Source organism: Carex rostrata, chromosome 2 (genome assembly GCF_964058835.1).
Source record: "Carex rostrata chromosome 2, lpCarRost1.2, whole genome shotgun sequence".
Taxonomy (NCBI): domain Eukaryota; kingdom Viridiplantae; phylum Streptophyta; class Magnoliopsida; order Poales; family Cyperaceae; genus Carex; species Carex rostrata.
The window spans coordinates 6,848,437-6,992,615 of NC_135919.1; the positions used below are offsets into that span (position 1 = coordinate 6,848,437).

The 144,179-nt window shown below is 33.0% G+C and overlaps 8 protein-coding genes, 1 long non-coding RNA gene, 1 other non-coding gene and 1 pseudogene across 17 annotated transcripts; 6 read left to right on the forward strand and 5 right to left on the reverse strand.

Moving 5' to 3' along the window:
- Positions 1-4,471: 4,471 nt before the first annotated feature.
- Positions 4,472-7,756, reverse strand: LOC144571873 (uncharacterized; annotated as a pseudogene). The gene is made up of 2 exons (XR_013517602.1): positions 5,109-7,756; positions 4,472-4,976 (listed from the first exon to the last, which is right to left on the reverse strand). The product of XR_013517602.1 is annotated as an uncharacterized LOC144571873 (transcript).
- Positions 7,757-18,466: 10,710 nt separating this feature from the next.
- Positions 18,467-22,222, forward strand: LOC144571847 (Translation initiation factor 2, small GTP-binding protein). Its single transcript, XM_078321234.1, has 7 exons — positions 18,467-18,642; positions 18,747-18,828; positions 19,064-19,106; positions 19,210-19,546; positions 20,014-21,063; positions 21,380-21,529; positions 21,613-22,222. Exons 1-7 carry the CDS (start codon positions 18,616-18,618, stop codon positions 22,045-22,047), a joined length of 2,124 nt encoding a protein of 707 aa, XP_078177360.1. The 5' UTR covers positions 18,467-18,615; the 3' UTR covers positions 22,048-22,222.
- Positions 22,223-27,459: 5,237 nt separating this feature from the next.
- LOC144571856 (WAT1-related protein At1g21890-like) lies at positions 27,460-30,640 on the forward strand. The gene is made up of 6 exons (XM_078321247.1): positions 27,460-27,815; positions 28,371-28,430; positions 28,537-28,861; positions 29,146-29,307; positions 29,831-29,982; positions 30,267-30,640. Exons 1-6 carry the CDS (start codon positions 27,625-27,627, stop codon positions 30,415-30,417), a joined length of 1,041 nt encoding a protein of 346 aa, XP_078177373.1. The 5' UTR covers positions 27,460-27,624; the 3' UTR covers positions 30,418-30,640.
- Positions 30,641-32,361: 1,721 nt separating this feature from the next.
- On the reverse strand, positions 32,362-36,405 carry LOC144571820 (uncharacterized). Of its 6 annotated transcripts, none has more exons than XM_078321202.1 (6): positions 36,217-36,405; positions 36,088-36,120; positions 35,034-35,245; positions 33,600-33,711; positions 33,052-33,122; positions 32,362-32,797 (listed from the first exon to the last, which is right to left on the reverse strand). In XM_078321202.1, the coding sequence occupies exons 3-6, from the start codon at positions 35,115-35,117 to the stop codon at positions 32,729-32,731; spliced, it is 336 nt and encodes a 111-aa protein (XP_078177328.1). In that variant the 5' UTR covers positions 35,118-35,245; positions 36,088-36,120; positions 36,217-36,405; the 3' UTR covers positions 32,362-32,728. The 6 variants fall into 6 exon arrangements, 3 of the variants coding, with proteins under 3 accessions (XP_078177328.1, XP_078177335.1, XP_078177341.1); XM_078321209.1 differs by having other exon boundaries at positions 35,034-35,673; XR_013517596.1 differs by having other exon boundaries at positions 33,052-33,503; positions 33,600-35,245.
- A 3,049-nt stretch (positions 36,406-39,454) lies between these two features.
- On the reverse strand, positions 39,455-39,528 carry TRNAT-AGU (transfer RNA threonine (anticodon AGU)). Its single transcript has one exon. It is a non-coding gene; the product is annotated as a tRNA-Thr (tRNA).
- A 14,915-nt stretch (positions 39,529-54,443) lies between these two features.
- On the forward strand, positions 54,444-56,896 carry LOC144571916 (putative inactive poly [ADP-ribose] polymerase SRO3). The gene is made up of 4 exons (XM_078321312.1): positions 54,444-55,477; positions 55,705-55,946; positions 56,054-56,205; positions 56,581-56,896. Exons 1-4 carry the CDS (start codon positions 54,531-54,533, stop codon positions 56,677-56,679), a joined length of 1,440 nt encoding a protein of 479 aa, XP_078177438.1. The 5' UTR covers positions 54,444-54,530; the 3' UTR covers positions 56,680-56,896.
- Positions 56,897-60,147: 3,251 nt separating this feature from the next.
- On the reverse strand, positions 60,148-62,054 carry DIM1A (Ribosomal RNA adenine dimethylase family protein). Its single transcript, XM_078321321.1, has 3 exons — positions 61,622-62,054; positions 61,093-61,545; positions 60,148-60,666 (listed from the first exon to the last, which is right to left on the reverse strand). The coding sequence occupies exons 1-3, from the start codon at positions 61,928-61,930 to the stop codon at positions 60,364-60,366; spliced, it is 1,065 nt and encodes a 354-aa protein (XP_078177447.1). The 5' UTR covers positions 61,931-62,054; the 3' UTR covers positions 60,148-60,363.
- A 29,531-nt stretch (positions 62,055-91,585) lies between these two features.
- Positions 91,586-95,439, forward strand: LOC144571933 (inositol-tetrakisphosphate 1-kinase 1-like). Of its 2 annotated transcripts, none has more exons than XM_078321328.1 (10): positions 91,586-92,083; positions 93,454-93,535; positions 93,621-93,653; positions 93,732-93,852; positions 93,988-94,080; positions 94,158-94,277; positions 94,357-94,530; positions 94,641-94,696; positions 94,798-94,882; positions 94,974-95,439. In XM_078321328.1, the coding sequence occupies exons 1-10, from the start codon at positions 91,818-91,820 to the stop codon at positions 95,066-95,068; spliced, it is 1,125 nt and encodes a 374-aa protein (XP_078177454.1). In that variant the 5' UTR covers positions 91,586-91,817; the 3' UTR covers positions 95,069-95,439. The 2 variants fall into 2 exon arrangements, with proteins under 2 accessions (XP_078177454.1, XP_078177458.1); XM_078321332.1 differs by having other exon boundaries at positions 91,589-92,083; positions 94,357-94,521.
- A 1,423-nt stretch (positions 95,440-96,862) lies between these two features.
- LOC144549363 (uncharacterized) lies at positions 96,863-98,559 on the forward strand. Its single transcript, XR_013509655.1, has 2 exons — positions 96,863-96,951; positions 97,904-98,559. It is a non-coding gene; the product is annotated as an uncharacterized LOC144549363 (long non-coding RNA).
- Positions 98,560-101,090: 2,531 nt separating this feature from the next.
- On the forward strand, positions 101,091-102,659 carry XTH10 (xyloglucan endotransglucosylase/hydrolase 10). Its single transcript, XM_078321343.1, has 4 exons — positions 101,091-101,305; positions 101,409-101,509; positions 101,615-101,808; positions 102,161-102,659. Exons 1-4 carry the CDS (start codon positions 101,122-101,124, stop codon positions 102,561-102,563), a joined length of 882 nt encoding a protein of 293 aa, XP_078177469.1. The 5' UTR covers positions 101,091-101,121; the 3' UTR covers positions 102,564-102,659.
- A 6,102-nt stretch (positions 102,660-108,761) lies between these two features.
- Positions 108,762-110,684, reverse strand: LOC144571956 (homeobox-leucine zipper protein HOX19-like). Its single transcript, XM_078321353.1, has 3 exons — positions 109,880-110,684; positions 109,551-109,630; positions 108,762-109,350 (listed from the first exon to the last, which is right to left on the reverse strand). Exons 1-3 carry the CDS (start codon positions 110,321-110,323, stop codon positions 109,050-109,052), a joined length of 825 nt encoding a protein of 274 aa, XP_078177479.1. The 5' UTR covers positions 110,324-110,684; the 3' UTR covers positions 108,762-109,049.
- Positions 110,685-144,179: the final 33,495 nt, after the last annotated feature.

The window sequence follows — 144,179 nt, forward strand, 5'->3', positions numbered from 1 at the left end:
TTTTATCAATTACACAAATAAGAATGAAAAAAATCTAAACGGTAATATTATTTAATAGTTTATACTTCATGGTATTACATATTATAATAGACAAAGAGCAATTAATTTTATAAGGTAAATAAAGTCAATATACATATTTAAACATTTTATAATTATAATAATAATAATCAAAATTAGCTTTCAATTGAAACGAACGATAATAATTTTACAAATGAATACTATAAAAAGAGTAATCAAAATGAATAATTAGTATTTGAATATTTCTCGATATAGAATGATAGAATAAATCACAAATAAAAATAGAAGCATATAGTTTGGTTTAGTATACTTATCGTAAAAGACCATGTAGCATTAGAAATAAGAATAGAAGTACAGAAGTCCATATAAATTGCAAAAAAAAAACCATGTAGCATAGCGGTAGCTATAGCGGGTTTCATATAGCGGTAATAGCGGTCAGCTATTATAGCTATAGCGGTCGTAGCTGAGTTAGCGCAATTTTATCTCATAACTTAGCGTTTATGGTCCGGAAAAGCTATAGCGTAGCTATAGCGCCGCTATAGCTAGCTATTTAGAAGCCTGGTTATAACACACCTGCTTCCTATTTCTGGGAGAGAGGCGCACATTTCTTGAACTCATTGCAAGGCCATCAGCTTCACACACTATTTCTGATCCAACTATTTCAACTGCTAGTGGAGCAAGAACTGGTGGCGGAGAGGCAGGAGGTTCGGCGGAGGAGAGGAGACTTCGGTTTGACGGAGAGGGGCAGAGGAAGGGTTTAGGCGGGTTTTGGCGAAGGGGATCTGTTGAACGAGAGAGAGAGGCGCGGAGGGAAGTGGTCTAGGCGGAGGAACGAGAGAAAGACAGGCACAGGGGATTTGCAATGGAGATATCAAGTTCATAATTTTATCTTTTGAATTGAAGGGTAAAATGGAAAATATGAAAATACGTTTTTTATATAACACTTTTCAGAATTATTTTAATTATAAGTATATTAGATGTATAAATGTGACAATTTGATAAATTTGATGATTTTAAAGTGGCAAATAAAAAAATTTGAGTTTTGAGGTGACAATTTGATATTTTTCAAGTTTTGAGGTGACATGGAGAAAATTTTCCCATTAGAATTAATGCTCTAAACTGAAAGTACGTCTTTCAGACGGTTCCATGGTAGTCAGTAGTCAGTACATCTCTACCGAGACAGTCCAGTGGCAGCTGCTTCATCTGTTTGAGAGTTTCTTGAAGAGCCTCCTTTCTCTTTGCCACTTCCAGTCTGGTAGTAAGCTCTGACAACTGTAATCTCAGAGATGTCTGATCCTTAGCAAACTTTTTTTTTTTTTTTTGATCAAAATCCTTAGCAAGCTTACAAAGCCGAAATTATATATGCAATATTATCCTATAGAATATACTTAAGACTAAGAGATTACTATTCCAATTATAACACCTACGATTCTACGAAAGAGACAAGATCCCAAAATTACTACAAAAATAAAATAAATATCACTTAAATCTAATAAGGGAATAGCCAATTACTGTCAGCTGTATATAATTAATTCAATATCAATGCGTAAACTATCAAGTTTAACTCAACTAATATTGTACAAATAAATAAGTCAGGAAAAAGAATAATGAAATATATCAAATCAAGTCAAAACATGAGATACATATTGATTTCTATCAAATTATTTTAAACAAAAGTTTTAAGAAAACTACAATTATAACTAAAGAATTCTAGCAATATAAGTAACTACCGAGGCATCTAACATTAAAACAGAAACTAACAAAATCATCAATTTCTCCATGCATCTCAAGATAGGGAAATATGCCTGTGTACCAATACAAAACTAAAGAAAGCAACAACTACACAATATCAAGTTATGGGGAAAATTGGGATAATTAATTAGGTGTGGTCACTGCAATTTAAATTAAAAGCAGAACCGCAAACAAACCCTTATTGAGAATATCTGATGCGCGTCGAAACAGACATCACCACTCGTTGCAACCCGGAAGACATAAATCCCATTTGAAACAGTACGAAAATTGCAAGAAATAACTGAATTTGAGATACAATGGAGAGAATTAAATCATATATGGTCATGTTTGATTGTGGAGTAAAGTTAAACCGGATTAAATTTCTTACTCCAAACTAAACCGGAGTAAGTTAATCATATTTGGTGAAGTAAGCTAAACCACCTCTCTAGGTGGTGTAAGTTACTCCGATTTAACTCAAATCTTAATCCATCTTAAACCGCCTATGTTACTCTTCATTTGGCTCCTTAAACGTGGAATAAGGGGTTTACTCCACCTCTTACTCCACAATCAAACATGGCCATATGACGGAATTGAGATGAGGTTTAAGCAATTTAGCTTTAGGTTAATGCGCGCTTTTGTTGGTTCTTTAATCTTTCCCCTTCCCCTTCCTGCGAATTTGCGGGTGTCTTGATATCAATAACAATGCCTTATTTATTTTATTTATTGGGCTCTGTTGAAATTGATTGGGCTGTCTCTCTATTTTAATATCTTTTATTTAGTTGTGGGCTGATCGTTTTTCTTTTGAGGCAGATTCATTTGTCCAAGCCCGAAGGGAAGCAAGACAAATAACGAAAACGGAGAGGGCTCCCTTCGCGCTGACGGAAAGACTTCTCCACACAAATCTCAAACAAATCGAACGGTCTATACTAACCCATCGTAAGCCCCATGTTCCCTTCATTCTCTTTCTCTTTTCAATTCCTCTTTTGTATTAGACTATAAATTGTTGGTTTCGATTTTCAAACAACCGATCCAAACCGTTCAGTTTGATATCCATATTAGAATGTGCTTGGAGATCAAAATTTACATTTTTTTTTAAATTGTTTACTTTCTTTTTAGAATTTTTGAAAATCATCGTTTTTCTATGGTCCAAAAATTTCCAAAAAACAACGATTTTCAAAAATTCTAAAAAAATAGTAAAAGGTTTATGAAAAATATAAAATTTAGTCTTCAAGCACATTTTAATATGGAGAACATTTTGAGCTCTTTAAATCAATTGTTTGAATTTTGAATCCAACATTTTATAATCCAACATACAAGTGGAGCTATACACTTCAACGTGACCAGTTAACTTGGCCCAATCTAACAGGAAAAGCCTACTCAATAATTCCTTTCCAAAGGTGAGTAGAAAAATGCATGAAAAAAAAAAATTTCTATGAAAATGTGAGCAGTCAACACTTCTATGAAGCACTAACTATGTAGAATAAAATAAAAATAAAAGTTATTTCAATCCTATAAAATAATTGTTGAATATAGAATTATTATATTTATTCATACATTTGACTATATAATATATTATGTTTTCCCAGAGTGGTTAATATCAGAATGTTTGTTTTTGGACCTTAAAACAAACGTTCGGTTTTTACATTTTTAAAGTTCAGAAAGTCAATCCAAATCATTCAAAAACAAACTTTTGGAAACCAAATTTTTTTTTTTGGATTTTTTTTACTAGTTATTAAGCTAGTTTTAAATTTTTTGTTTTGATTCAAAAACTTTTCACAGTTTATTAAAATCAGTGATTTTAAAATTGACTTCATAAATCATATAAAAATTACAAAAAATATAAAATTTGATCAACAATCACATTTTAATATATAATTTATATCTAATAGTTTGAATCCATCGTTTGAATTTTGAATTTTGTGTGATCATTTCATAGAATGGGCATCTTTATCTAATTCCCGACCATACATAGTGCCTTGTTCAAAACCTCTTCTAGCTATGTGAATTTTTGTTGTACCCCTATAAAACATGGAAATATCTTGTATTTGTCCAACTACGTACCATCGTTTCCTCCGTCACTTCCGAAAGGTCTGTGAAACAAATCCTTTTTGCCCATGGTTTAGTCAAGAAAACCGGTTATTATTCGAACTTCAGAAGATAGAATTAAGTTGAGGTAATATGATGTTTAACATGTTATAAAGACCATCTGAGATCCTCACTTTTATTGTAGATGTGTACTTTATTTCTGAGTTCTGTGGGAGCAGCGTATGCAAACTTATTTCATTTTTATCCTGTTGGAGATGATCACACAAGAAAACAGGTTATTATTATAGTCAATAAATTGCTATATTCAATGTGTATCGGGATTAAATTATTCTCTATTTAGGTTTTGTTATCTAATGGTCTACTAAAAACCAATATGCATTGTTATACCAAATTGATTGCCACAGTTTTTATTTTTTTATTTTTTTAGTTATTGAAAATGAAGGTAAACTTAGGATGCTTCTTTGTAAGAGTTAGAATTGAGTCTAGCATGAGGCATAATTAGGAAAAAATAGTCCAAGTCTGAGGTTTAATTTTGTAATTTGAGTATTAGTTGCGTAAATGCTTTTCCATGGAGTTTAGGCCGGACCAAACCATTGTGGGTTGTTACTGGTAACTATTGCTGGAAATTTTGCCTCACAGCTAAAATTGGAATGCTTTCATATGATTATGCACATGGTTAAGAGAATCAATGATTCAACTTGTTATTCATCTGAGTTCTGATAACTGAATAAAATATAAGTTGGTATAAAAGATCATATGCTGATTTTGTAATCGTTATTCTTGCAATTACACAAGCTTCATTGCTTTACAAACAGTCTACTCTAATCAATGTATATGTTCATCTATTATCTTCTTCAAACGAGGGACAATATCTTGCATAGAAATCCTTTCCTTAGGTGATGGTGCAGAGCACTCTAATGCTATTTTAACTACCCAATTCAGGCAACTAAAAAGCTGAGATATGTCATCTTCGCCGATTGCATCATTATTTACTTGTGTCAGATTTTTGTCAAGCACGTTGACAAGTGTCGATGGATAGGCATCGTGCACCCACTGCCTCAAGCTCAACTCTCCCTCGAACATCACATCTGTCGGGCTCTTTCCTGTGAGTATCTCTAAGAGGAGTATTCCATAACTGTACACATCTCCTCTCCTCGACACTCTACCGGTAGCAGCATACTCTGTAAGAAGTTAGGATGTGAGTGACAAATATATATATATATTATAATTTTAATTATAATTTTACTAGCTAAAATTTTTCCCTTAAAACATTTATATTTCTATGATGGCTCATTGTATAAGGATCTCATTACCTGGTGGCATGTACCCAATTGTGCCCATGGCACCTGTTGATGTGAGAGTTCTAGTATCATGCGCCAGAATCTTTGCGATGCCAAAATCACTCAAATGTGCATTCATCTCTCCATCAAGAAGCACATTGCTCGGTTTTATGTCACAGTGCAACACGACATGATGATGGTTATGATGGAGGTACTCCAACCCTAGCGCCACATCTAGTGCCACATTCAACCTCTGTACAAGGTTCAAGCAGGGTGCTGACGAATGAATCCATCGCTCGAGGTTCCCGTTGGGCATGAATTGGAGCACAATCGCCTTGAAGAATAAGTTAGAGCAAGCGCTGATGACTTTCACTAAGTTGCGGTGCCGCATCATGCCTAACACCTTGCACTCTGCATTGAAGGCTTTCAATACCTCTTCACTATGGAGGTTCAGAACTTTTACGGCAACAAATGTTCCATTATGAAGCTCGATCTCCTTTGTAAACTGAACTGAAACCCCCTGTTCCCAGTAGATTAGATTCACTGAAGTTTTGTGTTGCACGAACCAATTCGTAGTATGAAATTGAACAATACTCTTTCATGCTTGGTGTTCCCGGAATGAGGGATGTAGGTTTAGTGCACCGTTTATACATAAAAATAACACATAAGCATGTACAAAGCAATGCAGATATTACAACAGGAATGATAATTTTTAGCAGCTGTGAATTTGATTTGGTAACTTTCAAATAACATGGTGCAAATCCTATGCTCTGTGCCCCACATAGCTCCTTGTTACCAACTAAATATTGAATTGTGATATTGGAGAAAACTCCGCCGGCCGGTATCTCTCCCTCCAACTCATTATAAGAAAGGTTCAGTTCAACAAGGTACTTAAGATTAGCTAGAGATTTTGGTATAGTTTCTGACAGATTATTACACGAAAGATTCATGTAATTAATATTAAAAATATTACCAAAAGTCACAGGAATAGGACCACTAAAGGAATTGTACGAGAGATCCAAATACTCTAGCAATGTAAGATGCCCCAGTGAATCTGGGATTCTACCCGACATCCGATTGTTTGCCACATCCAATATATCAAGAGATTCTATGCTTGCTACATCTGACGGGATTGATCCCTCAAGAAAATTTTCTGAGAAGCTTAATTGTATGAGGTTTTTGAGGTTCCATACACCTTGAGGAATAGTCGATGACAAGTTGTTGTATGCCATCCTTAGATATAGGAGATTGGTAAGGTTTCCTATTGACTCTGGTATGGCCCCGGTAAGTGAGTTAAATTCAAAGATTACTTGAGTCAAACTTTTAACTTTCCCTATCTCAGAAGGTATTGGCCCGGACAGAGCATTCATACCGACATAAAACATTTGGAGATTTTCCATTTTACCTATTGATGTAGGTATATTACCGGTCAATTTATTGCCATACAAGTCCAGTGCAAAAAGGTTGGTTACGTTACTAAACTCTGAAGGAATAGCTCCTGATAAGAGGTTTCTCTCAGCACTGAATTTTTGAAATGTTTTACTGAGGTTTCCGACAGATATTGGAATTGAACCCTCTAAATTGTTAAATGAGAAGTCCAGAGTTTGGAGATTCTTACAGTTTGACAAAGAATCAATGAAGTCAAGCGTGCCGTTTAGTTGATTCCCTACTAGGAACAATTGGCGTAGGACCTGAAGGTCCTTCCCTATAGAAGCTGGTATGGCCCCGGTGAAATTATTCACATTGAGATCTACTTGCGCAAGATTTGAAAAATGTGACAGAAACGAAATGGTTCCAGTCAAACCATTTTCCGCTAGATTCAAATATTGGAGGTTTTTCAGATTGCCTAACTCGCCTGGAATTTTACCCCATAAATGATTTGAACTAAGGTCGAGTTGTGTGAGTGCTGAAAAGTTGCCTAAAGACGGAGGAATGCGTCCGGTTAAATTGTTACCATCCAGGTACAATATTTCTAGTTTTCCCAAGTCATGTAACTCATATGGTATGCTCCCGGTAAATTGGTTAGTCGAAAAGGAGAGGAATTGTAAGTTTATACAACGACTGAAACCTGAAGGTAAACTGCCAGTAAAATTATTGCCCTCTACTGTAAAAACCCATAATTTGGGAGTCAAAATACTCATGTTAGACATTGTAAGGGGGCCAGACAAATTGTTGTGCGACACCGAAAAAAGCTCCAAGGAAATGTTGAAAATTGACGATGGTACATTGCCTGTGAGCATGTTACCACTGAGTTCTAGATAGGTGATGCGGGGAAGGTAACCAAGCGAGTTGGGTATGGAGCCAGTTAGCGAGTTATTACTGATGTCAAGGTGTTTGATGAATGAGAGGTTACCTAGCATCGGAGAGATTGTTCCCGAGAGAGACAATCCTCCTAGAGATAATTTGATGACTCTCTGTCGCCGAGCGTTGCACGAGACGCCGAACCATTTGCAGAAGGAGGTTTTATTGTGCCAAGTGGAGTCGAGAGTGCCCTTTGGATCATAGATGTGGTTTTTGAAGGAGAGCAATGCGGCGAGATCGGTTGTGTTGTCATGTGATAAAGAGAAGGATTGCTTTGAGCAGAGAAATACTGAGAGTATAAGAAAGAAGAATAAGAAGAATGATTTCATAGTGAGTTGCTGGTGATTGTGGAATACTGGAAAAGAAATTAAATTAAACAATGATTGGTTGATGAGTAATGAGAAAGAAGTATTTATATATATAAGAACTGAAAAACGTGTGGGAAACAAATTGAGAACACAAGCCAGCTATCATGACCGATTTGGAATGATTGACTTGAAGTCTCCGATCCCATAGCAAGTAGTCATATTTATTTGTGGTAGGTACGTAGTATATATGTATATAGGGTAAGGCTAAGGTGCTATGGGTTGCATAGAGACCTACGGTGCTACGGCTCAATATTCGAAATTTTAAAATCCAAACGGTCGATCTGAACTGTTTATCTTGTTCTCCATATTAATTTGCATTTGGAGACCAAATTTTACATTTTTTGAAAATTTTTTACTATTTTTTTAGATAGGTAGAAAATCAAATATCTGAATGGTGCAGAATTTTTTAGATCAACTGATTTTCTACCTATCTAAAAAAATAGTAAAAAATTTCCAAAAAATGTAAAATTTGGTCTCCAAACACACATTAATATGGAGAACAAGATGAACAGTTCGGATCGACCGTTTGGATTTTAAAATTTCGAATATTGAACCGTAGCACCGTAGGTCTCTATTTAACCCATAGCACCTTAGCCTTACCCCATGTATATATACCTCCTTTCTTTAAATTTGAACGGGGAATTCATATATTAAGAGCAAAAACTTATGATATTACATATTTTTTCTTTCAAATTATATAATTATTACATTAAAAAAATTATATAATTACGTATTTATCATCCTAAATTTTAAAAACTCACATATTTACTCAATTAAAACTAATTAAAGATTGAGATTTATTATGTTTAATATTATACAAAATATAATTAATTACGTAATTATGTTTCTTCCCCTTCTGATCTCTCTCTCATCTATTCAGTGTCAAAATTGTGCCACTTCCCCTATCTATTGTCTAAACCTCTCTAGCATCATTCTAATCACACTTGTTGAATTTGTCCTAAAACATATCATTTTAATGGATTCTAACCCTCTCCAATGTCATTCCAATCACGCTTGTTGGAGATGATATCTGAGAAAGAAGAACCCTTGAGATCTAGATAGGAGAGAATTGAGATTATAGTCTATTCGAAAAAAAATAACATAATGATGAAGAGAGAGTGTACAAGGTGAGTATGTCTAGTTTTAATTAATTCTTGATTAATTGTAGATTTCTGAATCTTAAACATAATTAATTTTTGGATACATTTGATATATATTAAAATCATATTATATAAATATGTGAATTATTAGATCAATTTAGTGCTAAATACGTAATTACAGAATTTGAAGAAAAAAAATTATCATAATTTCATAATTTTTTAGTGGTATACATGAAATTCCCCTAAATTTGAAAATGAAATAGAGTGAGTCTATGGTACTATGCATATTACGATTTGGCCCATAATACGGCTCAATATTAGACTTTTTAAAATCCTAACGGTCGATCCGAATCGTTCATCTTGTTCTCCATATTAATATGTGTTTGGAAACCAAATTTTACATTTTTTTAAAATTTTTTACTATTTTTTTAGATTTATTGAAAATCATTGTTTTTGGATGGTCTAGAATTTTCAGATCAAGTGATTTTCTAAATATCTAAAAAAATAGTAAAAAGATTTCAAAAAATGTAAAATTTGGTCTCCAAACACATATTAATATTGAGAACAAAATGAACGGTTTGAATCGACCGTTAGCCGTATTACGGACCAACCCGTGATATGGATAGTACCATAGACTCACTCAATGAAATATATAGCACTTTCTCAGTATTACGACGAAACTACTTTGTTACGTTGCGCTGAAATGCATATGGTCTATCGTCTACACCTACTCCGTGCGACTTGCATGTGGGAATGGTCCCTGCAAAGTATGTCATGTGCACTTTACCAAACAAGATGAATTATTGAGTTCTTTTTTTATTTTCTATCAGAACATTTGTAAAAGAAAATTGGTCAAATTAACCAAAACTTTGCCTTTACAATCTCCAATGAGATTGCTTGTTCGAGAGTAGAGGTTGAATAATACCCTTAACGGGTATACCCGCCCGTACCCGCCCGTACCCGCCAGCTAGGGTACCCGTGCCCGAGCCCGGGTATGGGTCGGGTACTCGGGTACGCGGGTACGGGCAAAAACCGGACCGGACCCGTTATTTTAGACCAAAACCCGAGTTTACCCTACCCGAGTTAACCCGTACCCGACTAAACCCGTACCCGACTACCCGAGTACCCATACCCGTATACCCGAGTACTGTTCATCACAGTTCAAAATTCAAAAAATTTGATTTTTCCCCCAAAAAAAATCAGAAAAAAACAGAAAAAACCAGAAAAAACCAGAAAAAAACCAGAAAAAACCAGAAAAAAAACAGCAAAAAAAAAAAAAATACCCGTACCCGCCTTACCCGTACCCGTACCCGCCTTACCCGTCAAGGGTACACGGGTAAGGGTATAGGACGGGTAGGGTATGGGTTTTGAAAATTATACCCGCCATACCCGTACCCGAATACCCTTGTACCCGAGTATACCCGTACCCGAGACGTACCCGTACCCGAGACGGGTATACCCGGGGTACCCGTACCCGCCCGAGTTGCAAACCACTATTTGAGAGTGTAAGAAAGAAGAAGAAGAATGATTTCATATTGAGTTGTTGGTGATTGTGGAATAGTACTGGAAAAGAAATTAATTTAAACAATGATTGATTGATTGGTTGATGAGTAATGAGAAAGAAGTATTTATATAAGAACTGAAAAACGTGTGGGAACTGGGAAACAAATTGAGAACACAAGCTGGCTATCATGACCGATTTGGAATGATTGACTTGAAGTCTCCGATCCCACAAATAATTAAGGAATAATTTCATATATAGCACTCAAACAACTGTGAAATTACATATTTATCATCCAAAAGTTTTATAATTATATATTTATCATCTAAAAAATATAATAATTCACATATTTATCTAATATAGCTTTAGTATATATCAAATATACCCGAAACTCATATTAATTACGTTTAATTTTCTTAAAACTGTAATTAATCAAGGATTAACTTAACACCCTCTTCTTCTTTTTTTCCTAGAATCGTTTTCCTTTATACCTAATATAAAATATTAAAAATAGATATTCAAACTGAGCTAGTAACAAAACACAGATTTTTGAACTCAGTTACTACTTTGATAATGGGTTGCGATATCATCGTCGAATTCACTATGAGTTATTTTATTGGAAAACTTGAAGCAGTTACTTTGTTTTTAGATGATCAAATTGGAGTTTGAATCCTTAAATATGAGTCTGCTGCCCCTTCTCTCTGAGTTTAAGCGGGAGAGACGAGATGATGAGAGTTTAAGCGAAAATAAAAAGTTACAAAAAAGATGGAAATAAAATATGTGCACTAAAGAGGAAGGGACAGAAGAAGAGAAGAGACTAAATAACGTATTAATTATATTTTATATAATCTTAAACTTAATTAATCTCATTTTTTGATTAATTGGATAAATATGTGAGTCATTAGATTTTTAAATTGTAAATATGTAATTATAGAAATTTGAATGGTAAATACATAATTTCACAGTCTTTGAGTGGTATATATGAAATTCTCCCAATAAATAATGAATCCTAACCGTTCATCTATCTTATGTGTGATATGTCCTAATGCAAAAATTTTAAACTTTCTAACTTATTTGGTATAAAGTAAAGTGGTTAAAATTAGAAAGTTTATAAATTAATTTTAATGCATCTATTTTCGAATTTTTTTACCACTTGACTCTATACAAAATTAATTTAAAATTTTAAAAATATTGTATGTAGACGCATCACTCATATGACAAATAGTTTCAACAGTTCAAATTTGTCATTTAAAACTAATTCGATAAATTTTATAATTGAGTTCACAAAAAAGACTTGATGAATTTTAAAAACTCTAGTTCTACCCCAAGTAGTCATATACTCATATTTATTTGTGGTAGGTGCACGTATTATGAGCGGCCATTTTTATTAATAACCAAAAAAAAAAGTTTTTTACAAAAGTAACTCCAAAATCTGAGTTTTTTCAAATATAACCAAACCGCCAGGCATGCTGGCGGTCCACTTCTATAGCGGACCGCCAGGGACACGGGCGGTCTGCTAGGGACCCGACCGCCAGCGTTCTGGGCGGTCCACTTTTTTTTTTTTTTTTTTTAGAGATCTGATTTTTTTTCTTAATATTTTCATTTGTGAAGTTTTAATTTTGCTTAGAGTATTTGCCAAAAAAATAAAACATTTGATATATTTATAAGTGATGTCGTAACTTTTTATAACTTTCAATTGATTTGTCAGTTGGATATCACAAGTCTAAAGATAACACTAATTAAGGACTTGGCTTTGATTCAAAATATTTCAAGCTCTGACAGCTTGTTGATCTTCTTCTCTATATTTATGGTACTAAAACAATAGTTTAGAGATACTAAAATATGTTCAAACCTCAAATTAGATCTCTGTCCATGCACAAAGCACCCTAGACTGACCTCTGGTATGGTACCAAGTCCAAACTCAGCAGCCAAGCACTAGGCAAAAGCTGCTGGTATAGTGCAATGCACTAAAAACATTAAATTTGACCTCTGTTGGTAAATCAGCAAGTCTGGACTGATACAGGGACCAAACTGAAAAAGTTATTACACCGGCATGTAGAGCATTAAAAAAATACACAGAATTGATACAAATTTCAATTTATTTGGATTTTTCTACAATTAGACAACATCACTTATAAATATATCAAATGTTTTATTTTTTGGCAAATATGATGCAATATGGTCCTGCGCATGCTTCACGAAAATGGGCGTAACTTTTGATCCGTCCGTTGGATCGGGCTGAAATTTTGACAGGAACTCCACAGCCCAAAACTGGATCAAAAACCAATCTATGATTCGTTTCATCCATTTTTGGGCTCAGATTCGCGATCCGAGTCTTCCTTCATGGACTTTTGGACCTTTCTTTATAATTTTAGAGTTTTTAGGGTCTTTTATGTTTTTTTTTTATGTATTTTCTGTTTTTAGGGTTTGTATTTAAACAGACGTCATGTCTTTTGGCAGAAGTTAGTTCTTGATGTATCAGTTTTATTAAAGAATTGAGAATCTGTGTGATATCAGAACCAAATCTATCTTTCCATTACTTTTTTTCCAATTTCTTGATCGTTCGTGCATCAGCAAATACCCTAAGCAAAAAAAAACTAAAAAAATGAAAATATTAAGAAAAAATCAAATCTCTAAAAAAAAAAAAAAAAAAAAAAAAAAAGCGGACCGCCCAGAACGCTGGCGGTCGGGTCCCTAGCAGACCGCCCGTGTGCCTGGCGGTCCGCTATAGAAGTGGACCGCCAGCATACCTGGCGGTTTGGTTATATTTGGAAAAACTCAGATTTTAGGGTTACTTTTGTAAATTTTTTTTTTTTTTGAGTTATTAATAAAAATGGCCGTCCGATTCCATAGCAAGTAGTCATGATATTGACTTGAAGTCTCCGATCCCAAAGCAAGTAGTCATATTTATTTGTGGTAGGTACGTAGTATATATGTACATGTATACCTCCTTTAAATTTGAACGGGGAATTCATATATTAATAGTAAAAACTTATGATATTACATATTTTCTCTTTCAAATTATATAATTACTATCTTAAAAAAATTATATAATTACGTATTTGTCATCCTAAATTTTAAAAACTCACGTATTTACTCAATTAAAATTAATTAAAGATTGAGATTTATTATGTTTAATATTATATAAAATATAATTAGTTACATAATTATGTTTCTTCCCCTTCTGGTCTCTCTCTCATCTATTCAGTGTCAAAATTGTGTCACTTCTCCTTTCTGTTGTCTAAACCTCTCTAGCATCATTCTAATCACATTTGTTGAATCTGTCCTAAAACATATCATTTTAATTGACTCTAATCCTCTCCGATGTCATTCCAATCACGCTTGTTGGAGATGATATCTGAGAAAGAAGAACCCTGAGATCTAGACAGGAGAGAATTGAAATTATAGTATATTCGAAAAAAATAACATAATGATGAAGAGAGAGTGTACAAGGTGAGTATGTCTAGTTTTAATTAATTCTTGTCGATAAGAAATTCAGTTTGATCTCTTTTACCGAGAAGGTCTACGGTTCGAGTCTGTATAGCCCTAATCCATTTCATTATTCAAGACTTTTTTTTTTGAAAGAGTTTTCAAAATAGAACTCTCTTTCAAAATATCTTAAAAGATATTAAGATAAGAATAGTATTCCGAATAAACTAATTATTTAATAGAGTTTCTTCAATTCTATGTAAATTTTGATATTCTTACATTGTCTTTTACTATAAAGTAATTTTTGAATTAAGATATTTTTGTATTTATTCTATCTTATAGAATAAAAGATAGTTTTCTAAATCTTAAACATAATTAATTTTTGGATACATTTGATATATATTAAAATCATATTATATAAATGAGGGGGGATCCAATTACATCATTTTTTGGTGGAACCGAATTACACCTTATATTTTCGAAGTCCAAACAATTGATCCAAACCGTTCAACATGATAGATATGTTAAAATGTGCTTGCAGATAAAATTTTACATTTTTTTGAATTTTTTTTACCTCTGACAATGTTTGGGCTGGAGGTGGAGCTCTCTTGGGGGTCGTACCTCTGACAGGAGAGATCGATTTGACTGGGGTTCACTGGAGGTGGCACCGACAGGAGTCTTTAGGGCGAGAGAGAGAGAGAGGAGTGAGGTTGGGGCTGGGGTTCGCTGGAGGTAAAAAAGAGCCGACAGGAGAGGAGAGGAGCGGGAGAGTCGCTAGGTCGGGACTAGGGTTCACTGGAGGTGGCGCGGACAGGAGAGGAGAGGAGCGGGAGATCGCCTTTAGGGTTGGGGGTTCTTAGCATAATAAGAGTGAAAGAAGGGGGCGGGGTGGGAGGGGTTTGCTTGGAAATGGAGGGACTATTTTTGAAAATTTTGAAATCCATCAATCAGATCTACATGAATTTTAAAAGAGATCTAACAGCTCACAATGCAATGCATAGAGCCCTCAATGCATAATAGCTTATCCCTTTTTATATATATATATATATATAGAGTAAGGCTACTCTACTTTGCAAAGTAAAGAGTCCCTTGTGCTTTGCATTTTGGTTCCTTGGATGTACTATAAAAATCGTGCTGATCGGATAGATCTGATTGAAAAAGTTTTGCTGAAATCAACTTTTTCGTCTCTCAATTCACTGGATCCGTCCAGTGAGATAACCCCCCAAACCCCGACCCCCTCTCTCTCACAGCGTACTCTCCTCTCAAAGCCACTTATAGACCTAAATCGCACCAAATCGCACCAGTTGATTTCTCACGCGATCTTCCTTCTACCGCTCCTCTCCTACTCTCGTGCTCGGCTCCCTCCCTCTCGGCACTCTCATGCTCTGCTCTGGAAAGAATCGTTGCTCTCGTGCTCGGCTCCCTCCCTCTTGGCGCCAGCGACAACCGCTCATCTTCTCCAGTGACAGAACTAAGACCTTTCTCTCGGCGAAAATCTCAGACAAGTCACCGATTGGAAATTGGTAACTTCAGACCTGTTTATTCTGAAATTAGGGTTTAAAAAAAAATTGACTTTGCTGAAACTTGCTGAAACTGGTACGAACTCATCGATTGAAAATTGCTGTCATATTTTGGGTATTATATCTATATTTGCAATTATGTAGTTTCTTTTTAACTGTAGGAGCAACTGATTCCAGTACCTGCTATTGTATAGTGCTGGACCTGATTTTGCATAATCGTATCCAACTTATCTCTTAGGTTCATCTGAACTTTGTCCGACAGCTCATTTGTGGCTTATTAGGCATATGGGTATTGACATGTCATATGTACTCTTAATAGTCATCCAATGTCATTGAAGTTGTCATATCAGTTGGTATAGAAGTATAGATATGCTTCTTGTGGTGTCATAGTTTCATTGACAACACATCATGGTTTTACTATGTGATCCAATAACTTTGATACAAAATAGCTAACTTTTCAGGATTGCAATGACCCTTACATTGGGTTTAAGAAGAAGGGCAATAGAAGAAGAAGAAGATATTTTAGGGTCTAAATTGTAAAGGTCATCGTTTTGGTGATATTTTGAAAGGTGAAATTAGATTGATTGTATCTTCTAAACTAATTATGAAATCCTTGATAAGAATCAAAGTAATTTGTTGAGGGTATCTTGGGAATTGGTACTTGTAATTTGTAAAAACTTTTGATGTTATAGAAGAAATTTTTATTTTATTTGAAGTTCGAAGATGGAACTGTTAACAGATGGATATGTAAATTTCTTGGTTTTATTAAAAGGTAAAGTATTACTCTAATCATTGCAAATGAGTATTAAGCAGATGGTTTTATTGTTCAGAGATTGTCTTCCCCTGCTTCAAATAGGATGGCAATGGCTTCTTCGAACATAATTTTATAGCAGTCCAGTTTCTGTAATTATACTGTAATTATTGTCAATAAGAATTTTATAGCAAGTGTCTTGAATTATACCAATAAGAATTATATTGCAAGTAATTATACTGTTTTGTCAAAGCAGGAGTGTTTTGAATTTTATAGCAGTCCAGTTCCAAGAAGAATCATATACCAAACTTGAATTATACTGTAATTATTTGAGCACTACAGTAATAAAAAAAATGAACTTGTAACCCTCTTGTAACACCCATGTACCAGTCAGTTTAAAATTATACTAGTTTTCTGTACCAGTCAGTTTTATCATAGATCATTTGCACTTAAGAAACCGATTACATACTAGTACAATTAATCACAAAAGGCTACATGATGAAATAATCTCTTTCATCACTGCCACAAATAAAAAAAGAAGCCAAATAAACAGTGGCTGTTTTCTATTAAAAAAAACTTTGTACTTTGTTCAATAAGCAATCGACTTACATCCGTGAACAGGAATAAGACCTTGTTACACTTTCAACTTCATCAGTCAGATTCTTCGTCAACAACTTTACTTTCAACTTCATTTTTAACTTCATTATTGTTCTCAGTACTCTCATCTCAATCAACACATTTTTATAGAGTTTGATGCCTGTTAAAAAAACTAATTTCAAAATTAAGAAGGGTTAACTAAAAAAAGCTAAAAAAGGCTAAAAAAGCTAAACCTATGACAAAAAATCCTAATTAAAACTTCATAAAAAATGAATGAAATTAACTAAATAAACTAGCATAAAAAATAAAATGGTAAAATTGATAATAGACAGTGAGCTCTTGAACTTCTTACAGAAAAGTCTAGCATTTTACATAGCAATCCTCCATTGATACATCTCTTGTATGGAATTGTCAATTTTTTAACATAACATATTTGTTCAAATTTAACAAATCATTAATAAAACCTTTCTTTCAGGTTGAAGAAGATTTGAAATCAGAACTTCGGAAGCAAATGATGGTACTGAAGATTTGTATTCGTCAGAAACTCTGAACAAAGTAGCAGCAAATGAGGGTTTATGAAGATTTGTTGAAGCATGTTCAAGGAAATTTTGGTTACACAAGTTTAGTTGAGAAGGCAACGCTGAGAGAGGAGAGCTTACTGAAACCCTAGGTCTCCGGAGTGAGAGAGAGAGGGGATCGCAAGCGAGAGAGAAGACGGGCACCGAGAGAGGAGAGGAGCGGGATCGCTTTGAACGAGTCGCTGGAGTTGAGAGTACGCTGTGAGAGAGAGGGGGGCGCTGGAGAAATTCTTATTCCAGAATTCCATGAATGCATCAGCTATTTTGAAGCTTTCATTTTGTTGGGTTCGGGGTCAGGGGCGGTAATGGAGGGTCCAGTTCAAGTTGAATGGAGTTCCGAAAAAGTTGATTTCAGCGAAACTTTTTCAATCAGATCTATCCGATCAGCACGGATTTTATAGCACATCCAAGGAACCAAAATGCAAAGCACAAGGGACTCTTTACTTTGCAAAGTAGAATAGCCTTACTCTCTCTCTCTCTCTCTCTATATATATATATATAAACAATAGGACAAAAATTTAATCAACATTGTTTCCATTACGTGGAAGTCTTCAATAGACAGAGAACTTTGCAAAAATAGATCGGGTTTTATCCATTTGATGGTGCTTGATCGATATTTAGATTTTGTTCTTTAATTGATTGTTTCTCTTATGAGATTATTATCAATTGTCATGACCAACCGCTCCAACTTTGGACATTGTCTACATAATAAGCTTAAATTTCTAATTAGGGTCCTCAATTGATTATTTCAAGTTCTTCATGTGTACTCTAATAAGTATATCTAGTTTCAGCTTTTTGGAGAAAATAGAATAATAGTTTGTTTGTCACTATTTTTACCTTGTTTTAAAATGATTTAATCTACGTTCCAATACTCATGAAAATCTGTATAATAAATATAACACATTGGATATTTTATTTGATAACATGGTAGTTGTTCCTATTTGATCAATAGACACTTTGGAACCATTTGTTTTCTGCCTTAATTTTTGTTTCTGATATATTCAAATTTTCAATCATATAATCGGTTGCACCGGAATCTATAACCCAAATTTATTGTTAGAACTTGAGAAAAAACTGGAGCAATTACCTGTAAATTTACCTGACGTTTGCAGCAGGCCATTTAATTGAGTAATTAGAGTTGAGAGATGGGCTGGGCTTATTGGGCCTGAACCGGTCAGTTCAGAAGTGCAGCTGCTGTTTTCTTTCCCTCACTTGCGTTAGTTGCGTCTACCGCAAATCCCTTTCTTTCTCCTTCTCTCGGTCCGCTGCTTTCTCCTGCGATTATCACCGCCTCTCTCCCCCTTTCTCTTCGGCCGGAGGTGCGGGTAGAGGAACCAACAGCCATCTCTCTCTCTCTCTGATGAGCAGGAAGGATCGGAGGACGCAATAGCATCAATGGCCTGGAGAGCGCTAGCAAAGAATGTTAGCTTTGTACCTTTTCATTAATTACTTGGCACTCATTTTCTAAACACAACATTCACTTTATTTATTGTTTAAAACAAATCACGGGTTCATTTTTTTCCTAGGCTCTCAGCACAAGCTCAAGCTATCTTTCAAACTGTGGGGTTGCAACAACTGCTTCTCATATCCTCCATACTACACTACCCGGTGAATATCTCTGCACCACATCCTTTCTGTGTTCTCTTTTTTGCTTAAAATTGTGCTACTTTGTAAAGTAGTGTTCAGCAGTGATGTGAGTTGCTCTTACCTAGTTCCGTTGCAATGCAATAATACCCCACCAAATTCAGGCCCCGAAAGAAGAAAAATGAAAAGGCACAACGGAGATGAAAAAAAAAAAAAAAAAAAAAATCTAATCTTACTCTGTCAAATATTTATTTTTCAGATGTTTTGTTATGTTCAGGAACCTTGAGAAGTTCTGGCATTCGGTGAGTGAACTCTTCTCTCAATTTTACTACAGTTTTTTAGTTGTCAATGCGAGTTTACTTTAATAAACCCTAGTGAAATCACACTGTGATTTGTTTCTGTTAGGAACTATCATGCGAGTCTAAGTCTTCTGTCATGGAGAGGAAGAAGAGAAGAAGCACCGGGATTGAAAACTCCGGGGAGAGAGAAACAGGTTAAGAGAATGAGTAAACCGCAGGCCCCACCAGTGGAGGCACGGTATGTACCTCCAAAGCCGAAACGACCTATCAAACCAGCTCAAGTGAAAACTGTTGATATATTTGAAGGGATGACAGTTGTTGAGCTCGCTAAACGTACTGGTTCCTCAGTAAGATCACTTCAGGAGATTATGGCAAGTGTTGGTGAAAAAGTTGGCTCAGAGTTTGACCCAATTACCATCGATGTTGCTGAGTTAGTTTCTACGGTAAGTACTTGATCTATCTTCATCTAAAGGGTAAAACTTTACTGTTGTGGTTACCCTACTATTAGATAGTTGTCTTAGTTTTCTCTTTCTTTCTTTCTTTTTTAAACAGTCTATTAGATAGTTGCTTGGAGAAATACAAAGTCACTCCCCAACTTTCTGTTCTCTTTTACAAATTTTCTATAACTCTAGTTACTTGGCATTACTGGTACTGGTACTTGTTTATAGCAAATCATCTGCGAACTGTATGTATCCTCTATTGAAATTAAGATTATTGAATATTAGGGAGAGATAGAGGGAGAAATTGAGAAAATTTGTTAGAAATATCAATTACTGATAAATAGAAAAACGATTATTCAAAATGTAACCAACTGCATTGTTACTACCCAAGGAAGGTAAATAATAATTCATTTGACCAAGTCTCTACATTGGACGAGTCTTTCATTTCTCTATTTGTACTTATCCGGTAGGAAGTGGGAGTAAATGTGAAGAGGCTACACTCAGAAGAAGGCGCCATACTAAAACCAAGGCCACCTGTCGTGACGGTAATGGGCCATGTAGACCACGGCAAAACCTCTTTACTAGACGCCTTGCGTAAGACCGCTGTTGCGGCCAAAGAGGCCGGTGGTATAACTCAGCACCTCGGTGCATTTGTTGTATCAATGCCATCTGGCGCCTCTATCACCTTCCTCGACACTCCAGGTCATGCAGCCTTCACTGCCATGCGGGCCCGTGGTGCTGCTGTGACTGACATAGTCACCCTTGTTGTTGCAGCAGATGACGGCGTCATGCCCCAAACACTTGAAGCCATGTCCCATGCAAAGGAAGCCAACGTGCCGGTTGTAGTGGCCATCAACAAGTGTGACAAGCCTGGTGCGGATCCGGAGCGGGTTCGCATCCAATTAGGATCCGAGGGACTGCCGCTAGAGGATCTCGGGGGTGATGTACAGGTGGTCGAGATATCAGCCTTGACAGGTACCGGATTAGACAAGTTAGAGGAAGCCTTGTTGCTACAAGCCGAAATAATGGATCTGAAAGCAAGAGTTGACGGTCCTGCGCAAGCGTATGTTGTAGAAGCACGAGTAGACCGTGGCCGGGGACCTCTTGTGACAGCCATTGTAAAATCGGGCACATTAAGTGTCGGGCAGTACATAGTAGTGGGGGCGGAGTGGGGACGAATTAGGGCAATAAGAGATACATTGGGGAGGGCAACAGAGCTGGCGGGGCCGGCAATACCTGTGGAGATCGAAGGGATGAAAGGGTTGCCGATGGCGGGAGATGACATAACGGTTGTAGGGTCAGAGGAGAGGGCGAGGATGCTGAGTCAGGGGAGGAGGAAGAAGTTGGAGCAAGGGAGACTGGAGAGGATGAGTCAGGAGAACCAGGAGATCTGTGCAAAAGAGGGAGACGACACTGACGAGGCACCACAGAGGGTTGAGCTGGCAGTCATAGTCAAAGGAGACGTGCAAGGAACAGTGCAGGCTGTTGCTGATTCACTCAGAAGCCTTAACAGCCCTCAGGTTCTTTTCCAAATTTTTTTTTTCTTTTTAAAAATATAAAACTCTTTGTGTGATGTTTTCCTATTTACTATCAAAGTGGCTGTACCTGTACCTGTACCTGTACCTGTACCTGTACCTGTACATGTACCAGTTCAACTTGACAGCACAAAGTGGTTAAACCCAAAAGCCAATGAAATATGTCATTATGTTTTTTTAAATATTCATTGTAGATTTATCTTTTTTAATTATTATAGGATTATCATTTCATGAAAAAGTTGTCTCTGCTTAAAATAACTTATTTTGGTAATAATCACTCACCATTAATCTTTCCTGCCAGTTATTTGTGAATATAGTACATGTGGGAGTGGGCCCAATATCTCAGTCTGATGTGGACATGGCGCAAGCATGCAATGCATGCATTGTCGGGTTCAATTTACGAAGTCTACCAAGCCCTATTTCTACCTCTGCTAAGAAAGCTAATATCAAGGTACAAATTATCGCCCGTCCTTGAAACCCATGTTTGTATCAATTTTGTTGAATTAAATATAACCTGAATTTTGAAATTTGTAGATATTTCAGCATCGGGTTATCTATCACCTTCTAGAAGAGATTGGCAAACTAATAGTGGAAAGGGCACCTGGCACAGCGGAGACGCAGGTCACTGGTGAGGCTGAGGTGCTAAGCATTTTCGAAGTGAAGTCACGAAACAATTCGAAAGTGCCCGATGTGAAGATTGCAGGTTGCCGGATCATTGATGGAAGATTTAGCCGATCATCTACAATGCGGCTTCTGAGGAGCGGCGAGGTGGTGTTTGAGGGATCGTGTGCTTCTCTAAAGAAAGAGAAACAGGATGTCGAGGCGGTCGGAAAAGGAAACGAGTGTGGTCTTGTAATACAGGATTGTCAAGATTTCAAAGTTGGAGATGTGATTCAATGTTTAGAGCAGGTTATTAGGAAGCCTAAGTTCATCTCTTCAGAGAGTGGTGCAGTTCGCATCGAGTGCTAGTTTCATTTATCTTCTTTTTTTCTTTACCTAATTTTGGGGGCACCTTTATTATTTAAGCTCGAAACAAGTGATTTTTTGTGGTGTAAAAGTATGCCAAATTTTAATAGGAGGAAATATGGGAAGTTTTGAGAGAACTGGATTTCCCAAGTATAAAATAATTAATTGCTTATAAATATTATCTTATATGATTTTTTTATTTTTCATGTATGGTACAGCAAGTAACTGCTCTTCAATGTTTCCACAGAAACCATCATATTTGAAATTGTTTAAGTTTGACACACGCATTATCTAATGATAAATCTCTCTTAATTTTAACAGCCAATATTAAGTAATAATTTGATTGAAAATGTACATATTCTGTGTGTTGCAAACATTGACTTACAGTTGGTTTGCAGTATGAGATTCAAATGACAAAAAAAGAAAGAAAAAGGAAAAAACATTTAGCTGGTTAAAGCTCTTTTTTAATTAATTAAATTTGTACAGGTGTGTAATTTTAAAGATGAGCAGACTCAGCCAACCAAATTTGCTCGGAATGACGTAGGGGCAGTATTATTTGTGCTTTGAGATTCGTGTCAAATTAAAAAGAACAATTTGGACCGTCCGATTCAATTGTAGAAATTTTTGCTCCTTGCAACATTTTTTTTTTGTAAATGCGAAGTCGTAAGTGGAGATCCAACTTTCGACGAAAACCTTTTCTCCCAACCAACAATACTACGGCCACATCTCAACTCCTTAAAACATTTACTATGCACTTTTTGGTATTTTTAGCATCACATTCCATCTTTTTAATTCAGCATGCACGGAAAACAGTATATGTACAGTAACCTCAGTTGTAATTAATATATAGGTTCCATTTTTTCTTTCTGGAAGAAGACTTATAATTTTGTATATAGTATTGTCATGAGCAGTTCATCCTCGTATTAAACCTTGTTATTCAAAGTCAGTGATAGAAGACCTAGCCGATTTGAGAGTCAGCAAAAGAAAAGGAGATTTCTTCCGCTCCCCACCCCACCCCTCCCTCCCTCCCTCCCTCCCTCCCTCTCCTCCAATCCGTTCGGATTCCACCTCCTCCACCTCCATTCTCTTCTCTAATTCTCTACTCCGTTTAAGCAGGTGTCTACTCGTTAATCTGATTGCTGCTTTCTCATCTATCTCGATTTCGAGTTGGACTGAGGGTGCTGTAAATTCGTCCCACTCCTATAATATTTACTATAGCTATATATGAATAAGGTACGTGTTTTGGTGTTTGATGTTAAGATGTTGTCTTCTTCTTCTCATGCTTCCAAGCTTCTTTTTTTGGTGTTCACACTGGTTGTTCCTGAGAGGTGACTGTCTCGGTCCGGTTGATTTAATTTATGTTTCGGTTTGATTCAGTGTCTTTTCGGCTGCACATTCCTCTGAGCAGGTGACTGTTCCGATTCAGTTGATTTTGTTCCCGATCCGGTTTGATTCAGTGTCTTCTCAGCTGTGATTCGGTGTAGTATGCCAGAAGAAACAAGACAAATAGGTGCACAGACGAAACAATCACAAGGCTTCTAGAATTTCAATCAAGTAAGGATTATCAAATTTGTATCTTTAGGATGCACATATCTCTGTGTATTTTTTATTTGTTTTATAGCTAAATGTTTTCAAAGAAACTTGTTGTCTAATATCATGTAACAGCTGCTTGTAACTTTCTGAATCAATGCACGGATTTTTTACTAAAAAAAAAAGTTTATCCTGGTATTCATCTTATTCTTTTGGGAAAAAAAAATATTAGTGCATATCCACTAAATTTTTACTTTTGAATGTTTCCTCTTCTAAAACTAAAATGTGAATATTTATCCATTAAAATCTTACGGAATATCTTTGATATATCCTTATAAGTTGTTTAATATTAATTAAAATGTGAATATTTACGACTAACAGTCCCCCTACTTCAATCCCCTATCTGTCCCCCGCACTAAAAGACAAAAAAATAGTTAAAATGTGCTAACTACCACCAAAGAGCAAGATTAATGCTATTTTATTAATAGTCAAAACGTATAGTATTCATACCTACGAATTTATAGTATTCATACTTATTATCAGAACTATTCGTCATATGTAAACACAAGCTGGAGGGGACCAGTAACGACCAGGGAGACCGCTGACGTCTTGTGACAGCCTGGATTGGGGACCGCAATCGTCTGAAAGCAACATTTACCAAGATTGGGGACCACTACAGCGAATCTATATATTATTTATATCTAAATAAAGAAGTATTCATATCTAAACAAATGAAGTATTCATACTGACGATTACGAAGTATTCATACATGTTTGAAATAATTTATACAATTCAAAGTCAGATTCATCTCTCTCACCCCACCTCTTCCAAGAAGTATTCATACTGACAATTACGAAGTATTCATACATGTTCGAAATAATTTATACAATTCAAAATTCATTGTCAAATTCATCTCTCTCACCCACCTCTTCCAAGAAGTATTCATATCTAACATGAAGTATGCATATCTAACAAATGAAGTATTCATATCTAACTAATAAAGTACTCAATATCTAACAAATGAAATATTCATATATATAACTATTCATATTTAATTAATGAAGTATTCACACATGACACTAACAATATTCACATCTGACACTAATAATATTCACACCTGCCTAGATTGGGACCAAGAAATATTCTCAACAGACTAGTATGCATATCTAAAACAATGAAGTATTCATATCTAACTAAATAATTATTCATACTGACGATTACGAAGTATTCATACATGTTCGAAATAATTTATATAATTCAAAATTCAAAGTCAGATTCATCTCTCTCATCCAACCTCTTCCAAGAAGTATTCATATGTAACATGAAGTATGCATATCTAACAACTGAAGTATTAATATCTAACTAATAAAGTATTTATATGTTGCACTGTGACAACCTTCGCTGGGCTAGCATAGACCCCCTCCAATGGTGCACCACGCTCTCCCCGCCGAATCTTGATGGTGCACCATGCTCTCCTCGTCGGATCTCGACGGTGCACCACGCTCTCCTCACCAGATCTCGACGGTACACCACGCTCTCCTCGCCGGATCTCGACAGTGCACCACGCTCGCTTCGCCGGATCTTGACCGCCATCACAACTGTCGGCGTGGATAGATGGTGGCGAGCAGTAGAGGAGAAGAACAGGGTGAGTTTTGAGTTATGTTGATTTTTTTTTTCTTTCTAAGAGAAGATTGAAAATAATGAATTTTGACCACATGAGGGAACAAAAAATGAAGATTGTTAGAGGGACAGATAGGAGACAGATTCAAGGGGGACAACATCTTTACTCTTTATTATTAATCGTTTCTAAAAAAATGTATTATTAATCTCATAGACAAAAACATCTTTCCAATCTGACCCTCTCTATCTCTTATTTTCTTTTCTTTTTTAAATGAAGGTGAATATTAAATCTTTTAACATTTAAATATCTATAAAAAATTTAATCGAGTTTTAAATATACAATCTTTTACACGAAAAATATTACCTTAGTTCTATGTCAGTGTTAGTTCTCAAGGTGCTAATTTTTTTATTAATATCATTTGCATTAAACTAGAATTTGTCATTTGCATGAAGAAAAAAAAAGGCCACCGCATTTTGCACACCATACTTGATCAATTCATTTTTTTCCGAAATAAAATATATGCTGCTGCTTCCTGTTCTGTGTTCCGAAATAAATTTTCGACTCCAAATAATCGAAATTCTATTTGCCATCTAAATTTCACTGTAAAAATGGAGTCGAATTTTTTTTTACGGCTTGTTGTTTGTCATTTGAATTTCACTATACTCATTGAGTCATTTTAATATTTTATATTATTTTTATAAATAAAAAATTCTGTTGTAATGTCTGGCCTAGAGGTGTTAGGCGGATAGGTTTTAGATATTATTATATTTGAATTTAGGTACTGATACTGATACAGATACGGATATTATTTTTACAACCAGTTTAGATACGAATACGGATACCGCATTTAATAGTAGACATTTTGGGTCTAGTATTTTGGTTTTAGTAGACCTATAACTCATTTGTGAATTATTGAATACAATCCGGATCCGGAGTGAGTACAGACTTCTTACAAACCAATAAATTGCATGTAACAAGGTAGACTAAGGCGCAGGCAACCGTATCTCGCTCCACTTGATTAAAGAGGTATGACTTATAGCAATTTGCTAGATTATGTGTGTGTTATGACTCATAAACAGCGTGTGATTGATTACTTATTTACGGTAAAATCGTCTCTAGATTGTTAGTAAATTTTTTAAAATATACCTACTAGGCTATACCATTACCTAAATATGTGGTCAACATTGAATGCTTCATCTATTAATTTTTCCTACTTGGTCTCCTCTCTCTTTTGAACTTTCCATTTCTATTTTTTTGTTTCTCTTTGTTCTTTCCGCGAGACAACAGAGAGGAACCTCTCTTGGATATAATTTCATGATTGGATTGGTGTTTTGTTCTTGTTAATATTGTTTTTCTTTTAAATTTGATTAGGATTTTGCTAATAAAAAAAACTGAAATTTAGCAAGTTTAAGCTTGCTGACCTGGATGTTGAAAGAAGTGAAAAAAAAAATATTGGGTTGCTAATATTTGAAGAAATATTGATTTAACAAATTGAAGATGCAAGCTAAAATCTTGTGGAATTTAGTTGAAAACATTTTTAAGGGTGTATTTTAGTTGATTTACCTGAGGTCCACTTACCTTGTTGGGTTTATTTTAGTTCTTTTCTAACTTGTTTTGCCAAGTAGTTTGCGGGGTATTGAAGTCAAATGAAAACAGATACCTATATAAACTTTCAAATCATTCAATATATTATTCCGATTCCAATCGTTCAAATTTTTCTATATGAGAATTTCAAAAAAGAAAAATTTCATGTGTGAATCTCAACGAAGATTAACGATTGAAATCGAAATAACAAGGTTCTATTATTCCTTTAAAATAACAACAGATTTATTTTAGAAAAAAAAATCCCAATTAATTACATCTATTTAACATGTCTTAATTGCAAGGCTATGATGATTCTAAACATCTCAGATTAATTATATACAATTAGTTACCCAATACCCACTACGTACCTTCTATTGATTTTAAATTTCTATTAATTACACATACAAAAAATTGAATATTAAATGCAAAAATAATACTCGTATTTATCAATGTTGTAAATAGCGATATGCGTTTGTCATACAGACATGATACCGTCAAATAATTAATCGAAAATAATAGGTTATAATCGAAAATAATTAATTATTAGTCAAAAAAATGTATGACGATTTGATTACCGCCAACAACTAATCGTTAATTATTTCCTATAAAAAAATTATAAAATATTTTCCACTTTTATGAAGGGCGAGCGAGCAAAAAAGGTGTTTTTTTTATTTATTTATTTTTGTTTAATTTCTTGACAGAGCATTCGTACTTGGTAGTTGGTACGAGAGAGTCGATCGAGAGAGAGAGAGGAGCGCAGAGCAAACATTTAAAGGCAAAGCTACTAAATAGTAATACAATTGAAGATTGAAGTGATGAAGCACTAACAAAGAAAAATCAAGGGAATGGGGGAGGCGTTGTACACGGCGGCGCCTTACGCCGTGATGACGATCAAGTTCTTGGGCAACGCTGGGATGATGGCGATGCTGCGGTCCACCCTGGACTCGGTGCACGGTGTGAACTCAGTGGTGCTGACGGTGTACCAGCAACTGGCCTCCGCCTCTGTTCTCGTCTCTCTCACTCTCCTCTTTGATCAGTACGTCTCTTTCTGCGTTTCTGCTTCAATTTAAGTTCACATTTTTCCCAAATTGTGGAATAAAAGAGGATACTGACACTGGCTCTTGCTATGTCTCAAATAGAGATCTGGAATCTCTCCAATTAGCGGTGCAAACGGATCGGATAGTGGTAAAACCATATCTGTATCCGTTTTAATTTTTCGGATACGGATACGGATCGGATATTGACGGATATGTACGGATACTGATCGGATATCGGATATCTGTAAATATATAAATAAATATTTTCATAATATATATTAAATTATATGGTATATATCTACTATTCGGATACGAATAATTAAAATTCAAAACCATATCCGTATCCGCACGGATATTCGGATATCGGATATCCGTATCTAATTTTCGGATATGGATCCGGATACGGTCGGATATTATCCGATCCGTTTGCACCCCTATCTCCAATAGCTTACCAAATCCAACAACCTATTGATATTTCTACTGTTGTCTCATAGCTATTTCCGAGCTTTATTACTCAAATAGTAACTGACATTTCATTTTGTCATATATGGCAGGGGAAGAAGGAAACCAAGCTTGCAAATTCTATCATGGACATGTTTAATTGGCTTCTTGCAGTTAGTTATTATATTCTTTTAATTTTCATATTCAAAATTTGGCAAAATTGTCGCAGGAAAAATAATAATTTCCCTTTTCCAATTTCATTAATTTTGAAATGAAAAGGATAACAGTAGCAGAGCTGCTACTTACATCGAGCCTCCGATACATAACAGCGACAGTGGAGAGTGTCGGTCTCAACATCATACCGGTTGCAGTATTTGTTCTAGCTGTTTTAGCCGGTCGAGAAAAATTTTCATGGGGGAGTGTGTATGGACAGGCGAAGCTGTGGGGTGTCATCACCTCTGTCGTGGGGGCCATCTTAGTTGTGCTCGCATCTGATTCTGACAATGCTGGTGATGGTGGCAAGGGTGCTTTTGTTGGATTTTGGGTTGGTATTTTGATGGTTGCTGTTGCTGTTCTGGTACACTCTGCAGCGTACCTGCTTGTGGTAAATCAAAATGTTATATATGTTTCTCTTTAATTGGTTGCTCATCGTAATTCTTTATAATATTTTTTAGGTTTATTAACAATATATCAAAATTAATAACTTTCTCTCTCAGCAAATAATATGCTTGCTTGAAGATAGTATACTAAGCTAGTCTAAAGAACATTTTCTAATTTAATTTACTTGCAGTCTTCTCGATAAACTTCTAATAGGCAATGATTTTGTGAAAGCATTCCTTAAATAACTGTAATTGTGTGATTAGTCTGGTTTTTTTTTTTTGGTTATAGGAAAGGGTGGCAATAGAATATTCGTCGGATCTTGCTTTGTCAGCTATGATGAATGTATTTGGGACGATACAAACGGTTATAGTTGCGGTTCTGACGGTGAGAGATCTGTCTTTGTGGAAGATTAATACAGATAGCCTTGAGCCCATTGCTATTCTATACGGGGTAATGCTACATATTTATCATTTTTATATATATATGATTGTTCTTTTACTTGGGGGTGTTCAACTAGTCGGTTTGTTAAAAATCAAACTAAAATTATCAAACCAAAATTTTATTCGGTTTCCAAAAATCTAACAGAAGTAATCAAATTAAACTTGTCAAACTGAAAAAAAAAAAAAAACAAAGTAAATTTCAGTTTGTTTAGTTGAATCAAAATAAGAGAGATTAAACTAAATCAAATATAAAAAAAAGTAATTTAAAAATTCAACCGAACCGTTTAAATTGAAAAGCCGAACCATTTAATCAAAAAATTTGTCAATTTGGTTGAAAACCAAATAAACCAGTCCAATAAACACTCCTACTTTTACTATCTTCAGAAGTTCAGATCCAAATAAACCGAACCAAATATTGATGCATAACTAACTATATTTAACTAAAATGTTTTACAGGACGATGCAAGATGTAGTGGTAAAAATTTGGTTCAGTAATTTTTATTATAAGAGGTCCATTTGTTTATTATTTTCAGGGAATAGTGGTGACTGGAATATTCTATTTTGGGCAGAATTGGTGCATACACAAAAAAGGTCCTGTTTTTGTGGCGGCATTTTCTCCGTTGCTTGTTGTTTTCTCTTGCATTTTTGAGATCCTTTTCTTCCAATTCCAAACAAACATTCAAAGGTTTGTCACTAGCTTAAATTTTTCTGTTCAAAGTTCTCTTTTCCTGTTATGATATGATCAAGTAGTATACCTGTATCTGTATATGTATATAACTTCAGGCACACCTCACCTATTTTTGGCCATGTACCTGTCAGGATTTGATAAAGTTGTACCCTTCTCTTTTCTAGTTGTAATACTAGTTACCAATTTTGAATACTTTTTACAGTCACTGTTAGATTTCTTGTGTTTTTGTTTATTTTTTGTCTTTGTGATTTTCATTGATCTAATAAAAAAAAATAATGCAGTGTTATAGGGGCTGTGCTTGTGGTGGGAGGTTTGTATCTGCTTCTATGGGCAAAAACAAGAGATCATAAGGAGAGAGTACCTCTAATCGACCGTAACGGTACCTCGGAAAGCTCTTCTACGGAGCCATTGATAGTAGAAAGTAGAGCTTAGAAAAGAGGAACTAGCAAAAATTAAAGTTATTTCTCTCATACATGAGAGAACTACTGTAAACAAAGAAGCTCCTGTGAAGCTGTGAAGGTAAATAATTTTTCTAAGTATAGGCAGTAGTTTATCTTAGTTTATTTAATTTTGCAGGTTCTTTCGATGCAATATTGTAATATCTGATTGTGTCAAATATATTATATATATTCCTTCCAACTATTGTGTTTATCTCTTTTTAATATGTCTATTTTTTTGAACAAATAGAGCTCAAGTACAAAATCTAATTGCTTATTGATCCAATATAACCGAGTTAAATTTCTGATCTGACCATGGCACTGAGGCCTGTTAATTGTGCAGATTAAACACAGAGTAATTAGGAGTGGAAACCGATTGGATATTATCCGTCCGTATCCAAATTTGTATTTGAATTTTTGCGGATTCAGATATTTCTGACAGATATGGATACGATTTATGCGGATACAAATATGGATACGGTTTCAATTTTGAAAGCAGTTACCTATACGAATACGGATAATTATCTGTGTTCAGATTTACTGTAAGGGGCAGAAATTCGACCTAATTTATCAGGAACCACAAGCAAAGGTACATCAAAATCGGAACAGACAAGGATTGCACATCAAGACTCTGATCAAGAGAGCCGGCTGACTGCCATGAACCTTCTCGACCCCTACGTGGCGACGCAGTGACGTGTCTGGACTGAGAACAATTAGCAATAACAACCAGCAATCAGGGGCGAATTTATTATGTATATATGCTTAATCATCTATATTGAAATTTATTTTTTTCTTAAAGTTTTTATACAGTTCAATTATCCTCATAAATAATCACGTGCTCTTGTTGCCTAGTGGTTAGAAATTCCAATTTATTATTGTAAAGATTTTGAATTATAAATTTTGGTGACCTGGTTGTGCATTTTAAGTTTTAAATTTTAATCCTTCCCATAATTTTTTTTTTAGTTTTGCATCTGTGGAAGATCTTGTTTTGCTTTCCTAACATCCATCTATCTAGCTGTGTGTTGACTTTTATCTGTCCCATAACCCCTCTCTCTCTCTCACTAATCATCAATCCAATAATATACAGCCTCTACATCTATAATATACATTTCTAATTTGTGTGTTACATAATTGTTCCAATTATTGAGTTGGAAGTATTTAATATGAACTTTGCACACAAAAATGAGGAGGTTTTTATTTGTGTTTCATTTCTTTATTTTTATTTTTAAAATTCAAACAGTTGATTTAAATCTATAATCTCCAAGATCAAATTTTAAATTCTTTTACTATCTTTTGAGACAAGTACATAATCACTATTTTCAGATGGTCAAAATTTCTAAAAAATATTGATTTTATATCTATCTAAAGAAAAGTAAAAAAATATATATATATACCCATCTCTCTCTCTATATATATATAAAGTTTGGTGTTGAATTATATTTTAATATAAAGATCAAGTTGAGTGATTTGAGTCGATTATTTAAATTTTGTGAATAAAAATAAGAATATGACTCTATACTAAAAATTAGAAGGTTTATAAATTAATTTTAATGTGATCATTTTTTTGAACGCCTTTTAACCACTTGATTTTATACTAAATTAATTTTAAATTTTAATTTTTTTGCACGAGTGAGGTAGAAAATTTTCAACGGTTTGAATTCTTCATTTGAAGTCAATATGATAGATTTTAGAATTGAGTTCACATTGATCAACTTAAGAACTCCCTAGTTCTACTCATACTTGATAACTTAAATATAGTACGACTAAATACAACGAATCTACATTCGAATTTTGAGTGATAACTCGTTGCATCTACGCCGCAACCTTTTTTTGTGTATGTTGGTATACTCAATTTTTTTTTTGTTTCATTTTTCCGTGGTGACATTTTCTTCTCATTCTTCTATATGATAACAATAGTAAGAGTCAAATGACAATAATAGAGAGTTAAATGTACACAGCGATCAGCGATCGATTGTTCGATGTTTAATTCTCTATCACTAATTATATCAGGACTATCAGCTGAATACATCTTTCCTAGTCACTAAGAACAAAATAGTAAATCTTCATTCGTTGTACCAAATTAATGCATTTCTCCTCATCACAAATGCAGCAACATAGTTAAGAGAACAAAATATATCATCGATTTTTTTATGAATAAGTAAACCAAACATATTGTAACCTTGAGCAATTCCATAACAATACTATTATGTTAATTTTCCCTACCTAAATATGACATCCACAAATTCACACTTTTGATTGTATTTAGCATTTGTATTACAAAAAATAGCGGCTTTCTTATTGTTTCACTATACCTTTCTCGGATCAAAGGATTTCCGCACAACTATGAAGGCTTCTTCAGAAAACATCACAGCAACCTAAATCAACATAAATCCCTCATAATTAAATTCCATTCAATTAAATAACTAATTCAAAGTTTCTCAAAATAATGTCAAATATTTTATAAAAACACTCGATAATTTACTTCTTTCAAAAGACCAAGGCAGGCTAGAATGTGCTGCAGTTTGGGAATTATACTATATCCTGCCAGTAATTTTTATTTGCAAAGAACACCTTCAAACTAATAGGTTGAAAAGATATATTTAATTAAATGGGACAATTTGAGCTCTACCTTCAATGTGTCATGCTCCTGGATTTTCTCCCAATCGAAATAATAAAGTTGAAACCAAATACAGAATATTCCTACATTTGGTTCCAAGCTTCTATGAGATGACAACATCAAGAGCAAATATAGTCAGTTTCTAAACTCAAGCTTCTATGATGTGGGTATAAAATATTTGGTTGGGTCTGAGATGACAAAATCAGGGGTAATTTAGTCAATTTTGCTTTCAAGGAAGAACAATCATGATATGTACAGCTCAAGCAGATGGAAATAATTAAACCAAGAAAAAATCTAGGAGATGTGCAATTGATTCCAACTGCAACACAATTCTGGCAAGAATCAACAATTGAACCGCAATATTCCAAAAAATCGCCACTCAGTACATACACCCATCCTTTTAAGTTAATGGCGAACTATGATGGTATATCTATTCCGCATTCCTTCAACAGTTCCACATCTGCCTAAAATTGCATAGAACAAATTGAAATTTACATAATTAAAAACATTCCTAATTTAGTTACCATAGAAAAGACATCAAGATGCACTCCAAGTGTTACCTGTCTCTGTTTTGTTAGGAATTGTTCCAAATGCAATGAAGTCGGGACTCTCTTTAGCCTTAACCTGAAGCCTTCGCAATTTTCTGAAGCAAAATCCAAATATTTCTTCTTGCTAATAACAATCAGTGAAAAAGCAATTCAATTTAAAAATAAAAAGCACAAAAGAACAGTAATATACCTTTGTGCTGGAGATAGACAGCTGGAACCATCGCTAGTAATCAGTCTTGCATTTAACTCAATGACGTACCATATATCTATCATACTACAAAGTATCTTTTTTTTATGAAACTTAATTTATTTTTGCATTTTGACAGTGGCAGGTGAATTATGCTCAACTTGAAAAGTTATCATTTTTTACTATATAGTGATGTACCAGGTGAATTATGCTAAACTTGAGTGTAATTTAGTTTTAAATTGCATCCGTTGCGAAATTGAATACAACTTTATGGTATCCCTTTATGTTCGACAAATTGTTTACAGTTAAGGAGTGAATAGTAAATTATGGAAGCCTTCCTTGACTGTGGATTTGGCTATTTAACCCCAGCTATAAATACAGCTATGGTCAAACCTGCTATGTACAATTTAACGGGAGAACGACTCTTATTTTAAACCTCTCCTATCATACTCATCCACCTATGAGAAGGACATAAATAATTTCATAAAATATAACCTGGTGTAATCTAAAATGCAGTATCTAAGTCCGCATGGAAGTGAACTTAAGATACTAAATTACTAATCATGGTTAAATATCATACCTACAAAACTTTGGTCATTGTTAACTGATTCAGCCGAGCCACAGGCTTCATAAATCGCACATATTAACTCTCAAGTATTCAGAATAATAAAATTCAAGCCCCTTTCTGATTTATAACCCTAAATTAGCTATAGAAATTTGATACTAGAAGAGAGAAAGAGGTACAGAGAGGGTTCATACTCAAGCCAAAGGAGTCAATGTCATAGTTATGATGAATATATATAGGATGAAGACTACACATAGCATGGATGTCAAACTAATACGAATTTAAGAGAAGAAATTAAATCATTCCAATCTTTCATAGAAAACCTTTAATTGGCCTTGAAATTCATTTTCACTACTTTCAATTCTCATGCCAACACTAATATCAAGCATGCATCACATAAAACCTGGTCTTCTTTTATGAAGTGAACATGCAGTGGTAAAATTTAGAAATCTTACCAAAATAGTATCGAAAATCTCAATTGTATAAAAAATTACTGATAGCTAGTTCCATGTACAGGAACAGATCATAATAAGAACCGCCGCCAGCACATCAAATCTAATCTCAATAACTGATACACAAAATAGGGAAAAATGGAAAAGCCGAGGGAAGTATGAATTAAATGTTTTGAATCGAGCCCGGTTAATTAACAGGAAAATAAAATAACAAAATTAATATATGCATAAGTGAAACATACCGAACGACGGATAGTCTCATCAGCGCCAAGCATGCAAACCACCTGACACATTTTGGTTTCTTGTTGGCATCTGCGCCAACACATCTCAAAGTAGTCAAAAGTGCCCTTTTGCCTGCCCTAGTAAATGGTTGCATCTCTATGCTAGTGTCCACCACCTTGTCAGACTACCTACAGCTTGCGGCCATCACCTTTAACCAATCCCCCAAATTTACCTATATCCCATCAGGAAAAAGATACACACACGACAAAAAAAGAAAAACATCAGTGAGAAAGAAAACAATGAAGAAAATATTTAATTAATTACACCACCTTTAGCACAGGATTAAGTAGAGTCTGACTCGATCCATAGCAGTGAGTATAGGAAACTGCATAGCATTAGAACTAACTAAAACCTTAAAGTCATCTAGGTAGAGTTGGGCAAAGGTGTATGTTATTTTAAAATTGTAAAGATTTAAATTTTTTACTGTTAGCATTTGGTATCAATTTCAGATTTGGTTCATAGTATCGGATAAATTAGAGGAAAACGTTCCAACTGCTTCTTACCAGAATAGCTTACCATACCACAATTCTGATGTTAACTCACTTTCACGTTGTCATTATTTATCTTATTTAGCATGCTTGTTGGTAGGAAATGGTGTACCTGATTTGTGTAAGTACATGACTTGTTTAGTATAAAGCAATACTGGAAAAAGAAATACAAAATAGTAGACTAGCAATCTGAAAAAAAAAATATAGTTGCATACATTGAACTTCTGCTCTAATATTGGATGGATATCAATGAGCAATTTGGTTTCTCTTTGGGCTTGCTTGGTTTTTAGTTGCGATTGACGTAAAAGGGGACTTAATGGTGCTATGTCAAGGAGAATTGAAGCCTGATTGGGGCTAGACTGCATGGTCAACTACTATTGATTAAGGCTAAATTTGATTTTAATTGGAGATTAAATTCATGATTAATATCTCAATTTGATTCGCTGGAAGAACTTTCCAAATAGGAAAATAAGAAATACAAATTAAAAAAAAACAGAAGGTAACATTTTGTTGAGAAAGAACTTACTTGAAGCTTGAAGAACATTTCCTTCAACATTACCTTAGAATAAGCCCAAACACTTTGAAGTCAGATAAATAAAACTCATAAGGAAAAAGCCAAAGATCGAACAGGCCGTAAGGCAGAGGAGGACTGTACCTGAGATCCTAGACGGCGTCGAAGGGGAGGAGCGTGCCCAAGTGAAGGCTTCAGCGGCGGCGCCAACAGCCGCTCCGATGGTGGCACGATCAATGGGGAGAGAGAGGTGAGGTTAGTGTTTTTTGAAAGAAACGGGGGGGGAGCAGAAAGGAGATGAGGTCCGCCAAAGAGAGAAAAGACGAATAGACGTAAGGGAGAGTGCAGTGAAATAAGTGAGAGGCAGCGTTGAGCAACACCTAGCGCAGACTGACCACGTGGCTAGCGTGGAGGAAGAGAGAAGCGACGGATGGCACAACAAAAATTCTTTATAAACGGGAGATGAATTTTGTATGATTACATCAGCCAACGTCAGCTGAAAATAATCTGAGCCATCCATCTTGGATCCGATAGTAACCAAGAGGGGTGGCACTGTTCATTGCTGAGGTCACACTTCATTGAAAATTAAAAAATTAAGGTATTATAATATTTTAATAGAGATTACAAAAAAATGAAGAATTTATACTCTTTATTATTATCTGAGAGGATTTGGACAAGGCGATATTAGCAAAAGAGAGGAATGAGTGTCAGAGGAAACAGAAAAGAGACCAAAGCAACAGCTGACAGCTAAGTTATACCGGCCTATGGTACGCCTCCAAAGATTTTTGATCTTCTGTGCCAAATTACTTTGTATCGAACCATTAATTATCCTTTGATTTGATGAGGAAAGAATGCATATACATTAACTACAGACAGCGTTAGTTACATTGTTATTCTTCACAAATAATCCGGATACCCCACTGATCAGTACAACTTGCTCTCCATGGCCCACACTACTCTTCATCCAATCTCATCTCGATAAAAAAGATAAAAATGAAAAGAAAAATCAGTTGTTTTCTTTTCAAAACCTAACTGAGCTCTTTCTCTTCTTCTCCTCCTTTCCTCCCTCCAATGGAAAAGGAAAAGGAAAAGTATAGAGGCGGCCACAACCAACCTTTTTCCCGTTCAAGGGCATCTTGGTCAATGTAGCCCTCTACTCTCCTCAGCAACAAGGGCATTTTGGTCAATGTAGCCCTCTACAGGAGCTTTATTTTACCTCAGGCAGACAGGATGGAGCCAGGCATTAGTGAAGAGAGGAGATATACGATTGGTATACGGATCTACGGTATTAGTATACGCTAGGTTAGCTGTAGGCTGTAGCTCAGTTTAATTTTTCTAACTTGCAATTTGTTTAGTTTACCTGTATTTTAGTCGTTGTGACCCCTGAAATGTTCTAATCCGAAATCTTGTTATACTTTGTGATATGATTCGAGGCTAATCTGCTCCAGGATTTCAATTTAAGTGGTTTCTTTCTTCATAGATGTTTTTTAAATAAACACATTGGCCCGGAACTTTCTTTTAAAATTAAAAAAATATTAAATGAAATGTTCTATATTGGAGGTGCTGTTACTGTATGTTGCCAGTTATCCACACGAAAGTTTATATAGTGCACAAATTGTGTAACCATGCGAAAGTTTATTTTGTTGGAACATATTTGAATTGGGTTCAATCTCATGTTTGATGCTCGTAATTTGGCACTGAAGTACCTTTAGTTTCGCATTTAACACTTTATCAGCTATCATCTTATTTTATTTTTATTTTTTGCAAATTGTCCAAAACATGTTGATTTACGCATAAGTCCCCAAAAATTCTTGTTTGCATCACCTAGCAATACCAGTTCTATGTACTCTCAAGCTAGTTCTTCCAATTTTTATCTTTCATTTCTAAACATGATCAAATGAACATTTCTTTTCAGATCAATTATTAGGGAAGAAGTAATAATTTTGGGCAAATAATGCAGTAATTTATGTATAGGTAATGTATTGAGTGGCATACAAGTAATGCCTCAAAACTCATAGCTATTCAAATCATAACTACATCAATCATGCAACAGAGTATAGATAAGGTCCTAAAAAATCACACGTTAGGTTCTTGGCACCTTGAAAGTAATATGCTATGCAACTCCAAAAAAAAAATCACATATGTTAGGTTCTTGGTACTGTTTTCTGTTGACCATAAAGTTAACTGGTATGATACTGGCATATGATGATTTGATGTAGTTTCATCGAGCTAACTGATACTTTTTGGCATATAGTCTTTCAAATTGCAGCATGGCACGGGAGCTTGTGTTTGTACGAGTTCTATGTTTAACTTTCTGTAATGTACTAGAAAGAATTTTTGTACCGATGAGCTCTACCTTTGGAAATTAGATTGACAGGTGCAGAGAAAGAGGGTCCCTAATTTATTTTGGCAAACAAAATCTATATTTTTCAGTTTTTCTTTTTGTCAATGAACTTATTTCTTTGTCAGAGAACTGCCAGGTTGTACAAACCTTTTGCTTGCAGGATATGAAAGTTTAGCTTGTATAGAAAGAAATTCCAACTTATTTATTTAGTTTTCTCTTCATTGTACTTCTATTCCTGGATGTTTTTGTTGAAATTCATTATTTTGGTTCCAAGTTATCATTTTAGTTTTAGTTTACAGCATGTCCTCCTCCCCTGAAAAAGTTTGGTGTTCTTGAATCAGATGCAAAAACTTCATTTTTGTTGATGATTCTTCTCATGTCTAACAGGTCCGGATTGCCTAAAGTAACACAAATTTTGAGTTTGGATCTGGACCGTCTGATCATAATCTGGGCCAATCCGGCCTGAGAGGAATGTATCAGTCCCCTTTTAATATTCATGCCAAAGAAGATCAAACAGCCTGGATCCAAGCTCAAATTTTGGGTTACTTCACGGGATCCAAATTCGTGTCTAACTTGGTACTCCTCAATTATCAAATAAATGCTAAGAAATAGCAAGATGCCACTCTGGACATTTCAGTTTTTTTGCAGTATTGATGAATAAGAAACTGATAATAGAACAATTAAAAAACTAGGCAGATTTATTAATTGGAGAAAGATGGCTTCAAATAGCTCCCGTCCACATATAATATTATTGTTTTTTATAATGTTATTCACTGCATCTTCTACAAATCCAGTTGGATGATAACGACATAACGTTTCTCATTCTACAATTTTTATTCTCAATTCTCAATTTGTGGATTTTTTTTTTTTATAAAATGTTATTAACCGCATGTTCTACAAATCCAGTTGGATCATAACGACATAACGTTTTTCATTCTGGAAATTTTTTAGCAATTTTTATTGTTCCTCTCTGCTTTCCTTTTTAAATTGGGTAAATGGACAAAATAATAAAATCGAGAAATAGGAAAGGAGAAAAAATGCTCTCGTTGAGAGTCGAACTCAAGACCTCCCGCTTACTAAACGGGTGCTCTAACCAACTGAGCTACGAGAGCTTTGTGTCTACATTTATTAAAATATAAATATATAAATAAAGTAATAACGCATTCTCCTAATCAAGTCGCAAGGCAGGCGCTGGGAATTTTTTATTTATAGAAACTATTATTAAATAGTAAAGATAAACAGAAATAGTGTTGAAATTTTTTGATGGTATAGATAAATCCGAAAGAGTTCTCGGATCGAAACTTTAGACTAAATTTTTTTCGGATAATTTCTGTTTTTGAAAGAAAATTCAGTGTCTTTTTTAATTTGAAAAATTCTCAGCCGCTATTTAAAAAAAACAGCACTCTTTCTGTTTTAAGAAAAACGCAACCACTCTTTCTATTTTAAGAAAGTTCAGCCCCTTTTAAGAAGAAAAATACTTCAGATCCGGAAAAAAAAATTGGGTTCCAACTTTTTATACGAAATATTTTTGATCACGTGCGCCGTAAAAAAAATTTCAGTACTCTTTTTTTTTTTTACTTTATTATTTAATAATATTTTTTATAAATAAAATTTCTCGAGAATCATTCCTACGGATATCAATGACACTCTTTCATCTGTTTATCCGACGGACCGGTACCGTATTTGATCGGACACAAATAAAATTCTTTTTTCAAAACTTATCGGGTATGAATACGGATAAAGATTTCTTCAGTTATCTAAACGAAAGGGTACAACTTTTTTTGTACCTGTTACTCGATCGGATAATTCAGAATTCATATCACATAAAGTAACTCAAATTTTGAGCTTAGATCTGTTTTGACACAAATATTAAAAGTATGACGTGCTTTTCAACCTGGGTCGAATTGATCCAATTTTTTATCAGACGGTCCGAATTTAAGTTCAAAATTTGAGTTACTTCAGAGGATCTGGACTCATACCTACCCCTATAAATGTCACCGGACAAGATGAGGAATATAATAGGCTGACCACAATTAAATGATCTTAATCATTTATTTTTAAAATTTCAAAATGAATACCAATAAATTTATTGCATTTAATCGATTAATAATATACTAAATAAATTTATTGCATTTAATTTAGTTTTATTTTTAAAATGCATATAATATTTTTAATTCTTAAATTGATGATTTGAAATTTATCATTTAATCCTTCCGCAATGAATTGATGCTTAATGTTATTTAACATCCCTCGTAGAATATTAGAGAAATTTTGCTAATTACTCTTTAACTTAACCATTACAGGTTAATATAATATTTAATGTTTCATGCATGGAGATATTGCAATGAAGGTCAAAACTAACCGTAGGATTTAATTAATTACTTTAATTTGGTGAATAACAGCAGTAAATAGCGAAAAGGTATTTTCTCACCTTGTAGGATTACCGAAAATAATTTTCAGATTTAAATTTGAAAGAAGAAAAAAACAGCGAGCCCGCCAGACAAAAGCCCAATAAACAGGGCAGATCAAAATGAAAAATAGAGAGCCTACCAGACAAAAGCCCAATAAACAAGGCAGATCAAAATAAAAAATAGAGAGCCCACCAGATAAAAGCCCAATAAACAAGGCAGATCAAAATAAAAAATAGAGAGCCCACCAGACAAAAGCCCAATAAACAGGGCAGATCATTCTCTTTTTGCATCATCATTGTCTTGCAAATCTCAAGTTAATGAGCAGCGTTTGTTATTTAATCGCAACAAACAAAATATATATATATGCCTTCTCTACGCATATATATTAAACTAGTCACTAATGTTTAACCTACTGTTCATATAAAAATGTACTTAATTAAGGAAAATAAACTTTTATATGAAATAATTTGGGAGATAAGGGAACTCTGTTATTTGATGACAATGATTCAACACCAGGAAAAAAAAGAAGAGAGAAAATCATAACCGCGGCGTTTGGTTCAGGCTTTTAAGAGGTGATTCCTACTATCCTAAATCCATGGAATATGATTCCTGCGTTTGGCAAATTAAGGGGGTATTTGGTTCGCACTATAGTTCATTCTAAGGAATAGAAGGATTCCAAAGAATATGATACCAAATAATATCATTCCAGGGAATATGTTGTTTCCATGTTTGGTTCGTACATGGCTATCGCTTCAACATTCCAAGAAATATGTCATTATTATGTTTGGTTTGCACATAACTATTACAAGTGACATAGCTTCACTACTTTTAAATTATCAACTAAATATTGTTCAAAGAAATTTATTTAGTTCACATAAATATAAGTCGAACTAATCAAATCATTCAATTCATTGAATTATAAATTGAACCAAATAACACAGTTAATTTATTTCAATCATATGTGAATAAAAATTTAATATTATAACCAATAGTCAAGTACTAAAAAATTATTTACTCATTAGTATGTAGTAATATATGTAATGTTACATTACTAATTAACATTTAATAAAGACTTTATGCATCCATAATTTTGCAATTTTGCTTTCATTTAACATAATATATATATGCCTATTAAATCACGTCCATGCAAAGTTTGAGCCAGGTGTATCCCAGTACTGCACCACAGCCAAATAGTATTGGAAATCCAGTTGCTATATTCTTTCTTGGCATATACCAGTAACACCTCGCAAATCCTGAGCTAGGTATATATAAACTTTCAGATGTTAAAAAATTAGAATTTAATAAGAGACTGAGTAAGCAAAGTTTAGAACAACTAAAATGACACCACTCAGGTCATGACAAAAATTTATTACCAGATTAGACTAAAACATAATGTTTGGGGTACAAGCAAATCACAACAGCAAAATAACAGTACATAACAGATAATCTAAAAACATAATACGAGTGCAAAGCAGATCATTTAAAAGCATAATAAAAACTAACAACTTCTCAATTACAAGAAAACGCAAAACAGGAGACAGCAGTTATATGAGAAGAGCTCTTGTAAAAACAGTTCTTGCAACTTTTGAAGGGGAGGAGGCCTGCACCATAAATGAAAAAAAATCATTAATTTAAAGAGGACTGGTCACTGTTACAATTTTTCTCTTCCAATTTTTTAAAGTACAACTTTGGTTCAGATAATAAGTTGAAATATAAATTTGCCCAAAAGATAATCAAATTAATTACCAACTTAAATTGATCCTTTCTGGTTATAATATATCTGTGTGTTAAATTGTTCAACAAAATAGAAGTTTTGAAGCTGCCTTATAGGCTCTATGCAACTAGAATACAAGGACTTAACAATTTCACTACAAGAACCAAAGATAAATATGGCACATATGAAATTATAATTAAGTTCAACCAACATTATAAACCCCCTTTATTCAACAACTGTATGGTAAGTGCATCTATTTAACCCAAGTCAGGTAGAGTTTACCAGAAAAAATTTCAATTTAATGCCAAATAAGTCCAAGAAAAAACAAATAAAATAGAAGGTGATAGTTTTTGTAAAACTGCCAGTCAAAACAATATCATTATAATACCTCCATTGAACAAAAAATGCAATCCTTTATTGACAACACACACAACTTGTATTGATCAAAACTCAAAAGGCATCTCTTCTACCTTCTCAGGAAAGTGTATAAGAGAAAGTTGACTAACTGACCTTTTATCCATTAATAGTCGGGAATCACGGATTTCTTTGACAAAGTATTTATACATATTAGCTCTTTTATAAAATAAAATTACACTACAATAACTTATTTATTCTCCTCAATTTTAATTTTCTAATTCTGCCCCTAAACAGTCCGAATCTAAACATAAATATGTTAGCTTAGGTGATATGAATTCCTTTGCTTGTCTCTCTGTCTGTCTCATTGTTTGTATACATATCTCCATTTTTATATTAAGTATGTAGATGTTCTGATTCGCCAATAGTTGTGATTAAAAGATGAAATTTCATATTGAATTTCAGCCATTAAATCAAATAATCTGCCTCTTTTCTGATTCAATGTATCTTTTTGATTTTTTTTACGTGTAGAAGTCCAAATTTAGTTAGACATATACTCACTACATGTAAGTTATATTATTTTTATGATTGGTTCTGATTTCTTTTCATTTCCTAAATGTTCTTGAAGGAATTTTTTAATTGATCGGGCATGTCTTCATTTTTTTTTTCTATTTTTTTATATCATTTAAAGAATGTTATTTGTCATGTAACATGTCATTTTGTATGAGATTTTTTTTATGAAAATATGTTTAAAAAAAAACATATATGTCATTTAAGGAATGTTATTTGTTATTTAGTCTAATTTTTTTAGATCATATATCATTTTTGTATGATTTTTTTTTTGTTTGCTTATAATGTGTTTCCGTTGCAACGTACAGGTACAATACTAGTAAAGTAATTAAGTTCATTAATTTATCAAAGGAAAATTATTGATCTCACCGGTCGGATCGATAAAGTTTAGTGGGCATATTTATGTACATGTCCCACAGGAAGTATTGAATTGCTATAAAAGGGTTCCTTTTTTTGTCTTAAGGATTAAGGATCGAGGAGAATTTTGGGTACATGGCAACATCTTTTGAAAATATGTTAAAAAAAAAAAAAAAAACATATATGTTATTTATTATATCATTTCATATTTATGAAATGTTATTTACATGTAGATATTATTTAATATGTTATTTGTTATTTAGTCTAATTTTTATTATGATAATATACTATTTGTATGAATTTTGTTTTGTTCTCTTATAATGTGTTTCCGTTGCAAGTATGACTACAATACTAGTAAAGTAATTGAGTCATTAATTTATCAAAAGAAAATTATTGATCTCACCGGCCGGATCGATAAAGTTTAGTGGGCATATATATGTCCCACAGGAAGTATTGAATTGCTAATAAAAGCAGGGTTCCTTTTTTGCCTTAAGGACTAAGGATTGAGGAGAATTTTGGGTACATGGCAACATCTTTTGAAAGGCTGGAACCAAGTTCTCTATCTCACTCATGCACTCATGATTCATGACAAAAGAGAAATTGAGATTCTGTATTCCCTTCCCTTTCTTGATGCCAATTCTCTATTGTGAGATTTAGTATCCAAATGGGTGGAGAAGTGTGTGGTAAACTACTCATTATTATTATTATTCATGGTTTTATTAAACTTCGGATTTGATACTGTTTCTAGAAAATAGAAGGGACAAGGTTCTGTAGGGAACAATATATAATTATAGATCTTGTATATATGACACGGCTATGTGCTACAATCATATGCAATAATACATATAAATTAACAAGGAGCAGGATTTGAGTGTCACAAGTTTTTTTGTCATAAAAATGTAATATATTCTCTTCTATATATATTTATATTTCAAAATCTGAAATTCAAATTATAGGTTTTGTTTATTTCCTGAGAGATGTGTTCAAGTAAAATTTTATAATATTTTTAGTTTATTAGTAGAACTAGATCAAGAAGAAATTCCCCCCAAAAAAAAAAAAATGGTTAATTGTGATGGATTAATTTTAGAACATTTATTTGTTGACATCTTAATATCAAATAAGCTAAAAATTATAAAATTTTATAGGAGTGCATCTCTCGTGAAATTAAACAAGTTTTATGGTTTGGATTGAATATTTTAATTTCAGATTTTAAATATAAATATAAAAAGAGTGTGTGTCAGTGGAACCTTGTTCTCATGAAAAAAGTATTGCCTACTGTATTTTTTAATGAGGTTGAAACATTATCCGTTACAAATATTACATATCATTTGAAAATCTAACAATTAGAATATAATATATACATTACGCATATCACACACAAAATTAAATAATGAGATTTGCTGAATGTTTTATCCTTCATAAATTGTATGAAAATTGATAAACAACATATTTATACTTTTTATTTTTTAAATATTATTTTGAATTATTGAGAAAGTACTAGTTTTCAAGTTAAATAGTTGGTAATTAATCCATCCCTTTTTAGATATATAGGGGTGTCAATAGGTATGATACAGTTAGGGTGGAACCGTGGAAGTATTTTCATACTCATACTCATTAAGAATTGACTTTATCTATACCTTACACATAACCATTAATTAAGAATTGACTTTCTCTTATCCTACCTTTATTTGTTAAAATTATCGGGTAAGAAAACGGTAACAGGTGAATAACGAATAATACTAATATAATAATTAGTTTTATTATATTTTACAAATAGAACATAAAAAATCATTAATTTCACACATATGCAACCACATTATAATACAAATAATGTGCAATCAATCTTAACTATTTTTTTTTATAAACCAATTCAAAAACACAATCTTTTTGGATAAATTTTATTATTTAACTAAATAACAAAACGTGCCAAAAAAAATTTAATATTTTTTGTAGTAAAACATTAAATAAAAAAAGTCCACTAATTATTGTTCAAACTATATTATATGAAATATTTCGCAAATAAATTTCACCATCACTAATTATTACTCAAACATTATTATAAAATTTTATTTTATACAGTTATCCTATAGGGTAACGGGTACGAAATAAGCTTTCTCCGTATCCTTACCCATATAGCTAATGGAAAAAATTCTTACTCATATTCATATCCAATAAGCTAACGGAAAAAAAAACTTATTTATACATGCTTTATCGAATTCGGTACAGATAAAATAAACGGTTAAAAGGATATCATTGACACCCCTACTTTTAGATAAATAGAAGTCATTCGCCTTTACTTTTAGATAAATAAAAAGTCATTCACTGTTCCTTTTAAGAAGCCACATAGGTAACTAACTATATAAAAGAAAAGATGGAAATAGACCAAGCTTCCGAGTTTTTTAAAAATACTCAAATTTATTAATATTTTATTATAAATAATCAGAAGTTTGGCAAAATTATATTTTTGCCCAAACCGTAAGGAAATTTTACGGTTTGAAAAAAAATTAAAATTTTTTTTTTTTCAAACTGTAAGATTTCCTTACGGTTTGAAATTTTTTTTTTTTAGCCCAACTTTGCACCTCTGATTAACATATCAAAACACCTTCAAAAATCATGAAAATTTACCGACATGCATTGTTGACTTCATAGAATAAGACTGTGAAGTTTCATACAAAATCTCAAAACAGATCGTGAGATATTGGCTCTCAAAAATTGTCCGAACTGTTGAAAGAGTGTTTCTGAGCCCAACTTTGCACCTCTGGTTAACATATCAAAACACCATCAAAAATCATAAAAATTTACCGACATGCATTGTTGACTTCATAGAATAAGACTGTAAAGTTTCATACAAAATCTCAAAACAGATCGTGAGATATCGGTTCTCAAAAATTGCCCGAACTGCTGAAAGAGTGTTTCTGAGTCCAACTTTGCACCTATGGTTAACATATCAAAACACCTTCAAAAATCATGAAAATTTACCGACATGCATTGTTGACTTTATAGAATAAGCCTGTGAAGTTTCATATAAAATTTCAAAACAAATCGTGAGATATCGGCTCTCAAAAATTGCCCGAACTGCTGAAAGAGTGCTTCTGAGCCCAAATTTGCACTGCTGATTAACATATCAAAACACCTTCAAAAATCATGAAAATTTACCGACATACATTCTTGATTAAGTTGGGCTCAGAAATCATGAAAAATCATGAAAAGTTGGGCTCAGAAATACTTTTTCAGTAGTTCGGGCAATTTTTGAGAGCCGATATTTCACGATCTGTTTTGAGATTTTGTATGAAACTTTACAGTATTATTCTATGAAGTCAAAAATGCATGTCGGTAAATTTTCATGATTTTTGAAGGTGTTTTGATATGTTAACCATAGGTGCAAAGTTGGGCTCAGAAACACTCTTTCAGCAGTTCGGGCAATTTTTGAAAGCCGATATCTCACGATCGGTTTTGAGATTTTATATGAAAATATACAGTCTTATTCTATGAAGTCAAAAATGCATGTCGGTAAATTTTTATGATTTTTGAAGGTGTTTTGATATGTTAACCATAGGTGCAAAGTTAGGCTCAGAAACACTCTTTCAGCAGTTCGGGCAATTTTTGAGAGTCGATATCTCACGATTTGTTTTGAGATTTTGTATGAAACTTTACAGTCTTATTCTATGAAGTCAACAATGCATTTCGGTAAATTTTCATGATTTTTGAAGGTGTTTTGATATGTTAACCATAGATGCAAAGTTGGGCTCAGAAACACTCTTTCAGCAGTTCGGGCAATTTTTGAGAGCAGATATCTCACGATCTGTTTTGAGATTTTGTATGAAACTTTACAGTCTTATTCTATTAAGTCAAAAATGCATGTCGGTAAATTTTCATGATTTTTGAAAGTGTTTTGATATGTTAACCAGAGGTGCAAAGTTGGGCTAAAAAAAAAAAAAAAAAAAAATTCAAACCGTAAGGAAATCTTACAGTTTGAAAAAAAAAATTTCAAACCGTAAAATTTCCATACGGTTTGGGCAAAAATATAATTTTGCCAAACTTCTGGTTATTTATAATAAAATATTAATAAATTTGGATATTTTTAAAAAACTCGGCCAAGCTTAGTAGAGAAAAAGAAGGGGTAGGTAATAAAGAAATGGTGATACGGGGAGATCAAAAAGGTCAACTAGGTGGAATTCTGACCTTCAAATTCCACAAATGAAGCATTAGTAAAGCCTTCCACCACACAAAGAAAGAAAATATTTCCTATTCTCCTCTTTTAAAACTTGACCTTTTCAAATTCCTTGGAGCCAAAGCAAACCAAACCAAACGTTCCTAACCAATTTTTTTATTTTTTTTCTCTTACTAGCTACACATAATTAGCCCCCTAAAAAATATAGTCAGATTTCTATTCAAATCCTCCATGTTACATTCACATTCTCCAAGTTAATTGAGTTCACAGAGGAACTTGATGAACCTTAGTTACTCTAAAATTGAGTTACAAGAAGAAGTTTGTAACAAATTAAAGAGGTAAAAGATGAATTGTAAAATGAAGAATTGTAAAGTGCAAAAGTAAACTAAGCTAATTTCCGGATCTGTTTAATTTGCTGTGTGCTTAATTTCCCTCTGTGATTCTCATAGCTTGTACTGTAACGGTTGCCCCTGCATCATCTCTATACTATGTGTTGTGATGTGCTTCTTACAAAGAACTGCAGCTGCCATATGATATATATCTCTTGAAGCAAGTCATCAAGATCCTTGCTGGTATTCCTCCAAGCTAGACGAACTGCATGATTAACATGGCTGCCCTTTGTTGGCTTGTTAGTGTACTGAACTTGTTCGTATCAATTGTCGGCTTGTACGGACACCTGTCAGATGGTCGAAATGCCTTGAGTTTCCTGAAGACCTGAAGAGGTGTTGTACTGACTCAGCGGCTAACCTCGCTTCTGAAGGTTGCCCTGCGATATGATTCTGTTGTTGATTGTGAGCCAGTCGAAGATCTTAATCCTTGGTGGTGACTTGAAGGACCATATTTTCGATATATCAGTTTTGACTGATGGTAGTGTTCGGCACATCCTCTTTAGAACTTCCTAGAATTTCTCATAAGATTAAAGAGTCTTAATCTTATCAAATACTTGCTTCTTTGTAAAGTTTAAAATAACTTTTTAAGCCTTCTTTTGCCTATATTATTTCTTCATTTTTTGTTGTCAAACATCTCATTGTTAGCAGATCTAGTTTAAAATTTAATCTTATCCAATTTTCCGAACATCCTCGATAGGTTCCGGCGCTGCCCCATTTCCCCAATATGTCATCTAAAACACCTTGTTGTAACTCCACTATAGAAATGATGGAGTTGGCTACGGTGCTACACGTAGTATAGTGTTCGGCACACCCTCTTTAGAACTCCCTAGAGCTTCTTAGAAGGCTAAAAAGTCATAAACTTGTCAAACACTTGCTTATTTGTGAAACTTGAAATCACTTTCTAAGTCTCTTTTTGCCTATATTATTTCTTAACTTTTTATTGTCAAACATCTCATTCTTAGCCGAGTTTAAAATTTAGGAAAAAAATTCAATGTGCCCAGGTAAATATTTGAAATAGCCAATTTACCCATAAAAATACTATAATATCCAATATCTCCACACAAATTTAACTTTCTTTCTTCTATCCCCTTTTAATTGTTTAACTTATTATTTAATTGTTATAAAAATTAAATTGATCAATATATATCCTTTAATTTTGAATGGTGGTGTCCAATAATTCTAATTGTCTTCTTCCTCGGTTCTTCTTTACTTCACTGCACAAACAATATAAGGCTCCATTAGGGAATGCCGTGGTCCTTGACAAAAAGGTTTCTCATGTCTTTCCAACTATGGGAGTCCGAAGGAAAGAAGCAATATGGTAAAGAAAACCTTGCTTTTCTTCCTCTAATTAATTATAAGATGTTTGTTATAATATCGCTCAAAAATCAATTTGATTTAAATTTTGCAACTATGCAAATTAGTTAAAAGCTTATATACTGACATTGATGTAAGCCACTTATTTCTTTTCTTTTTGATAAATAAATTGTTAATTCATTTATATTATACTGGTATTGTAAATAACTTTCCAGATCGCTAACATATATTTCAACATTTAACCATTGATCTTTTTGCCTTGGTGCTCGCATGAAAATATATAGCACACGCTCGCATGAAAATAACACAAAGCTGCTAAGCACCCAGTTCATGCTATCATCCATTTTGCTTGTTTGGCTGTGTGTGTGAGAGAGACAGAGATGATCGAGGAACGAAGAGAGAGATTTGAATTAGAAAGAGGAAAAAAAAATTAAATGACTTGCTTTTGTAAGGGGGGAGGTCCAGTCAAGTGTATCAAAAAAGTCCACGTATCATTTGTTTTAGTATTATTCACCGGTTTATCCATGGACAAACGCCATGCTGGCTTGGTAAAAATTAACTTTCTATTTAATTTCAACCGCCTCGATGAACGGTCTGAATAGAAGAGGAGAGGAAGAAAAGAATTAGAATTACTGGACACCTCCATTTAAAATTAAAGGGTATATTGATCGAGGAGGGATCAGATGACATCTTTTTTGGTGATATCAGATAACATCGTACATTTTTTAAGTTTTTAAAGTTCAAATTGTCGACCCAAACCGTTCAACTTGATGGATATGTTAAAATGTGCTTGCAGATCAAATTTTACATTTTTTTGAATTTTTTTACTATTTATTAAGTATTTAACAAAATCGCTATATTCAGACTGTTGAATTTTTGTACCCATCTTAATAAATAGTAAAACAAATTCAGAAAAATGTAAAATTTGATCAGCAGGCACAATTTAACATATCCATCAAGTTGAACGGTTTGGATCGATCGTTTGGACTTTGAAAATGTACGGTGTCATCCGATGTCACCAAAAAAGAGTGACATCCGATCCCTCCTCATATTGATCAATTTAATTTTTATAACAGTTAAATAATAAATTAAATAATTAAAAGGAATGGAAGAAAAAAAGTTAAGTTTGTATGGAGATATTGAATATTATGGTGTTTTTATAGATAAATTGTCTATTTTAAAAGTTTACATGAATACACCAGAAATTTTCCCTAAAATTTAATCCTATCCAACCGAACACCCTCGATATGTTAATTTCATTGTGCAGGTTCAGATGCTGCCCCATTTCCCCAATATGTCATCTAAAACACCTTGTTGTAACTCCACTTATTGAAATGATACATTCTACTTTGCAAATTAATTACAATGTTAAGTAATTGCAGCATCTATTGAAATGATATAATGATATAGAATAATTTGCTAATTAATTTAGTAAGTTTGCTTTTTGCACAATTTTGCTAATTTTTCTATATCAGCAATCGCAATTAATGTAAGAGAGAATATCATATTAACAATTGTACAAAATAATCTGCTCCATGTACTGTTATTAAGACAATTGCCATATATATATAATTGTAAGAAATTGAACTTCTAGGGTGAAAACGGAGCGGATAGTGGTAAAATCATATTTATATTTATTTTTTTATTTGGCGGATATGGATACGGAATGGCTATTAGACAGATACGGATCCAGATCATATCAGATATTTATTAAAATAAAATAAAATAAAATATTAAAGTTAATATTTATCTAATTGTAATAGTGAATAACATATAATTTTTATAATATATATTAACATATATGTTATATATCTAATATTCGGATATAGATAATTTAAAGGTAAAACTATATCAGTATCCTTATTTACACGGATCATATCTAAATTTTCAAATATGAATTGAATACGAATTGGATATTATCCATACCGTTTTCACCCCTCAACTTGCTTGCTAGCATTCCAAAGGGTGAACATGGAAATAAAAATTTCATGGAGGGTAATTAAGGAAATATTGTGAGATAATTTGTAGAGGTGCTACTTTTACCCGATTACCTGGATCCGACCCGGAACTGACCCAGATCTGATTAATATGGATAGGGTATGGTTTAAAAAAATATAACCGGTTAAATTATGGATATGGTTACAAAATTAATAATTTAATATCCAATCCGGATCCGAACCGGAACCGATACTGTAATGGGTAGGATATGGGTTTCATTTAATTATCCGACCCATAACCGAACCTGACCCGATACCCGTATAAATACCCAATAAAACATATATTAATAACTATTAATATATAAAAATATAACTTTGCATATTAATTTTTGCATAAGTCGTGGTGAGCCCAGTACTTTTTTTAATATGAGAAAATAGAATGCAGTGACATATTCGCTATGTTTATATACATAGATGGGTGCCAAATTTATTCCTTCTATAACAGCCGCATTAATTTTTTTAAATAAAATTTATTACTATAGATATATCCTTCAATATTTGCCTTGATATCCTCTGCATAATAATGAAAATTTATTGCTCTCATTGATATGTCATTTCTACAAATTATTAGTATTTTATTCATAGATTTTTTGAACTATAGAAAATGAAATCGTCATCTCTAATATTTTACTTTTTAAAAATTATATCTCTTCTTCAATATTTTTTTTCAAAAGTTATTTTCTCTCCATCCTTCTGATTTTTTTATGACATATACCCGCTCTAGATCCGGAACCGCCCCGTATTCGAACCGGACCCGATAATCTACAAACAAGTTATGGGTATATATCTACCCGGATCTGAAATATCTACGGGTAGATAGGTACCCGGATCCGGACCCGACCCGAATTGAAACAGATAAGTGTATGGATCAAAATTGGGACCCGAACACTTTTAAGATACGAGTCCAAATATAATAGTATCCGGAACCGGAACCGACCCGATCCGATAGCACCTCTAATAATTTGATGCCGCTTAGAGAATAAGCTAAGAAAGAACGGCGGCTGATAATTAATAGTGTGTGAGTCACGCCTTATCTCATGACACCTCTTCAAATATCTGAATCTGCTACGATCCTAAGAGGATTGTAGGGTCCTAAAATTTCAAATCCATCCTTTCATTTTTTTGCGTTGTACGAATTTCTATAAAAGTTGTTTTATGCACGAATCTCAAAACAAAAATGAAAGGTTGGATTTGGAATTTTAAGACCCTACAATCCGCTTAGAATTGTAGCAGATTTATTTCCTACGCTAACTTAAAGCCTAAGTCACAATCTCCCTATTTTATATTTTCTTCAATTAAAAGTCAGAAGCTCTCTTGAATGCAGCAATGAAGAAGCATTTTGCTTTTGCCCAAGAAACGTTTGCGGCGGGGAGCGAGTCTCGTGGGACACGTATCCTCTGCATTAACGTACCGTTTGAGTTAATTTCTGAACCGTACGATCAGAATTCGGGCCAATCCGGCCCAAACCTATAACGCACGGGGCCCTTTAATATTAGTACAGATCTCAATCGGACGGTCTACATTTTAACTCAAAATTTGAGTTAATGCAGAAGATATGAATTCGAGTCTCGTGACCCTTTTTTATGCTGACGTGGTCAATCCCCATATATGATAATGACATTCATTCTACCTACAATTATACGAACCATGTTTCGGGAAGAATGTGGAGACTACACCAGGCAAGAACCAACATAGGTGATTAGAATTTAGCATCATTTTAGGTGAATTAATTCACTTATGTGGCTATGTTTGACATTTTTTTTTAACTTCTATAAAACACTGTTTATTTTTTATTTGTCATGGATAACCAAACAATTTAAAATTAAATCAGACAACATGGTACTTTTTTTATACAAATATACACGGAAGATATTTTTAACAACTTTTTTTGGCAGTTGTCAAAATATCAAATGAGGGGGCGGTTCCTGATTTTTTTTTTTTTTTAGAGGGAGGCGAAAAAATATTTAATCGATTTTAAACCTATTAATTAATTGGATACTTGATAAAAAAAAATAATGCTTTGATTTATTTTTTCAATGCTCTGACTTATAATTTCTGATTCTTTAACTTATAATTATAATTACCAATCATAATTCAAGAAATTAATTTTGATTTTAACCGTAAATTTAACTCAAATTACAAATTAAATGTTCAAAGAGGACAAACAAATTTTCAGAGAGACAAAATCGATCGAAACCAATAAATCAGCACTACAATCGCAACCCCCCAGATACAACTAGGTCCACCCCTGATTAAATGGATATAAATTACTATAGTTCTTAAAATGGCACCTTATTTCTTTTATATATAAATTGTGTAATATGAACCATCCAAATTAGATTTTTCATAAATAAAATTTTACCAATATTATTTTCGTGTTAATTCCCTTAATAGTAACATTAATTGCAGAAGTCTAATTTTGTGTGGTTGCTTTATACGATTCTATTACAATCTCTTTCTATAATAATAAACTTGACTACACAAACACAATATTTCTTCCTCCTGCTATAAATTTGAAGTTTACTTGAACAAAAAGTAAGAGATAGGACTAAAAAAAACAAGTCGGTTACGGAACTTAAAAAACTTTCCTATTTTAGCACACAGAAACGGGCAAATAGAATTGCAGCACAAGAAACGAGGTTACTTGAGGGGCATGGAAGTCAATTCAGTTGGTATTTTAAGCCGACCATTATGGACCACCTATACAGTACACACCTAATAACCTATAAATATCAGACTGCGTACTTTCTAATTCAAATTCTCATCTTTCGTTTGAATGCTGTTATAACCGTTTCAAGCTCCCCTGTTCCTCTCTCTCCTTTGCACATTTGCTCGGAATGATGAACCCAACCGACTTACCTTCCCAACCAAAGATTAGATCTTTCAGCAAAAGAGGTGATGTTTTATCGACTATTTCATCCCCCCTCAACCTTATTCAAGAGTTTAACAACTACAAGAGCAGCTCGGATCCTTCCAGGTTCCTCTATTTTGAAAATGGGTCGTGGTTTGATTTTGCACGAGAGGTGTTTGACAAAATGCGAGATGGGTTTTTGGATGGTAAGTCGACTTTTGAAGTATCAATTGGTGGGGCTTCGTGTATTTTTGATTTCCTTAGGAAGGTGAAAGTTGATTCGCAAACTGGTACGGTCAATTCAATTGCATGGATTGATATCACCGGCAAGTGCTTCTTCCCACAGGTTGTAGTGGACAGCTCTACCATACCCGAAACTGGTATCGAAGTTAGCAATGAAGAGGATTCGGATTCAGATTTTTCCTCCAACTCAAACTCTAGAAAGAGAAAGAGGGATACACAGGTTGATAGCTTTGAGGAGTGCACTGACGAAAGTCCTGATGTTTCATCTGGTACCATCACCAGCCACACTCCCAAGATATGTAAATACAACAACTTACAGGGTCCAAGATTGGAAAATGCACACAAGGTAGAGAAGGAAGACAGGTTGTACAAAGTGGTGGAGAAGCTGTTCCTAGCTGGCATGGCACGATCTTCTGTGGCGCCACTTTCTGTAGAAATCACTGCTGTAAATAAGTGTATGCAAGTAGGTCCTGAAGGAAGTCTCAGGCTTAAGGCATTCCAGTTGCTGGTCCAGGAGATGAAATCACTTAGAGGAGAGAATTGTGTCAAGTATGGATGGTATGGGGCAAACCCGACAGATATCGAGTCAGTTTTAGGGTTTGGGTTTGGGACAACGAATAGCGGGTTATTGGGTACCCAGGCACATGGTATGGGTGTGCATCTCACGTCGCCCCATTTTCCTTATGATAGGTATGTTTATTTTCTTCTAAGTCCTTGCATTTTATTATTTTTCATTTTGTTCCCTTGTCATGGTTGTTTAATGCATTTTCTTGGTGCTGTTATCTTTATCTGAATCCATCCAACAAATGAGAAAAACATGTGTAGCACTTCACTAATTAGAACAGGAAGTACATGCATGATACTTTAGGGCCTTAGCGACCTTTTATTTAATCTGACCTTTTTTTTTTTTTCTACAGTGCTATGATGGCCAGGGAAGATGAGAAAGGAGAGAGGCACGTGATATTGTGCCGAGTGATAATGGGTCGGCCTGAGCAGGTCGAAGCAGGTTCAAACCGATCACACCCAAGCAGTGCCGAGTACGATAGCGGTGTAGACAACCTACAAAACCCAAAATGGTATATTGTTTGGGGTACCCACATGAACACGCATATTCTACCAGAGTATCTCGTGACCTTCAAGATCTCTAAACCTAACAATAGTAAGTAACTAATTACTCAAAATCTAACTTTTTCATTGGAATTTATTGTTTGTTATTACATACTTTTGATGACAATTAATAATGAGATTATTTTTCTTATATTGTAGCATCTTTGGGGCCTAAAAGAGTAAAGAAGCCAAGTTTTGGGAACACTTCAAATAACCTTCAATTTCATTTTCCAAAGATGATATCTGAGATGAAGCAATTTCTGAACCCTAGCCGCGTTCAAGCCATTCAGCATTCCTATAATCTCTGGGAGGTACATCACCGGATTCTCATTTCCTACTGTATAGTACAATCTTATTCTTTACAGCTTAATCTTTTAATCTTTGTTAAATCCCAAAGTTGTTGTAGGAAAGTATTTTTCTTTATTTTCAAACTATCTACAGCTTAGAGCAACCGATAAATTAAAGTTTGTGGGGCTTAATTGAAACAAATACAGGAATTTAGGGGCCAAAAGTTTATTATCTTATGTTGAAGAAATATCCTCATTTAATTGGATAATAACTTAATAAGTTATCTTTCTTTTTTTTGAAAGAAAGGATAATAAGTTATCTTGTAAGGACAAGCATGAAATTTGCTAGTGCTGTGGTTTTTTTTTTATTTACATCTATTGTCCTGTTTTAATTTTCAGGAAGGAAAGATGAGCAAAGAAGCTTTTATAAGATTTTTGCGAACATATGCTGGCGACAAGCTGCTGATCACAGTTATAAAGAAAATCAGGGGTTACTAGTGTAATGTTTTTAGTTACAATTTTTTTTATGAGATAGTCATAAAATATAAAACATTTCTGTAATCTCTTTTTCTCAATTCTGCTAGTGTTCTTTTGTTTTTGTTACTTATAGAGAACCAAGGAGAAGAATCCTTGAAATGCTTATGTAGTGACATCTTTCAGTATACATGGAAATATGGAATATATAGTAGTGGCGTTGATAGAAAAATCTTTTGCCTTTGCCATTGTGCCCATTTGCGGGTGTGTTTGTGCGTTGTGTGTGTTAGAAACTGTTTTAACTAGCTATATCGTGGTGTTGTATATTAATATGCATTTATGCTGATTCCAAAAACCCTATCAATCGACTTTCTATCGGTACAGGAGAATCTATGAGGTCTTTATTTTTTCCTACCTGGTTCTTAAGAATGAATTCCATCATTGAACTTTTCTTTCCTGATCGAGTGAGGCTTTTAATTGTGAAATTTGGTGCTGTCGAAGCTGGTACTGTAACCATACCAGTCCGTGTCATTTGATTTTTTCTTCTCCTTTCTACTAGTCAAATAAAGTAAATATCAAAATGCTACATGAATCAATTAGTAGGTAGTTCTCTGTAATACTGAAATCAGGGATTACTGTTGGTGCTCTTTATATATAAGTTCAAAAGGTTCAAAACAAAATTAAAAATCTTGATCCGTTGATGTAAAGTTCATCTTAGCCAACCCAAAGGAATCAAGAAAGGAGAGACCAGAGTTAAAGAAGACACCACATAATATGATACCTTCCTTTTTGTAAAATATATTTTTAGAGTTCAGTATCTGTAAATTTAATTAAGATGAAAGATCTTATTGTGCAATTAAGATGAAAGATTTCTAAAATGCATTTGGAGATGTCGCTTGGTGAGTTGGTGATTTTGCAGTCATTGACTAATATATATATGAGCGCATACAAGTAGCTCTTATTAGTCATATATATAAGCATAACTCTTCTCCTTCATCTGTGCTTTGTGCTTCGAATCTAGACACTTTAGCTTAGATACTAAGCTAACTCCTGAAAGGCTGAAACCTTAAAGAAAGAAAGAAAAGAAAAGAAAAGAAAAGAAAAGAAAAGAAGGGAGAGGAGCAAAAGAAAAGATGAAAGTGAGAAGGGTAATAGCAAAAAGAGCTCAAAAGAAATCTAAAATAGTATACAACTTTCAGTGTTGTGGGGGTGCCTGGCCTAGTTAAGGGAAAACTTGATGTGGTCTGACATAACTAACACTTCGTGACTTAATTGGTCACATCACGTCACGTCGGAATCGCCTCTTTGTCCTGAGTCAGTTCATCCCCTTGTCGGTGGTCGGACTCATCCTCTGACAGAGCTTCTTCAATCAATTCGAGTTGATTTTCAGCGGATTTGTTCAATTGCTGACACAGAGAGCATTGTGAAGTCATATGGAGTCTATTATTGAAGATCAATTTTGATGTTCAAACAATATAACCATGAATTCGACCTAAGGGGTTTATATTCAAATTTATTGAATTTATGTTCAATACATTTCATGCAATTCCTTGTGAAATTAAGGCTTAACCAATCTGGTTCCAGGTCTGTTTAGTGTACATGAGTTCCAGCCAATTCAAATCAAGTGCTAAATCTCAAAGAAAGAGAGATTTTATGATTATCTGGTTTTTTTTTATAAAAGAATGGAGTTAAAACTTTCAATATTTATCAAAATCTGAGATTTTAGGCAAATCAGTACAGCATAGATGTTCTAAATCATAAAAAGAAGGTGAAAATGTGCGTTTATAAATTTATAGACTTTTATTTGAATTAAAATTCGGTTTTTCCAATCTGGTCAACCGTCAGTTGACTATTTCTATTTATTTTCCAAATCCAGACTATTTTACTTATTTCTCCCAATCTGTTAATCCAGAAATTATGAATAATTCAGTAAAAATGCATCTATGTTTTCTTCATATGCTGTATAAATTTTAGGAAGAAATTCAAAGGAATTTATTATTAATGAATTTTTAAAGGTTGAAGGGCATTTTGGTCACAGAAATGAGCAACATGGGTTTTGTTTGATTATTTCTGTGTACATTTTGGATTGTGCACAGGACAGATGCTAGTAGGGATAAAAAGTAGAAAACACATACTTAACCTGACGTATCCGTGATAAAACTGATAACGGCGTGACTAATTTCCTTTACTACCTGAGCCTGAAATTTGTAGTTTTGCAAGAGGTAGGTTACTGAGGATTTGGAATTCTGAGTACTACCAAAAATGCTTTTAACAGTTTGTACATGAGCTGGTATTTGACTTCACACCTAACATTCATGTTGAAAGGGACAATTGACAGATCAATTAAATTACCATCTCATTTTTAGGAATGAACAACTTAAATCCACATATGATGCCATAAACTCATAGTGCATAAAACAAGCAACGTTACTATTAAAATGTCATAACATATAATTGAGTCCGGCTAATTTCATAACGTTATAATTTCAGCCTAAATTATAATAAGTTATTTTTAGCAATTTTAAAATCCAAATAGTCGATCTGAACCGCTCAACAAGACTTCCATATTAAAATGTGTTTGGAGATCAAATTTCATATTTTTTTTTTTTAAATGTTTGTACTATTTTTTTTAGATAGGTACAAAATCATTGTTTTGAATAGTTCAAAATTATATGAAAACAATGATTTTGTATCTATCTAAAAAAAATAGTAAAAAAAAAAAAAAAATTCAAAAAAATATGAAATTTGGTCTCCAAATACATTTTAATATGGAAGTCTTGTTGAGCAGCTCAGATCGACTATTTGAATTTAAAATTGCTAATAATGATTTATTATTACTTAAGCTGAAATTAGAACGCTATGACATTAAACGGACTCCATATAATTTGCACTCATACATAATTTCATCCGTTTGGTTTAAATTCCCTGTGGGTAAAGATTTTAACATAACAGTTTCAGCTTCATGCAGCACACCAACGAGTGCGTATCCTCTGAGATATCTCATATTTTGCCACGCCACGCCACGCCGTGCCGTTTTGATTCATGTTGCGTTTTTAATTTTTATTTTTGCATTTATGTTGCTGTTCTTTTTATGTTCCTTAAAATAGACTTTAGCTATTTCCTTGCACTTCTCTAAAACAAGTCATTTCCAGAATTTTTATTTATCACACCAAATTAACTCTTTCACTTCTAATGTTCAAAATTAGCATGGTATTGTCTACCAAACAATAAAAGACTAATTGGTACAAATAAAGGATGAAATACCTACCTAATTTTCAAGTATGGTCCTAGTACCGATTTGAGTGTTTTTTTTCAAAAGAATATAAAAAATAACTTTTTAAGGCAAATGAAATCTTAAAAATTTATTCAGAACCCTTTTGAAATTTCAGGGATTTTTAACAAAGCAAATTACACAAAAAGCACAAATCATACCAAACTATGAAATGAATCAAGCACACACAACAAATGCATACATCTTATCATTGCAGCATCTGTTCCAGAAAAGAAAATCTTTCTTTCCAAAGCCATCTTTTTGGTTCCCTTACAAATACACCGAAAATCTAATCGAGTGTCAAAACTGTGATTTGCCTTCTTAAGGCCTGCTTCAATTTAAATAGACATAAATACACGACAAAACATAACATCCTAAAAATTAATTACGACCAAAATTTAGGCACCCAGAGGACCTTATAAAACTACAAAAATGCCTCATGAGAAATGAATGCCTGACTTGTTAAAAAGTGAGAGCAAGTAAAGGAAGTCGACTTGCGTGAGTTTAGATGCTCTCTTATCCGAAAAGTCGCCTTGTTGCAAAACCCCCATCACTTTTTCCTTAAAACTTGTCAAGTTGTTCGAGGAATCAGTCTCCATTTCTTCATCTTCATCTCCATTCTCTCTCTCACCATCGATCATGCTGATGTCATCGACCATGTTAGCCAACACAGTCACATCTTCAGAGACAATCTCATTTTCCTCAGCAATTGCCTCAGGATTTCCCGAAAGTCTCAATGACTGTATAGCAAGTCAAACAAAAGATACCAGTCATCCACAGTACAAGGAAGGATATCTCTGGTACTTGCTGGTTAACACCAGCTTTTAATACTAGCACTGACTGGTACAAGTATGAGAAATTCCTAATTTTGAAGAACACATGAAATACTTTTCTAATTTATAATTTCATCTGATGCAAATATACGTGACCAGTATCAGTAAATCAGTACAGACATACTATAAAAGAAAAAACTGTAGAGTTTTATAATTTCTCTGGTACTTGCTGGTTACTACCAGTTTTTAATATTAGTACTGACTGGTACAAGTATGAGAAATTCCTAATTTTGAAGAACACATAAAATACTTTTCTATTTTATAATTTCATCAGATGCAAATATACGTGACCAGTATCAATAAGTCAGTACAGACAAACTATAAAAGAAATACCTGTAGAGTTTTATAATTCTTCTCTAGGAGAGCAAGGAGACTCTTCTGCTTAAAAATGGCACCAAGTGTCTTATTCTTCCTGTTAAAACAAAGCCTGACGAGGCCGTCCCACTCCTTGAAACTGACAGGTGGGAGTGGTCGTCTGGGCTCAATGCGCACCACAGAGGAGTCAACCTTTGGTGGTGGTCTAAAGTTGTTCCGGCCAACTTTCAACAGGTGAGATACACGTGCCAGGAGCTGGGTATTGACCGAGAGGCGGCAGTAGAGGGAATCACCCGGGTTCGCTACAAGGCGCATCGCAAACTCTCGCTGGTACATGATAACAGCACATCGAAATGCGGGACGGTGTGAAAGAAGCTTGAAGGTCAAAGGAGATGAGATCTGATAAGGAATATTAGCTACGCATATGTCGAAATACGGTAGATCACATTTAAGAACATCTCCTTGGATTACCTGACATGGTTAATAATTTACACAAATCAACCTTAGTTAAATTAAAAATTGTAATAACAAAAGGTAGAATAGATACCTTAAGGCGGGTAGCATAAGGAGTGCCTTGAAATCTCCTATTGAGCTCGAGAACCATACGGGGATCGAGCTCGACCGCAACAACCGACTTGGCACATTCTAGAAGCTTCTTGGTGAGGTTTCCTGTACCAGGACCGATCTCAAGCACCACATCCGTGGGCTTAATGCCCGATTTCTGAACGATTGAATCAACGAGCATGGGGTTTTTTAGGATATGCTGACCCTTGGATTTTTCAAAAGGGATGCCACCTCCTCCGATGCCTTGCATGTGTTGCCGCCCCTTCTGCTTCTGTATCTTGCCTCCCGCCATCGTCTATTTCTTTCTCTCTAGTTTCAGCAAGACGGAGGCGTCGAAAATGGAGCAGCGATTGTTAGGGTTTTGGAAGGATTTAATCGAGAACGAAATAGTATTCAGCAGCTGCAGCTGAGAACGAAAAAGGGAAGCGGCGAAAATGGAACAGGCTTTATTTCACAAAGGCCCATTCGATGGCCCATGGGCCGCTTTAAGGAATATGTCTATTATGAGGTTCGTATCATACAAAATATTGCTTTTGTGGTTAATTTAGTTATCCAATGGACCGGGAGCTTGTAGCAATTGATAGCATCTTATCTTGAAAAGGGCGGTGGCGGTGCTGCCGTGCTGGAATGAGTAGAGGACGAGGATTCCACATCCACTACCACTTGACTTGTGTTCATATATAGTGATATATATATATATACTAATATACATGCTCTTTCTTATTCCAACCTAGCTACCTCCATCCTCCAATCCCATGCAAATACAAATGAAGGGGTGCAATTTGCCAAGGAATATTATTCTTCTAGTACCAAAGATCAAGCGGAATCTGAGATTGAAGAAGCTCATTAAGTTACTCTAATGTAATTTCTAAAAAAATAATCGTTTTTGAAAAAAAAAAACAGGTAATATATATATTTGTCCATGGGGATGAAATATATATATTTTTTAATTAAACAAATTCAAAGAAATTCGGATGATCACAATGAAAAATATAATATAAACAAATTAGATAAATTAGTTTTATATCATTCGGGTGGCGTATTATATTTTTTTAAATGGATTTCATTTTACATTTAAAGCCACTATAGAATGTTCAAGGCATTACAATTTACAACTATGCATTTTAAAAAGAAAACTTAAATTATTTCTAATATATTTGAACACTTTTTCTTAAGTTAGTCATTCCAATAATAATATGGTACTACAAAAATATTCTAATTTCTAAAGATACTAGAAACGGAGATATGTAGGGATGCAAACGGATTGGATACGAATCGGATAATGGTAAAATCATATTTGTATCCATTTTAATTTTTCGGATACAAATACAAATACAGATATAGATATCCGCTTTTTATAATAGCGAATAACATAATTTTTTTATAATATATATTAAACTATATAGTATATATTTATTATGCGAATACGAATAATTAAAATTTAAAATCATATATGTATCTATACAGATATTCAAATATCATATATCTGTATCTAATTTTTAGATACGAATTCGGATATAGTCGGATAATATCCAACCAGTTTGCACCCCTAGAGATATGCAAAAATATCCCTAGTTTGTGGCTGGAATTCACTTGCCACATTATCAATCTTGAGATCGACGCTCAATAAGTTTTGTTGTATTGGAGTTTGGAGAGGATGTGAATTCTTTACTAAATTTGATTCCTATCTTATCTTTGGACATGTGTTCCCTCGATACAATCAAAACATATATTTAAAGGGAAATGGGTTTGAAACAAACAGACGAGACGAGACGAGACGAGACGAGACGAATCAGTAGCAGGTGAAGGTGTCAATTCGGAAAGCGATTGACTTATTTATATTTTAGTTTGTTTTTTCACAAGCCAATTCCAGATATTGGTACACGTGCTTTCACCAATTTTGTTTTATATCGCGTGACACTCTAGTACACTACAGTACAACTTCTTTTAGTTCATAAATATTATAATGTTTTTTAAGGTTTTAACATGTAAAAAATATATATTCTGCTTAGTGAAAATGAATGAAAAAAAATCAGGAAAAAGGGATATATTTGCCTGATGGGTTTTAATTTTAATTACAAGACGAAGATTAATGAAGGAAAATAAGAATAATGTTCTTTCATTATATATCAACTATATATAAATTTCCGATTTTTTTAAAAATACCCAAAAAAATAATTATTTTATTAAAAATAACCAAGTTTTGGATGAAATTTTAAAAATACCCAGGCCGCAGATTTTTTCTGCGCTCCGGAATTTTTATTCCGGGCCGCAGAAAAAATTTGCGCCCCGAAATTTTTTTTTTTTTTTTTTTTTTGGATTTTTTATTCCGAGCGCAGATTTTTTCTGCGCTCAGGAATTTTTTTTTTTTTTTTTTTTTTTCTTTTCTTTTTTCTTTTCTTTTTTCTTTTAGAGTTTGGAGAAAAAAAAATTCATTATGTATATGTATGTATGTGTATGTGTATGTATGTGTATGTGTATGTGTATGTGTATGTGTATGTGTATGTGTATGTGTATGTGTATGTGTATGTGTATGTGTATGTGTATGTGTATGTATATGTATATGTATATGTATATGTATGTATATGTATATGTATATGTATATGTATATATATGTATATATATGTATATGTATATGTATATGTATATATATGTATATGTATATATGTGTATATAATATATGTATAACTCATTTTTTTTATAATATATGTATATGTATATAATATTTATGTTTATGTATATGTATATGTAGATGTATATGTATATTTTTTTATTTTTTTTTTTAAGTTTGGAGAAAGAAAGTATCCATGATCTGATTTTTTTTAATAATATATGTGTATGTATACATAATATAATATGTGTATAATATATGTGTATGTGTATGTATATGTATATGTATATATGTGTATATAAGATATGTATATGTATATATGTGTATATATGTGTATACATATACATAAACATAAATATTATATACATGTATATTTATATATATGTGTGTGTATATATGTATATTTACACACACACACATATATACATACATATACATACACATATACATACATATACATACACATATACATACATATACATAAACATACATACATATACATAATGGATTTTTTTTTCTCCAAACTCTAAGAAAAAAAAAAAAAAAAAAAAAAAAAAAAAAAAAATCCCGAGCGCAGAAAAAATCTGCGCTCGGAATAAAAAATTCAAAAAAAAAAAAAAAAAAAATTTCGGGGCGCAAATTTTTTCTGCGGCCCGGAATAAAAATTCCGGAGCGCAGAAAAAATCTGCGGCCGGGGTATTTTTAAAATTTCACCCAAAATCTGGTTATTTTTAATAAAATAATTATTTTTTTGGGTATTTTTAAAAAAATCGGTATAAATTTGGTGAGATTTTGAAAATGGCCGAAATTTGGGCAGTTATTTCATGAACTGATACAAAGTATAGCATTAATAAATCTGTTGAAATAGGATTATATATATATCCATGTGCAGAAATGGACTGATGAACTGCCTTTTACAAAACGCGTTTTATTGATGGTTGGAATGCACGCAAAAAGTGATTCCAAAGTTTGAGCACAACTTCATAAAATATTACCAACTTTATATAAATAAATGTGCGCTTTTACTCGTATTCTCTCCATACTGGACGATATTATCCTTCCAAAGTGAAATATCCGATTTTTTTATTTATATCCAAAAAATAAATAAAATTTTAAAAAATATCTAAATCCTGACTGAAATTTGAAAACTACCCAAACCGATGCTCCAATAACCAGAATAGGCCCTTTCTTTCCGGTCAACCAATTCCCGGATTTAAAGAAATGGCCCGGTTAATGGTTAACCGGAAATGTTATTGGTATAGCGCAATTTTAATATAAATCCGGTTAAGGCTGCACCGATTTTTTTTTTTTTAAACATAATTTTTTTTTGTATTAAAATATTAGAAATGTTGAATATATTTCTTTGAAAATAGATGTAATACAATATAATTTGATTTATTAGAAAGATTACAACAAATAACCCGGATCAATATTTTTCAGGGCGGATTTTTTGCGGTTGTAAGAAAAATTAATATATTTATTTATGTGTTATTGGAAAAAAAAATAAAAATGCTTGGATTGTGAGTTATTGATCCCGGTTCAAAAGTCACTTCTAGGTAATTCAGAAAATATTGTAATCCTTCTAGTACATTTAATTTATAAAAAGTTGTATCTATTTTTGAAAAAAAAACAAAAACTTTAATTTATTTAATGATTGTTTTTCAAAAAGAATTCTCAAAATATATACAACTTTTAATAAATTAAATGTACTAGAAATATCACAATATTTTCTGGATTACCTAGAAGTGACTTTTAAACCGGGATCAATAACTCACAATCCAAGCATTTTTAGTTTCTTCCAATAACACATAAATAAATATATTAATTTTTCTTACAGCCGCGAAAAATCCGGCCTGAAAAATATTGATCCGGGTTATTTGTTGCAATCTTTCTAATAAATCAAATTATATTGTATTCCATCTATTTTCAAAGAAATATATTCAACATTTCTAATACTTTAATACAAAAAATAAATAAAAAATAAAAAATTTTGTTTTCAAAAAAAAAAAAACCGGTGCACCCTTAACCGGATTTATATTAAAATTGCGCTATACCAATAACCTTTCCGGTTAACCATTAACCGGACCATTTCTTTAAATCCAGGAATTGGTTGACTGGAAAGAAGGGCCTATTCCGGTTATTGGAGCACCGGTTTGGATAGTTTTTGACTTTCAGTCGGGATTTAGATATTTTTTAAAATTTTATTTATTTTTTGGATATAAATAAAAAAAATCGGGTGAAATACACTAGTTACCTATAGTGTTTTGCAAACGGGTCGATCCAAACTCCCACGGTTCACGAGTTGGATAAGTCCACGGGTTGGTTCCGTTTACAGGTTAATTGGCACGGTCCAGATTAGACATGTTGGATTTGAAGGGGACGGCTCATGGTCCCGGTCCACACCGGTTGATCCGGTTTGGTCCGATTTGATATTTTTTTTATCAATTGTTTTGCAACAAAAAAAAATGAATTTTGGTCCGGTTGTTGTCTGGGTTTGATTTGGGTTAGTCCGTATTTGATTCAGTTCTCGATCCGGTTTGATTTAGTACTTTCTTAGTCATGCACAAGGAAAGATTTGATTCGGTGTAGTCTGCAGAAGGAACAAGCCAATATGCACATAGTGGAAACAATCACAGGCTCCTATAATTACAATCAAGCAATGATGATTAAATTTGTATACACTAGATACACATATCTTGTATATTTATTTATTTTACAGCTAAATGCTTTCAAAAACACTTGTTGTCTGATATGTCTAATATTATGTAACAGTTCGTTTGTAACTTTTTTTAGAATTAATGCAATTAATTACAAACTTTTAACCAAAATAAAAATACTGGCTTGAGAGAAAAATTGGACATATGTTCAAATTTTAGGGGTAACTATGTGAAAATTTCTAAGAAAAATTAAGCTCCACATATTTTCATATTCTAAGAAAACTTGAGCTCCACATATTTTCATAATCTAAGAAAACTTAAGCTCCACATATTTCTTACCTTTTAAACCTCTTTACACAGACATGGATGGATCGACGACAACCGTTTCATTTCATTGGAGAGACCTGAAATTAGTAATCTGTATCTAAGCAGAATGTTGAGCAGTGCGGGTATATATATATGTTGTATTAATATGTGACATTCTGATCTTATTATGATCCATATTATGTTCTATATAATTGCACTTAATTTGCACCACAGATATATTTTTTTTTATCTATTTAACAAAGTATTAAATTGAATTTACTTGTGATTCACAAAAAAAAAAACTTAATATTTTACATATTAGTATAAATACATGTGAATTGAGGTATGGATAATTTTTAGCCTAAAACTGACGAGTCATGATTTCATAAATCATATCATTTATTGTAGTGTCGTAATCCAACTATCAAGTATCCAATTTAGGAAAAGTCGAATAGGATTTTATGTCGGAGAATAACACCTAATATGTCTATGCAGCATGTCTCCATCCAAAAAATCATGCTTGGAAGGTTTCATACTTGTAGCTGGTGTCAACTATTTATAGCAACAGATGTAGCTGTTTGTAATAAGAGTTTAATTATGTGGAGAATCCTATTCCAAAAATTCAATCTAGGGTGACCAAAAAGTTCTTGTGGCCCGATCATGATTCATATATGACTCATTTGCTAGAAGCTTGTTTGTTACTGGACCGAGCTGTTAATGAGCCAACTCGTCACTAGCTCGGTTCAGAATTAACGGATTCAAGCTGAGACCTAGCTAGCTTGCTCGGCGAGCCGAATTTTTTTTAGTTAGCACCCTAATAAATCAAAATTAAACAACTACCACCCAAACCCCAAATTTGAGTTTTTACCACGAATTGACTAGGTATGCATGCCAAAATTGATTTTTTTATTATTATTTTTTTATTTTTTATTTTTCGGTGCACACCCTCAGTATGCGCACTGATTATATTTTTTTTAGCTCTGTTCTAAATTGTTTGAAAATTTTGGCCTAAATTTTTTTCTGTTATATTATATTTCGTTATGTGGTATTTAGAATAAATTCATTTTTATGGAACATACAATGCATTAGAGGCGTATGATCATTCATATATGTACACATAAAATTTGACAGTGAAATTGTAGAAAATAAAACGCACTTATTTAACAAATAAATTTTTGGACTAAATTTGAACTAAAAATTACTACAACAAACTATACACATAATTTGAGCAGCATTTTGTAATAAGTTGGTGCACAAATTGCTACAAATTATACACACAATTCAATAAAATTTTATACTACAAATTATATGCAGAACATAAAAAGAAAATAGTCAAAAAATTTCAAACAATTTAGAACAGAACTTAAAAAATCGGTGAGCAAACTGAGGGTGCACTGAAAAATAAAAAAAAATCAATTTTGGTACGCATACCCAGTCCACCCACCAAATTTTGGTGCGCACACTGGGTATGCATTCGTGGTAAAAAATCAAATTTGAGAAGTTGGGTTGTAGCTGTTTAATTCTGATTTATTAGAGTGCTAACTAAAAATATTTCGGCTCGGTGAGACATCAATTTGTGAATTTGTATGAATGTGTGTGCATTTTATACTGTCCAGTTCAGTCCAACACTCCAACTCGATTGGTCCAAAAGTTTGTATTATTTTTTTTTTTTCTTAAAACAAGATCCAGCCAGACCCTGCGAGCTAGGCCGTTAGCTCACGAGCTAGCTCATGACGATTTCAAGCTGAGATTTAGCTTAAATCCGTAAAGTCAGCTCGCTCGTAACTCGGACGAGCCAATTCGTGACGAGTTCAAGCTGGACCCAACTTGTGACGAACGAGCTCGTTACCACCCCTAATTCAATCTAATAATACATGCTTCATACTTTTAAAAACAAGTCTTTATAGTATTTTTTTTATGATTTTTTTATGTTTGTACTGATTGTCTCTATGATAGAAATAGTGATGATTCTGGATAATTTTGTTTTGGATTATCCTTTCTCATTCAATTATTTAGCACAGTATTTTTCTCATTAATGAATTAAATATTAGTCATATGATTAATTAACATGATATAAAAGTTGCTGCTTGTAAAAGTGGCTAATTAAAAAGATTAAGTACGTAGGTTATCATGTGTCTTATTGTTGGCAGATCCAGACTTTTCGTCGGGGGACAAAAAAATATCGAATCGGATTTAAACCCATTAGCTAGTTGGGTATTCGATAAAAAAAACAATACTTTGACTTATATTTTTCAATACTCTAACTTATAATTTATGATATTTTAACTTATAATTCTAATTACAAATCATAATTAAAGAAATTTATTTTGATTTCAATACTAAATTTAACCCGAGTTACAAATCAAACATCTAGAAAGAGCAAAAAAAATTATTAAAGGAACAAAGTCGATCAATACCGATAGATCATCACAAAAACTCAAAATCTAGAGGGACGGCTGCCCCCTGTTACATGCTGGATCCGGCCCTAGTTGTAAGTACTAAAATATATGTAGTTAGTCGAGTAGGGCTAGTAAGGCTAGAAAAGGTAATTAAGCCCCGGACATTATTTTTTTCTTTCAACGGGTGGAGTCATGGTTCAAATATAAAAGCGGACAAGAGCATATATATATATATATATATATATATATATATAGAGTTAGGCTGGGGTGCTATGGATAACATAGTGGCCTCTATGCTACGACTCAATATTCGAATTTTCAAAATCCAAACGGTCGATCCGAACCGTTCATTTTATTCTCCATATTAATATCTGCTTGGAGACCAAATTTTATAATTTTCTGAATTTTTTTACTATTTATTAAGCCACTTTGAAAATCGCTAATCCAACGGTTTTACTGTTTTGTGCAGCCACCGTTGGCTCAACAATTTTGTAAAATACTTAATAAATAGTAAAAAAAATTCAGAAAAATGTAAAATTTGGTCTCCAAGCAGATATTAATATGGAGAATAAGATGAACGGTTCGGATCGACCGTTTGGATTTTGAAAACTCGAATATTGAGCCGTAGCATAGAGGCCACTATGCTATCCATAGCACCCCAGCCTAACTCTATATATATATATATATATAGGGTCTGTCTAAATTGCTTCTGGCAGCATTTCAGCAGAGGTGCTACCGGGGCTATATTTAGCCGTGTGATGTCCAAACAACAAATCCAAACCGTTAGATGTTTAATCTATATTATAATCTACTTGGAGACCAAATTTTACATTTTTTGGAATTTTTTTACTATATATTAAGCTGTTTTGAAAACTGCTGATTTCAGTAAATTTCTGCAGCATTGAAATCAGCAGTTTTCAAACCAGCTTAATATATAGTAAAAAAATTCCAAAAAATGTAAAATTTGGTCTCCAAGTAGATTATAATATAGATTAAACATTTAACGATTTGGATTTGTTGTTTGGACATCACAAAATAAAAAAATGAGCGGCAGCACCGCCGGCAGCAAATTAGCCACAGCATATATATATATATATATATATATATGTATGTATGTTATATACATGGAGAAAATTTCCAGTGTACTCGTAGAAACTTTCAAAATAGCCAATTTTCTCATAAAATTAACATAATTAATATTCAATATCCTATACAAACTAAAATGTGCTTGGAGACCAAATTTTACATTTTTTAGAATTTTTTTAGCATTTATTAAGATGTGTACAAAATTGTTGTTTTTAGGCAATTTTGGACCATTGAAAAACAGCAATTTTAAAAAAATTCTAAATAAATAGTAATAAATTTTCAAAAAATGTAAAATTTGGTCTCCAAGTACATTTTAATACGGACATCACGTTGAACGGTTCGAATCGACTATTTGAGTTTTGAAATTGCAAAAATAACTTATAAAAATATAGTGTTAAAATGTGTCACCATTTTCTTATATTTAATTAGATGCAATATGCAGACCGGTACGAACAATCAATCGCCAGGCAGTTACACTCTGCTTTCCCTTTTAGCTAGAATATATATCTCTCTGATATATATCCAATTAATTAAATTATATATGAGCATATCATATCTATCTCCCTTGTTTAATTTACTAATTGGTGGAGTACTGAGTCAGAGCTCAGATTCTCTGCAACCATATCAATGTGATTTTCACAATTTCCATACCCAAAATAAACATATAACCCATTTGCATCACATATTTAGTCCACAAGAATCAAGCTTTATATGATCTAAGTTGCTCATCGTTGGAACAAACTAAAGCACACTAGTGTGATTGGATATTTCTCTTATATTGATTATTTATTAGCATATATACTTAACTAGCTAATCTTATCCACGTGAACAGAATAAAATTTGTATATATAGAAATGATAAGAACCTTTATACCTTTTTTCTTTGAATAACTTGACTAATAATAGACTTGCCTTTTTAATTTCAGCTGGTCTCAGAATGAGAAATTGAATCAAAATATATATATAGTTGGTTTGTAAGGTCATGACTCATGATTATATGATACGAGAGCATGCATGAATTGATGAGAATTTGGTGCGCGCTTTGTGTGTTCTCATGCCTTGGAGTGTTATTCTGATTCCAGAACTAATCTGAACCTATGGAGAAGAATATAATCTGAATCTTTCTGACTAAACAAGAATTTTGCATTGGTTGATTTTGATCAAGAATCAGAATTGGAATTAATGGAGCATCAATTTAATTGAAGCTAAGTTGCATCATCTACCCATATCCACCAAAGGCACAAAAGATGAAAAGAGAAGATATTGTTGGATTTCAAATTGAAATTAATTCCAAATTCTTAATTAAAGTGCATGTTCTACATTCTCTTTTCCAAAATGCGCAAATGATGTTCCACCAAGTCCAAGCCCATATCATAAATAGTTTAATTCCATGTCAGCATAAGGAGCATCTAAGATTCTAAATTACAATTGCTATAATTGCTAATTTGATATACTTAAGACTTACAATGCAATTCCTGAGGGTAAAAGTGTTTTTTTGCTGACGGTATCATCACGGATACTTCTGTCAATAATATCGATACACTCAAAAATAACACGTTTTTGTCGGTATGCCCTCAGCAATAATATTTTTTTTTTAATTGGCAAATATTATTCTATTCTTGTAACAATCACCGTAGAATTTGAAAGAGTGCAACTCAATCTAAGTAGAAATTACAGAAATGCCATGGGAATAAGATATTCTGACCAGAACTTGGCTAGTGTTAAAAAAAGAGGATCTGTCACATCCATGATCCAGCTGTCGCTATCATTTTCAAGGAACATGTTTTTCTTCATGGACTTCAACTAAATATATAACCCCAAACTTCTTTTAATGTTTTTAATTTCAACATCAGATCATTATTTTAGATATAGTTTACCTAATCATCACAGTTTTGTTGGTTAAAAATGTAATGATGTAAATTTAACAATATGTTAAAGAAGGTAACAAAATTGTGATGATGTGATGTTAAACTTGTTTACTTATTATTTCTGGTATCATCTCAAGTATATCCTTAAATATATATATATATTCCGAACATTCTGGGAAACATTTCACCAAATGACTTTTTCTCTGTCTTTTATATTTTCAATTATTTCTTCAACTAAAGAAATATAATGAATAAAAACTGTGTAAAAGTTGTGCAAATATAACTACAACCTAAAAGCAATGGCTATGCAACTTTTTTTTTTTTTTTTTTAATTCTAAGACTTGGTCAGTTAACAATTTAATGTTAACAGATTGTAAAAGTCCAACAGAGATTTATTTAAACCAAAATAAGACTAGTAGAGGAGGAGATTGTTCTAATAAATTACCTTGATTCAAAATTATAATTTTTGAAGATTAAAAAATCCATCATTTTGTGTACAGCCATCAAGCTGTGGGAGAAAAGTAATATTTTCTAATTTATTTCTTCATTGAGGATGGCCCAAATGTCTTATTGCTTCATGCTCCGATTATATCTCAATATATGTATCTCCAATTTCGAAATTTAAACAGATGATTTGAACTGCTCAACATAATATCCACATTAAAATATGATTGGAGACAAAATTTTATATTTTTTTAAAATAGTTTACTATTTTTTAAGATAGGTACAAAATTACTGTTTTTCATAAAATTGTGAACCATCTAAAAACAATGATTTTGTACCTATCTTAAAAAATGGTAAAATATTTTCAAAAAAATATAAATTTTTGTCTCCTATCATATTTTAACGTTGATATTGTTACGTTACGAAACTTTTACAATAATTTTGTTTTATGATTTAAAGGCAAGAATCGAAAATCGTGCTAACAAAATGGAAGTTTAAACCTTAATTAAGGTTCCCCTAAATAAGTAAATTAAGTATGAATCGAAACCCCGTCGGAATTTCAAATTTCTGAACCTTTATAGGTCCAGTGCGTCTGCACTGGTGGTTGATGTGAATTATTACAACACAAGTAATAAATCCTAATTTACGCTCAATTCGGTTGCAAGTGTACAACCTTGTCGAGTAGTACTTAGGGATCGTCTCCACAGGGACAAGTCGGAATATCTAAGTCTAACCTAACAATTTAATTTAGTAAAAGAAAGTAAAGAGGTTTTTGTTTGTTCAATTGGTTGGTTTGATTGCGATTTAGTTGAATTAAACTAAGTCTTTAAAGCAAAATCTGAGTTTTTAACAAGAATGAGAAATTAGGGTTTCTTAGGGTTCATATCCACTAGTGTTATGACTAATTGGTTTATTAAATTTGTTCTTTTAGTTATGAAGGCACAGTTGGGTGTTGTAAGTACAAAGGGATATCTCTATATTAATACCATCTTTAAATTAGAATAAACGTCACCTCTCGGTACTTGGCTACCATAATCTAAAGTCATTAAGTTCTTACTGTCCCAATAAATCTAGAAAACTATCTTTCACCTCTCGGTACTTGGCACAATTCTCTAAACTATTAGGTAAAGCCTGTATAAGACAAGCGTCACCTCTCGGTACTTAGCCTATCAAATACCCTATTCCTTATGGTCTGGACCTAATATTCAATTTCTCAATTGAAAATACCAAATCCTAGGGTTTCATGTGATTTCGATTAAGTCCTCACAATCAATTAAAATAAAGAATAGATCATAACAAATAACAAGAATATATAAAATAAAACCAACTAAATCATAACAAAAGTTTCAAGTACAACCCTAATCAACCCTAGAAAATCCTTTAGCCAGTCATGGCTAAGATACAAATCAAATCAAAAGAATAAAAGAGTTCCGAATGAAAGAAAATAATAAAACCCGATTGATCAATGATCTCTTCTTCCTTCTTCTCTCTTATAGCTTTTCCTTGCTCTTCCTTGTTTAATCCTAGAAAATCTGCCTAAAAAACGTCCCCTTATCTATTCTACAAGTCCCCCTTTTATACCCCTCCTAAAAACTAAGAATAACTCCCTAAAAATAGCAAATTCGGGCTCTGAACCGACTTATTGTGGGCCGCAATGAGTGGAGGCAGTTAACAGACTGCGCAGAAAAATCTGGAGAGGTTATTGCGGGCCGCAATGAGTGTGCTGGAATGAAAAATGCTGTGCTGGAGAAGTTATTGCGGGCCGCAATAAAGGTCCTGGAAATGCTGTATTGAAGATGGTTCTGTCTGAGTTGGTTGCGGCCCGCAATAAATTAATTGCGGTCCGCAATAAATGTGAAATCTACTCCATCTTCGTGCTGTCTTGCTCCAGTTCACCCGTCTTGCTCCGTTAAGCTTCAATCACTTGATTACCTACAAAATAAACACAACTGAACTTTTGGACATTTCTAACCTAATTAAACCTAATTCGAATCAAAACTTGGCTTAATTTACATAACAAACCCTAGGTTTCAATAGATACAATTTCAGCTTATCAGTGGTGAGTGCGGGTGACTGACCCGCACTGGATTCTGTTTTCCTTAGTTGTTTTCTGAATTTCTTCTCAGTGCGTCCGCACTGGAGTATTCTTCTGTGTTGATTGAATTTCTTTCCAAAATCCGTCTAAGTACTGAGTGCGGGTGACCGACCCGTACTGAAATTGAGTGCGTCCGCATTTCGCTCAGACATTTCCCTTGTTCAGTGCCGTTTTCATGAAAATTTGACTAAGTACTGAGTGCGACCGCACTAGAGTATTCTTTTTTGTGTTTTCAAGCTGCCGAAATTATGCCAAGTATTGAGTGCGGGTGTTCGACCCGCACTGAAAATGAGTGCGTCCGCACTCGTGTATATTTCTGTGTGTTTTCAAATGCTGAAAAATGTTCCAAGTGCTGAGTGCGGGTGGCCGACCCGCACTGAATTGAGTGCGTCCGCACTTAGAGTATTTTTAACTCTAAAACTCAAATTGAACCTTCTCTCTCTCCCCACAGCCCACTTTCCCCATTTTTATGTGATTTTCGCCCAAGATAGAAGAAAACGAGCGTGAGAGCTTCCTTTCCCACTCAAGCCCCGATTGTTGCGAGAAATCAAAGTTGGAACCGAGTAAGCTGCCGTGAATCTCTCCTAACTCTCCGATTCGGTATTCCTTTCTCTCATTCTCTCTTTCGAAACCTCGATTTCTCAGATTTTCATTTTAAACTCGAGATTTGTGTTCGAATTGCTCGAGGATTAGTTCCTCTACACTCCTTGCTTGTTTATTTGTCAACCTTTTTCCCGATTTCCTTCCGATTTGTGGATTTTGATTTCTAGGGTTTCGTGCCAAAACCTAACTTGAGCATAATCGTGAATTGACTCGTTTAATCCGACTGATTAGACTTATAATCGGTAAGGTTACCCCTTGATCTTGAATTTCTAGAACATTTAACGGCTAATTTGAGATTTGACCAAATTAGGGTTTAACCAAACGGTAAATCGAATTGTCACGAGAACCAAATTGGTGAACTAGTAAGTGCATTGTTACCCAATTGAGAGTTTGTAAGGTCCAGAGGACCTAGATGAGATTGTGTGAGGTTTTAGAGGATTTTGGTAAGAGATAATGAACCGAACGAATTGGTACCAAAGGATAGGAGATTAGTTAAGGTATGAGCCCTAATACAACTCGAGTAAACTCCTCGATCATGAACCAATGTTAAACCTAGTATACGTGTAATATAGGTGTAGGCTCGATCGAGCAAGACGTTGCGAGGCAATTCGAGACACCCGATCCTTAACTAAGCGGTACGCTCGTCGTAACCAGGTGCGGGATTCTTGGACTTGTTTGATACTTTATTTTCAGGAATTAAACTGTGTATTCATTTGTCATGTTGAATATCATTGAATTGTGTAAAGCATTTGCATAGCCCAATCAAATTAAACTCGAATTGATGTGACTTGAATGATTTGCATTCTAGTATGGTTATAGGTTGTGTTGATCTATTATGATCTGATTTTGATTGAAAGTCACCACGAACTATGTATGTGAATGGATTTACGAAGTTAAGCACTTGGATCCAATGAATTTGCAAAGTTGGGTTGTATGCTGACTTTGATTCCCAGGATCCTTATGGCCTTAGGTGAACGACCCTCAATGTTTCCCAGTACCGGTTGGGACGAGGGAGGGTGATTATGTTATGATGTGTGGATTGGAATCGTGGGTGATTAGTGTGTAACGTTTGTGGCTCGGTGGCATTCTCCTACGTGTTAATGCATTTGGAAGGTCGATTGAATATTACGAATATTGGAAACGATTCTAAAGAGAATTTTCTTTATGTGACTTGAACCAGACCTTAATAACTGTTAAGCCAAGCGATTGCAGATGGGTGTCAGATAAAGGGTCCAGCTCGGTGGAGCGTCTATAGGTGTCAGTAACCCTACAGACGAGGGTTTGATAAAGGGTCCAGCTCAAAAGAACATCTGTAGTTGCTACAAGCCCTAATGAGTCGAGTTAAGCCAAAATATATGTTGTGTTTGAAATTCATCTTGGAAATTCTGTAAACTGTGATTCAGTTTGATTAATTGTTGTCGAGCATTGGCATTCTGTTATTTATGAATATATATCTGTTTGAACTGTTATGGTTTGGGTTTCATTTTTGAATATAGAGTCTGATTGCAAGTCCAATAGTCTAGACTGTGGCAAATTCGCACTGAGAATTTTATTCTCACCCCCACCCTTCGAGTTACTTTACAGGTACTGGTGCGACTAATTTCGGAGAGGCACGAGGGTAGTAGTGTTGGGGTTTCGGGGTGCTAACCAAAACCCCTTTTAGGCTTAAGGTGCGGAATGACCGTAGAACAAAAATTTCTATGGCCAACTTAAGCTCAGGATTTAACTGGGTATGTCAGGAAACTTTCCAAGGCGGTCCACCTTCAGTATTCCTTTGGCATCAAAACCCAATTTAATCCTTTTACAAATCTACTCCATGATTGATTTCTAAAACTTTAATCTACTTACAAATTAAATAGATTAATATAACATATTTATACCTTGTTTCCAAATCACAGTTGGAATGCAGACCGAGCGAGTAGAGCCTCACCAGGGAAGGAATCGACTCGGAACGGAGCATCAGACGTCTGATGCCTCTATCGGTTATCCACCAAGACTAACCGGAGAGCGGTTTATTTCTTCTGCCAGAAATACCGTAAACCGCGGAATTATGCAAAAACACTATTCACGGGGAAAAAACGAAAACTCGTAAAAACGAATTTTCGGTTGCTCAGTTTCATCAATATGCAAAACTGACATACCGCGAAATTCGATAAAACACTATTCATCGATCCCGTAAATATACTCCACAACAACCAGCAAGATTATACGTCAACTACGTATAACTTTCTTTTCTCAACCGAAACACTATTTGGGAGAGAAACCGAGAAAGAGAGAAAATACCGATTCGATTCTGCACGAAACGATACAAGTGAATTAGCAAATTTTCTCTCTACCCCTCCACCCTTATTTATAGTGTTTAGGGTCGGTTGCAAAAGACCAAAATGCCCTCCAAGTTCGGCCTATTTACAAGGTATGCCATTGACACCTCATCCTTTTATATGTGAAATGACCAAAATACCCCTTCCACACCCTTCCACACTCTTCTCCATGTTTCTACACATGCAAGGTGGCATAGGTGTGAAATGACCATTTTGCCCTTGTGGATAGGATTGATGACATGTCATCTGGATAGGATCAATGACATGTCATGCGGATAAGGACGAATCTGAAAAGACTCGAATGCCCTCGGCCCGAACACAAATAATATTCGTATAATTATTCTGAACAATTATATATATATTTTTCTTGCGGTTTGTTGTTTCGGTAATTTATACAACGTGTCCTGCACATTTATAAATTAACCGGTTAACTTTTATACAACGTGTCACACACGTTTATAAATTAACCAATGTTTTTGCTTGTTATTTTTAAATAACATTTATAATTTAATTATAACACGTATAATTAATTATAACCATCTTACTATTGATCATAACCAATTTATAATCAATCACAATAAGATTCTCCGATTAACTCCTATATGGTGTGACCCAATAGAATCTGTGTTATGTTGGTAAATAGAGTTAAAACTGTTTTAACTTCTATAATCATGGGTGGCATCTGGCAACACATCATGACCATCCAATTACACAGATGATGCTGTACTGTACAATATCACGATCCAGTAAACAATTTACTTGTGTCTGTTCTTCTGTCTCATAGCTATCAGATAAGTTTCAAGGTAGATGTGTGTCATCCTTGCTAACTGAATCTTTTCTTGATCTTGAGCAGATTATCAAATATAATTACTCTTGTAATTATACCGCTAGCAGATAATCTTACTCTATCAAGGGGCCCAGTGATGCTATAGCTCGTATAGAGATACGAGGGACAAATAGTATTCTTCGTAAACTATCACTTCCTCAGCTAAGCTATACATATGGAAAAGCTACTGTTATGATTGCTTTTTACGGACAGCGGTGGATAACAATCACACATACATATTTCTCAGTGGGAACGATAAATACCTCATACTGTAGAACGTGACACTAAATGAAAACATAAATGACACGAACACAATTCTATTTAATGTTTCATTCGGGGTCTGTCAAATACCATGTTCCTAGAACATGCATCTATGTGATTAAAATGACATCTCGTGTCAGGTGGTTTGTAAAACTTAACCATCTTTTAATCCACATACTAACCTTATCGCGGTAATTAGTGTTCCTGCTAATTACCTTGGTCAGTGACCTTTTAAGAGTATATATCATCTATATTATGGAGTTTCACAATTTCAGTCATGAACTCGAAATGATCCATAAATTCAATAATACTCAAGGCAACAAAATGATATATAAATAAACATTCAATTCATGAACAAAGCTTTATGATAATTTATCGTATTATTGACTTCTAGATTATTACAAACTAACAAGTAGGCCTTAGTAGCTTACCACTTCATGACCCTAGATATGTTTTGTTGTGTAGATTTAGGGTAGGCCTCATGGTTGGTATCCGGATGTGATATTTTTGTTGTACTATTTTATGTCCAGACTGTGTACTCTGATTATATATTAGAAACTTGTTTTGTATTGCTTGTTGTTTGGATTAAATTGTTAATTGCCTTGTAAGCATACACGGCGTTGTATGCTTACGGCGGGGGACTGTTGTGACCCGTGGCCGCAGGGTGTGACAGATATCATGTTAAATTATTCGGATCATCTGTTTGAACTTTGATATTGAAGATAAAGATGTTGCGGTATGATTAGATCATGAAGCAATGGAACATTTGAGCCCTCCTCATTTTCATTATTTAATTTTTTGTAGTTATTATATAAAAAAAATTAAAAGGATTGCAATTTAGAGACACCAATATTTCATAGCCTATTGGATATATAATTGTAATTATATATGCTTTGAGCAGGTCGTTTAATATATGTTTACAATAATCAAAATACAACTTAGCTCACCTTCAAATGAGAATTTTTTTTAGAAACAATAAATAAAAAAATAGATTTTACCGAACCAACTTAATTACTTTGTTTTTTTTACAAAAATCATAAGAACCGAGATGCCATTTCCGTCTCCCTTTTTTCGGGACCGGAATGGCAATTCGGTCGAGTCGTTTTCACATATTTCGAGAAAAAAATACGTTGAAAAATTGTGAAAATATCTCGAACCGAATTTTCATTTCGGTCCAAAAAAAAAAATTCGGACCGAAATGACATTTCAGTTCCTATGAATTTTGTAAAAAAAAACAGTAATCAATGTTGATTTTATAAAAAAAAAAATTAATTATGGTTTATAAAAAAAATTCTTCAAATGAGGTGGGTCAACATTTTGTTATCCAGCTAGGTGTATAAGAATTAGTGTAGTTTGGTATACATGGAATACACTTGGAAACTATTTTAGCATTAAGCTGACACCAAATGGTAGCAGTAGCACAAAGATAACAATATTATTTTTCTTTTTGGTCTTTCTTTTTGAGTCGACGTGTTGCTACAAAATTAATTTTCTGTTAGACGGGGCATGTGGTAAATCTCATGTTATTCCTTTCAAGAAATTGTTGTTTGGATCCAACCGTTGATCTTTGTTGAAATACGTGCATGAAAAATTATTCGTTGGGATTCGTGCATTGAAAAATTTGAAGGGTTGGGATTTTAAAAATTGATGGAATTTCGCATATATCCCACAAAAACCTCAAAATTACGTATTCTCCTTCTAAAATTCATAATATCATATTTATCTATCTCAATTTCAAAAACTCACAAATTTACTCAATTTGATGACTTTTCAACACAAAAAAACTCCTTTTAATTTTATAAAGGACCATTTGTTCATTTATTAAAATAAATAGTTTGTTTAAAAAAATATTTAGTCTTCTAATTAAATTAGTTGACTCTGAGAGCAAATGAATTAATTTTTTACTTGTAAATATGACTTTTTTACAATTCGGAGGTAAATACGTAATTTTGAGGTTATTGAGGGATAATTTGAAATTCCTCTTTTTAATTTTACTGTAGTTTTTTTCTTTCTTTTTTTAATCCAGTAGTTACATTCCACGAAGTTGGGGGTGGGGAACACCAACAGTAAAATCTTCTGTAGATGTTCGAACAGCAAACATCCTCGCCGCCCAATTGAAATGATATGACAGATTGACAGGGCTGGTAAACCCACAGAAGCTTACCTGGCATGTAACTACTGGATTGACTTTTGATTGACATCTGGTCCCCACTAGGTGGGATCCCTCCACGTGTTTTGCACAGCTTGTGTAAGTGGTGAGCACTGTTTGTCTTGCTTTACCGCAGAAGCACCAACTGGCCCACCAAATTTTCTGGAAAGAACCGGTCTATAATTATATTTTATGGAGATTCATCTATAAAAAAAAAAATGAGAGAAACCTTTTAATAAGTAATTAGATTCATGATATGTTTTTTTTTAACCACTGTATTTAATTAGATTCATATTATGTTATGTTGTGTTAATGCTAATATTTTTTAACCATATTTTTTTAGATACTATTTTTAAAAAAATGTGTAAAGTTCATTATTATTTGTGAAGAATGTATATAAAAATCCATGTCCCCAATTGTGAATCTAAAATTGAATTGTTGAGTCATATACTCTTATTCTTGTCATGAAACAGTCACAGAAGTTATGTGCCATCCTAAGAGTTTGTTTAAAAACTTTACAATCTGATAGGACACTTGGTATGTTGATTTCATACGCTGATATTATTAGTGACTTCGAGAGTCACATTTTTGGCTTGATCCAGTACCAGTACAATTTAGTTAACAAGGCATCATTTTAAAATTGAAAAAAAAAATTATTCTTCCATTTTATTAAAATAGTCTAATCTTTTTACCTAAAAAAATATACACAAATGTAGAAATTGCGAATTTATTTATTTAGTTTACAAAATAATTATGTGATATTTTAGAACATCTACATCGGTTTTCATTTTTAATTTAAAAGTACACATTGTTATTTTTATTTTATCTCTTAGCGGTGTGGCATACTTTTAAATTTAGAAAGATTTCATTTAATAAAAGCGCTTTGAAATGCTCACGTTGGTAAAAGTGTCCAATATCAATATCATTTGTTAGTGTGTTTTCATTGTCATTATCTTCATTTGACTGAAAATTATTGACATTCTCTTAGTATGAAAATACTACCGCAAATCACTGTCATAGTCACCACTTCCTTTGCTTTTTAGCTACATTGCGATGCCACTGCACTCTACTTCTAATCACCTCTTATATCATTATCTGAGACGATTGCGTGTTCTGCTTCCTTTTAAACAAGAGGCGAAATAAGTCAAAGAGAGAGAATAAAAAGAAAGACATTATTTGCGTGACACGCTAAAAGTAATTAAAACTTTTTTCATGAATACAACAATTGTGAAATTCAAACTAAGTTAGTTACTAACTTAAATTTGTCAGCTGTAATAATTATAACTTTATTTTGGAAATATAAATGTTGTTAAAATCACAATTTTATTCTCAATAAATATTATTTATTTCAACATAAATCTTTTATAAACCTTAACCAGAAAGTGAGGATCTAATAATATTTTGTTGACAGTAAATTATTTTCTCTCAGAGACAAAAAATTTGGACATTCAAATATTTTAAATTTTTGTATGACTAATACATGGTGTTGTTCAACAAGTCCAGTTTAAATTTTCTAAGAGCTTCTTAGTGCTCTAAGAAGTCTTAAGTTTACTTAATCAGTGCTCCTTTATCAAACTTAATATCACATTCATATTGTGTGTTTTTTTTAAAATAGAATTAAAAAATGATTTTAATGAAACAAGCACAGAAGAGTAACAGGATTGGTGGAGCCATGTCATAAAAAAAAGGGTGAAGTTTATTTAGTATTATTTCACAGAAAATGACTTGGATCAGTAGAATTATTTTTAAACAAATTCAACTCATCTGTGCTTGTTCCGTTAAAATCATTAAAATTAATTATATATAAAATTCATCTCCTTAATTTTTTAAGTTATGATCTAAGTATTTGTCAAACTAAAATTTTCTTAAAAAGTTATTTTTTCAACTTTATTGTCTAACTGGTGCCTAATAGTATTAGTAGCTAACATAAATATTGGGTAAGGCTATTATCTGCGGTATACATAGACCAATTTCTTGTAACAAAAATAATGGGGAAAGCGTTGACCCTTTTATCTCTGTGCCTCGGCGTTTCTGAAATAGATAAGCCGATAAGGCTAAATAGTTGAAAAAGTTCTCTTTTTTTTTTTCTTTTTTAAATTGACAAATATACCTTCACGATCTGCTCTTCTGTTGCTATTTTATTCTTAGACAGGGACCTCAGTGTAGTAGGGACACCTAACTTGAGCAATTAATGTTGATAGCATTGATAATTTAATTAGCATACCCGTTAATTACATGCTTTGCTATGGATTAAGGTATCCTTGTTTCTTCTTTTACAGGTACGATGTACAAAGGCCTTGGTTTGGATAATTTAGCAAATCCACTATACTGTGAAGTGGTCACAGGCTCACAGCAAAAATGTCCAAGGACTGCATTGTCTTAAGTTCGCATGTCACAGAAAACATGTGTGCTATCCATGTGGCGGGTCATTTACGTGAATTTGAGACTCGATCTGTGCAGATTCGCACCGTTGCTCGCCTCAAATAATCTTTAGATGGACATGTCTGGTGCTGCGCAGCGGAGCAGTGCTCTGACTGTCTGTGCAATTGACTTATGCATGCACCTCCACCTGCACTGCATATAAGCTTGTGCTCTGTCCCTCTGTTGTCTCAAAATTTTCTTAAATTTTTAATCGAGTAGAATTTATGAATTAAGAGGGTTCACTGTTCAGATATTTTTATGTTTTAAATATTATTAAAAAATATTATCAAAATTAAATCGTTAGATGTGACGATCTGTATTATGTTCTCTTTTGTCTGAAAATTCAGGACTATCTTTCAACTTTGAGCCTTATAAGATCTGTCATGCATCTAATATTAGATTTTATTTTAATATTTAAATTTTACATTTTATGTTATTAAAGTTTTACAAATGAAAACATAACATGGCCATAAAAAAAACACAATGACACAAAACATTTGAACTTCCTTTCTACAAATTGATCTAGCAGTGTAGGTAATATTTTTGTAAAAAAAATGTTGTATTGATAGTTTCTTAAAAACTATTAGTTGGATATTGATCTCATTTTTTTTTGCAAAAAAACCAATATAAGTTTTTCCTCTTATATATTTTTACTATGAAATTTCAAATTTAATAGTTGCTTTTCTTGTTGAAATTAAGTATTATAAGACATACATTCGGAACTCTTGAAACTGATAAAATATTTTATTCAATGCATAAATCTGTATGATTTTTTTTTTTTTTTTTTATATAGAAACACACCCAATAATTCTAAAAAAAGAAAAAAAAAAACAGCCAAGCGGAAGCCAGTAATATACATATACTAATATTATGAAAAGGCATGTGCCTCCCTCTGAGATGACATTATGAGAAGATTACTTGAGAGAATGGAATGGAATATGTTTTAATTAGTTGCAGAGCTGATACGAAATTGAATAAGATTGGATACAGCGTACATGCTTGCGACTGTAGCGTGCGTATCTTCTAGAATATTCCACTGCATCTACGACCATTTTTAATTTCACTTTCCAGGGGATCGATCCTTTTCTAGCATTCGTTTGAAAAAGCACAAGTTTCCCTGTTTGATTTGAAAGGGAAATTGCAAATTTAATTTGATAGGGATATCATATCATATCATATGGCTAGTACAAATAAATTTGATCGGGAAATCAAATCATATGGTTAGACGCAAGTGTCATTCTCTTGTTTATTAATTTCTCGAGTAGAATTAGGATGTTATTAAGTTCACCAAGGGAGAGTAGAATTATCGTGTTCTTAAGTTCATCAAGTTCTTTGGTGACTTCAAGTCTAAAATCTATCGAGTCGGTTTTAAATGACGAATTCAAACCATTGAAATCTGCTTACCTTGCGAGTAGTGTGTCTACATGTGAAAATTTTAAACATTTGAATTAATTTAGTATAAAGTCAAGCAGTCAAAATTAGAAGGTTAATAAATTAATTTTAATGCATTTATTTTTTAAACCTTTTTTTTACCACTTGACTCTATGCAAAATTAATTTGTAAGCATCACTTGTAAGATAGGCAGATTTCAACAGTTCAGATTCGTCGTTTGAAGACGATTAGATGAATTTTAGACTTGAGTTTACCAAGAGACTTGGTAAACTTAAGAACGTTCTACTCTAATTTCTCACCTTAAAAAAGTAATTCATTTCTCACCTTACAATAATTATTTTTCGGCTTGGTATTGACATAACTTCTTATGAATAACACACTAACTCCGACTGTGGATATATGTTGGATCATTAATTTAACGTTGGACTAATATGTAAAATAATTATATATTATACACTGTTAATTTTATGCTTGATTAAAAGTTATTATATGCATTTTATTATTTATTGAGCATTAATGTGTCATATAGGGTGTGGATCTTTAATGTGTAAAATTTAAGAGGTAATATTCAATTTGATGAGTTGAATTGAATAGTTACCACACTATACAGTCAAGGGTGTCTTGGGCTGTATATTATGATTTGGTCCTCATAATACAAGATTATTCTGAATTCATTTCTAACATAGCAAATGGAACTCTCTAAAGGACCTTGCTATTATGGAAGAATGGAATCAGTGATACTTTCACGCTCAGGAGAGACTTTGGTTCGGGTATGCTTTCGCTATTCAGTTTTGTATTCAACAATAATGGTCATGCGTTGACTGGTGATGATTTTCATCGGTCCCAACAATATATATATATCCTATTTCTTGATTTTTTTTTTTTTTTTACAAAGTGATGATGTATTTTTTTTGTTTTGTTGGTGTGACAAGATACAAAGTGATAGTGTTAAAAAGGCAATTTATTTCTTGAATGATTTGAAAAGTGTAATAATAGATTTTCATACAATACTTGTATCGTTTGTTGAAGTGTTAAGAACCTTTAATTTTGAATTATTAAAATTTCAAGTCACCTGATATATAATAAAACAAACAACAATAACACATCATGTAGATAATGCATGCCTACAGTGTGTTCCAACCACAATCACAAAATGTACTTCATTACTAATTATATAGGAAGATTATATGGTAGGTTACTCAACTTCATTTTTTTATTTTTGAGTTTTGACATACAATTATGATTTATTTATTAGACAAATCATTATTATTTTTAATTGATCATTATTTTCATTTATATTGAAATAAAATACATATTAGGAACCAATTTATGATATATATATATAGTAAGGCTATGCTACTTCGCGAATTAAACGAGCTGTTTTAATTCGCGCTCATATCTCTAAGTTCGAAGTCCAAATAACCGATCCAAACCATTAGATGTTTAATCTATATTAAAATGTGCTTGGAGACCAAATTTTACATTTTTTTTGAAATTTTTTTACTATTTATTAAGATGGTTTGAAAATCATTGTTTTCTAATGGTGCATAATTTTAACAAAAACAACAATTTTCAAACCATCTTAATAAAGAGTAAGAAAATTCCAAAAAATCTAAAATTTGGTCTCCAAGCACATTTTAATATAGATTAAACATCTAATGGTTTGGATCGGCTATTTGGACTTCGAAACTAGAGATATGAGCGTGAATTAAAACAACCCGTTTAATTCGCGAAATAGCGTAGCCTTACTATATATATATATATATATATATATATATATGTATGGGTTTAGCCATTTAGGAAGCATGATATATGGGTTAGAATAAAGACCATTATTCTTAGGGTGCATTCGGATGGAGCAAGAATAGCACTAACCGGAGAATAACACTATTCTTTTGAGCTATTTGATGTTTGGATGGAGCAAAAATAGCACTAACCCACTATTCTTTGTTTGTCTTATATGGGTTAGCTCACTATTCTACTAACCCAATGAAATGTTGAGTTATTTACTATTCTCAAACTTGAAATTAGCTCTATTACTTGTTTCATCCAAACGTACCCCATTGATGATTTCCTAGTATGGCCAACTAACAACCTTTCTATATCTGAGAAAGAAGGTTCAGCCCACATAATTGAGAAAGTTGTCTCAATTGAATGTGTGATAATTTGGTATTTAGGAGAAAAATAAATATGTGACTATTTGGCCCACTATAGTTGTTGTTCTGTGTAATCTTCTATTTATGTTGTTTATTTAATTTGTAAAATATATAATTATTGAATTTATGATTTTTTTTATGAGTGAGTTTGCATATTCAATAACATTATAATTGCAAGATTAAGTTTGAAAAATTAAAGAAATCAATAACACTTTTCGAAGATTAAGATTATAAATTGTAATATCAATTATAGAAGTAAAGCAAATTTGAGATTGTTGATTTCTAAAACTATCTGTTTGGTATAGAAGCAAACCGTTTAGTATAAAATGCACTGAATGGTTACCGGATGGATAGAGAAGCGTTTCATTAAGGAATAATTATTTTGCTTGACAACCGTTCAGAACAGAAGGTTATGCTCCAAACAGGGATTTCCCATATTGTCTATGTTCCGAACGGATGCTAACTGTACTATACGCTATTTAAGTTACACACAATTGGAATGAAATATACTATTTGTTATGTACGAAAATAAACATACCGAACGATTAGTATATATAATTGAAAAAAGCGAAATCCTAATTTTTCAATTATATTTGAACTCTCTGTTCGAACAGAAGATCACCGTACTGAACGGATCTATTCAAATATCTAGATCTGGAGCTCCCTCTATAAATAGAGTTAATACTCTAACTTCAGATTTAAGTAAACTGCCTCTAAATTTCACAAAGAACTTATTGGACTTTAAAAATAAAAACACAAAATATAAAATTGGATGAGATATAAAAAAAACATCAAATGTTAGAACTCTCTTCTTATATACATATATCTATATAGATACAATAGATGAATATATTCTTAGTGGTATGTGTATATTGCAAGTTGTGATGATTCCAACATTTGGATTGCAATTTACGGAGCATTTTTGCAAATGGGCTTGTGGGATTAGTGATACAATAAGAACACTGAAAATTTGTATTATTAATAAAATAAAGCGACACAAAGGGCATCTCTCACAAAAGCATTGACTCAATTTTATGCAGATTTAAAAAAAAAATACTAGGAGATTTTAAAAAAATACTAGGACCTCCAAGTGAATATGCAGTTCCATTCTTGAGGGGCCGCATATTGGTTTGGAGGTCATTCAAAAATCTAAATATATTTAATATTATAGTGCATTTTTGAGTTTTTGAGAGACCTCCAAACCAATTTGCGCCACCCAAGAATGAGAACGCAAATTGACTTAGTGGTCCTGGTATTTTTCAATATTCTTTCAAAATATGGTTTTTTGGTTTTGTTTTGAATATGGTATAAATAAAAAATTCGGCCAAAGAAAATCGACATTGCCCTGAAAAATTCGACTGTAGGATCTGATCAATATACTTCGTTTCTCCACATATTTTATTTCCTATAAATTCAATCAAAAAAATTTTGAAAAGAAAAGAAAAACATATCTAAGCCGTATATAATTCTCAATGATAATTTGTGTATAAATTCTATTACAGTATATTTATTATTATCTTTAATAATATTGTCTAAATTAAAAAGTTTAAATTATATACGAGTTTGTTTATTTTTTATAGAGGCGTAAACAATTATAATGGATAATATATGTTTTGTTTGCATACCAATTCCCAATCCAAATAATTACTCGTAGATGTTTCTTGCACGACTTATCCGTAAAAAATATTTTGCTTCAAATATATATTCCTCATTCAAAAGCGAAACTGGTAAACAATTCTTGTTGTTGAAGCTTCTATTTATGCATCTCAAATTTTAGGTTTTTTTCTTTATCTTTTTATTTTTATTTTTATTTTTTATTTTTGGGTGGAAGTATGTCATATTTTAAACACTTGTTATCTATTATGAATTTACAACATAGTATATATACATGTTTGCTGTCATTTTTTAAGTTAAGAATATTTTATTATTCATGTGCGAAATTTGTGGAGGCAAAAACAGTAAAGTATAATAACAAATCGCGTACATTTCATGCTCCAATCAAGCAACGAGTCTGCATTCTCTATATTATACGCACCGTTTCAACTTAAGCTTCAGACCGTCCGATCAAAATCCAAGCTAATTCAATCCATATTTGTAAAGCCCGATATCCCTTTAAGATTCGTACTTATATAAAACGAACATATCGGATCTAAAGTGGAGCAATGCGTTAAATGCAGATGATATAAATAAATTCCGAAGCAACCGCAACTACCATATAGTAACTGCAGGAATTCGCATCCTCTGTGATATCTCATATTTTGCGTGACTTTTTGGAAAATCTCAACTGTTACAATATATTCTGCGCGAATCTCAAAGCTCACCCCCGAATAGGCACCGGACACGTCGGTCACGCAAAATATGAGATATCTCCGAGGATACGCAATAGTAACTGCAGTGGCTAGTGGACGTGGAGCAGCAACCGATGCCACCTGAGCGGGTGAGCGTACACGTGGCACAGCCGTTTGCTGTTTTGTTATACGGCGTGGCAAAACCTGGGGTTGCCACAACATCCATGTCGTCAGGACTCGGGGGCCGTTTTGTAATGCCTTGCTTGCTCATTTCTGACTGTTCTGCCCCTTGTTGGGTTCTACCTTTGATACATGTCCCCCAACATAGCACTTTCAGTTGTCTATGCCACTTGCAATTGTGTGATTTAACTCAGCAGAGGAAAAATAAGGTTTTGGTTTAGTATGATATATTGTAGTCTGAATCTAGTATTTTATAGGACAATATCAAAAAATTTATGGATAATTTTATCGTTGAGTTGTATACATACTTGTAGTTGAGTTCTTTAAATTGTAGATTGAAAATTTTAAAACATCTAAAAAAACTGCATTTATTAATTTATTTAAACTACAGTTATCCATATACATCATTTGAGCACGCTTATATACTTAAACTCAAGTTCAGTAAATTGTAGTTTGAAAATAATAACATGTCTAAAAAACTGTATATATCAATTTATGTAAACAAAAATTGAATTTTTGAAGTGCACTTATTCAGTAGAATAATTAATTAAATTTAAAGATTATATTTTTGTTATCTGAACCTATATTTTTCGAGTCGATAACAACTAATATCTCATTATAGATATTATACATAATATAATATTTTTTATGTATATCGGTAAATGTTGAAGGCATGCAATGGAAAATATCACTTAATTTGAAATTTGGTTTACTATTGACATATACCATGGTCATATTTTTTTTTATCTTTAAGATCGTAAAATAAATAATTAAATGTTATTTTGCTTATTTGAGATTAATAGTGATAAGATCGTAAAATAGGTGATACATCATAGATTGGATTGGAAGATAAAACTAGACGATAATTTGTCGTATATATCATTATCTTTTCTAGCGAATTGGTGTAATGTATATACTGACAAATTATTTATTAGTACAATATATAATAAATATGATACTTTGTCATATTCACAGAGAAATTCTATCATAAATTAATAATAAAAGAGATTTCATTACGCTGTGTCTAATGACACGTGGTAAATATAGTATGATTAGAAACATCGTATAACTACATGATTGTCGTATCAACTGTGTCTTTTAGGACAATAAAAATACCTTATAGCGCTATCTATATTACAAAATTACCACTGACATTATCCTTATAGGCGTTACTTAGAATATATAAAATATAACTTAATGATTTAATAATATCTACGCACTCTAAATATTTTTGTAAGAAAGTCAAATATTATAATTCAATAAATAAAAGAATGTAACATTATATGAAGAACAATTCATTAATTAAAAGTTATAATATTGATAGTGATAATTTGTTATTAATTAGGTAGCTTTCTTAACTTAAATAATTAAAATTGATAAAATTTACTTAAGATGGAATATCTTGTATGACAAATATATAAACTCAAGATGTCAAAATTATTTTATGAAGTATACAAAACAATATATGTTATATTATTATTTAGTCTTTCTAGAAGTGTGAAATTTAGAATAAGTAATACAATCAATCAATTAGACATTTTTGTATGACAATATGTTAATTGAAGATTACTTGTTATTGTAACAATGAATGAGGCATATTATATTATGTTAAGTTAACAAAAAAATAAATTAAAATTTTATTTTATCAAAAAATTTCATATATTTTCCTAAAAAATTTCATATTATATATTTTATCATCCTTGATTTTTCGGGTGCAATTCTTTAAGAACCCGAAGCAACACTGGCATTCGAAAGTGGATCAGTGGCATATTCGTTATTACCGAAAATAAGGAAACCCATTATTGGTATATTTACAACGCTCAGACCGCCTCTCTCTCTCCTCTCCTCTCGCCTACAAATAGCATCTCCCCCCACACTCTGTGGCCTCCTCTCTCGCACTTAAAATCTCTCCTCCTATGTATTTATAACTCCTCTCGCTTTCTCGAGATAGTTTAATCCATCGACATTTTCTCAATATATTGGTTTAGTTTTGTAAGAGGGAGAACAAAACCTTCCCTTGAGATTGTTTAGAGAGCGAATTGAGAAGTTCTTGGTTTTTTTTTAGGGTTTTTGTTGTGGCCCAAATTCTAGGGTTTTTGTTTGAGTGATTGCATTCAATGAAGTTTATCGGAGACCTGACGGCGGTGAGAGGAGGTGAGATGGAGGAGATGGGAATAGAAGAGACCATCGCGCTGGGATCAGCTGTGGCAGGACCAGACGAGAAGAAGGTCGTGTTTGGGGGATCTGATGTAGCGGAAGAGAATTGGGTCATTCCGGGATCCGGTGCGGCGGGTCAGTCGGAGAAGAAGGTTGTGGTCGGGTTCGCTCTGACAAAGAAGAAGGTCAAGAGCTTTCTGCAACCCAAGCTTTTGTCTCTCGCGAGGTAATTAATGGAGATTCTTGAATAATAATAATAAAAATGTGAAATTTCTTTAGTGCCCCTGAAAATGTGATAAATCTCATTTGTGCCCTTGAGTTGCTTATTGACTTTAAAAGTTCATTTTGAATGATCTCCAAAGAGTGTTAGGTAAATTTTATCTTGTGCATGTTTCTGGAAAATGTTTAACATGCCTCAAAAAGAATTCTTGAAATTACTACATTAACAGATGTCGTTTTCGTTTTCCTGTGTTGATCTTATTTTAATATAATTTTTGCTGCCTGAAAAAATTGAAAATAACCCTGAAAATGATGGTTACTTTTATAAATTTTCATTGGCCAAAGCATCACAGTTCACATCTTTTCAACTCATAATAAAAATATTTCCCAAATTTTCTTAAGATTTTTTCTTTTTATACTTTTTGAGAACCATATGCATGTCAGTAATTTCTATAATGTGTACAGTCCCTTCTATATGAGATATTTTCATGAATCGCATGCACAAGTTCTATTTTTTATGATATACTTTTGCATTGCTTTCCAATCTGGTTCAGTCCAATTTTATTTTTTAATTATTAAAAAACCAGCATGCATAAATTCTTTTCACATAAATAAAATATATTTTTCAGGAATGCATGTTTCATTATATTCTTTTTAGGGATGACCTCTATTGTAAAATCATACAAGTAGTTGATTGCTTAACCGCTAAATAACTGTTTCATCTCTCAGTTTTATATTTAAGTTGACCTTGCATGGTTTTGATATAGGCATTTGAAAGTACATTATATAAGTTTTAACTCGCCAACTTGGTTATACTTATCCTATATTATTGGAATTTTGGTTTTCAGTTGGGATATTCCTATGCTTTTACGAAAGATTTAATTTGGTTATGTATATGCATTTTATTATTTAATTACCCAAAATTTAAAATAAATTTTATGTTGTGAACCCCGGGATTGCAACAAATTCTTGGGTTTCTCATGTAGGAGAGAGCTTGTCCATTAGAGGTTTTGAATTAAGCATTCTAACTTCTGATATTGTTTTTTTTATTAGAGTGAGGTAAAAGCCTAACCAGTTTCCATTGAAACTAGCTAACTTCTGTAATCACAGAAAGAATTGAATTTTAGTTATATTAAATTGCTGGCATGGACGCAATTTTGGTAAGTATGATCCTCAGTGGACCAAATCAGTATTGCAATCATTGACCACTCTCTTAAAAAATTATAAGCCTTGCATTTAAATCACAACTTGTGGTCTTAAGTTATGGTTCATTCAAACATTAATTACGCCTGACGACAATTTTTAAGAAACATTTTGGATTTTCTTCACTGTGAAAAAACTTTTTATTATATTAAAGCATGATACAACTGATTTCAGGAAGAAGGGCATTTCATTTGTGCAAATTGACCACAGTCGCCCTCTTTCCGAACAAGGCCCATTTGATGTGATTTTGCACAAGGTACGCAAATTTTAAAAGTTACAGCTTAATTGATCGTTGTCACGATCTTATTTTTGAATTTAACGCTTCTATTTTTCAAATTTAGTTAACTGGTCAAGAGTGGAGACAGAGTCTGGAGGTATCTTTATAAATTTATGCAAATTTTAATTGCTTACTTTTCTTGCTATTTTGGGATCTAAAATTCTCTTTAATGTAGGGATTTCAAGAGGAGCACCCGGAGGTAACCGTCCTTGACCCGCCCTATGCAATTCAAAGCGTGTACAATCGCCAATCAATGCTCCAGGAAGTCGCTGCCCTCAATCTTTCCAATTCCTATGGTAATTTATATGAACTGAGGATCTTTTGAAAAAGTTTACAAATATGTACCAGGGGATGAATTTTACCAAGTGAGAAAGAACAATATTGGCGAATTTTTTGGGAGTATTAGTTATTGTTTTGCTTTATTTTGGTAGGTAAAGTTGGGGTGCCGAAGCAGCTAGTTGTGACGGGTGATCCCTTCTCAATTCCAATGGAGGTCCAGAAAGCTGGTTTATCTTTTCCTATAGGTAACATTTTAGTACCTTCTTTATTTTTTATAAAATTGGATTATATTTTATTTTAACATACATTATTTCTTTTGTAGTGGCAAAACCTCTGGTTATTGATGGTACGGCAAAGTCTCATGAGCTCTCTCTGGCATTTGACCTATCATCTCTCTCCTTGCTGGATCCTCCACTTGTTCTTCAAGAATTTATCAGTCATGGTATAATCCTTTCTTCGAAGAATTGCTTAAAACCGTTAGCAGAGTATTGAAATAATTGTATTGAATTTGTGGGTAATAGGAGGGGTTATGTTCAAGGTATACATAGTGGGGGACACGATAAAGGTGGTACGGCGGAAGTCTTTAACTAATGTGGACGAAAACGACCTTTGCAAGAAAGGCGTAAGTCGGTTTCCTAGGGTTTCCTGTGCTGCTGCATCCGCTGATGAGGCCAACCTTGAACCAGGTGTTGCTGGTTGGTTACCTGTTAACTCTTTTCTTTTTTTCTGTTACCTAAATTCAACTAACAATGCAGTGAATTTTGTTATATTTGAATTAATTTTTATGTTTTGATTTAATGAAAAGAGCTTCCACCTAAGTCACTGCTGGAGAGTCTTGCTAAGGAGCTTCGCCGTAGGCTGGTACGCATATAACAAAGAAACCCTAATTTAATTAAATTTTCATTTGAGCTCTCTCATCGTTCTACATGAATAATGCTTCTTTTGTTTTTTGTTTGATGTAGGGATTGAGATTGTTCAACTTAGACATGATTCGGAAGTATGGTACCAAAGACCAGTTCTATGTCATTGACATCAACTACTTCCCAGGTACCATTCCATGATTCAGAAGCACTGTTACCGTTGGTTACCCCATTCAACTTTGTTTTTATTTAAGCTGTTTACTTTTGGCCTTTGGTAGGTTTTGGGAAAATGCCTGGATATGAGCAAATATTCACTGACTTCCTGCTTAAAGTGGTACCAAACAGGTACAAGATGCACCCACTGTGCGCATAAAGTGGAGCCTTTTTCTGACTGGTATAGTGAGAGAGAGAGAGAGAGAGAGAGGGAGATTGAGTGATAAGTGACCAAGACCGTCTAACTAGTGATGTAAATAGGTTTTGGAGGGGGGGGGGGGGGGGTGTTAATCCTGCAGCCCCATTACCATATTAATCGGGTAGTTATTGAGTCGGGTCCCGGCATCAAATATAAGGGACCCGACCTGTTAACGGTCTTCTTTGTAAAGCTTATCTTCTTTTTAGTTTTACCTTGTTATCTAGAGTTGCCTCATAGTGAGGGGCATTTATTGTGTAAAAAGAAAAAAGAAAATCCATATCCCCTTCTATGTTCTCTCAGTTCTTTAATAGAAAGCTCCCTTCTTTGCACCTAATTGCTCGTTTTATACTTTTGGCCCACTCTCTTGTTAGATTATTTTATATTTTTTTAAATATTTTGCTTGCTACAATCTTGCGTTTACAGGACAATTAGTTATGTTCTGGTATTTTTTTTGGGTATTATTTTCATTGAGATTGTACTATAAGGTGGTCCTGAATCCTGATTCCTATGTTTACTGTTGGTATTGCCAGTTTTTTAAGGGTGCACTGCTAATTGTTATGAGAGGGAGGAAATGGGCCAGATATGCAGATTGGGCTTACCGAGTGAGACCAAATCAACAAATGAAACACTTAAAAGCGGGCCAAACCTTGTCAGTTTTAATGAAGGGCCCAGCCTGAATAGGCCCATTCTAAGTATTTCTGATTTATTATTATTAAAGTGACTTCAAAAATTGTCATGAATCTTTCTAATGCACATTCTAAGTTTAACAAACTGAGGCTGAACTTGACCACTAAGTTTGAACCTGAAACTGGTTATTTGCAAAATGAAAGAAACATGGATCAAACATACATGTTTTTCATGCATATTTCTGTTTTTATTTTTCTTTTCTAAAATCAATAATTAATTGATTTAGAACAGAATATATTATTGTATTCCTAATTTGAGATGTGAATTTATTTCTTTTTAGTGTTTTGGAAATTTTTTGTTGGTATCTAGGTTTATTCAATAATTTCAATTTTCACAATAACTAATTCAGCAGGATCTCTCTCGAACTTATTCATCAAGTATAAAAATCTAATTTGGGCCAGTAAATTGAACAACCATTGAACGAATTGCACTCTGTTGTCTTAAATGTTGTTCTTAGATTTTTCATGTGGTCTTAAACAATCTTCTTCCATCAAATTACACATATCATTATCAACCTACTTAAAAGTTGACAGAAATTCATAAAAAAGTATGATGATATTGGGGCGCCATAAGAGCCCCATTTCCACGTGGCAACCCAGAGTAACGCAACAAATGATGATGTGGTTTTTCATCGTACTTTTGGATGTTAAAAACCATTGGGCTTGGGCCTTGGGCCAATATTTAATACATGTTGAGAAGTAAAGTACCAGAAATGTAAATACCAAAACATTTGGGGGACAAAACGCGAGAGTTCTGTTGTTGTAAATTATAATTATAATTTCTTTATAAATTTGACCGAAATAATTAAATAAATAAGAAAGGTTGGACATTCCAGAATTTTCAAAAAATTGGTAGATATATTGATTGGTGATTGGTCTATTCCACCTGTCTTCAATCTTCATAGATATAATTAATTGACTTTGAAAAGGTCAAGATGTGTTTGGCCTGATTTTGGCCGAGCTCTGATGCAACTCAAGACTATTATGCATAATTGAAAATTGTTATATTTTAATTTACAAGTTAGTTCTACCTTCTTCAATTCCCTGACGAAACAATCTCTCTCTCTCTCCCGGAAATCTTGACAGAGGCTGAGGCTGTCAAGTACTCAAGTAGTCTCTCTCTCTCTCTCTCAGGTTAACGGAGCTTCCTTTCTCTAGGTTTGTTTCCTCGTAACCTCCTTTCTCTATTTATTTACTTTTTGTCAAATATATTGTACTTTTTTTTTTTTCCATGTTGGTAAATATATAAATAATTAAAGAAACAAAAAAAACAGAGCAAATTAAATTTATGGTCCTCTTTGTTTTTTGAGGTAAAATTATGGGACTAATATTTTGATATCTGACGCTTATGCATCTCTGTTCCTGATCTTTTCTCATGGTTCATTGTCTTCTTCTAATTAACATTCATATCATGGCTATGTAACTGTTTGATTGCTTTTAGAGAAACAAATTGTTTGATTGCTTGGCATAAAAACCAAGACATGTTGTTCATTTTATAGCTTTTGAGGAAGTTTAATTTTTGTTTATAAAGCTAAGCTAAAATTTCAATGATCAGTGTGGAAAAGAAGGCATTTTTTATCCTCTATGTTTTCATATCCTGCATGGTTTTGATAGGACATATGATGATATGATAATTTTCAAATTTTAAGTACTTAATATGAGGAGAGATCCACTTATACCCTTTTATGGTGATACCAGATTACACTCTACATTTTCGAAGTTCAAACAGTCGATTCAAACCGTTCAACATTATAGATATATCAAAATGTGCTTGTAGGTCAAATTTTATATTTTTTTGAATTTTTTTACTATTTATTAAGATATGTACAAATTAAAATTCAATTGACTGAAAACAACGATTTTGTAAAATACTTAATAAATAGTAAACAAATTTAAAAAAAAAAATGTAAAATTTGATTTGCAAGCACATTTTAATATATCAATTATGTTGAACGGTTTGGATCAACTGTTTGAACGTTGAAAACTTCAAAAATATAAGGTGTAATTCGATGTCACCAAAAAAGAGTGTAACTGAATCTCTCCTCGCTTTATATATGCTTTTGACATGATTTTATTTTGTTTGTACTAATTAATTATTCCTAATTCTCAGACTGGGGCACATAGTTACAAAATCATTTGCCTGAATAGAGAATAAATTATTTGTCTACAAAGGAAATGTTGAGACATATATCTAGTGGAAACAACAGATACAGAGGCATGATAGCAAAAGATGCTCTTCATATTTCTCTAATACTTGCCTTTACCATTTGGATTCTCTACCACCTCACATACACTTATGATACCAATGCAATTGTCGACGGTTACATGCAAGTTATAGCACGCCAGCAATACAAAATGGTACAAGAAACTAGAGATAATATTGAGAGAAAAATAGTCGATACAATGCATGATGAAGATAGAGATGATTCAGAGGAAGAAGAGAGAGAGAAGAGAATCAAAGAGAATGAAGCTAGAGAGAGAAGCTTTAAAGATGACGACGCATCGAGTGCGGTGCTTCATGATAACCAAATTACGGGAATTAAAGAAGAATTATCAAGCGAAATCGCAACCGAATTTGATATTATTTTGGGTAATGGAACTATCAATCAAACTGATGTACAGAAGAAGAACATTTCACATTTGGGAATAACTTTCTCAGATAAATCAGATAAGAAGATAGAGGATGTAGATAAAAATGAAAATGTATTGTTGGTTAATTTGAAAGAAAATATTCATGGTGAAGATGCAACAGATAAACAGAACAGGGGAGGGGCAGGTGTGTAATATATAAATTAGAGGGGATTGATCCAATAAAATTAATGTAATTTTCTATTTAGTTAATAGTTTTGAAAGATACTTGTCTACTTAATACTTTGAAATACTTCACATTTGAATTGGCAAATTTTAGGAACGAGTAAGAAACGTGTTGCACAAGGCATAAATTATATATTGACCAATCTTTTTATTTCAAGTAGGAATTAATTTCATACCAGTGCAAAAGCCTTAAATTATTCGGCAAGCCTTTATAAATATTAAATATATAAGTTCACATCACCTGATCACCATCCACTTAAATATGATTTTTTGTACTAGAGCGGAGTAATGGGCATCGGATCTACTTTTAAGTTTGATGAGTTCCAAGACCGTCAGATATGTTTTAAGATTCATATACACAAAAATTAAAACGGACGCATACGAATATTAAAACGAAGCGCATAGATCATTAATAAGATCAGACAGTTCTAAAGTCCATCAAAAATCCAACAATAGATCCGATGTCCATCGGACCTACTCATATGCGAAAAATCAAACACTGCAGCCACTCCTTGTGCAAATTAAGATTGAATACAGTGTCTGATTTTGGGCAACATCATCAAAGTGCTGGGACAATAAATAATGACTGTCACTTGAGCCATTTCTTATTTCTTATGTTTCTTCTACTTGTTTTATATTTTTTTTTTGTAAATTATGTTTGTTTTCCTTTTTGAACTTTTAACCTGTAATACTTGACACCTCTAGTGTCCAAAAATTAATGAAATCCGGAGACGTGACCTCTAAATTTCTAATTAAAAAAAATATAGCAGTTATGTTGTACACTAATTCTGTGGAAGTATCGACATTTCAAAATCTTTAGTTCTATTGAAGGGGTGTCAGTGATATTTATATTTTGCAGGGTTATTGCTGAATCATATTTTGAAGATTTCTTTGAGGTACACAGACTAAATTTACATTTTATCATGAGTAGGGTTAAAATGCACCATTAATTTTATGCCTCAATTATATTCTACATCTTTATCTTTGTTATATTTTTTTGGATTATTTTACTAATTCTGCAGAAAAAACAGTAATTCTTTTATCTGCTCATTCTGTTAGTTACAAATTACTTAACTAATTATTTAATTAATAGTTAACTTATTTAATTATATTTTTGAATATTAGTGGCCAATAGCGATTGTTGTTTCCATTAATTATTTAATTAGTTAACTTATTGTCTAGATTTTCTTTAAATATCTCTACTAGATTTTGAACATACGACTCCTCATAAAAAAATTATCTTAGTATTTTTAACATACAACTCATAAAAATATTATCTTAGTTATTAGATTAAATATGATTCTCTAGCTTATTTGTTTTTGTCTAATTTTATTGCATACATCTTTTTAGGTTTCGCTCACTAAACAAATAATCAAAGGTTTAAATAGCGTTTATTGCGTCATAGTGGAATGGTCGGAAAAATGACGCTATTGTTATATTGCACCACTATAACGTGTTATACCACCGATAGTGTCATAACTTTTATGTTTCGAATAGGAGCAGAACTAGAAAATTTTGATAGAGGTGGCTGAAAATTAAAATGTACAATTGTGGTGAGTGAGATTTGAATCCAAGACCTCTCAACTATAAAATAAAACTTTAACCACAAGGCTACAACTAAATATATGTCATTTATTGAGGGTGGCTAGGTTATATAAACAGTTTAAAAAATTCAATTCAATTCAATTTCTATACGTATAATTAAAATTTTAAAATCATAGAGATCGCTTGGCCACCTTTGACTAATTAAGCCTTAGATCCGCCCCTGAGTCCGAAAATACTATAGTAGCACTATAAAGCGCTATTTAATTAGAACCCTGCAAATAATTCACACTTCTATAAGTTTTTGCTTTAAGCCCTCAACCTTTATAAAAAGTTGCAGCTTTACCCTTATAAAATTACTGTTCCGAATTAGTGAAATGTTCGTTTATAAAGCATAGCACAGTCGATGGAGGCAAGAATAAATAGCCAACTCATCACCAATGCTCTTTCTGAGCATAGCATGTTATATTTGTACGGTCTTATTCTTATATATAAGCTTGTTACTCAAGTAAAAGAAGCACAATTTGTGTGCCAGTACACGAATCATTTTTTTTTTTTCTATGTTTATCTCAAAAAAAGTTTCTTCATAAATTAATTCTCTTTCTGTTGAAATTTCACTAATTAATGCTATGCGCCTACACTGCTAATTTTAAGTTAACAAAATAAAATGTAAAATATTTTACGCTCTTTTTTTTTTCATTTAAAATGTCTTTACTTTTCTACCCTTAGATTGTTATATTAAATGAAATTACTTTTCTACCAATCCATACTGACATTGCCATGGCGCATAAACAGAGACATTCCTTTGCTTCAGACTAAAGGCATTTAATTCTTGCTTCACAACAGAAATATGAATTCACACTACACATTTCATTATACCCAAATATATATCCAAAACAGTATAAAACATGACCTGCTCTCCTCAAATCTCTTTCAAAAACAACACCTTCCCTTGGTCTTAGACCACATAAAATGAGAAATATAACATGCACAAAAGCCACTCTGTTACTTTGGTTTTCTTTTGCTAGACTCGCATTTGCCTCTCTTCTTTCCAATGAGAACTACAACCATGATTTCCACATCACTTGGTCTCCTAACAATGTAAACACCTCCACCGATGGACGATCAACAAGCCTAAAGCTTGATCAACAATCAGGTAATTAGCTTCTAAATATATTGTAAGCCTTCTTTGTTTTTACAAAATGTATAGAAAAATGATATCTAATTAATATTCATACTTTGTGGCTTCAAATTCTTAGGCTCAGCTTTTGGTTCGAATGAGATGTTCTTGTTTGGAGAAATTGATATGCAAATTAAATTAGTACCAGACTATTCAGCAGGCACAGTGCTAGCTTTCTATGTAAGTAAACAACAGTTAAATCATTCATGCATTAGTATATTTAATTAGCTTTTTAATAAAAATATGCATATAATTAAGTTTGTGTGGTTTTTTCCATTAATGTAGCTGAGCTCCGACGATCCAAACAGAGATGAAATAGATTTTGAATTTCTCGGAAATGTTACGGGGCAACCGTACATTTTGCAAACAAATGTGTATACCAATGGATCCGGCAACAGAGAAGAGAGGATAAATCTATGGTTTGATCCAACTAAGGAGTTTCATACCTACACTATCCTTTGGAATGTGTATCAGATAGTGTAAGTAATGTGTCAATTTTTCTTATTCTTTGCTCCTGAGCAACATATTTCAAATTTTCTTCAAAAGTAAACAAATACTATGTCATAACAAATCGAATTTCTCAGAGCTTGATAAACTAGCCCAGTAAAGCCTTTGATAAACTAGCATTTAAAATTTTGGGCTTGAAATGTGCTTTGCTTACAAGATGAATAAAAGAAGGCTTTAAAATAGGCCCAAAAGAAGAAATAGAAATTTAATGGGCCTTAAAAGTCTATTACAAAATAAAAAATCCTAATGTTATGTTTTGTTCCTTAATTATTTATATTATTTATATTATTTATATTATTATTATTATTATTATTATTATTATAGGTTCATGGTGGATTGGGTCCCTGTTCGAGTGTACCGCAACCATGTAGACAAAGGTGTGGCATTTCCTATACGACAACCAATGTCTCTTAAAGTGAGTCTATGGAACGGTGGCGATTGGGCGACACGTGGCGGTCTCGACAAAGTTGACTTTTCAAAGGGTCCTTTCATAGCTACATTTGGGGAGTATAAAATTGATGCTTGTGTTTGGAAGGGAAACCCTAGATATTGTAGATTGGGGAGCAATTCCTATTGGTGGAATCGGCCTAGATTCAATACTTTGAATTGGGCCCAAAGAAGGCTTTTCAAATGGGCCAGAAAATACCATATGGTCTATGATTATTGCCAAGATTACGAGAGATTTCAAGGCCGAGTACCTAAAGAATGCTCACTTCCCAAGTACTAAAGGCTAAAAACAGTAAGAGTTCTATAAGCAATGGCTAGCTTGGAAAAAAAAAGAAAGAAAAAAAAGTTGTTTCTTTTTGTTCGTAAAATAAAGAAATTTTTTACATGTGAGGTGTGTCGTTGTCACTAGATAATGATGATGGAAATAAATCTGTTGTTATTCTAATCCAAATAATTGGCCTTTGTTAAGAATTGTGCATAAATAACTTACTTTATTGAGATTCGCACAAGAAAAAGTTTTAACAGTTGGATAATTAAAATTTAGAACTATATCCATATCCGTATAGATATTCAGATATCAGATATCCATATCTAATTTTCAAATAAAGATACAGTCAAATAATATCCAATCCGTTTGCACCCCCACCATTATGCCCCAGAATGATACCTTGAGTCGGTGATATGTATAATGTATTGTAGAAGGATGTAAAAACTATGCTGAGGTGAGACAAGTTTTCTAAAGCTTTGAATTGGATGTAACACTTCTAGCCGATTATGTTTCCTAATGAAACGGGCTTTAAGCAATTTAAATGAATTGGGCTTCAAGCCCAATAAATTGGTCAGTACAATAGATTTTTAAACATTCAAATTCCGGACTTAACCCAATTAATTTACACCAAAACCAAAACCAACCCCAATCAATGGCCTGATCCTGAATCCAAACTCATACCAATTTATTACGATGACTGTATTATAAATTAGCACTCTTTGTTTTTAATTTTCACTAAATCATTTTCGAGACTTGTCACTAGTAGAGTCAAGATTCGGGACCGAGATTGCGTCAATTAGGGAAGCCTACAACGGCTAGTAGCAAACATAATTACAAACTAGTATATATAAACCATTGTACGTAATACAAAAATTAATCAATCAATAAAATATTTTTTTCTTCAAATTCCATCTTAAATTCTAACAATCTAAATAATATTTTTTAGTTTAAAGATTAGCATAATTAAGCTCCCTTGTAAATTAAAGTTTGTTAAAACATCTCTACTATATATACTATATTCAGAAATAAATTAAACATGACCTAATCTGTGTGCAAAAGGTACAATGCATCAGCAAGCACTCGTAAATTCTCCTCTCTGATCGTCTTTATCCTAATTGCTGTTTATATATATCCAATTCAGTTGGTGCGATGAGTTGTCGAATTTATGAATACATACATACAATTAGTTCTTATGAGACCAATTGTATATACGTGATGTGGGGTCGCCTTGCATGCTATATATATATATGTACAATTAAGCTGCGCTTGAGGCGATTAGCTCGGTTTGGTACAAATGCATCATATATATATATATATATATCCACGAGATGAGATGAGCAGATGGAGGAGATGAGGCGCATTTAGTGATGCAATCTGTGAAGCGTGCACATTTAATATTTTAGGCGTAGCTTTATAATTTATCTTGGTTCGTTACTTCATTTCATTGGTGTGACTTAATTTATTCACCCAATCACGGGTCCGGTCCGGTCCTTATTGCCACAATTTAATTTTCAAACTTAATTTGTATTTTATTTGACCGTTGGAATCATGAAGAAGATCAGAGATTTTTGTTTTTTTTTGAAGATTATTTGCTTGAAATTTCTTTGTTGGCAATATATATATATATATATATATATATCTCACAATCACCTACGCATGCTGTGACAAATTGCAAGGTAATGATTCTGCGATCTGCCAGTCAAATGCACGCACGCTCCAACTTAATTACATCCTACAGTTTAAGGTCAAAGAACTGTACATGTTTTGATTTTTACATACAGAAACCACGTGTTTTGATTTAATTAAGGAGCATGGTTTTAAAATTCTAATAATTGACATTTCTAATATTCAAAACGTTATATGGACCAATTACTTTCAAATTTTCTGAGTTGTAGGAATTTGACACTGAATATATATATATAATCTGCATCTTATAAAAGTTGTTCAAATATTTTTAACAGGAACCCAATTACACACTTTATTTTCATTTGTGTCAATCTGGTAATTTTAGTTCAAATATCACTAAGGTGGACAACACTTTTGGCCGACATATATTGCCAGCATTTTGATTTTGATTGATAATTTTGTATGGATATATATAATATATTTTCACTGACATGGACAATTATCTTTTTTATTGAGAGGTGCAGCCGTGCAGGGATATTATGATGGGGAACAAAAAGTGAAATCGTATAATTAATTAAAGAGATATTAAAAAAGGTTAACCCAAAAATCCATATAGAGAAATACTTGGGAGTATTTATTTATTTTATGAGGAGGGATCAAGTTACAATATTTTTTGAGTTACAACAAGTTACAACAAGCATTTTCTACATTTTGAAAGTCCAAATCGTCGATCCAAACCGTTAGATGTGATCTCTACAATAAAATGTGTTTGGAGACTAAATTTTACATTTTTTGGAATTTTTTTACTATTTATTAAGATGGGTACAAAAACTAGTCAAATTCAGACCATTAAATTTTGTACCCATCTTAATAAATAGTAAAAAAATTTCAAAAAAATATAAAATTTGGTCTCCAAGCACATTTTATTGTAGAGATCACATCTAACGGTTTGGATCGATGATTTGGACTTTCAAAATGTAGAAAATGCTTGTTGTAACTTGTTGTAACTCAAAAAATGTTGTAACTTGATCCCTCCTCTTATTATATATATATATATATATAGGTTGGCTAATTTCAAATCGATTGTTTCTGAGGTTCTGTGCAACTAAGTCGTTTTCTAATTTTCAAAGTCTAAAAAATCGATCCAAACCGTTAGATGTGACCTCTATATTAAATGTGCTTGGAGATTAAATTTTACATTTGTTTGAATTTTTTTACTATTTATTAAGCCACATTGAAAATCGTTGATTCAATGATCCAGTATGATTTTACTGTTTGGTTAAGTCACCATTGGATTAGCGATTTTCAAAGTGGCTTAATAAATAGTGAACAAATTAAAAAAAATTGTAAAATTTGGTCTCCACACATTTTAATATATATAGAGATCACATCTAACAGCTTAAATTCACTTTTTAAACTTTAAAAATTAAAAAAGGTCTGAGTTGTATGAAATCTCAGAATCAATCGATTTAATATTAGTGAAACTCTATATATATTAATTAATAATACATAACAGTGTTGCGCTGTAACTCGCAGGCGTCACTTTCTACCAACGCATCTCTTATACACAACACCATCATATCCTTGTCCATAATATAAGTCATCTACCAAAATTGGCATTATCACCTAAAAATATCCCACTCAACACACACCTCAGGTTCTATGTATCCATACCCGTAGCGGGTCTTTAAAAGGAAAAGGAGATGACCCGGTACAGGAAGGTTTATAGAATAGGAGGAAAGAGAAGATGTTGAAGCAGCAATCATGTAAACTGGGAGGAAGCTTCGTCTTCCTCTAGCAATCAGTGGTAATCATAATCAATCACCGCCCAGAAACCGTGAAAATTACGACGACATGTCTGTCGACAAACTAATTATATATATATATATTTTATAAAACTGTGGCCATCCAAACGCAACTCCTCCTGCAGGGACCATAGGGAACACCGATTGACCACCTCCATCATACCAAATTTTGTTACCTTAGACTCCTGTCTGTGGGACCCACCCCACCCCCGCCTTCATACTTCTCCGATCTCTTGTGGCTCTAACCTTCCAACACCTTCGTGTTGCGTGGTAGTGCTACTGGTCCTTCATTTTATTTTTTTCATCAAAGTGATGTACCAATTTTTATATATTTTTATCAAGTAGGACAAAAACATGGTTGTTTATTTTTTTTTTCAAAAGTGGTTCGTTATAAGATGAGATACACAGGAGAAAGCCACAGAAAAAAAATGTTTAAACAATGAGTGATGGCAAAATCAGTTAGGTCTTTCTTATCCTTCAAGATTAATTATTAGATGGAAAAGGCTGACATAAGCCATAGACGACCAAACCTCAAGTGAGACTGTGAGACCTTTACAAACTTGCCATACTAATTAATTTGCTCATTAGATCTAATCAACTGCACTTAATTATACATAATGCAAAATGTTAAAGTATAATAAAACCAAATAAATTATAAAGAAATGAACCAATTAAGCTTATCAAAGAGGTGGACTAGCTATATATATATATATATATAGAGTACGGCTAACGCGCTTCCTCTAGCATATGGGCCGAAATGCTTCCGGTGGAAATTTGAAATTTCAAAATCCAAAAAGTCGATCTGAACCGTTCATCTCCTTCTCCATATTAATATCTGCTTGGAGACCAAATTTTACATTTTTCTGAATTTTTTTACTATTTATTAAGCCACTTTGAAAATCGCTGATCCAACGGTAGCTTCTGATTTTTACTGTTTGGCAAGCCACCGTTGGATCAGCGATTTTCAAAGTGGCTTAATAAATAGTAAAAAATTTCAGAAAAATGTAAAATTTGGTCTCCAAGCAGATATTAATATGGAGAAGGAGATGAACGGTTCAGATCGACTTTTTGGATTTTGAAATTTCAAATTTCCACCGGAAGCATTTCGGCCCATATGCTAGAGGAAGCGCGTTAGCCGTACTCTATATATATATATATATATATATATATAGAGGGTGGCTAATATCAAAACGTTTGCACCATGCCTCCCGTGCAACCAAGTCATTTTTTGATTTTTAAAGTCCAAATGATCGATCCGAACCGTTAGATGTGTTCTCCATATTAAAATGTGCTTGGAGACCAAATTTTACATTTTTTGGAATTTGTTTACTATTTATTAAGCCACTTTGAAAATCGCTGACCGGTAGCTTCTGATTTTACTGTTTGGTTAAGCCACCGTTGGATCAGCGATTTTCAAAGTGGCTTAATAAATAGTAAAAGAATTCCAAAAAATGTAAAATTTGGTCTCCAAGCACATTTTAATATGGAGAACACATCTAATGGTTCGGATCGATCATTTGAACTTTAAAAATTAAAAAATGACTTGGTTGCACGGGAGGCATGGTGCAAACGTTTTGATATTAGCCACCCTATATATATATATATATATATATATAGTACGGCTAACGCGCTTCCTCTAGCATATGGGCCGAAATGCTTCCGGTGGAAATTTGAAATTTCACAATCCAAAAAGTCGATCTGAACCGTTCATCTTCTTCTCCATATTAATATCTGCTTGGAGACCAAATTTTACATTTTTCTGAAATTTTTTACTATTTATTAAGCCACTTTGAAAATCGCTGATCCAATGGTTTTACTGTTTTGTTAAGCCACCGTTGGATCAGCGATTTTCAAAGTGGCTTAATAAATAGTAAAAAATTTCAGAAAAATGTAAAATTTGGTCTCCAAGCAGATATTAATATGGAGAAGGAGATGAACGGTTCAGATCGACTTTTTGGATTTTGAAATTTCAAATTTCCACCGGAAGCATTTCGGCCCATATGCTAGAGGAAGCGCGTTAGCCGTACTCTATATATATATATATATATGGATATGGAGAGGGTGGCAAGTGGCAATTAAAGTATACCTAGTCCATGCACGACCTCGTCCCATTATTTTTGGATATGGTATCTGGATTCCCAATAATTCTCACCAATTTGTGTGATTATTGAAGGATCCTTCTCTTTCATTCCTTCCTTGTCCCGCACGCTCTTTCTCTAACCAGTAACCAGTTGCCTTACTTACTGTTTCATTCTTCTCTACCGCACTTTCAAATATTGTGCATGTAGCGGGTAAATAAATGTAAGGAATTGACCCGCTACACAATTATATAAATATCATGATTCGTTCCAATTATCCAACTAACTATTTGTAGACATATCCACGTGATGTGTTTCCTTTCGTTGCTCTTCCAATAATTACAATCATGAAATGATAAGTTAAAGTAAAGTAAGTAACCCAATAATATATAAATTAAATTAATACACCAGCATAAGCTGCCAAAATAACTTTATATATAGAAAATTAATTAAAAGAAGTCAAGTGATTGGAGCACAAAAAAAATCAACTAAAGAAGTCTAATTTAAGGAGGCAAAGAATCCTTTGATGGATATTTATTCTAAGCATAGCAACATATTACAAACATACGTAATAATTTATGTAGAACCATAAAGGGAAAAACTCAACAAATTAAGGCAAGCAAATATATATGTTTCTTAATTCCTTAATTCACAGTAATTACATACAAATATAATCTCAGACCCAAACAATTTTGTTACTAATTAAAACTAATTATTTCACTACCTAGAAATTACCTTTTATCAATTCTAAACCCTCAAATTAAAGGACTTCTCCAATAAAATAAAATAAGGGAGAAGCAAATTAAGTAATTAATTAAAGCCCACTAAAGGACATAAAAGGAAATTAAAAACTAACCCCACTAAAATTTCAACAAACTCCTCAAACTATTAACAAAGAAAATTTTAAAAGGTTGTGAGTAATCTATTTTGTTTTGTCTAAGACTATCTCCTTTTCTTAATTTCTTCTCATCAGTTCTTTTCTTTCCCACCTAACAGGTTGCTGAATGGGTAAAAGGGTTGTAAAAATGTGATTTAAATGGGGCAGATCCACTGCCGGGTTTAGACCCGTCTCGGTCTTGTGAATCCGTACCGCCTGCTCCTCCGATCCTTTCGCAAGAAGGACATAGTGCAAGTGTTGCGGCCGGGAATTGCATGTAGTGAGGTGGTGGTGCAAATTTTAAAGCTTTCAAATCCTGCAATTCCTTTTGCAATCGCCGGTTTTCTTCGGTTAATGTCTCGCAACAACGTTTCAGGAACTCGCAATCTACCTCAGTTTGTTTCAGCTTTGTTCTGTGTTTGGACAAAAATGAAATAACAAATTAATATGTATAATTGAAGTGGATATTTTAATATGTTGATAATGAATAATATGACAGAAAAACATATATAAGGGGTGAAATAATTTGAAATTAAAAAAAGTTGTAAGTACTTGAATGATAGTTTGGTAGAAAACATGGAATATCATAATTAGTTTAAGATTAAATTCAAACCTTGCTCTTCTATTTTGGAACCATACTTCTACTTGCCTTGGCCTGAGATTCAACTGCTTTGCCAAAACTTGCTTTTGCTTCTACTCCAAATTAACCCACAAAAAAAAAAAAAAAAAAAAAAATAGTGTAAGTGAAGAATAAACTAACAATAGTTCATGAACTTAATTAGACAATACAGAGCAATCCAACTTAAAACATTTTTAACAATACTTTGCTGTTCTTTTCTTTGATTTTTTTTTTGTCAATCTTTGCTTTATGAAAAAATCTGAATTTTTTTTTTATTACAAATCAGAGATAAATTTACAATAAAAAGGTTTCTTTAAACCTACCGGATTGAGAGTAGTATGCTCCTTAAACCTATCCTCCAAGAGAGCAGATTGCTCTTTCGTGAGCCGTAATTTCTTTCTCGTACTGCCATCATCGTCTTCCTCACTAGCACGCGAATTAGAATTGTTAGACAAAGCCTCTCCAGCAGTTTCCCTTTCTCTCTTGACCATTCCATGAATGTACCCTGCCGAAAAAGCCGTGACTGCACTGTGAGGAGGCGAAGGTACGCGCGTGGTGCCGGTGAAAGTACTATGCTTGGAAATCTCCAGCTCTAGCTTCGGTAGATTGGTGTGCATGATTTCGGGGATGCTTAGGGTTAACGATGGTTCGTTCAAATTAGGTTTAGGGACTGAGTTGTTCTTCGCTGCCGGTATGCTTGCTCCGCTCACTGATAATCCAAGGGCTAAACCGGTATCGACGCAAGTTTCTTGGTGGGCTTTATCCATGCTTTGTTTACAAATCTATATATCTCCCCTAGCTCGTGTGCTTCTATATTTTTATATCTCAGTAGATTTATAGAGGGAAGAGAGAAAAAGAGAAAGAGAGATGCCTATGATTGTAGTGAAGTAGAGGGAAGGAATGAGTGAGAAGGGAAGGAAATGCTATGAATATGATGAGAGAATGTATATAGGGGATAAAGGATTTGAGTGGGTATGTCTCATGTATATATAAATAGGAACAGAGTACCAAGGTTGACAAATGTCAACTACACTTTTGTTTATTTCAATTCTCTTTATATATATTTTTTTTTCATACTTTTTCTGTCTCTATCTCTTTCTCTCTGGTTCCTGAACACAAAAGCAAACAGAGGGAGAGGAGGTGCAGAAGCAAGGCTCTTTTAAGGATGCGACTACGTGGATTCACATGGAGGTGATGATTTATGAGGTACACTAGTTGTACCATTTAATGCACAAATTATATTATATCTTTTGATTTGGTACTCCAGGCCTTCCAAAGACCTTTATTTCATGATAAATTTAAAAATAAAGTTGAAGGAAAAAAAAAATATGTATTACAGACGGGAGTGGAGCAAGATTTTTAAGTTATGGAGATCAAATATGAATATAGTCAATTATAAAAAAATTTCATACTTTAAATGGGAGCCAATATTACCGTATCTATAATATTTTATCCTATGCTATGTAGAAAATTGTGTACAAGTACGAAAATTTTCAAAATAAATGAGAGTCAATTGATCATCATTTTTTGAATGTACTGAACAAACTTTTTATGAACTACAACCCAAAATTATATTTAAAAAATTAATATCAAAGCATTTTTTTATATGTGATCGTATTATATACTCTAGGTCTTAAATATATTGATTTTTCTAAATTTTTATTTGACTAATTTCATGCATGAGTCTATAAAAAAAACTGTAATATATATGTTAATCCAACTAAATAGTCAACTTTCTCTCTGTATGAATTTATATTGTTATATCCTCCAATTTCTTTTGAATTAGAACAATGATAGAATTAATTATGTAATCACCCAACAATTATTGGCCAAAAATCGTGAGACATTCTTTCTATAAAAATATATTTGTACTAAAAAAATAGACAATATCTAAAAGTTATCACCACTGCCAAAAGTACTAGCAATATTTTTTTTGTATAGTGCCAAAATTACTAGCAATATTTTTTTGTATACTCTTGATGATATTAACAATCAAGATGTATATGATTAAAACTGAAAATTCCATTGATTAGAATTGAATAAATATATTTTAAATTTTTGTTAAAATATAATAACAATAATGTAAAAGGACAAAGAGAAAAAAATACTTGCTACTTCAAATATATATACTTGCATAATTTTTAAAACAAGTATATGTTAGTTTTTTTGTTTGGTCACTGCTACTTATTGTAGCTGGTAGAGGCATTATCCTCCTAGCTAGGAGAGGACTGGGTGTGTGAGCAGGGACGAATCTAGGATTTTCGTCAGGAAGGACAAAAAAAATATCAAATCGGATTTAAACCCATTAACTAATTGGATACTTGATAAAAAAAATAATGCTTTGACTTATATTTTTCAATGCTCTGATTTATAATTTATGATGGTTTAACTTATAATTTTAATTACCAATCATAATTCAAGAAATTTATTTTGATCTTAGCACTAAATTTAACCCAAATTACAAATTAAATATCCAAAGGGGGCAAAAAATTTTCCAGAGGACGACAAAGTCGATCAGTACCGATCGATCACCACAAAAACTCAAAATCCAGGAAGACCGGCTGCCCCCCCCGGTTACATGATGGATCTGCCTCTGTGTGTGAGAATGAATATAGAGCCTACAAACTATCATAAAAAAAAAAAATCATATAATTTTTGGTCCACACATTTAACAAAATACCTTGTCTAGGCCTAAATTTGAAAGGGATGCCGGAGAAGGAAACTAAGTAGGCTCAATTATAGAGCACATCAAGGGTGTGTGACTGTGCCTCCTCTACTCACGACCCACCCATCCACCCACCTTTGAACTCATTAATTATGTGTGTTGAGTTTCTGCCACTCTGCAAACCTCCCAATTGGACTATACTCATCTTTATTTTGCTATCCAAATAATACGACATACATGTGCTATCAAGAAAGAAGACTCTTGATGTGCTCTCTTTCATTTGGCTGCATCTCTCTCTCTCTCTCATTTGCTTGTCTTACCAACCTATCTAATATTAATTGGTGTCATACTCTATATACCTGTAATAATTGCACCATATATCATGGTTTTTTTTTTTTTTGGGCATTTCTACCCTATAATTAAGCTGAAAATTGACTCTGTTAATTAAACAGTGGTACTCGGGTATTAATTATTTATTGAGTAGAATAAAAAATTGTAATTAATTTTTTAATGAGTTAATTATTGTTTTATATTTTGGGTGCATCATTTTAAGACAGACATCACTAATTATTGGGTCCGGATCCCCTAAAGTAACCCAATCTTTGGGTTTTTGATTGAGACCGTCCGATTCGAAACCGTCACTCGAGATTACTTCGCAATTCGAATTCATCTCTCGGGATGTGTGTGTGCTCCACTTCGGATGGATTATCACAAATTCAAATCAGACAGCCCTGATTTAAAACCCAAAGATTGGGTTACTTCACTGGATCTGAACTCCTAATTATTGGGGTGTAGTATAATTAAGTGATCAGACTTGAGTACTTAATTAATGTATGTATAATTAAATATTCTGTGTCCTTGTTGTACTTTAAGGGCTGTATCATCAGAATCCAGTCTTAATAAATTTAGATCGAGGACAGAGCATTGCTATCCTCACCCCAAAACGCACCCAATATGTTAATTGGCTGCCTTGTTGTAGTATAGCAATGAACTTATCTACAAATATGATTCGCGCAATATTATTATTATTATTATTGTTTGAGATAAAAAGATAGAAATCTAGCCTACCAACTATAATAAATGTTGATTCTTCTACAAACAATAATTTGCATATTGAATGAGCCTTAATTAATTAATTAATTAATTAAGTTCGATAGTCGTACATAGGGTCATATATATGTACATAGTACTCTATATATGTTGGCCAGATACGGTACGTATTTGTAATAATTGGATCCAACTGCGATATAATTAACACCGTACTGGCATTGATCGATGTATGCATGGTAAGATGCAATTTTGTTAGTTGAAGCTAGTGCTCAGCTCAGGTAATGCATGAGGGGAGGGACCCAATTTTAAATTTCTCATTGAAAGTGTACACATGTGATGTTGGCCCTATAGATGGTGTGGTTACTTTCTGTAGCTAAGTTGCCTATGGGTTTTGGGCATCTCTTACCCCACCCTTGTCTGGTCTTTCTTTAGGGTTTTAGTAGATAATTAGATGCATGTCTCTGCCTTTATAGAAACAATTAATTAATTTTCATCTTTGAAATATATTCTGGTTACAGTTCCTAAGAATTTTCTTTAATTTGGAGGAGAAAATTCTCTAAAACACATATCTTATCTTGCAATTTTTATATTATTTCCAAAAGAAAATTATATATATGGTTCTTGAATTTTCTCAGTCGTCTGGAGGAAATTAAATGAATAATAATTTCTGTTTATTTATTTGTTTTCTTCTCTCTTTTTTTTTTATTTGGTGTGGGTGGGGTTAATTTGATGCATGAATAAGACAGGAGATCGAACTAAGGAAAATGGTTACTGGTAGTGTGGCCTCCCCTTGTCTTGTATACAAGAGGTAAAGATAGGGATGTGTGTATTGGCTATATATCTCCTAGAAACCTCTATTAATTATCTTCAGAATATATTAAAATCAGACCTAATTAAGCAGCTTTCTGTTTTATGATATTTAGTACAAATAATATTTAATGATGTGGCCCAACTTCCCTAAACGGTGCTTGGATTGAGATATATATATATATATATATATATATATATATATATATATATATATATATATATATATATATGGTGCTATGATTTGCTCAATGATTAGCTCATCACAACTACTCTAGATCTTAATCAAAGAAGAGGAAATGCTTTGGGGACACTCCTAATGAAGCACAAAAAATGATAATCATTCCACCGTAACAAGCGGTGCATGTGAGATAACTACTCATTAATTGAGGCTTATAGTTAAGGTATATATAATTCATTGATTGAAACATAACTCCAAACTAGCTAGCTAGTTTATACTTTATACAAAGCTAAAGGTGAGTTTGATTCACCATCTCACATATATTGATAAGTTAAGATTTATCAACTATATATCTATTGTCATGTGAAAATTTTTTGTGGTTCTTTCCAAAAGATAAACTATCATAGACATACAAATTTTCAATTAAATATATTTGATCACATATTACACAATATATATAATTTAACTACTCAATTAGTTAAAAAAAAGTAACTGAAGGATTTCTTATGAATATTTAAGGTAGAGAAAATGAAAATATGACCTTTATTAAATATATATATATATATATACACTCAGCCATTGACATTATGATGATCTGTATTTGAAAAATATACACATAATTTTCAAATATGGGTTATTTATTATACGACACGTACTCCATTTATATATATATATATATATATATATATATATATATATATAGATGGGCTATGGTGCATTGCAATGCATAGGCCATGTTGTGCATTGGACCATAAATTACCGATTCAAAGTCCAAATGACCGATCCAAACCGTTCATCTTGTTCTCCATATTAATATGTGCTTGGAGACCAAATTTTATATTTTTTAGAATTTTTTTACTATTTATTAAGTCACTTTGAAAATCGCTGATCCAACGGTGACTGTTTAGAACAGTAAAATCAGAAGCCACCGTTGGATCAACGATTTTCAAAGTGGCTTAATAAATAGTAAAAAAATTCCAAAAAATATATAATTTGGTCGCCAAGCACATATTAATATGGAGAACAAGATGAACGGTTTGGATCGGTCATTTGAACTTTGAATCGGTGATTTATGATCCAATGCACACCATGGCCTATATATGCATTGCAATGCACCGTAGCCCATCTCTCTATATATATACATACATATATACCGCTACAAGACATCCAAGTTTGTTAAAACTTCATTGTTGATGGTACATTTTAATATTACACATGTTAGGTACGGTACTAAAAAAAAGTACCCTATATATATATATGTCATCTTATCAATATCCTAAGCTCACTGGATTTGCAAGAATTAATTATTGTATTAATTAATACTATATATCTAATGAAAGGAAATCACTAGCTAGTCAGTTGCAAGTCCACCTCAAATGAAATCAATAGTTTAATTTGAAGTTCCACCCCATGCAATTAATAGACCAAAACAGATCCATGCATCACATCAATATGTCCATGTTCCGGACATAAGCTTCAAGCTTTGAAACATGCATATACAACAGATATTACGTACAAAGACATCTTTTTCAAGTATAGCAATAATTGGTACAAACTGATACACCTTCAAATAAAACATGACAGATGCAGAAGCAAACGTAGGATTTCTGTCAGGGAGGGACAGAATTTGGGTTCAAATAACTTATTGGGTTCAAACCCATTAACTAAGCAGGTACTAGATAAAATAAACAATCAACATAATAAGAAACAATAAAAATAATATAGTCTTACATAATAAAAAACAACAACATATTATCATTTTACATATTAAAAACAATAAAGTTGATTCGGATCCGTAAATTTCTATAAATTTTCTATAAAACAACAAAGTTTTTCATTAACAGTGTTTTCGGACTGGTCTGGTAGGCTTTTCAGTTCTAGAGAGGAGCAAAACAATTTTCAGGGAGAAGCAAAGTGATACCAAATTTGTATTTTTCTACTAAATTTCAAAATCTAAGAAGAGACAGTTGTCCCTCTCTGACTGTGTGTGAGTCCGCCCTTGAACAGATATATTCAAAAACATGTATAAGTCGTATGTATACACATGACAGATGTATTCATAAGAATTAATTCTATCTCGACATAATTAATGCTCAAAATCGATCGATCTGTCTACTGAGTACAAATACAGTATGTATTTATAGCCACACATATTACACATTTATATATATATGACTACTCTAACTAATTAACTAACTGACTAACTAATCTTCTGCTAAGAGTCCTAATAAAACTTGTACACTCCTGTTGACCGGTGTCCTGTGGGACTCATCTAATAGACGGCCTGAGCTTCGTGCTTGGCACAAATCCGACCCTACCGATCGAATCAAAGAGACAAGTTTCTTTTTATTTTTTAATTTGTAAATCTGAAAATTGAATAAAATAATTCACAAGTTATGATACCTTCTGTGGCGGGGCACCCTCATATAGCCATATGTGTTATTGTCTAATGGATAGTATGTATGCTAAAAAAACAAAATGGATATATTTTTTTTCTGATCACATCCTGTAATAAAGAAGTTATAAACAAATAGCTAGATTGGAGTCAACTAAAAATGAACAATAAACAAGGTGTCCAGTACATGACACATATATATATATAGTGACGCTGTCATTTTTTTTTTTTCCAAAGAAGCATATCCAAATTCCGTAAGATCAAGAGGTGCTAAAAAATTAAACGAACAACTTAGGCAGTATAATGATATAAAATAAAGGAAAACTATGATATCTTCAAATGCCAGATCTTGTTTCTAAGGAGGCGTTTGGTTCGCACTATAGACGGGGAATAGAAGAATTCCAAAGAATGTAATACCATGGAATAGTATTTAAAGAAATGTGTCATTATCATATTTGGTTCGCACATAGTTATCACTTTCGACATTTCATGATTCTTAAATTTTTTATCCCACAATGAATGTAATTAATTCCAAAAATACATATACAAATATCCAATCACATGGAACCATCACTAGTTCAATTTTGATTTGTTTAATTTAATAGATTATGGTAAATCAGTACCAGAATCTGGTACAGAAGCTTGAAATACTGGTACAAGTCCATACTAAGGTTGGTACAATAACAATGGGCTGGTACAAAGTTTTAGAATCAGTAACTAATCTAACTAATCTTGGTTCTTGATTTAGGACATGATTTAGTAATTTTAAGGGTTTTTAATTTTACGTTCTATAATTAAAATAGAAGAAATGATAAATCTAAAAATTGATTCATAGAAAATAAAAAAAGAATTGACTTGTCAGAAATAATCATGCAAATTTCACAACCAGGCCCCTACTTTTATTTGTTATTTTATTTTCTTTTTAAAATGCTTGAGAAATCATAAAGTTCTTTGAGATTAAAGACTCATTAACACTAGTGGAAAAACTGGAATTAGGATTGGCTATATGAAACAACCGATAATAATACCTATCTGGATTGGTTTTCTTAAAACCACCGATCCTAAAAACTATTTAGATCGGTACTTTTGGTCAACCGATCCTAATTTATGAACTATTAGGATCGGGTTTTTGTTAGAACCGATCCTGATAGTATCAGGATCGGTTTGTTTGAAACAACTGATCCTAATAGTTCATAAATTAGGATCAGTTGTTTGTCAAAACCGATCCTGATACTATCAGGATCGGTTTTTTGAAACAACTGATCCTAATAATTCATAAATTAGGATCAGATGTTTGTCAAAACCGATCTTGATACTATCAGGATCGGTTCTAACAATAAACCGATCCTAATAGTTCATAAATTATGATCGGTTGTTTATAACAACCGATCCTAATAGTTCATATGAAAAATGAAAAATTGGAGAATAACATGAAAATGAAAATGAAAAATTGGAGACCAGTAGATCAGCAAGTCTGGACTGATACAGGGACCAAACTGAAAAAGTGATTACACCAGCATGTAGAGTATTCAAAAATACATAGAACTGACACAAATTTTAATTTATTTGGATTTTTCTACAGTTAGTTGTGAATTTCCAAAGTTGCAGCTTTCGAAATAACTTTAAACATCTATAACTTTGGCTAAGAAAGTCGAATTTGGGCGTATGACCACTTTTTGGATACGAGAGAATGAGACAAATCCAATTTTTCCCGGGTGATACACCGAGCATCGTCCCATCGGAAGCATTAGAATTTCAAAAAAACGTCGTTTAGTGCCTCAAAAATTCAGTTTAAGTTTTCGTTCAACGGTAGACATACAACAATCGGTATTTTGTTTATAAATGTCGTTTTTTTTTTATAAACTCATTTTTTATAATATATATATATATATATAGAGTACGGCTAACGCGCTTCCTCTAGCATATGGGCCGAAATGCTTCCGGTGGAAAGTTGAAAATTCAAAATCCAAAAAGTCGATCTGAACCGTTCATCTTCTTCTCCATATTAATATCTGCTTGGAGACCAAATTTTACATTTTTCTGAAATTTTTTACTATTTATTAAGCCATTTTGAAAATCGCTGATCCAACGGTAGCTTCTGATTTTTACTGTTTGGTAAGCCACCGTTGGATCAGCAATTTTCAAAGTGGCTTAATAAATAGTAAAAAATTTCAGAAAAATGTAAAATTTGGTCTCCAAGCAGATATTAATATGGAGAAGAGGATGAACGGTTCAGATCGACTTTTTGGATTTTGAAATTTCAACTTTCTACCGGAAGCATTTCGGCCCATATGCTAGAGGAAGCGCGTTAGCCGTACTCTATATATATATATATATATATATATAGTATAATATATATATATGTATATATAGTATAATATATGTATATGTATATATAATATAATATATGTATATGTATATATAATATAATATAATACATGTATATATAATATATGTATATGTATATATAAAATGATATTGATAATTATTAAAATGACAATAATTTAAAATGATATTGATAAAATTTATACTAAAATATAATGCTAGAATATTTTTATTGTATTATTAAATAATTTTGACAAATTAAATTGTATAGTTGAACATGTATGTTGCATCAATGACTTGTGTCAAACATGCATGACCATAGAACATCAACTCTTGTTAGGTGAGTTAATGAAGGAACAAAGACAAATGTCGTCCGTTGGTCAATCGAAACCGTTTAAATTAAATAGCACCGCATTTATTGTCTTGCATCCAATTTTGATCAAAATTTATTTTTAGTAACCCATCCATCTAATTGACCGAAAATTGAAGCATTGTATGGCCATAAACACTTCGTGTTGGATTGAAGATCATACATAATAAATTTTTTGAACTTTTAGGTTGGTTACGTTCAATGTTCTCTCTTGATCATTTTAAAACAAATTTAGAATGATTTCACTGCAAATCGACCGTTAATTTCTCGCGTGAAAATGAACGGTCCGGAATGTTTTCTAAATTTGAAGGGGGATATAATGATGGAAGTCTATAAAAAAAATGACATGTAAAGTATTATTTGGCTATATAAGATGTTAAAAAATATATATATATTTTGAATTTTTTTCATATGTATTGCTGTACATGCATTGTGTGATTAGTAAATACCAAACTTTCATACCGTCCGATAAGTGAAAAACGGTTCTGATTAGATAATATCTCTGTTTAGATAATTACCATTAGGATCGGTTGTATAAAGAACTGATCCTAATGTATGCACTATTAGGATCGGTTTTTTATAATAACCGATCCTAATTATGAAAAAAAAAATTGGTTCTGCAAAAAAAAAAAACAATTAGGATCGGTTGTTTCAAACAACAGATCCTAATAGTACTATCAAACAACCGAATCTAATAGTACTATTAGGATCGGTTGTTTCAAACATTAAAAAAAAGGAATTAGGATCAGTTGTTTAAAATAACCGATCCTAAAAATAATCAGGATCAGTTATTTCGAAATAATCAATCCTAAAAATAATCAGGATCAGTTATTTCGAAATAACCGATCCTGATAACTCCCTATATACCTTGCTTATGGTTCTTATTTTCATTTCGCGCCTCTTATTTTCAACTTAGCGTCTCTCTCTCTGTGTCTCCGTCTCTTCCTCTCAAATACTCAGACCTCCGTATCTCTCTCTCTCTCTCTGTCTCTCCCTCTCCTCCGTGCCTCTCTCTCTCTTTGTCTCTGTCTCTCCCTCTCAAAGCCGAGCCTCTCGCACCTCCGGCTCACTTGTGTTAGTTTTTAATTATTTTTATTATTTCAAAAATTAATTAATGGTGTTTGTATATTGTTTTACAGTCTTGAGGACATCTCGCTCAAGTTACTTAATCATCCGGTCGATCAACTATCACGGTATTAGCTTTATCTAATTTTCTCATTATTATACTTTTAAAACACTTTTTTTTGTATTTTTCATTGGAAAATGTTTTTCCATCTAATTGTTTCATTTGTTTTTGTTTTTCGGGTCTTTTCTAATCTCAAGTGATGTGATTGCAAAAGAGGTAATTATTGGTTTTTTTATTGTTGTGTTTTACATTAATTGCATAAATGTGTGTTAATTGAAGAAATATCTCAATTAGTCACTTGTATGTTTGTTAATAAAAATTTTTGGATTTAAATTTTTTGTTATAATATGTAATGCATTATATCTGGATTCACAAACACTAGTGGAAAAACATGAATCAGGATCGGTTATATGAAACAACCGATACTAATACCTATCTGGATCGGTTTTCTGAACAAAACCGATCCTAAAAACTAGTTAGATCGGGTTTTTTAGTCAACCGATCCTAATAGTTTAACTATTAGGATCGGTTTTTTAGAACAACTGATCCTGATAATCTCAGGATCGGTTTTATAAAAAAACCGATCCTGATACAATTTTTTTTTCAAAATTGGTTCTGCATGTCATCTGCAAAAATAAAAGAAAAACTATCTGGATCGGTTTTATTGCTAAAAACCGATCCAGATACTATCAGGATCGGTTTTTAGCAATAAAACCGATCCTGATACAATTTTTTTTTTCAAAATTGGTTCTGCAAAAAAAATAAAATCAGGGTCGGTTTTTTATAAAAAACCGACCTGATTTTTTTTTTTTTTTGCAGAACCAACTTTGAAAAAAAAAATTGTATCAGGATCGATTTTTAGCACTGGATCGGTTTTTAGCAATAAAACCGATCCAGATAGTTTTTTTCTTTTATTTGGAAAATCTTTTCATATGGTTGTTTAAATAAATATAAAAAATTACATATTAGAAATATAAGTTAATTATTTAATAGAAATTTTATTTAATTTTCAAATTCTACTTAAATAATATTAAACAGCAGATACGTACTATTTGACATTGATATTTCATTAATGTAATTTTGATGAAAATTAATGTAATTTATATTATTAAAATTTATGTGATAATATAATTAATTATTTTGACATTGATATTTCATTTTGAAGTCATTTTGACGATTGAATTTTTTTATACAATCATGCATGATGCATCAATGACTTGTGCCATATAATAATATACATAGGACTTGAACCCTTGTTGTGTGGGGTTGTGAAGGAATGAATACGAACATTAGCATTTGGTCGATCGGAACCGTTAAAATGAAAGAATGTCATATTAATTTCACCATTATAAAATTTTATACAATTCAGGATTCGTTTACTAGTTCATCAAAGCAAAACAATATAGCAACATCGCACGGCAGGAAATAGTTTACGTTGGATCAAAACTTACAGTTGTCGGGCCTTCGGCACTTTTACGTTATTAACATTCCATGTTATATCTTGATCATTTTAAAAATTATTACATGTCATTTAATTACAGATCCACCGTTGGATAATCATGCAGAAATGAACGGTCTGCATTCCATTTAACAATTTGATGCCATTAATAATAATAAAATTGTACAAAATTGATCATAATAGAGTTGATTTGGCCATACAAACACAAATAAATAATTTTTATATTTTTCACATTTTTCTTAATATTTATCCGTGTACATGTATTACCAAACAGAAAAGAAAATAAATGGTAGCCGTTTGATGGTTGATAGACCATCAATATGAGTGGGGTTTACGTCAGTGATTTTTCTTATATATAGTATCAGGATCGGTTTTTTTATAAAAAACCAATCCTGATACTAATTTTTTTTTTCAAAATTGGTTCTGCAAAAAAAAAAAAAAAAAAGGGTCGGTTTTTTATAAAAAACCGATCCTGATTTTTTTTTTTTTTTTGCAGAACCAACTTTGAAAAAAAAAATTGTATTAGGATCGGTTTTTTATAAACAACCGATCCTAATGATAACTTCCTATATAACCAGCTTAGTTAGGGTTCTTCTTATTTTCATTTCGCGCCTCTCATTTTCAATTTAGCGTCTCTGTCTCTGTCTCCGTATCTCCCTCTCAAATCCTCAGTACTCTTTGTTTCCGTCTCTCCCTCTCCTCCGTGTCTCTCTCTCTCTTTCTCTCCGTCTCTTCCTCTCAAAGCCGAGCCTCTCGCACCTCCGGCTCAATTGTGTAAGTTTTTAATTTTTTTTATTGTTTCAAAAATTAATTAATGGTGTTTGTATATTGTTTTACAGTTTTGAGGACATATCTCTCAAGTTACTTAATCATCCGGCCGATCAACTATCATTGTATTAGCTTTATCTAATTTTCTCATTATTATACTTTTAAAACACATTTTTTTGTATTTTTTATTGGAAAATGTTTTTCCATCTAATTGTTACCTTTGTTTTTGTTTTTAGGGTCTTTTTTAATCTCAAGTGATGTGATTGCAAAAGAGGTAATTATTGATTTTTTTATTGTTGTGCTTTACATTAATTGCATAAATGTGTATATTGTATAAATGTGTGTTAATTGAAGAAATAGCCCTATTAGTCAATTGTATGTTTGTTAATTAATTTTTTTTTGGATTTAAATTTCTTGTTATAATATGTAATGCTTCACAAAACTTTGTATGAAGTACATGAATTTTTTGTAATAGTTTAAGATGTGTATGATAATTAATTTAGAATGTGTATATGATATTTAATTGATTATTGCTTCTTACTGTGCAAAAAAAAAAAAATTTAGGATGCTGGCCAGCAAAATATATATGGAAGCTGGTCAAATAAATAAAAATATTTTTTTTAGCTTCAATAAAACATCAGGATCGGTTATTTTAAACAACCGATCCAGATTACTACTATTAGGATCGGTTGTTTAAAATAACCGATCCTAATTCTAAAAAAAAAAAAAAAAATTTTAGGATCGGTTTTTAAATAAAAACCGATCCTAAAAGTTTTTTTTTTTTTGGAATTATGATCTGAAATACTATCAAGATCGGTTTTATATAAAAACCGATCTTGATAGTACGTATCAGGATCGGTTGTTATGTAATTTTTTTAAAAAAAAATTCGAAAATACTATCAAGATCGGTTCTTATATAAAAACCGATCTTGATAGTATGTATCGGGATCGGTTCTTAGTCAAAAACCGATCTAGATAACAACTATTAAGATCGGTTTTATTAAAAAACCGATCCTAATAGTTTCTATTTGGATCGGTTCTTTAAAAATATAAAACCGATCCTGATAGTATCAGTATCGCCTTCATCAGGATCGGTTGGATTCCGATACTGATATGTGTATATAACCGATCCTGATTCCTGTTTTTCCACTAGTGAAAATGTTGGTTCTGGAAAAAAAAATTAGGATCGGTTTTTAATAGTACTATTAGGGTCGGTTGTTTCAAACAACCAATCCTAATTTTTTTTTTTTTTTGTAGAACCAACATTAAAAAAGAAAGAAAAGGAATTAGGATCGGTTGTTTCAAATAACCGATCCTACTATATATTAATCAGGATCAGTTTTTTAATAGAACCGATCCAGATTAGGAACTATTAGGATCGGTTATACTAATCAACCGATCCTAATAGTTACTATTTGGATCGGTTATTTAACCGATCCAAATTATTGTAGTATCAGTATCGCCTTCATCAGGATCGGTTGTATTCTGATACTAATATGCGTATATAACCAATCCTGATTCCATATTTTCACTAGTGCAATCAGTCTTATTATATTCATGGATCATAGCAGTACTCTTAAGAAGAGGAGGGGGGGGGGGGGGGGGGACAACAGTAGTTATCTGTCAGTTGGAATAAAGGTTAATTACTTAATTAGCTCATCTGATGGTAGCTTAGTTGGTGCCATGGAGCACTTCACTATCTATATCATCTTTAATATTTAATTAATTAATTAGACAATTTTCTTTGAGTCTAAGCTCCTAGATATGCATTGACTTCGACGCCACCAGACAAAAGCAATATCTAAATGACATGATTACTTGATTAGAGAGAATAAGTGTCTTTTCAAATTCAAAGTGAAATAATTATTGAAATTGTTTTCTTCAATCGAACCCTCTTAAATCTTGTATTAAAATATTTGTATCAATCCAACAAAACGAAAAAAAAAAAAAAGATACTAAATTCACATCACACAAATCTGCAATATATGGCGAGCAAATATATAATCCCTCTATCTCTCCGGTAATAATAAATTAATGGAGCCGAAAATATTGTTTTATGCTAATATATGATAAAAGAATGAACAAAACAATGCATAGACAATTATAGGAAGAATAATTTTGTTTAGATGTATGTATGTGGCAACAAATAACACAATAACTGAATTTTGCAAGGGAACAGAATCAAATTAAGTTGCAAAACAGACAAATTAGTCTAACCAAAAAGTAATATGTAAATGGATTAGACGTCGGCAATTAAAATATATATGTTATTGGTTATTGGCCAATACATTAGTGGAGGCTTTTGGATGATGTCATGAGAGATTCATGTTTTCTTAGTGGATAAAGCATATATATATATATAGAGAGAGAGAGAGAAGAGCTGACTGTAATGGTGTCGCGCAAAGAAAGGTGACACATCAGCATGATGATGTGTCAGGCGGTGGCTGGCCCTCCAATGATTTCCCATCATGGGAGCATTTGATTCTTAATTATTATAGGATCAAGTTTGGAGATGCGTGTAGGACTACAAATCTGAATCATGTGTGATCATGAAATCGGATCATCTGCCTTCCTGTGAACACGAAAAATTATGTTTCTAAAGTCAATGATATGTGAATCCGTATTAGATTTTGATATTTAAATATTAGATATAGTTTTATCTCAAAATTCATTCTAAACTCGACTGTCAGTAACTTTACAAACAAAAATTTTCTGCCCACTGGAGGACAAGAGTTTCGATTCCTTGTGATCATAGAATTGAAGTGTTTAATTAAGAAATTAACAATTTTTTTTCAACATAGCTTAATTAGACTTGAAATTAATATATTTGGATATTGCAAAGGTAACAAAAATTATGGGTTGTGGTCTTGTCACTTGTGGAAGAATTTAATGAGGTGCGCTTTTAACCACTCCTTTTTTGTTTTCATAAATAAAGAAAATAAATTATATTTCTTTATATGGAAAGTTGGGAACCTTAGCCGACCGTGTTGTCTACAAAGCCTCTTGCAATATCACCTCTTGTCTTCTCTGGCTCCCTTTCTCATCTCATGCCATTCATTTTACATCTATTCTTCAATCCTCTCCAGTTTTTCATAACCGGACGTTGCCATTTCCCCAACAACATTAATTAATATATATATATTGTTAGTCCCATATGATTACAACTGCATGCCCACCAATCCACCACCTATATATTGGATTTTGTCCAAATTAAAAGTTTGGTACAAATCCTATCAAGAGTAGTCAAACCTTAACCGTCGGATCTATATAAGTTAAAACTTAAAATGCGTACAACAAATTTAGAAATTAATAAATTCAATGCTCCGTGAATAAGACTTTGTCTAAATTTCTTTGGCCCCAGTCTGGGGCGGAACTAAATTTTTTTAATAAGAGTGACTGAAAATTAAAATGCACAATTATATATAGTGAGTGAGATTTGAACCCAGGATCTCTCAATCACAAAATAGAACTTTAATCACTAGATTATATAAAGAGTTTAAAAAAATAAAATTCAATTAAATTTCTATACGTATAATTAAAATTTTAAAATCACAGAGTGACTTAACCACTTTTGACTAAGCCTGAGATCTGTCCCTAACCCCAGGCATTGCAAATTTTATGTAGTTTAATTAATTAACTTTATGAATTTCTCACTTCCATTTCTGATTCTAATTTACAATAAAAAAAAAAATCATCATATAAATGAACATCATAGTCACATCATATAAATTAAACAGTAAATGTCATGAAATTAATATATCGGTAGTTGCTGCTGCGCTTTTTAAACTTTCATTCCAAAGGTGAAATGATAAAAAACTTGGTCACGCAACAGAATTACACTGAAGCCACCACTAGAAAAACCTAATTATATATATACAGTGAATGCTAGCTCCATATGAAAAATACCAAGTGTGAAGGTGCTATCCATTATTTGGTAGCAACTGGAAAAGAAGTATATATATATTGACGACTTGAAGAAGCCGCCATCATGCAATCTTTACCTTGGAGATTTTGCAGAGAGAGAATATATGCGATATTCATACATATGCAATATTCTTTATGCAAAAAGCTTTATGTATTAAGTAAGAAAGGTTAGGCGTGCAAAGTGATATATTGGATATTTGCATTGACTCATTTTGGTAAAAAAAAAAAGAAAAAAAAAAGAGAGAGTTGAGGGTTTTATGCTTTGGTTGCATCACTAAGGCACCGACTTACTCGATTGAGATAGATTTTTTTCCATGGCCATGTCACGCATCAATTATGCGTATTGCTTTTGAGTCCCCATTGCACAATACTGTTTAATATTCTAAGTTTTCTACTTCCAGGTCGAGTTAATTCCAAATTATTAAAAGAAAATAATTATATATATGTAAAGTTAATTAGATCATGCATGTCTATATATGTAATCTTTTCATAGGTTCCATTTATGATCATTTGTGATCGACATGGATGCATATAATTTGTTCGCTTAATTTGGCGCATGACGTACTCGCATCACCGTATATATGTTTCTCATTGGAGATGTATATATATATGAGGATGGTTCAAATGCACTCAAATTTTTGTGCACCCAAATGCACCATATCTTTCAAATTATTTTTCTTCGTTTTCAAAATCCAAATAGTCAATCCGAACCGTTAGATGCGATCTATATATTAAGATGTGCTTGGAGACCAAATTTTACATTTTTTGAATTTTTTTTTTTTACTATTTATTAAATCACTTTGAAAATCGCTGATCCAATGATCCAGAAAATGTAAAATTAGCGATTTTCAAAGTGGTTTAATAAATAGTAAAAAAAATTCAAAAAATGTAAAATTTGGTCTCCAAGCACATCTTAATATATAGATCGCATCTAACGGTTCGGATTGACTATTCGGGCTTTGAAAATGGAGAAAAAAGATTTGAAAGATAGGGTGCATTTGGGTGCACAAAAATTTGGGTGCATTTGAACCCTCCGCTATATATATATATATATATATATATGAGTTAGGCTGGGGTGCTATGGATAGCATAGTGGCCTCTATGCTACGGCTCAATATTCGAGTTTTCAAAATCCAAATGGTCGATCCGAACCGTTCATCTTATTCTCCATATTAATATCTGCTTGGAGACCAAATTTTATAATTTTCTGAATTTTTTTACTATTTATTAAGCCACTTTGAAAATCGTTAATCCAACGGTTTTACTGTTTTGTGCAGCCACCGTTGGATCAACAATTTTGTAAAATATTTAATAAATAGTAAAAAAATTCAAAAAAATGTAAAATTTGGTCTCCAAGCAGATATTAATATGGAGAATAAGATGAACGGTTCGGATCGACCGTTTGGATTTTGAAAACTCGAATATTGAGCCGTAGCATAGAGGCCACTATGCTATCCATAGCACCCCAGCCTAACTCTATATATATATATACTAGTATCATACCCGTGTGTTGCAACGGAGACATATTATAAGAAACAAATATATCAATAAAAAATTATAATTACTAAAAATCAAGACACATGTTAATAAAAAATTTATATGATTTTGTATTTTTAATTAACTTTAATCGTGATATCTGATAACAATTTGATGATGTGACGATTCTTTATTTTTAAGTACCAATGATATTAAATAATAGCTCGATTCGAATCTAATATCAAATATCATACAAACAATTCAATATCGACATATAATATGGAGTATGGCTAATATAACATCAGTGTCATTTCAGTCTATATAACACCAACTCCAAAACCTATCAAATCGAGTTCAAATGGTGAATCCAAACTGTTCAAACCAATAGACTTCATTAGTTGTGCGTTTACATGTAAAATTTATAAGTTTTTGAGTTTATTTGGTATCAAGTCAAGTGGTCAAATGTGTGAGTTTTTAAGTTAATTTAATACATTCATTTTTCAATTTTTTTTGCCGCTTGATTTGATACTAAAATAACTCAAAAATATAAAAAGTTTGCATGTAAACGCATCACTCATAAAGTTAATTGGTTTGAACGGTTTGGATTTGCCATTTGAACTCGATTTGATAGGTTTTGGAATTGGTGTTATATAGACTTAAATGACACTAATGTTATATTAGCCATACTCTATAATATGATATCAAAAAACAGAAATAAAAAGTGTTATCGTGTGTATGTATATGATATATAGAGATGAGCTACAGTGAGTTGCGAAGTAAAACACGTTTCTACTTCACGCTGTATTTGTTGCACTTAGGGGCACCTTTAATTGCTCAAAAACTGAAATTAAATTGCAATTGAAAGTAAAGAGATGAGTTTAGAGAAATTTGACACGCGGGGTGATAACGGAGTTCGGCAAAACAAAGGCCTACGTCTCCGGGGCTTCGCAACCTTGTGAGGTGCGCCTTCCTATTACCCAATACGAAAGGATTACAACTTGTGAACCGTTGAGCCCTTACACACCAAGCGGGAAATCAAACGGCCAACTCAAGAGATGAGAACAAGGTCTCGATTGTCTAGTAACACAAGAGAAACACTCAATAGATCACTCTAACCTAATCTATATCAAGATTAGTGAAGTAGGTTTGAGGTTGCTTGAGGGATTTTGAAGTTTTAGGCTCTCACAACAATGGAGTATGCTAAGCTCTCAGAAAATCACTTTTGAATTAATTAGGGTCGGCTGAGATAAGTGAGAAGAAAACCTCACTCATCTATTTATAGTGTCAGCTAAAAAATGAGCTGTTTGAACCAAAACGTTACAACGTTTTAGTTCAAATTGCGATTTAGGGTTTAGATTTCTGACAGCTCAGCAAAAAGGGTTCAAAAACGTTACAACGTTTTATAAACGTTACAACGTTTTATAAACGTTACAACGTTTTATAAACGTTACAACGTTTTATAAACGTTACAACGTTTTATAAACGTTACATAACGTTTTGTGCTGTAAAATCTTGATCAAAAACAGGAATTGTTTGAAGCTTAGATTTAATTAAAACGTTACAACGTTTTATGAAAACGTTACAACGTTTTCCATTTGAAATACTGACAATCCTAAAACGTTATAACGTTTTACAAAAAACGTTACAACGTTTTATTTGTTCTGTACACCAGTGCTTCTGCCGTTTTTAGTAATCCTAAAACGTTACAACGTTTTGTAAAAACGTTATAACGTTTTAAGTTATTTCTGAGTTTTTAATCAATCTTTTACTTTAGTGTTTTTGGCAGAATTAAAACGTTACAACGTTTTATAAACGTTACCAACGTTTTACTTCTGCAAAAACAGCCTCAAACTTATTTTACCACCTTTGATTTTACAATTTCTATTCTTGATAAAAGTCTTCATGATTTCTTCAGTCCAAGCGTATCATTCTGTAATTCCAACTCTTCTTGGACCTACATAATCTTAAAATGGAAGAAATCGTAAAATTCAATAATTGTATGTTTTTACAAATTAGTCAAATAGACGAAAATGATTATTGTACGAACAACAATCTCCCCCTTTTGACGATTTGCAAAAACATACAATGGGAGTAAGTGCATAAATCGAAAATTGTCCAGTTTGGTTCACTCAATTTTGATTTTGTGTATCTAGCAATTGGTACTAATTTCTCCCCCTTTTGGAAATCGACGAAAGAGAATAGAAATTAGCACTAATTTTAAGTGCTCCCCCTCAAAATATGCACTCCCCTTCAATTTAGCAATGTAACAACGATAATTCACAAATAAACTATGATTGAGGGTATAACTCTTAATCATGCAAGAAATTTCAATTTCAATTTATCACATCAAATTATGCATATCAATTATGCATAAACCATGTATATAAACCACTTCAATTCATGCAATCCAAAATAATTCAATACAATCTATCAAGGCTTCAAGATATCCAATTTTGCACTTTGTGCAATATAGCCCCTAACAAGTTATCAATTCACATACCACATTTAAAATATCTACATCTCATACATATCAACACCAAATAGCAAATATCCAATATGTCAATTCAATCAATTCAACAAAATTAAACATTGCAAGCATAGTATAACATGAGATTTGAAGAAAAGCCTAAAAGTCACAATTTTTGCAATTTGAACCCTAGATTTGAGCAATTTAAATCATAGCTAGCTAATAATTGTAGCAGTTCAACAAATTTAAAACACGAATTAAAACTCATTATAGTTCATAATTAAAACATGCAACAATAACACTAATAGTTCATGCAAAGAGATCAAATTGTCAATTTTGAAAATGCAATTAAGATAATTTTAAAGGTAGATCTACTGTGCGGGTGGGTCTTGAGTGGATTCATCCGCTTCTTCATCCACTTCCTCATCTTCTTCATCAATACCATCAAGGTTTGGTTCTTCTTCAGGTTCTTCTCCACGAGATGCAACCGAGCCACACGACACGCCAAATTGATTGATGAATTTCTTTGAGAGGTTTTGTTGGCGTTCATCAAGATTCTTAAGGGCTTTGGTATGATTCTTCAATGTCCCTTCCATTCTAACCATCCCTGCTTGCATTGTCACCAAGGACATGTGTTGTTCTTGCATTCTTTGACATAACCACATCATTTGATCATTTGGGTTTCGAGGAATTTGATAAAATGGTAACGGTTGATCCATTTGAGGCATTTGTTGAGGGCCAAATTGGGGTTGGTTTTCCTGAGGGTTTTCAACCGGTGGTTCTTGAACCATCTCATCCGGATCCCAATACTGGTTTGGCAGGGCATTTTGATAGAATATCCATGAGTTGACATCCCGCGTATCGGGAGAGTACATCAGCTGTCCTGAAGGAGAGTACATCTTCATCCACCCAATTTTTGTCAGAAGAGTTGTCAGGTTCTTAGGGGAACGATAGGGTAGGTCCGTTGGTAGAATGATGCCACTCAACCTGATAATTTTGTGGATGACATGGACATATGGCAAATTTGCCACTGTGCTTCTATGTGCACTTTGCATATGACAGAGAATGATGTAAGGAATGTTGATGGACACTTCATCCAATTGAATGAGATGGCGAAGATAATACATGGCACCGTATTCAATGTTGGTTTTGATTTGAGACTTAGGGGTTAGGATATTGTTGACAAAGAGAAATAACAATCGGTGTAAGGATGGAAGAGGGGTTGCATAAATGGATGCACCGGCCACATTGTTCCTGTCGAACCATTTCTTGTAAGAGTCAGCGGTTTCAGTAGCACCCCTTGGCCAATTTCTCAACAGATAGCTCTCTTCTCCTTCATTTTGGAGATCCAACCATTGGGCAACATTGGTAAGGTCCATGCGGATTTCTCTTCCGCCTACCCATGAGGTCATTACAAATGGGCTTTCGGTATAGGTCAAATTTGCATAAAAGGTACGGGTAGTGAGTTCCGCAAATGGTTCATCAAGTTTCACTAGGAGTTCCCAACTCCAATGGTTCAGATATTCAAGTATTTTGTTATCCTCTGGTAGGCTAAAAGTAACAGTTGCTTTGTCAAAATAGTAGGATTTGCACAGTTTTCGGGTTTGAAAATGACCGATATAGTTATCATATGCCTCTATATCCCGAAAGAGATACCGGTTCTCTTGGTCTATTTCAAAATTTGGTTCTGTGTTACTTCCTCCAGAACCATCCCCAATACGGGCTCTCTTCTGGCCCCTTTCACCCGTTTGCTTTCTTGGACCCATTAATTTTAGAAAGGTTTGAGATATTACCGATTGAAGAAGCAAGTAGCAAATTTAGAAGAGTGAAGTAAGAGAAGTGCAGAGATGAACTCGGATCGTCAATCCAACGGTCGGATCGCCGGATTTGAAAGTAGGGTTTCGTCTAGGGTTTTGGAGACAGGGTGAGAGAGAGAGAGAATGGAGATTATGATTGAAGAATTCGGTAGAGAGAAGAGAGGAGAGGAGAAATCGAGAAGAATTTCTTGATTTCGTAGATTTTGTTGGCAAGAATAGGTGGAGAGAGAGAAAACGGCGGAGAGAGGAAGAGAAGGAGAGGAGGCGGCTTGGAGAAGAAGGAGATGAAAGAAAACGGGTCGGATCTGCACTTAAAACGCCTTTTCGGCCTAAATCGTTACAATGGTTTTCTAAAACGTTACAACGTTTTGTGAATGTACTGCGTTATTGTCTAAAACGTTACAACGATTAAAAAACGTTATGTAACGTTTTCTGCTGTCTCAGAATGACCAATTTTGTAACTTTTGAATTTGAAACTTTTATTTAAATCGTTACAACGTTTTGTGAAAACGTTGTAACGTTTTAAACAGGAAAACTGCTCTTCAAATGGCTAAGTGTCAGAAATAAATCGTTGCAACGGTTTCTAAAAACGTTATAACGTTTTAGGTAGTGAATTGCCCTGAAAATTGGTTAAGTATCGGAAGTAAAACGGCACAACGTTTTCTAAAAACGTTATAACGTTTTAGGTAGGGAAATTTCCCTGAAAATTGGCTAAGTAGCAGATGAGAAACGTTACAACGTTTATAAAACGTTACATAATGTTTTGTACTGTCAAGTTTAACACAAATTGAACTGTTTTGACTCATATGAATTATTTTAAAACAAAGTTTTGATATGCCTTAATCTCTCAGTTCAAGCATGCCTAATTTAAACCTTAATTCATTGTGTTGTTGAGTATTCAAGGGTTTTGTGAATATATCGGCAATTTGTTCTTTGGTGTCAATATGTATAAGTTCTATTTCACCTTTTTCAATGTGATCCATAATAAAATGATGCCTTATCTCTATGTGCTTGGTTCTAGAATGAAGGACCGGATTTTTGGATATCATAATGGCACTAGTATTGTCACACATAATTGGTACGTTGCGGAAGCGAATTTCATAATCATTTAGGGATTGGATCATCCAAAGAATTTGTGTGCAACAACTACCGGCCGCTACATACTCGGCTTCCGTTGTGGAAAGGGCAACCGAGGTTTGTTTGCGACTCGACCAAGATACAAGTGAACCACCAAGAAATTGGCATGTGCCACTTGTGCTTTTTCTATCCATACGATCCCCGGCAAAATCAGCATCGGCATATCCTATCAAGTCTAAATCTGATTGTTTGCCATACCATAATCCCAAATTTAAACTACCCTTGATATATTTGAGAATTCTTTTAACGGCTTTCAAGTGCAATTCTTTGGGATTTGCTTGATACCTAGCTCATAGACATACCGCAAACATTATATCGGGTCTACTAGCGGTTAAATAGAGTAGGCTACCTATCATAGCTCGGTATTGAGTGATGTCCACCGATGTGCCATTTGGATCCGAGTCAAGATTTGCATTCGTAGCCATTGGAGTCTTGCTCGTATTGCTTTCGGTCATCCCAAACTTCTTGATCAACTCCTTCGCATACTTGGTTTGACTCACAAAGGTGCCATCCATGAGTTGCTTGATTTGGAGTCCCAAGAAAAAATTCAATTCACCCATCATACTCATCTCGAATTCACTACTTATAAGAGAAGAAAATTTCTCGGCAAGTGCCGCATTAGGTGAACCAAAAATTATGTCATCTACATAAATTTGCACCACCAATAGTGCTCCATTCCTTTTCTTGGTGAAAAAAGTTGTATCATTTTTACCTCTAATGAATTCATTGTCAATTAGAAAGGAACTTAATCTACCATACCATGCCCTAGGGGCTTGTTTGAGTCCATAGAGTGCTTTGGTGAGTCTATACACATGATTAGGAAATGTTGAATCAACAAAGCCTTGAGGTTGATTAACATACACCTCCTCATCTATGAATCCATTCAAAAATGCACTTTTAACATCCATTTGAAATAATTTGAAATTTTTGTTTGAGGCGTATGCTAAAAGCATTCTAATGGATTCAAGACGAGCTACGGGTGGAAAGGTTTCTTCAAAGTCAATACCCTCTTGTTGTTTGTACCCTTGAGCTACCAACCTAGCTTTGTTGCGAATTACATTTCCATCTTCATCCTTTTTATTTCTAAAGACCCATTTGGTTCCAATAATCATTCTATCATTTGGCTTAGGTACAAGTTCCCAAACTTTGTTCCTTTCAAATTGAGCAAGTTCATCTTGCATGACACAAATCCAATTAGGGTCTACATTTGCATCTTTGAAATTTTTAGGTTCAATATGAGATACAAATGCACAATGACCAATCATTTGATTTAATTTGGATCTTGTTTTAACTCTTTCCCTAGGATCACCAATTACATTAGAAAGAGGATGAGATGGTACTTCCCTTAGGTCTTGGAGGATTTGGTACTCAATTCGTGGAGGTTGTATTTCTTCGGTTTGCATTCCTTCAACTATTGGATCCATCTCATTATTGGTTGCATCTTCAATTATTTGATCCGTCTCAATATTGTTGGTTGTATCTATTTCGGGTTGAGTTTGTTCGGGTTGATTCTCAATTGTGTCGGTTCTTGTCTCAACTTCATCTTGATCAAGAATTGGCACTTCAACACCTACAATCTCAATACCTTTCTCGACATTTTGATTAGCATTTTCATCAAATTTAACATGCACGGATTCAATTACGATTCTTTGAGATGGAATGTAAATTCTATAGGCTTTACTTGAATTTGAGTATCCTACAAACATTCCCTCAATTGATTTAGAATCAAATTTGGTTACTTTGGGAGATTCATCAAGAACAAAACATTTTGAACCAAATACTCTAAAATGAGATATCTTAGGCTTGTACCTTTTCCATAGCTCATATGGTGTTTTATTCAACATGGTCCTTATGCTTACGCGATTTACCACGTAGCATGCTGTATTTACCGCCTCGGCCCACAAGTGCTTGGGTAAGGAGTATTCATTTAGCATGGTTCGGGCAAGCTCAACTAAGGTTCGGTTCTTCCTCTCAACTACCCCATTTTGTTGAGGTGTGCGAGGAGTCGAATACTCATGTTTATATCCCCTTTTAGAGCAAAGTTGATCAAATTTTGCATTTTCAAATTCCCCCCCATGGTCGCTTCTAATCCTAATGATTTTTGACCCCTTTTCATTTTCAACACGTTTGCAAAATTCAATGAAGTTGCTAATTGCTTCATCCTTGTGTTGTAGGAACAAAACCCAAGTAAAGCGACTATAATCATCTACAATTACATATGCATATTTCTTCTTTGCTAAACTTGGTACACTTATTGGTCCAAATAAGTCCATATGTAATAATTGCAAAGGTTGATCGGTTGAAACCATATCCTTGGATTTAAAGCTACTTTTGGTTTGTTTACCTTGAACACATGCCTCACATAATCCTTCATGTTCTAGTTTATGTGTTGGTAAACCACGCACAAGATCTAATTTCACTAATTTCCTAATGGTATCAATTGAAACATGACCTAATCTACGATGCCATAACCATGATCCATTGGATATGGCGCTTAGACATGTTTCACCGGAATCAAAGTGAGTAAAATACAAGTAATAAACATTTTTCTTTCGTTTACCCGAATAAATTAGAGCATCGTCCGAGGACCTAACTATGTGACAAGCATTAGCATCAAATTTGGTATAATATCCCGAATCACATAGCTTACTTACACTAAGTAAGTTGTAATCTAATCCATCAACAAGATATACATTAGATATGGTCAAGTGTTGGTTACCAATTGAGCCTATACCAATAATAGAGCTCTTTCTTTGATTATTGCCAAAGGTAACCGTACCTCCATCATATGGTTCTAAGAATTTAAAATTAGATTTGTCACCGGTCATATGGTGTGAGCATCCACTATCAATGATCTAAGCACTTTCCTTTTGAGATGAAATCAAACACACCTACAAAGTATATATTAGTTATTATTGAGTTAGTAACTAACATATACCTTGTCTTTAATCTCCCCCTTTATGTTTGGCAATTATAATACTTTAGGGGAGATTAAGTGTGAACCTAAGCTAGTATAGCTTTAGGAACCCAAACAACATTATGTTTGTTGTTTACATTCCTAAAGCTACATTCTAAGGAAGTGTGACCAAGTTTGCAACAATAGTTGCATATTGTAGTTGATTGCTTTTGAGTAGTAGAGCCTTGTTTGAGAATGGGTTGGTACTTCACTTCATGCAAACTACTCTTATGACTACCATGTGACCTATTTGCAACTTTAGATGCAATGCTCTTGGTTTTGTTAGAATCAAATTTATTGTGATGTTGGGGAACATCTCTAGCTAAACCATTTCTTTGAGTTTGGTTTTGTAAAGTAATTTTATTTTTGAATTCATAAAACCATCCATCGGGTCCTTTAAAATAGGTTTTGTTTGACCCTTTTGGATTAAGAGTGTTCCTATCACTATCTTTAGAAGCATTTTTGTTCTTAGAAATTCTTTTATTGTATTTGTACCTAAATGCATAATTTGTTGACTTTTGATCTTGTTTAGCATTTGAGACATGAGAGGACTTCAATTTTGATGATTCCTTGCTCAAAGGAGTTAAACCCTTTTTAGTAAAAAATTGATAAGTTGAATATTGTTCACAATTAAACTTTAATTTGGCATTTGGAATACTTGAAGTTTGAGAATGTTCCCCTTTTCCTTTAGGGCTTAGCATGTGATTAGATTTAAGTGAGGATTTACCCTTCTCAAATCCAAGACCAACTCTATCATTTTTATAATAGGATTGATCATGTATCAACTTGCTCACATAATAGAGATCTAGACTAGTGACTTTTGATAATTCACTAGGAGATCTCAATGCCCGAATTTCGGTTTCTAAGGTTTGAACTTTAACCTTTAAAATGCCTATTTCACCTAAGTGTGATGCTTTTAATTTATTATTTTCAAGTTCTAACATGTCATTTTTAGCAATTAATTTTTGAATAATACCTTCCTTCTCAACCAAGGTTCTATTGGACTCATCAAGGAGTGATTTCAACCTAGATTCATGATCATTGTCCATTAGAATTTCATTTTTGAAAGTGCTTGCATCATTGGTGTCTAACCTATTTGTACACAAGTCATTGTTGGTCTCATTTGTGATTATGCAATTTTCAATATCAATTTCATCACTATATTCTTTATCACCTTCATTTATACATTCAAGTTCGGTCTCATAACCATCAAGACTAAGTGTTAAGTGTACCTCACTAGCGAAGTTTGTTGAGGTGTTGACTCCATCATCTCCCTCCTTGGCATTCCTTGATTTAACAAGCTCAATGAGGAAGTTGATGATTGTTTCATCGGTGATGTTTTTGCTAGCTATAATTAAGTCTATGTCAATTTTCGAGGGACCTTCATCTACACTTGCCATCAATGCAAGGTTGATCTCCTCTTCATTCTCCCATTCCGTATCGGATTGTTCCGTCTCACTATCCGAGAACAAAGCTTGCATAGCTTTGGCTTTCTTCTTCTTGTACCCATCATACTTTTGTCTTGGTTTTCGATCTTGTTGTGCTTCCCCATCCGTGTTCTTCAATTGTGGAAATAGCTTGAAGCATGTTTGAATGGAATGCCCCTCTCTATGGCAAGCGAAACACATTAGCCTTTTGTTCTTCTCTTCTCGTTCTTTGTTGTATTTTCTTTCAAAGTCAAGCATTTCTTGAAACATTTTGGATAAGAGAAGGGCATCCTTGGATGTTTCATGATCAATTTTGTTGATAAATTGATCATTTGAAAGACGGGTGTTTGAGGAGCTTGGAAAGTTTCGGTTTTGTGCCGGAAAAGCTACGGTTTTGGACTTTGAGCTTTGCTTCAAATCACCGGATTGTCGAAGTTTTTCTTCAAAACTCCTAAAATGAGCATAGAGGTCATCCGGTGTGAATGTGTCGTGCGTGCCTTGGATTGCCTCTAGAGCACTCACCAACCCGGACCATTTATCCCTCATGAGCATCACCCTCAATAGCTTTCCTACAAGTTTATTGTTAGAAAGTGGTTCTCCCAATTCGGTAAACTCATTTTGGATGTGCATAAGTCTATTATACATATCCTCAATGCTTTCACCATCTTCAACCTTAAAGGTTTCAAATTTTGCTTCTAAACCGGTTATTTTGGTTCGTTTGATTTGGGTATTGCCTTCATACCGGTTTACAAGAGCATCCCACATTTCTTTCGCACTTGATGCACTACCAAAGAGTGAGGCTACCGATTCACTAACCAAATTGAATATGGCATTGGTTGCTAGGTCATTGTCTTTCTTGGTTTGTTTGGAATCGACGGTCTCAATTTTGGCATCGGTTGAACTATCGGTAGCTACACTTGAGTATGTTGGTGTATACCCTTTTTCAACCACATACCATACCTCAAGGATATTCAAGTAATTAATCATGATTTTCTTCCAATGCATGAAATTTTTGGTAGTAGTACCAAAAATTAGGGGTTCTTTCACGGATCTATAAGGTGCCATTTGTCAAGTTGATCTAATCTCCAATTAAGTGTATCTTAATTCGAGTAACTTGCTCTGATACCACTATGTTGCACTTAGGGGCACCTTTAATTGCTCAAAAACTGAAATTAAATTGCAATTGAAAGTAAAGAGATGAGTTTAGAGAAATTTGACACGCGGGGTGATAACGGAGTTCGGCAAAACAAAGGCCTACGTCTCCGGGGCTTCGCAACCTTGTGAGGTGCGCCTTCCTATTACCCAATATGAAAGGATTACAACTTGTGAACCGTTGAGCCCTTACACACCAAGCGGGAAATCAAACGGCCAACTCAAGAGATGAGAACAAGGTCTCGATTGTCTAGTAACACAAGAGAAACACTCAATAGATCACTCTAACCTAATCTATATCAAGATTAGTGAAGTAGGTTTGAGGTTGCTTGAGGGATTTTGAAGTTTTAGGCTCTCACAACAATGGAGTATGCTAAGCTCTCAGAAAATCACTTTTGAATTAATTAGGGTCGGCTGAGATAAGTGAGAAGAAAACCTCACTCATCTATTTATAGTGTCAGCTAAAAAATGAGCTGTTTGAACCAAAACGTTACAACGTTTTAGTTCAAATTGCGATTTAGGGTTTAGATTTCTGACAGCTCAGCAAAAAGGGTTCAAAAACGTTACAACGTTATACAAACGTTACATAACGTTTTGTGCTGTAAAATCTTGATCAAAAACAGGAATTGTTTGAAGCTTAGATTTAATTAAAACATTACAACGTTTTCCATTTGAAATACTGACAATCCTAAAACGTTATAACGTTTTACAAAAAACGTTACAACGTTTTATTTGTTCTATACACCAGTGCTTCTGCCGTTTTTAGTAATCCTAAAACGTTACAACGTTTTGTAAAAACGTTATAACGTTTTAAGTTATTTCTGAGTTTTTAATCAATCTTTTACTTTAGTGTTTTTGGCAGAATTAAAACGTTACAACGTTTTATAAACGTTACCAACGTTTTACTTCTGCAAAAACAGCCTCAAACTTATTTTACCACCTTTGATTTTACAATTTGTATTCTTGATAAAAGTCTTCATGATTTCTTCAGTCCAAGCGTATCATTCTGTAATTCGAACTCTTCTTGGACCTACATAATCTTAAAATGTAAGAAATCGTAAAATTCAATAATTGTATGTTTTTACAAATTAGTCAAATAGACGAAAATGATTATTGTACGAACAACAGTATTTTCATTTTGAAAGTCCAAACGACCGATCCGAACTATTAGATGTGATCTCCATATTGAAATATGCTTGGAGACCAAATTTTACATTTTTTGAAATTTTTTTACTATTTATTAAGCAATTTTGAAAACTGTTGTTTTGCTGTGAACAGTAAAAAACAGTAAAAATTTATGGACCATCGGATCAATGATTTTCAAAATTGCTTAATAAATAGTAAAAAAATTCCAAAAAATGTAAAATTTGGTCTCCAAGCACATTTCAATATGGAGATCATGTTGAGCTGTTCGGATCGGTCGTTTGAATTTTCAAATCGCAAAATATGAGTGTGAAGTAAAATAGTCACTTTACTTCGCAACTCACCGTAGCCCATCTCATGATATATATATATATATATACACACACACACACACACACACATATTATAAGAGAAATATATATTCACACACACGTTCCAATTTATATTATTCTTCTTCTTTGTTTCCAATTTAGAATATATATACACACACACATTGATATATTCTATATTGAAAATATATTCTAAATTGCCCACACCAATATGTATAGAAACAAAGAAAGAGAAATAAGGAAATAAAAAAAAAAGATTTCCATTATGATCCGTATATAAATGAATAAGAAGTAAGGAAACAAATAAATAAGAAAATGGAAGGTGGAGTCTTCTCAATTGAAGAAGAGATATATAAAAACGAAGAAATAAGGAAACAGATAAATATATCGCTAAATTTCAGAATTTGTTCAATTTTAATTGTAACGTATCGTGTGGCAGCACATGTAGTGAGTATGTTTTTAATTAAATTTAGACTTCTATACATAAAACATATGCATTTAATAAAAAGAAGACAAATTATGTAATTGGAGGGCTGAGATCAAATCCGAAGTTTCATCTTTCAATCGTGACCGTTGGCGGATCGGACACCCAACGTGCTTAATAATAGAATGGAGATAGAGGTTGGCTACTCTACTTCCATAAGGATATGGACGTATATGCTTATAAGTCAATTTTTCGTTTTCAAAATCCAAAAAGTAAATTTGAACCATTAGATGTGATCTCTATATTGAAATGTACTTGGAGACCGAATTTTTCATTTTTCTGAATTTTTTTTACTATTTATTAAGCACTTTGAAAATTGCTGATCCAACGGTGGCTTCTGATTTTACTGTTTTGTTAAGCCACCATTGGATCAGCGATTTTCAAAGTGGCTTAATAAATAGTAAAAAAAATCAGAAAAATATAAAATTTGGTCTCCAAGTACATTTCAATATAGAGATCACATATAATAGTTCAGATCGACCATTTGAACGTTCAAAACGCAAAAATAACTTATAAGCATATGCCCTCATATGCTTATGGAAGTAGAGTAGCCAAGCAATATATAGTGACTAATGTGCATTCGAATATATATGGGCCGAAATACATACAGTCCAAATTTGACTTTTCAAAATCTAAATGATCAATCCGAACCATTCATCTTGTTCTCCACATTAATATGTGCTTGGAGACCAAATTTTACATTTTTCTGAAGTTTTTTACTATTTATTAAGTATTTTGCAAAATTATTGATCGCACGGTGGCTGCTGATTTTACTGTTTTGTTAAGCCACCATTGGATAAACAATTTTGTAAAATACTTAATAAATAGTAAAAGAATTCAGAAAAATGTAAATTTTGGTCTCCAAGTACATATTAATATGGAGAACAAGATGAACGGTTCGGATCGACTGTTTGGATTATAAAAAGTTGAATTTGGACCGTATGTATTTCGACCCATATACATTCGAATGCACATTAGTCTCTCTCTCTCTCTCTCTCTCTCTCTAAAAAAATTCCAAAAAATGTTAAATTTGGTCTCCAAGCACATCTTAATATTTAGATCGCATCTAACGGTTCGGATTGACTATTTGGACTTTGAAAACGGAGAAAAAGGATAGGGTGCATTTGAACCCTCCTCATATAATATATATATATATATATATATATATATATATATATATATATATATATATATATATATATATATATATATATATATAATATAGTATGTCTACCATACATTGCAATGCATAGGCATTTTTATGCATTGGACTATAAATCACCGGATTCAAAGTCCAAATGACCGATCCAAACCATTCATCTTGTTTTCCATATTAATATGTGCTTGGAGACCAAATTTTATATTTTTTTTATTTTTTTTACTATTTATTAAGCCACTTTGAAAATCGCTGATCCAACGGTAACAGTATAATCAAAAGGCACCGTTGGATCAGTGATTTTCAAAGTGACTTAATAAATAGTAAAAATAGTTTCAAAAAATATAAAATATGTTCTCCAAGCAGATATTAATATGGAGAACGAGATGAACGGTTTGGATCGGTTATTTGGACTTTGAATCTGGTAATTTATAGTCCAATGCACAAAGATGCTTATGCCTATGCATTGCTGATCCAATGATGCCTTTTGATTTTACTGTTACCATTGGATCAGCGATTTTCAAAGTGGCTTAATAAATAGTAAAAAAATTCAAAAAAAAATATAAAATTTGGTCTCCAAGCACATATTAATATGGAGAACAAGATGAATGGTTTGGATCAGTCATTTAGGACTTTGAATCCGATGATTTATAGCCTTACTCTCTCTCTATATATATTTATATATATTATATATAGAGAGAGAGAGGAGGGATCCGATTACCACAATTTTGAGTTACCATGTCGCTTAATTTTGAGTAAAAAAAATTCAAAAAAAATGTAAAATTTGATCTGCAACCATATTTTATTGTGGAGATTATGTTGAATGGTTTGGATCGACAATTTGGACTTTGAAAATGTAGAAAATGGTTGTCGTAATCGGATCCCTCGTCACATATATATATAGAGAGAGAGGTTGACTATTCTACTTCCATAAGCATATGAGAGCATATGCTTATAACTCATTTTTGTGTTTTCAATGCCTAAATAGTTGATCTGAAGCACTCAACATGTTCTCCATATTAATATGTGTTTGAAGACTAAATTTTATATTTTTTGGAATTTTTTTACTATTTTTTCAGAAATTTTCAAAACAGTCATAAAATATATTAAAAATATAAAATATAAAAAATCCTGTTTTGAAAAATTCTGAAAAAATAGTAAAAAAATTCCAAAAAATATAAAATTTGATCTCCAAACACATATTATTATGGAGAACATGTTAAGTGCTTTAGATCGACCATTTGGATATTGGAAATGTAAAAATGAGTTATAAGCATATGCCCACATATGCTTATGGAAGTAGAATAGACAATCTCTCTCTCTCTCTCTCTCTCTTTCTCTCTATACATATCGATAATATGCTTCCGGCCTTCAAAATCTATCAAATCGGCTTCAAATAAAAAATCTAAACCGTTCAAACCAATCTTCTTAACGAGAGCTTCATTTCCATATAAAAAAAAATTTAAGTTTCAAATTTATTTACTATCAAGTCAAGTAGTCAAAAAATGAGCAAAATAGTGCATTAAAATGCGCACAAAATCCTTCATATTTTGACCGCTTGACTTGATAGTAAATTAATTTGAAACTTAATTTTTTTTTTATATGGAAACGAAGCTCTCGTTAAGAAGATTGGTTTGAACGGTTTAGATTTTTCATTTGAAGCCGATTCGATAGATTTTGAAGGCCGGAAGCTTAATATCGATATACTAGAGGAAGCGTGTTAGTCGTATTCTCTCTATATATATATATATATTGGTTGATTAATACTAGAGAAATATTAATATCTCTAATTATGGATAAAAATTTATTTGACAGATCACTATTTTGATCGGTAATAATATATTTTAAAATTAATTAATATTTATAATAACTCCTATTTGATTTCGGTTGTAGTTTTACTTCATTCCAAAAATTTAGATTAAAAATATGCTACAACGATGCAATCATTGATGAGGAGGATTCAAATATCTCTATTTTTTTGTATTTTCATCATACTTTCATTTTTCAAA

Excerpts from the sequence above, each read along its gene's own strand:
- LOC144571847 (XM_078321234.1), top strand. The coding sequence starts at position 18,616 with ATGGCCTGGAGAGCGCTAGCAAAGAAT. Across the intron at positions 19,107-19,209 it reads TTGAGAAGTTCTGGCATTCG|GAACTATCATGCGAGTCTAA; the intron begins GTGAGTGAACTC and ends TGTTTCTGTTAG. Across the intron at positions 21,530-21,612 it reads CTAAGAAAGCTAATATCAAG|ATATTTCAGCATCGGGTTAT; the intron begins GTACAAATTATC and ends TGAAATTTGTAG.
- LOC144571856 (XM_078321247.1), top strand. The coding sequence starts at position 27,625 with ATGGGGGAGGCGTTGTACACGGCGGCGCCTTACGCCGTGATGACGATC. Across the intron at positions 27,816-28,370 it reads CTCACTCTCCTCTTTGATCA|GGGAAGAAGGAAACCAAGCT; the intron begins GTACGTCTCTTT and ends CATATATGGCAG. Across the intron at positions 28,431-28,536 it reads TGTTTAATTGGCTTCTTGCA|GATAACAGTAGCAGAGCTGC; the intron begins GTTAGTTATTAT and ends TGAAATGAAAAG.
- LOC144571820 (XM_078321215.1), bottom strand. The coding sequence starts at position 35,117 with ATGTGTTGGCGCAGATGCCAACAAGAAACCAAAATGTGTCAGGTGGTT. Across the intron at positions 33,712-35,033 it reads ATGAGACTATCCGTCGTTCG|CAAGAAGAAATATTTGGATT; the intron begins GTATGTTTCACT and ends GATTGTTATTAG. Across the intron at positions 33,123-33,599 it reads TCCTAACAAAACAGAGACAG|GAATATTCTGTATTTGGTTT; the intron begins GTAACACTTGGA and ends AACCAAATGTAG.
- LOC144571916 (XM_078321312.1), top strand. The coding sequence starts at position 54,531 with ATGATGAACCCAACCGACTTACCTTCCCAACCAAAGATTAGATCTTTC. Across the intron at positions 55,478-55,704 it reads CCCCATTTTCCTTATGATAG|TGCTATGATGGCCAGGGAAG; the intron begins GTATGTTTATTT and ends TTTTTTCTACAG. Across the intron at positions 56,206-56,580 it reads ATTCCTATAATCTCTGGGAG|GAAGGAAAGATGAGCAAAGA; the intron begins GTACATCACCGG and ends TTTAATTTTCAG.
- DIM1A (XM_078321321.1), bottom strand. The coding sequence starts at position 61,930 with ATGGCGGGAGGCAAGATACAGAAGCAGAAGGGGCGGCAACACATGCAA. Across the intron at positions 61,546-61,621 it reads CTTATGCTACCCGCCTTAAG|GTAATCCAAGGAGATGTTCT; the intron begins GTATCTATTCTA and ends TAACCATGTCAG. Across the intron at positions 60,667-61,092 it reads AGAATTATAAAACTCTACAG|TCATTGAGACTTTCGGGAAA; the intron begins GTATTTCTTTTA and ends CTTGCTATACAG.
- LOC144571933 (XM_078321328.1), top strand. The coding sequence starts at position 91,818 with ATGAAGTTTATCGGAGACCTGACGGCGGTGAGAGGAGGTGAGATGGAG. Across the intron at positions 94,081-94,157 it reads TGGTTTATCTTTTCCTATAG|TGGCAAAACCTCTGGTTATT; the intron begins GTAACATTTTAG and ends TTTCTTTTGTAG. Across the intron at positions 94,697-94,797 it reads AGGAGCTTCGCCGTAGGCTG|GGATTGAGATTGTTCAACTT; the intron begins GTACGCATATAA and ends TGTTTGATGTAG.
- XTH10 (XM_078321343.1), top strand. The coding sequence starts at position 101,122 with ATGAGAAATATAACATGCACAAAAGCCACTCTGTTACTTTGGTTTTCT. Across the intron at positions 101,306-101,408 it reads AAAGCTTGATCAACAATCAG|GCTCAGCTTTTGGTTCGAAT; the intron begins GTAATTAGCTTC and ends TCAAATTCTTAG. Across the intron at positions 101,510-101,614 it reads GCACAGTGCTAGCTTTCTAT|CTGAGCTCCGACGATCCAAA; the intron begins GTAAGTAAACAA and ends CCATTAATGTAG.
- LOC144571956 (XM_078321353.1), bottom strand. The coding sequence starts at position 110,323 with ATGGATAAAGCCCACCAAGAAACTTGCGTCGATACCGGTTTAGCCCTT. Across the intron at positions 109,631-109,879 it reads AGCATACTACTCTCAATCCG|AAGCAAAAGCAAGTTTTGGC; the intron begins GTAGGTTTAAAG and ends AATTTGGAGTAG. Across the intron at positions 109,351-109,550 it reads TTCCAAAATAGAAGAGCAAG|AACAAAGCTGAAACAAACTG; the intron begins GTTTGAATTTAA and ends GTCCAAACACAG.